The 121,896-nt window shown below is 41.1% G+C and overlaps 1 protein-coding gene across 1 annotated transcript; it reads left to right on the forward strand.

The window, feature by feature from the left end:
• Window positions 1–49,995: 49,995 nt before the first annotated feature.
• On the forward strand, window positions 49,996–97,700 carry tmc1 (transmembrane channel-like 1). The gene is made up of 17 exons (XM_059969080.1): window positions 49,996–50,129; window positions 55,883–55,973; window positions 57,585–57,666; window positions 70,542–70,648; window positions 72,196–72,294; window positions 72,809–72,951; window positions 81,339–81,483; window positions 85,971–86,165; window positions 86,458–86,637; window positions 86,730–86,885; window positions 88,202–88,330; window positions 88,464–88,531; window positions 89,350–89,589; window positions 90,422–90,547; window positions 91,378–91,456; window positions 95,085–95,172; window positions 97,392–97,700. Exons 1-17 carry the CDS (start codon window positions 50,032–50,034, stop codon window positions 97,646–97,648), a joined length of 2,283 nt encoding a protein of 760 aa, XP_059825063.1. The 5' UTR covers window positions 49,996–50,031; the 3' UTR covers window positions 97,649–97,700.
• The last annotated feature ends 24,196 nt before the right edge of the window (window positions 97,701–121,896 follow it).

Here is a 121,896-nt window from a genome sequence, read left to right on the forward strand (position 1 = left end):
ACATTCTGCAATCATCGCAAAGCAAACATCGTTTGGGAAACGCTTCTGTGAGTTCAGAGAGGAAAAAAACACATTATCCTTCCCGGTCACTCCCCTAAGCATCGATCCATCCCTACTAAATACGAATGCATTGTCAGGTGTGAGTCAACCTGAACAAGTATGATAAATATTTTAATTGCCTATTATTTTACGTATATTCATATGTTTTCATTGTTCAGTGAAATAGTCCTTTTATTTTTCAGGTTGACAGCTGGCTGACGTTATTTTTGGTTTGCTGCTGGCGGCAAATTTAAGTTTGGCGTTTTTCATAAATACAAGAAGGACTCAAATAGACGTTGAGTATTTTACTTAAAAGTAACCTTCAACCCAACGTCTTTTTTTCGGAGTTCAAAATGTTTTTGTTGCATGCAGAAATGTAATTTCGTTTTCTCTGCAGGAGTTCATCAATTTCATAAATGCAACACATTATAGTTTGTTTATACATAGCATAAAGGCAAAACAAAACGTTGTATGCAGTGTTATTTCATTTTAAATGTCAAGCGGGTTTTGCGGCTCCCAGTGTTTTCTTTTCTGTGGGAAACGGGTCCAAGTGGCTCTTTCAGTGGTAAAGGTTGCTGACCCCTGAGCTAGAGCAAAGAGTTCAGAAAAAGAAGATGGGGATGGATAGGACACATACTGTGTAAACCATGTACCAACATCATTAGGAAAAGGCTAAAGTAGAATCCCCAGGGAAAGCAGAAGAGACACCAGCCAAAGAACATCTGGCAATGCAGTCTTGAAGCTGACACCAAGAAGATATGCTACACCTGGAGACAACTTGAAATATTGGCCCAGGATAGAGGACTCTGGTGAGCTGTTGTCAGTGGCCTCAGCCCCTGCAGGGTGATGAGCTTAGCTTGACTACTAACTAACACTATATTGGAAGATAATTATTTGATTATTTATTAATTGGGTAAATTATCAACAGCAGTTGTATATGTTTTACTATAGTAAAAAAAATTGTTTGTAAAGTGCATAATAATAACCTCAAGAGGTGAAAAACCTGCCAATAATGCTAATTTCTTTTGAAAGGCAGTAATATTTTGGAACAAACTAGGTAATAAAGAAGAAAAATACCACTGTGCCAAAAATGGCAAAATCTCAGATAACACAGCAATTGACACTTCCATAATTTGGATTTAAGATCAAGCCATGCAGAAAGTCAATCTACAAGTTCACATCTTTAGATAATCAGAATACACATTGCCGATGAAGACAGCCCACATTTCTAAAAAGAAAATAACTAAATATAGACGTGCCTAGTAGTGTTTAATTTATATCTATTTTCTCCTGGCTTATTTGATCTATATTTGTTTAATCTTTAATTGCTCATCCCATGTCCATTTCTTTGTTAATTGCAGGCTGATTGCTTTTTTGAATCATGCTGATACGGAGCTAATTAAAAATCTCCAAACTCATGTCTGGAGAATTCCTTAGGGGATAGTTTATTGACTGACTTTCTCAGTTTTTATCCTTGTTGATTTGCAGATTGTCTGACAACCATAAATTTCTCTGTGATGCAGCTAAGCCATTTGAACCAGTTTTAATGAAATAATGCTAAATTGAAATGCCTAAGTGAATCATGATTTTATCTGTAATTACACAACTGTTAATAATATAAGAAAAATAACACAGATGATAGCATGGTAGAATGATTACATTTTGTGCGTGTTTTTCAGCAACATATGGCCTTCAGTTAATTTTAGAATCTGTGTGGTATGATAATTCCTCTCTTTTCATTGACCCATTCTCGGGAGTCTGCTAATCATCTTGTGTATTTACCTTGTTAAGCATTTTTTGGTCAAAGGAAATGACAACCAAGTTGCATAATTTCCTTTTCGTTACTTTGGAGCTTATGTCTGGGGTTCTCCTGTCACGATACCTTTCTAAGTGTGGGAGTAAATTCATATATTCTGGGACCACAGGAGAGAATCGTGTTTTATGCTTCACAAAATGAGTCAGTGACAGGAAGCACTTATGATTTAATAATTTGATCTTCAGTATGCTGGGAGCTCTGCTTAAAAACCCATCACTATGTCCAAATAGTCTGCCACAAAGCAGAGGCAGAGTAGGCAGCCATCGATCCCAGGAGATCACGGGTGTGCGCCTCTGGTGGACTGTGTCATCTCCAGGGTGCAATCCTGGGTGGGAAGATTTGAAGAATTGGCTGTTGCCCATGCAGTGTGTTCCCCCTCTCCATGTCACTGATGTAGTCCAAGGGAAGGGCAAGCGCCAATACAGCTTGGCACCAGTGTCGTTGCAGAGGTTGCCAGAGTGAAGCTGTAAACAACATCAAACTGCCTTCGGGACCCCGGTTCCGGATTTCTTCCTTGGGGTCTACTCCCAAAGCCTTTCCCGTGGGTGGGTGTGGCTGCAAGGCAGCAGAGGTTTAAAATCAGAATTTTCCTTCTCCTAGATGGGCTGCCATCCAAGGCTGGCATGCCCCAACTGCCCGAAGCAACTGGTTTTGAGGCACCAGTGGTCTGCCTTTGCCCCTTCTCTTGTCAGTAACAGTTCTGCTGGGCCTAGTAGCTACGCCATACATGAAGGCCAAGAGTTGGACTTGGTTGTCAGAGGTGCACGCCATTTGGAGCGCTTTATAGGTCATGGGAGCTTATCCCCACTACCATTCCAGCTATGACAACCTTAGGAACCAAAGTGTTACACCCAAAGCCCGTAACTGTGTCCAAATAACCTGCCACAATGCATTAACATAATTCCATCAAATTCTTGGTGTATAGTACATGAGCTGCTGGTGTTTAATCCTGGCAAGTGTGAGATGTTGCATTTTGGAAGGTCAAATGAATGAAGTTAATGGTAGACCGCCCAATATCATTGAATTACAGAGGGAGCTTGGGGTTCACATCCACAGTTCAATGAAAATGGATGTGCAAGCAGTTAAGGTGGTAAAGAAGGCAAATGGCATGCTTGTCTTCATTTGTAGGGATGTAAGGTAAGAGTAAGGAAGTCATGCTACGTATATAAAACTTCAGTCAGACTGCACTTGGAGTATTGTATGCATTTATAGTCACCCCATGATAAGAAGGATATGCAAACTGTGTAAAGGGGGCAAAAGAGGTTTACCAAGATACTGCTTGGATTAGAGGACATGAGCTGTAAGTTTGGACAAACTTAGAATATAGAACATAGAAAACCTACAGCACAATACAGGCTCTTTGGTCCACAATACTGTGCCGAACATGTACTTACTTTAGAAATTACATAGGGTTACCCATAGCCCTCTATTTTTCAAGCTCCATGTACCTATCCAGGGGTCTCTTCAAAGATCCAATCGTATCAGCCTCCACCACAGTTGCCGGCAGCCCATTCCATGCAAATATCACGCTCTGTGTAAAAAACTTACCCCTGCCATCTCCTCTGTACCTACTTCCAAGCATCTTAAAACTGTGCCCTCTTGTGTTAGCTATTTCAGCCCTGGGAAAAAGCCTCTGACTATCCACACGATCAATGCCTCTCATCATCTTATACTCCTCTATCAGGTCACCTCTCATCCTCTGTCACTCCAAGGAGAAAAGACCAAGTTCACTCAACCTATTCTCAGAAGGCATGCTCCTCAATCTGGGCAAAATCCTTTTAAATCTCCTCTTCACACTTTGTATAGTTTCCGCATCCTTTCTGTAGTGAGGTGACCAGAACTGTGCACAGTACTCCAAGTGGGGTCTGACCATGGTCCTATACAGCTGTAATATTACTTCTTGGCTCTTGAACTCACATCTGTTCCCTATTTATGCTTCCAAGTTCCAGTCTGATAGCTTCATATTTCCCCCTACTCCAACTAAACACTTCTCTAACTTGTCTGTTCCTATCCCTCTCCAATGCTATGGTAAAGAAGATAGAATTGTGATCACTATCTCCACCTGAGAGACCTGACACCTGACCAGGTTCATTTCCCAACACCAGAACAAGTACAGCCTCTCGTCTCGTAGGCTTATCTACATATTGTGTCAGGAAACCTTCCTGAATACACCTAACAAACTCCACCCCATTTGAACCCCTTGCACTAGGGAGGATGCCCATTGATATTTGGGAAATTAAGATCCCCCACCACGACAACCCTGTTATTATTACACCTTTCCAGAATCTGTTTCCCTATCAGCTCCTCAATGTCCCTGTTACTATTGGGTGGTCTACAAAAAAACACCCAGTAGAGTTATTGACCCCTTCCTATTCCTAAATTCCACCCACAGAGACAGTAGACAATCCCTCCATGACTTCCTCCTTTTCTGCAGCCGTGACACTATCTCTGATCAGCTCTGCCATGCCCCCCCTCTTTTGCCTCCCTCCCTGTCCTTTCTGAAGCATCTAAAGCCCAGCACCTGAAGTAGCCATTCTTGCCCCTGAGCAATCCCTGTAATGGCCACAACATCATAGCTCCAAGTACTGATCCACGTTCTAAGTTCATCTGCTTTGTTCATGATACTTCTTGCATTAAAATAGACACATCTCAAACCACCGGTTTGAGCACATCACCAGCCTATCCACCCTCTCACACTGTCTACAAGCTTGTGAGCCAACTGTCCCTTTCTCTATCTCTTCAGTTCCCATCCCCCAGCAATTCTAGTTTAAACTCTCTCCAGTAGCCTTAGCAAACCTCCCTGCCAGGATATTGGTCCCCTCCCGGATTCAAGTGCAACTTGTCCTTTTTGTACCGGTCATGCACGCCCCAGAAGAGGTCCCAATGATCCAGAAATCTGAATCCCTGCCCCCTGCTCCAATTTCTCAGCCACGCATTTATCTTCCACCTCATCCTATTCCTATACTCACTGTCATGTGGCACAGGCAGTAACACCGAGATTACGGCCTTTGAGGTCCTGCTTCTTAACTTCCTTCCTAACTCCCTGTAGTCTGTTTTCAGGACCTTCTCCCTTTTCCTACCACTGCCATTGGTACCAACATGAACCATGACCTCTGGCTGTTCACCTTCCCACTTCAGGATATCATGGACGTGATCAGAAACGTCCCGGACCCTTGCACCTGGGAGGCAAACTACCATTCGTGCCTCTTTTCTGCGTCCACAGAATCGCCTGACTGACCCCCAAACTACAGAGTCCCCTATTACTGCTGCCATCTTCCTTTCCCTACCCTTCTGAGCCACAGGGCCAAACTCTGTGCCAGAGGCACGACCACTGTTGCTTCCCCCAGCAGCACTCAAACTGGAGTACTTATTGTTAAGAGGGACAGGCACAGCAGTACTCTCTAGGATCTGACTCTTTCCCTTCCCTCTCCTGACTGTTACCCACTTATCTGTCTCCTGGGGCCCTGGTGGGACTACTTGCCTATAGCTCCTATCTATTACCTCCTCACTTTCCCTGACCAGACGGAAGTCATTGAGCTGCATCTCCAGTTCCCGAAGTCATTGCAGCTCAACGCACCTGGCGCAGGTGTGGCCGTCCGGGAGCTTGGGACGGACATCCCACATCTGACACCCTGTGCAGAACACTGGCCTCACAGGCGTGGGTTGTTCTCCCTACAGCATTTGAAAGAGGATTTTAAAATTATGACAGGCCCAGACTGGATAGAGTGCCAGAATCTTTTCCTCAGGGTCAAAGTGTCAAACACCAGAGGACGTGCTTTTTAAAGTTTGTGGGGGGAGCTGACAGATGAGTTTTTATGCGAGAATAGTGGATTCATGGACAAGGTTGCTGGAGGCAGTAGTGGAAGGAGACAGTTTGGTGGTATTTAAAAGGATTTTAGGTGGACACATGAATATGAAAACAATGGAAAGATAGGCATTAAACACAGGAGGAGGACAGTTAGCATAAATTAACATCAAGATTGGCACAACATTGTGGTCCAGCATGCCTGTTAAATGCTGTGTTCTATGTTCTATAATGGTAGAGGGATTGGTGCTGGAATGGCAAGGTTCAGCTGCGCTGTAAGCATTATTGACCACTAACTTCCAAAATAACTGGGAGCAGAAACCCAGCTGATGGGATTACCTGAGTCAGCAAGCCGGGTGGGGGGGGGGGGTTACTTGGTAGAGTAAGTCAGTTCTTGGTTCTGTGAAAGAAGTTTCAGACAATTCCACTTTCCCGCACTCTTCCCATATCCTGCAAATTCAAGAAAGGTTCTGTAGAAAAAAGATGGCATTATTTATTTGGCTTCTGGTATCTGTTTTCTGACATTGATTTTCAGACATACTAATTATGTGATAACTTGCAGAGCTTACTCATGTTATACCTTTATGAAGCTGCATATTAGAATATTAACTATTAGAAACAAAGCAGCAACTGAGAAATTTGAAAATCATAATGACCCAGAAGTTTTGGTCAGCTGTGGGTGCAAAATGCTTTGATGAAAAATATCGTCCCCACTTCAGGCAATCAATCGGTATATTCACTGTGGCATGCCCCAAAGCATTATAAGGGTTAGAAAACATGATCTGCACATGACATGGCCAAAAGAAGTCTCAGCTACATTACACCGCAGCAATTAATTGGAACTGTGAAAGGCTTCAACAACTTAATGTGAAACAAAATCAAAAAAGTATTACAACACTTTTAAAAACATCTATAGACGTCATTCAAAATCTAAATTAAGAAGTCATTGGAGATTTTAAAAACTCAAAACAATTTTCAGGAATATTTCCAACCTAATGGTCTATCTGAAAGACTGTTAGAGTCTTGTAGGTATTATGTCCCTTTAAAATCAATATCAGAATATCCCTCGTCCCATGGCCCTGCCCTGTTCATTCCTGGCACAGGATTCTCTAGTGACCTCATATTGTGGCTGCTGGAAAATTAGCTTAAGTTCTTGTTCACTTATTGCACCCATGATCAATCCAACATTGAAGTTGAAGCATAAGACTTACACTTGATTGCTGACACAGACATTCTGATTTCTATGTTAGAACAGGAATGGGCAGAATCCAAAATTTTTGTCAGCTTACTGTGTTAAAGCTGGTGAATTCATCAGCATTCATGGTCATTACCTCATGCATTAAATAGGTTTCAATACAATCAAGTGACTTAATGTGAGATATATTACATAATCACTCATATCTAAGTTTATTGTTTGAGGAGTTTATTGTTTGAGGTGAAAGAGAGATAAGATGTGAATAGCAAGGCCTATTTCAGTGCTGATAATTGACCCTGATAGTAGCTCGCACAATATATTCCGTCACCAGGTCATCACAGGATCTATAGAATCATAGAGCCATAGCATTCTGCAGCATAGAAACAGGCCCTCCAGCTCAACTCATCCATGGCAACTGTTGCCTGGCAAGCTAGTCCAATTTGTCCGGGTTTTGGCCCATGATCCTCTATGCCTATTCATGAACTTATCTAGATATCTTCTAAATATTGCTATTGTATCTGCCTCAACTACTATTACTGGCCCCTCATTCCAAATATGCACTAATCTTTCCACGAGGAACCTGGCTCTGATGTCTCTTTTAAATCTCTCATCTCTGATCATAAACCTATGTCCACTTGTTTTTAACGTATCTATCCTGGGAAAAAGACAATGTGTTTTCATTCTTTCTTTGCCCCTTATGATCTTATATGCCTCTATCAGGTCACCCCTCAAACTCCTACTTTCCAGGGAATGAAGTCACAGTCTATGCAACTGTTTCTTGTAGCTCAGATACCAAGGATCACATCACATCCTGGCAAATCTTTTAGCTTAGCTTAGTTTAGCTTTTTTTTTATTAGTCACATGTACGTTGAAACAGCAAAACATAAAGGGAGATGCATCATTTGCATCAATGAACAACAACAGTACGGGGTTGTGCTACAGCAGCCTGCAAGTATAACCGTGTTTCCAGCTCCTGCATAGCCCAACCCTTACCCCTGTGTCTTTGGAATGTGGGAGGAAACTGGAGCTCCCAGTGAAAACCCACATGGCTATGGGGAGAACATAAAAGATCCTAATAGACAGTAGCAGAATTGAGACCGGGTCGCTGGCGTTGTAGTAGGAACATGTAAATGGTTACACTACTGTGCCAATGCCGGCTGGCGATCTGGTTTGGAGAGGTCGAAGTGTGCAGCAAGGATTGACTGGAGTGCACTGGGAAGTTATATCAAAAATTAGGACTGTGGGGAGGGCACATCCTATCGATAAGTTGGAAGAACCTGGACATCAGATGTGAGATACTGTCGGGGCTGCTTTACACAGTGCAGGTGTGGCTCATACCCTGCTCCTCCAGTTTGGGGATCACCCGAGCTGCCTTCAGGTTCATCTGGGGATCCAAGAGGGGGTGGGTCAGATGAGTAACTTTCAAGAAGGTAACTTTCAAGTAGCTTTCAAGAAGGAGCTGGATAGATATCTGATGGATAGGGGAATCAAGGGATATGGGGACAAGGCAGGGACTGGGTATTGATAGTGAATGATCAGCCATGATCTCAGAATGGCGGTGCAGACTCGAGGGGCCGAATGGTCTACTTCTGCACCTATTGTCTATTGTCTATTGTAACGATGCACAAGTTCCTGGACAATGGGGGGGGGGGTGCAAAATGTACCTAATGTTGCCATCATGCTGATGACCACCTTTGTGTGTGGCTGCATCAGGCTGTTTGTGGAACAGAAATATGTGGGCAACAATTACCATTACGTGCCGAGGTGCTATCCATTATCATTGCTGTGAGGTATGGGCCTTGCCCCATTACTGCGCAGCAAGCCAGTCAGCTGGTCGATGCTGTGTTGCCTGTCTGTCACAACCATGGATTCAGCAGCGCAGCAGATTCGGCAATTGCACTCCTGACTATGCACGTGTCAGCCAATTACTATTTAATTGTGATAGTACTTAACTCCATTTGTCCTGTTGTAGTGTTTGTTGAGACTTGAAGCCAGGATGCAGCAGCACTTCGCTGCCTGTGTGCCACCTTGCCTGAGAAGTTAGATTGTTGAGTCAACTGAATGTGAAGACGAGCAGTATTTGTTTAATTCTTTGTGGTTCTTTTCAGCCGCAGTGCAGGCTTTTTTTCCCATTTGAGAGTTTTAGTTAATGGCCCTGTTTTGGCTGAGTGTTTATTGTTTTCTTTTTCCCTTTAACACTGTTCACATTAAAGTCTGTGATATATCAACCTGCTTCAGTGTCTCTCACTCCGCACGTGGGCTCTGTCCACATCTGGTGACACAGTCCTTCTCGGAAAAGTTCTTCCGGACCAACACCTTTGACCAGAAGTCCTTTGGGCAGTGGTCGGCATGGAACGTCATGCAGACACAGCAGGAAAAGGACTCGATGGACACAGTGGGATGGTTTCCTGAGCAGACTGGCCTAACAATCTGTCAGAATGCCTCATCAGCAACCCTCACTAAGACCTTGTCACTCTGGCAGCGAGCGGGGCCCCCTCAGTCAGATCTTTCTTGTATCCCCGGACTATCATTCCCACAGCACGCTGCCCAGAGGATAACTAGAGTGGGAAAGAGATGGTGGCTCTTCTTTTTTGCATTCCTGTGGGTTTGTGAAGATGGTGGTGGAGAAAGATGCAAGGACCTGTGTTGTGGTTCATCCTGGGCAGCTGTGTGACAGAGGATTCTCTGATAAATGGGCTGTTCCCAGGACACACACAAAGCCGAACATCAAGTGCTGCTGGCAGATCATCTAATTGATGAAGGACGCCCTTTGGTCTGCCTGAAACTTGCTAGTCTGACAGCACATTGAGATGTCTGTGGATGAATGCTGCCAACTAGCACATTTCAGGCTTTAGGGATGCTGAGGGATGCACTGAAGCTTGGTGCAGCTACCACAAGGGTTCTTTGGGAAAGGACCACAGTGTAGGGTTCTTCTGTCACTAGAGAGGGAAGGGCTGGATTGGGGGAGGAAGCCCCTCAATTATTTGAGTAGTACACCATCTGCCATGGACAGTCATAAAGCTAGCTGTGAAGAAGAAAGGCTGGGCTGGGTTTAAGGCTAGGAACCCCATCCCATAACAACTCTGTACTACGGAAACAACAGAAGCTCAAAGACCTCAACCCTGGGAGAGGAATAATACATCAAAAAGATGGGCCATACCTGGTGTTATGAACCCCGTAATTGGGTTACTTACCACAAAGATAGAGGCGTCCGTTGGAGTCTGGTGATACTATTTTTAACAGTATTTTGTAGTAAAAATACACAAGAATAATATCAATGCAAATATACAGATAATATACATCGTCAATACTAAACCTAAAAGTGCGGGTATAATAATATTCAATAAGAATTAAGCTCTGTCGTTGTCTAGGAGATAATGAATTGTCCGATGGAAATCTAAAGTTCATTTCAGTTCATACAGGCTGCAGCCGTTGTTTGTTTGTCGCTGTGTTGCAATTGTTGGAGAGAGAGAGAGAAATAGAAGAATAACTTGCCAACTTTCCTTGGTACGATCTTGATCCATATCCGTCCTTTAGCTAGACCGTTCTGTGGAGGACTCGCCACCCAGGCAAGGGTGCACACACACACAAGCCCTCCACCGGTCTCATACGTTTCTCCTGGTGTGTCTGAGGGGTGTTTCCCAGACCTGTCTTTTACCCTTACTCACAAGGTCTCAGATGTCAATCAGGTTGGGATGATGCAATCCCTCAACCAGACCACTCTGGTTGTCCCCTGAGGGTTTTCAATGAATAGTACAGTACTCAATACACAATTCCTTCTCCAAGAGACAATAGCAGTAATCAGTGGTTCCGTTCCGCTTGTGTTAGGAGACATTCCACCTTGTTGTGTATTCTGCATTGTCTATAACAACTGCCTTTGCTGTGATCCTGCGTCTCTCTCTCTCTCTCTCTCTCTCTCTCTCATTATTGACATGATGTGTATCTCCCTCATTTCCTGGGTATCAGACCCGAAATAATAGCGATTTTGCGATTCTCAAAAGGGGGGGGGGGCGACTTTGCACCCTTCGGCCCATCAGAGTTGCCCCACATTCATAACACTGGGAAAACCTGGGAGATTGGCCCAGGATAGAGGGCTCTAGCAAGCTTCGGTTGGTGGCTTATGCCTTAGTAGGGGTCTTGGGCCTAAAAATACCAACCCAGGGGTCCACTTGAGTAGCAGTGGGTGGATGTGTAGGAATGTAATGGAACAAAGCAAAACTGAAAGCATTGACTGTGAATGTAAAGAATGAAAAAGCTTTGCACTGTTTATTCTTCTAAATTTTTAAAATTATAAATAAAATTTATTTTTTTAAATAAATTTCAATTAGTAGCACCAGAAGTCAGGATAGAAACCAGATCCTGAGAGATGGAACACAGTGGTTCTGCCCATTGAACCATTATCTCCCTTAGTTGTACAATGTTTCGCTACCTGTCCTTCATGGAAAAGTTCTTCTGGACCAACACCTTTGACCACAAGTTCATAAGGCAGTGGTCAGTGTGGAGTGCCCTGCAGATACTGCAGGGGAAGGACACGATGGACACATGGGGTTGCTCTTTGAGGTGACTGTCTAGAACATCTTGCAGAATGCCTCATGGACAGACCTCACCAACTGGCACCAAGACCTTGCCTGGCTGGTGGTGAGAGGGGCCCTCCCAGTCAGATCCTTCCTGCATCACCAGAGCATCGCTTCCACCACAAGCTGTCCACGGGATGGCCGTAGTGAGAACGAGATGGCTGCTCACCTCTTTGGAGAAAGGGCCAGTGTCATGGTTCATCTCAAGTAGCTGCATGACTGACGCTCTGATCTAGGGGTTGCTCCCAGGGGCACATACACATACAGACATCAAGTGCTACGGTGGGTAAGGACCACAATGTAGGGTTCTTTCACTATTAGACAATGAGGGTTGGTTGGGTGAGGAAGCCTCTCAATTATTTTAGTAGTGCACCACCCCAGTGGGCCATGTAAGTGGCAACAGTCCTATTGGTTTTCAGGAATGTAATAGAGCACTGCATAATGTATTGAATATGAATATAAGAATGAAAGGCATTGCATGGTTTATCCTTGCAAATAATTTTTGATAGAAGAAATTCTCAACCATCATAGACAAAATAGGTCAAATGGCTTCTTCTTTGTTTTAAATTTTCTATCATTTTATGATGCATCCCCTGTATTATTGCACGTAACAGTAACCCAAAACTTCATGAATCTTTTAGTTGATGGTTTAATAGCCTTTTATCACATTTCACTCAGTGAAAACAGTGAACAGCAGGTGAAAGTGTTTGTATTCGGATAAGTTGCCTCTCTTCCTAAATTGCAAGATTTCTTTTGCTTCTAAAAATTTAATTTATTGCTTAACATTCTTAACTGGACACCTCGGAACTGTGGAATGCCGCGACATGAAAAACTGATCGCCAAAATAAGTGATGGTAATGGATTCTCATTTTAAATATTGCTTGTGGTAACTTAGACGATTCTAATATGAAATGCACTAACTCTTTATCATTTGTAATAGCTTTGGAAGCATACACTTTTAAGATGATACTATGCATTGCAACAATTAATTTGATTGAAGGCTAAATTGCATTAGTTCTCTGCTTTGGTGGCTTGTAATACCTTTAAGTATAGTTAGAAACAGAAAACCTACAGCACAATACAGGCCCTTTGGCCCACAAAGCTGTGCCAAACATGTCCCTACTTAAAAATTACCTAGTGTTACCCATAGCCCCCTATTTTTCTAAGCTTCATGTACGTATCCAGGAGTCTCTTAAAAGACCCTATCGTATCTGCCTTCACCACCGTCACTGGCAGCCCATTTCATGCACTCACCATTCTCTGTGTAAAAATCTTACCCCTGACATCTCCTCTGTACCTACTTCTAAGCACCTTAAAACTGTGCCCTCTCGTGCTAACCATTTCAGCCCTGGGAAAAAGCCTCTGACTATCCACACGTTTAACGCCTCTCATCATCTTATACACCTCTATCAGGTCTCCTCTCATCCTCTGTCGCTCCAAGGATAAAAGGCCGAGTTCACTCAACCTATTCTCATAAGGCATGCTCCCCAATCCAGGCAACATCCTTGGAAGTCTCCTCTGCACCCTTTCTATGATTTCCACATCCTTCCTGTAGTGAGGCGACCAGAACTGGATAGTTGGTTTATGCTCAAGGTGTTGTAACCAGGAGAAGGGATTTAGAAAGAATTAGATGCAATTTTAAAATTATTCTTCTGTCAATAGCTTAGAGATGCCCTTCTACCAAGAAGTCTCATTATTTGAATTTATTGGGAATATGACTGCACTTGCTTTACATGCATGTAATTTGATGGCCATATTTATTTATAGACACTGATAACAAAATGAGGGAGCAAGGAAGATGATTGATAAAGGTAGAACAATGGATGGAGTTTACATAGACTTTAGTAAAACATTTGACAAGTCCCTCATGATAGGCTGGTCCAGAAGGTTGAGTCACACTTGATTCATGATATGCCATCAAATTGAAAACAAAATTGACTTGGGTGCAGAAGAAAATGAGTGGTGGTGGAGAGGTGTTGCTCTGACCAAGGGCTTGGACAAGTGATTTTCCACAGGGATCAGCTCTGTTGTTTGTAATATATCATAATCTGTCTGAAAACATAGGAAAAATTTATAAACCTCGGTGCATCAGTTTGCTAGACACGCACCAGATAACTACTCAGTGTCAGTATCTCTTAAAATTTCTAAGAAGGAACTTTCATTTTTATGCCTGTATTGTGAATGATATAACTTTCAAAATCCAAAACTGATCAAAAACTCCAGAAAATTTTTAAAAGTTGCAAGCAACAGTGGTGCTAAGTGAGCCCCTAAACATTGGATTAGGTCAAAGTTCTACTTGAACGATCTAATTTTGGTGAACATGTAAGCAGATAACAGGAGTGTGAGTCTTCAGGAATGTCCAAAGTAAATAATAGCTAGGCCTGTGATTTCTAAAGCCGAGACTGAAACATTGGCTATCAGAACGTTGATCCACTTAGACTTCATCCTGCAATCACCACCATCACTGAGGGCAGTTCAGGTAATTCACTTGATTTCACAAGAACATAAGAAAAGGCACAGAGCATAGGATACAGGCAAGTCTATAGGATAAGAATAACAACTTAGCTCTGAATGTTGCTGTGCTGCAGAGCTCGCTGCACTTCTAGACAATCCGTTCCACTACAGTTATGACTTTAGTATCTGCCTGACAATGTGAAAAATTGCACCAGAATGTCCTATTCACAAAAATACACAAATCCAGTCCCACTAGTTGCCACCTGATCAGTTTGCTCTCTTGCATTAAAACAGTGATATTAGGTATCATTTGTGAACCTCCTAAGTAGCAATGACTCACGACCAACTTGTTTCTGATTTCCAGTTTGGGTTTTGCCAGGTCATTCTGCTTCTGACCTCTTGACAGCCTTGGTTCAGACATAGACCAAAGAGCTGAATTCCTGAGGTGAAACGAAAGGGTTTGCTTATGACATCAGGCAGCGCTTTACTCACCGTGGCATCAAAGAGCACTAGTAAAACTGGAGTCAAAGGGCAGAAGCGGAGGATCACACTTGTGATGATGTTTGTGACCTCCCAAGACATTGTCCGAACTGCTCCATGGTTCCTCCTAAATCACAAGGTGCATGGGAACACCAGCACTTGCGAGTTCCTATCTCACTGTCCTGACTAAGAAATATTTTGTCTTACTTGAGCACAGCTGGGTCGAAATCCTGGAATCCATCTCCAACAATATTGTAAGGATGCAGAAAGATTGCAGCAGTTCCAGAAAGCAGATTAACATCCCCTCCTAATAGGAATTTATTTATTTAGCAATTCAATGTAAAAGAGACCCTTCAGGCCCAGCGAGCCACACCGCCTAGCAACCCACCTATTCAATCACAGAAAAATTTATAATGACCAATTAACCAATGAATCAGTATGTCCTTGAATTGTGGGAGGAAACTGGAGCACTTCGAGGAAACTCACGCGTACGGGGGAAGAACGTACAAACTTCCTTATAGAGGATGCCAGAGTTGAACTTCGAACTCCGACGCCCTAACTTGTAACAGTGTCGCACTAACTGTTACACTACCATGGCACCCTTGGTAATTAAGAATGAGCAACATACCTTTTCGGTAGCAATGTGCACACCTCAAAGACTAAATGAAAAAAGAAACAGAACACCCATTTTTAGGATGCAGTCATTCTCAAAGCAAAAAACCATGTCTAGTACTAAATGTATTGAGGTCATAGCACTCAGTTCTTAAAAGTACATTTTCACTCATACACACTGCTTCTTCTTTTAAAATGTTATAAACCAGTGCATATCACCAACTGATTTTACACATTAAATTCACTCAGAAACAAGAGAAAATCTGCAGATGCTGGAAATCCGAGCAACGCACACAAAATGCTGGAGGAACTCAGCAGGCCAGGCAGCATCTCTGTAAAAGAGTACAGTAGACGTCTTGGGCCAAGACCCTTCAGCAAGACTGGAGAAAAAAGATGAGGAGTAGATATAAAAGGTGGGGGAGGGGAGGGAGAATCACTAGGAAATAGGTGAAACTGGGAAGGGGAGGGAAAGTAGATTGGGGGGAGAGGTACAGGGTTGGAGAAAGGGGGGACAGGAGAGGACGGGAGGCCATGGAAGAAAGAAAAGAGGAGAGCAGCACCGAGGGGCGGGGGTGATGGACAGGCAAGGAGATAAGGTGAAAGAGGAAAAAGAGAATGATGAAGGGGGTGGGACATTACTAGAAGTGTGAGAAATTGATGTTCATGCCTCATAGCGAATTCACCAATCTTTACTACACCCCTCCCCCCCTGGTTTCACATATCACCTTGTGATTCTCTCTCCACTCCCCCTACCTTCTAACTCCGACTGCTCATCTTTTTTCTCCAGTCCTGCTGAAGGGTCTCGGCCCGAAACGTCGACTGTACACTTTTCCATAGATGCTGCCTGGCCTGCTGAGTTCCTTTGGCATTTTATGTGTGTTACATTAAATTCACTCATCAGTTAACCATTTCAATACATATAAATTGTTGCAGACTACCAGCTGAACACGTCACTTCAGACTGCGAGGGTACTGTTGAGTTGGATCGTTACACAGTCTCAATCCACCCCAGCTTGAGGAAATGGGTGTCTCTCCTCACAGTTTAATAAACATCATGCAATTTTACATATCTTTAATTCCCTTACAATGATATAAATATACAATATATTATCATAGCTTCATAAATATACCTATTCCCAATCTCTGGCTCCACTATATGTAGGAACTGTTCCATAAGTTTGCCTCTGTGCATCTGAGACACTTGGGGGCTACCACTTTTCCTTTTTGAAAGACTTGAAGATTTGTGCATTGTGTCTTATTCTATGCCACCTCTATGGAAATACTGAGGCCAGGCCTGTCCTTGAATAGCTGTGGCAAGCCTTTTCTACCTATGTGACCCGTGGCTTTCCACTGTCAGCACTTGCGTGACCTGCTGCTTTCCTGCTCGGCACTTTTACAGAGTCTAAGTGATGTAGCCTTGATGAAGGCAATGTTATCATTACTGGCTCAGTAGGTGTGTTTCTTGCTTGCATCTCAGAATTGGATATTGAAGGAAGATGCCTCGCATCCCCAAGTGTCATCTTCTTGGTGTTGGCAGTCTTGAATATCAGGTCCACTGTATGGCCTGCTGCTTGAATTTCCTCAATAATTTCTGTTGGCATCGAGTTAAAAGTCCTCTCAGTGCTCTCTGGAACCTTTGCTCACAGTTCCTGATTCTCCTCACGTATTTGAGGCCATACTGCCAGTAGTAATATTGTCTTTCTTCTCTCACATATTGTCACATTCTTCCCCCTCATGTCCTTTCAGGGAACTTGAGGATGTCGTTTCCCTTCAGGAAAAACTCTGCACTTGTATAGGGCAAGTACGTTAGTCAGCTTTTGCTCCTCCAGCATCCCAATGCACCTTTAACTTCCACTTCCTGCTCAGGAGTCCCAGTTTTCTTTACTTTACCAGATTTCAGCCTCCCATAATTTCACAAGCAACAATATCACAATCTCATTAGCAATGTTATGTCTGTGAGCTTCTCCGATAAAAGTACAATCTGGGATAATATATGAAGGTCATATCATGCAGGACACTCAGTTCTTAAAGGCAGACAAGTACTCATTTATCAATTGTACATAAACTCATACCTGCCACGCACACCAGTGATAGCAATGTGGAGCAGCTGAATTTAATGAGCACCTAGCATAGTGATAAAACTTTAAAAGGCTGATTCTCACATACTGACACACACCTGGAAATTTAGATTTAGATTCAATTTCAGGTTTATTTATTTACCATGTGTGCATCGGAACCTACAGTGAAATGCATCATTTACATTAACAACCAAGGATGTGCTGGCGGCAGCCTGTAATCGTAGCCATGCAGTCTGGTGCAAACAGAACATGACTACCATGCTTGGAAAAACAACACAGAGCACAGTAGAACAGGGCACACCAAGTGATAAAACATCCACAGAAGAGACTACAGGGCTACGCTGAAAGCAGGAGAGGGAGAATGGAAGTAATGGGATTGACCTGGCCCAATGGGCTGAATGGCATTCTTATGTTGCATAATAAGTAAATAGATTGATGATTTGTAGACCTTCATCCATGAAAATGTGTCACCCAGTACTTTTTCCAATATTCTGGATAGCAAGGCAGTTTTGATCAATATAGGCGGTACTCAGGAACAGCATTTTAAATCAGGATGGATGTTTTAAAGTCAGGAAGGGGAGTGGAGAACAGGAATGGCATGCAGTTGGGAATAGAAGGCTAGGAAAGGCATCTCAGGTCAGGAGTGGGGAAGACAACACAAATTTGGAAATGAGATCTGAAATTTACACCACAAAATTTATAGCTCTGCCTCCTCAAGTAATCCAAGTGGAAGAATGATTTAATGTATCATTGTTTAGAATAACTCATAAAAGTCATAAAGAGTGTGCTTGTATTATAAATACAATCACTCTCCATTTTCCTCCAAATAACACTTATAATATGGTTTTCTTTCAATTTGAAAGCACTCAGAAGCCAAATATTGGAAGTTAGAAACAGTTCTGCAAAATATCAGGATATACAGATGTGGAACAAGCACTTTACTAAAAGCAAAAGTAGCATCCAGCCTGGTAAACATTCAGAAGAAGTTACAGTCAAGAATGTTTTAAGTGGACCAAGATAAATACTTCTATAAAAATTCATGTAGGTTTCGTAGAGGGAATCAAGAGTTCACATAAATTCGGGTCACTGCCATTACATTAGTTTAAAACTGCGAAGTTCCTCAGGTTTCTGGGAGCCATTTTAGAATTCTTAATTTCAGCAGTGGCTTTTTTGGTAGTTCTATTTATCATGGAGTATTGTGTTTTATAATAAATTGGGAAATAGAATTGAATTGAATTGACTTTATTACTTACATCCTTCACTTACACAAGGAGTAACAATCTATAAGTTACATCTCCATCGAAATGAGCAATGTGCAATTTATAGTAATTTGCAATAAATAACATGTACAACAGGATAGTCAATATAACATAGCAATACAATTGTATCAGCGTGAATTAATCAGTCTGATGGCCTGATGGAAGAAGCTGTCCTGGAGCCTGTTGGCTTTTATGCTATGGTCCTGTTTCCCAGATGGTAGCAGCTGGAACAGTTTGTGGTTGGGGTGACTTGGGTCCCTAATGATCCTTCGGGCCTTTTTTACACATCTGATTTTGCAAATGCCCTGAATAGTGGGAAGTTCACATCTACAGGTGCGCTGGACTGTCCACACCTCTCTCTGCAGAGTCCTGCGATTGAGGGAAGTACAGTTTCCATAGCTGGCAGTGATGCAGCCAGTCAAGCTGCTCTCAGTTGTGTCCCTGCAGAAAGTTCTTAGCGTTTGGGGGCCTATGCCGAGCTTCTTCGTCCATCTGAGGTGAAAGAGGCACTGTTGTGCTTTTCTCACCACACATGTACAGACCAGGTGAGACCTTCGGTGATGTGTATGCCAAGGAACTTAAAGCTGTTCATCTTCTCAACTCCAGATCTATTGATGTCAATAGGGGTTAGCCTGTCTCCATTCCTCCTGTAGTCCACAACCAGCTCCTTTGTTTTTGCGACACTGTGGGAGAGGTTGTTTTCTTGACACCACTGTGTCAGAGAGATGCCTTCTCTGTAGGCTGCCTCTTTATAATTTGAGATTAGGCAGAGGTCCCGATTGAGTACTTGGTAAGGCTCTGAGTACCTGTGCCAACCAACTAGCAGGAGTATTCAAGGTCTTTTTCAACCTCTCACTGCTATGGGCAGAAGTTCCCACTTGCTTCAAAAAGGCAACAATTATACCAGTGCCAAAGAAGAATAATGTGGGCTGCCTTAATGACCATCGTTTGGTAGCACTCACATTGACAGTGATGAAATGCTTTGAGAGGTTGGTTATGACTAGACTGAACTCTTGCCTCAGCAAGGACCTGGACCCATTGCAATTTGCCTATCGCCACAAATAGGTCAACGGCAGACGCAATCTCAATGGCTTTTCACATGGCCTTAGACCACCTGAACAATACAAACACCTACGTCAGGATGCTGTTCATTGATGATAGCTCAGCGTTTAATACCATCATTCCCACAATCCTGATTGACAAGTTACAGAACCTGGGCCTCTGTACCTCCCTCTGCAATTGGATCCTTGACTTCATAACCGGAAGACCACAGTCTGAGCTGATTGTTGATCACATATCCTCCTCGCTGACGATCAACACTGACGCACCTCAGGGGTGTGTGCTTAGCCCACTGCTCTACTCTCTGTATACACATGACTGTGTGGCTAGGCATAGCTCAAATACCATATACAAATTTGCTGATGATACAACTACTGTTGGTAGAATCTCAGGTGGTGACAAGAGGGCGTATAGGAGTGAGATATGCTGACTAGTGTAAGCATACATACTTACGCTCAACGTCAGTAAGATAAAAGAGCTGATTGTGGACTTCAGGAAGGGTAAGATGAAGGAACACATACCAATCCTCATCGAGGGATCAGAAGTGGAGAGGGTGAGCAGTTTCAAGTTCCTGGGTGTCTAGATCTCTGAGGACCTAACCTGGTCCCAATATATTGATGTAGTTATAAAGAAGGCAAGACTGCGGCTATACTTTATAAGGAGTTTGAAGAGATTTGGCATGTCAACAAATACACTCAAAAACTTCTATAGTTGTACTGTGGAGAGCTTTCTGACAGGCTGCATCACTGTCTGGCATAGAGGGGCTACTGCACAGGGATGAAAGAAGCTTCAAAAAATTGTAAATCTAGTCAGCTCTATCTTGGGTACTGGCCTACAAAGTGCCCAGGACATCTTCAGGGAGCGGTGTCTCAGAAAGGCAGTGTCCATTATTAAGGACCTCCAGCACCCAGGGCATGCCCTTTTCTCACTGTTACCATCAGGTAGGAGGTACAGAAGCCTGAAGGCACACACTCAGCGATTCAGGAACAGCTTCTTCCCCTCTGCCATCCGATTCCTAAATGGACATTGAAGCTTTGGTCATTACCTCACTTTTTTTTAAACATACAGTATTTCTGTTTTTGCACATTTTAAAAAAATCTATTCAATATATGTAATTGATTTACTTGTTTATTTATTATTATGTTTTATTTTTTCTCTTTCTGATAGATTATATATTGCATTGAACTGCTGCTGCTAAGTTAACAAATTTCACGTCACATACCAGTGATAATAAACCTGATTCTGATTCTGATTCAATGCAGCCATAGTGTAAAGCAGGCTCCATAACTTTCATACTTGTGATCATTCAGAATCCAATTTCCTTGTTAACTGCTGAAATTTTAATATATATAGGGAATGATATAATAATAATAACAATAATTTGAATGTAAAATACTGCAGTTGCTGGAAAACTGACATAAGAAAACAGAATATACTGGAGATATTCAGCAAACCTATCAACATTCTAGAGAAAGAAACAGAGTGTAAGTTTTGAGTGTAAGGTTAATGACTTCTGATTGGAATGATGGTAATTCACATTAACTCATAGTTTTGGCTAACTTGTTTAATTTACTTTAACATTGAACTTTAAAGTAAAGTGGTGAGGATTTCCCAGTTTAGATATTAACAGAAACAAACGTTAAGCAGTTAAGAAGCATGTATTAGTGCTAAATTATACATTTAATTTGTTATATTTAGTCTACAGGAGTTCCTGTTATCTATCAGTTTAAATCTCAGCCCATTTCCACACCAACTTTCGTCTCTGGCTTAGACAAAGAAGAACCAACATAAGCTAGAGGGATAGATTCAAACCTTACCTTTTGACCAGATGCTATTACTGCCTTCTGGACTCAATGCTGACTCATTGGTTACTGTACCCTTGCACCTCACATTTCCAGAATTCAGCTTTAATTTTTTATGTCTCCTTCCAATATTTTAGACTTCATTTATCCTCTTGGTCATACCATCTTCAAATTTTTGTTCCTCAATAGCCTATACTACTCTTTCAATTAATGGCATTGCCACTTGTATTACACACTCTCTCAGGTCTTCACCTTTTCATGATTATTCCCTATTGATTTCCCTAACCCTTCTATCTTTCTCTGCAACTTAAGCATTCTTTCATTTCTTGCTTTCCCCAATCCTGCTGAACAATAATTCACCTGAAATGTTACTCTATAGCTGCTACCTGATGTGTTGAGTATTTCCAGCAATTTTGATTCCATACTCAATTTTACATAATAAATCAAAAAGCAAAATGTTTATTGTTTGCTGACCAATACACACAAAATGCTGGAGAAACTCAGCAGGTCAGGCAGCATCAATGGAAAAGAATAAATGTTTCAGGCCAAGACCCTTCTTCAAGACTGAGAAGGAAGCAGGAAGTTGCCAGAATGAAAAGGTGTGGGGAGGAGAAGGAGGCTAGCTGGAAGGTGATAGATGAAGCTATTTGGTGGTCAAAGGCTGGAGAAAAAAAGAATCTGATAGGAGAGGAGAGTGCATCATAGGAAAAAGGGAAGAAGGAGGGGACCCAGGGGAAATTAAGATGCAGATGAGAAGAAGGAAAAGGTCAGAGTGGGGAACAGAAAAAGGAGGTGGGGATTTGTTTACTGGAGGGAGCAACTGATATTCAAGCTTGGAGGCTACTAAAGAGAGTATAAGGCTCCTCCACCCTAAGGTTGACCTCATCTTGGCACAAGAGAAGGTCATGGAGTGGCATGTTGGAATGGGAATGGGAGTCAGAATTAAAATATGTTGCCATCGGGAAGTCCTGCTTGTGGTGAATGCCGCAGAGGAGCTCGACGAAGCAGTCCACCAATTGACCAATGTAGAGACGACTGCACCAGGAGCTCTGGCACAATAAATGATTGACAGAATAGATGAGGCCACCCTCAAGGTGAAGAACAACTCCTCATATTCCATCTGGGTACCCTCCAATCTGATGGCACGAATATTGATTTCTCCTTCTGGTAAACAAATTTCCTGCCCTCCACTTTGTTTATTCCCCACTTTGACAGTTTGCTCCTTCCCATCTGCCTGTTACTTCCACCTGGGTTCCTTCCTCCTTCCCTTTCTCCTATGGTCCCCCCCACTCCTCTCCTATCAGATTCTTTCTTCTTCGGCCCTTGACCTTTCCCATCCACATGGCTTCCCCTATCACCTTCCAGCTAGCCTCCTTCCCCACCAACCCACCTTTTTATTCCGGCATCTTACCCCTTCCTTATTAGCACTGAAGAAGTGTCTCGGCTGAAAAATGTAAACTATTTATTCTTCTCCATAAACACTGCCTGACCCGCTAAGTTCCTCCAGCATTTGTATGCGTTGCTTTGGATTTCCAGCATCTGTAGACTTTGTTGTGTTAATGTTTGCTGAACAGTGTGTGTGGCTCTTTCAGTGCATGTCATAATTCTTAATAACATCAGTAAAATTCAAAGCAAATGAGAGCCAAGAGCAAATAATAAATCCATTGATTAAAATGAAGTGTGTGAATAGTAGGTGTGTGGGATGGTGTCTGATGTTGGAGCTGTTGGCAGGGAATGTACATAGTGTTAAGACTAATCTACTCATGGAACAAATGATGAGTTTGGGTGCAATTATACCTTTTCATCTCTTGATTTTACCCTTCAGTTAAGTAAATAGAGAACAAAATTAAAATAGCTGTAAAAATGCTCAATCTTTCTATGTTTCCTATATGATAGAGTAATTTAGTTATATAACCCCTGTATTCTACGATCGCTTTATGTTTTCTATAGAATTTTTAATTCAAAAACTGGAAAGACTCCAAAATTAGCTAAAGTGTATTATTCTATTAGGAGGACAATTTTATTTTTAAAACAATGTTATGGGTCAGAACTGTACATCAGGACTGAAAGGGGATGGGAAAGATGGGGTTTTAAAAGGGTGGGGGGAGGGAGATGGGACAGACGATGATAGTTGGTACATGGGACCACATGGGAGGCACTGATGGAAAGATGGAAACAGGTGGAGCAGAAGATTTGGGATGGGATCAGTGAAAAAATAAAGATAACTAGGTGGACAGTTGAGAGTGTGGGAGGAGCGAACCATGGATGTGAGTTACTGGAAATTGGAAAATTCATTGTTGTTAACATTGGCTACTCATCTAGAGTAGTCAACATTCTTCAAATTTACATTTGGCCTCACTGTAGCAATGGAGAAGGCTGAGGACAGGCAGGTTTAAGCTGGAGTGGGAAAGAATGTTAAAATGATAGTTGGAATTGGAATGACATGAAGATTGTTAAACAGAATCTTCAAGCTCAAGATGGTCAATGTGCTTAGGGTGCAGGTGCTCTGTGAAACAGTCGCCTAGTCTACACTTCATTTAAGTGTCCTTAACCTTTGCTGGTACTGTTTGACCTGTTGAGTTCAATTGGTGTTCTGCTTTTGTTCCATATTCTGGCATGCAGTTTTTCTTTTGCCTTCAGTGGTACAGTTGGCCCTCCTTATCCGTGGGTTCTGCATACGCGGATTCAACCAACTGCAGATCGGGAAAACCTGGAAGTTCTCTCTCCAGCACCTGTTTTAGCATGTATAGACTTTTTTTCTTGTTGTTATTCCCTAAACAATACAGTATAACAACTATTGATATAGCATTTACATTGTATTAGGTATTATAAGTAACCTAGAGATGATTTAAAGTATACGGGAGGATGTGCATAGGTTACTGCTGATTGGGAATCAAAAGAAAACTGGAAGTTCTCTAACTTGGAACAGATACATCTGCTATTATTTAGCGTCAGTTAGTAAATGTTTGTCTTAGTATATACTGTATTTTACCTTTCTATGCATTTAAAGCACTTAATGTTATGATCTGGTCTGGAGCCCACATTTCGGTTCTTGGTCCAGTCCGCGGACTCCGGACTCCGGGTCCTTTGACCATCCCTCGGTTCACCTTGAGCTCAAATAGTCACAACTGAGGATCATCTTGGCTACTTTGGGCTTAAGGAGGCGGACCTGATGCCCGTCGGTTGGTGGTGTATATAAGGGTCTCTGGGACTGAGTATAGTTGTATGGTTGTCCTGTCCATCCTGGCTTGGAGTACCCACTATTTATAGATGAGTTCTGCGAGTGAGTCTGGAAGTCACCCTGGACCGAGCTCCCTTCCTATCCCTTGCCTCTGTTGGGTAAGCCAGGCCGGACTGCAATTGCCTGGCAGGGGACTCTGCCCCTTCTGATCCCTCGCCTCCTATGGGTTGTGCCCCGCGACCTGCCCAGGTCCCTGTGTCCTGCTTGGGAGGTCTAGGCCCTGCCCAGGAGTTCTGCAGCCCACCCAGGGGGACTATCCTCCCAGCATTCCTAATCCCAAAAACCCATCCTCTAGCCTAGACCATCCTAGAACTCTAAGACTATCTCTGAACCCCAGGATCACCTTGAACGCCACATCCTTCATGCATGCCATGGTCTCCACATCTTGTTCTGTTGTTTAGCTTGTCCCATCCTGCCACCAGTACTTCAATGCCTGCGTCCTGCATTTGGGCCCAGTCTCACGCTTAATTATGACACTTAAGAAATATATGTATTTCAATAATTAAACCACTGCGTTGCTTAGTAATAATTGTAGCTTTCATCGGGACGGGGCTTCACATGCTCCATTATTCTCACTTTATCCTTCAAAATTGATCCGATCATTGACGGACTTTTATAATGCTTTTATAATGACCGATGGCATTTCAACTCTTTCTGATTGCTTTATTATTTCCACTTTATTTTCAATTGTGATCGTTCTGCGGAACAGAAACACCGTGGGTGGTGGGTAATGAGCTCCAAAGGGTCTTAAATTCCACCACACTGAAAGAGGTTAAATAAAGTCTAGAACTTCGCCGGATCCTAAAGTCCACCAACTTGAGCATCTGTGTTTTTTGGTATCCGCGGGGGTTCCTGGAACCAATCCGCCACGGATAAGGAGGGCCAATTGTAGTTTATTGGTGAGGACATTTGACTGAAAGTCCAAGAGATCAAGTTGCATTTATATAAGTCTTTGTTGAGCTGAGAGCCTAGAAATTAGGTTGTATAGGACAATATTTTTTAATGCATTAAGTTGTAGACTTACAGTAACATTTACAAAGTCTTAGCATAAGACACAGGAGCAGAATTGGGCCATTTGGTCCATTGAGTCTGCTCCATCATTTCATAATGCCTGATTTATTATCTCTTTCAACACTGTTCTCATGCCTTTTCCCCATAACCTTTGAGACCCTTACTAATCAAGAACCTATTGATCTCTGCTTTAAATATATTCACAATTACTTGGCCTCCACAGTCATCTGTGGCTTTTCTAAGTCCTCCATGTCTTTGACTCAATAATGAATGGACTTTGGATACCTTCTGTAAATTTTAGTTGATCTTTGCATAGTGATTAACCAGTGCAGATTAATTATGCAGAAGTTGAGTTTTATTTTACCAATGATCTCCTTTGTCATTAGTTTAAAAAGATCTGCCTGAACCCCACTGATCTTTCATCACTTGCCTTAACCGTGTGCTGGACAGTCCTGTTAAATGAAGGTGTGGCAGGAAAGTGGAGCTTATGTGGAGATTAAGGCACAACACAGGTTCTTTTATTATAATCATACTCCAATCAATATTGCTCCAGCTAATGCTAGGAAGTTCCTACTTTTGCAAAATGACTCTGCAAGTTTCATAGCTAGTATTGGATGGATGGGATAACATGGGCAATTCTACTGAAAGGGACGATAGAAGAGAACGTCAAAGAAATCAGAGCAATTAAGGAAAGCAAAATGGAACAGTGCATCACTTGTACAGGCTGACATTCTGATTTGGACGATTTCAAGGATGTGTCTGAGATGGAAAGTCAGTCAGAAAAATCTAAGTGGTGTGAGTTTTGGAAGTGACAACACATTCAATGGAAAGAAAAGTGAGATGGAAGATCAGGAAGTAGTTATCAGAACAAGGAGAGGGGAAAAGGGTACAAAGGTGGTTTTTTTAATGGAGGATATGATAGATAGGTGGATATATACAAGTAAATGGGAATAAAGTGGTAGTAATCTTGTCAAAAAATGGACAAAATGGGGTTGCTTCAGAAGAGTAGGGTATTGGACTGAATTTACACAGTAAGTTTGCCCTGAAAGGAATGCTATTTTGAATTAATGCACAATGATATTCCATGCATATACTGTTGTTAATTTGGAGTACATTTGATAATCCAAAGATTATCAGTGGCCTATAGTATACAATATACAATATTTTATCTTTGACATTCATTCCATTCAAGTTCCAAGTTCAAGTTTATTGTTATCTGACTGTTCATATATACAACCAAATGAAACAATGCTCCTCTGGACCATTAACATTGAAGTTAATGGCATGAACTTTGGAGGGAAAATACAATGCACCACTGTGTCCACCAATGAGTATGAATCTGGCCAAATGAATTTTATTGTTGCAATTTCTATCTTAATGGTCCATACAGAGTTTTTGTTTAAATTGAGCTTTTACATCAAACCTCCTAATGGGAATTTTCAATGGTGGAGTGAATTCTGGTTTCCTTTCAAATTTAGTGTGCACAGGTGGCTCTAGGTATCAGAAGATGACCATGAATAATAATGCTGATCATTATTGTCTGCTATGCATGACTTGGAGTGCCTTAGGTCTAAATAACCTTTTTTTTTGCCTTAATTTACTGGGAATATTACTCTCCATAATAGGGCTTCCAAGGTTATTGCATTAAAACAAGGATGGAGGACAAAACACAATTGCACTTTCAAAGAGACAGCGAAGTATACCAGGGCCAATAGCCAAATGTTTTCCTGCTTGCTTCATGCCTACACATTAAAGCAAGGTTCTTTTGTTTCAGCTAGAAAAAGAACAGAAAAAAGGAGACGGATTGGTAAGAAAACAAACCAAGATCACAATGTAAAACAAATTCCATGGTTCTGAATTTTGTCTCCAAATTATTTAAAAATCAGATATTTTGATGAGTTGTGTGAAACTCCTACATAGCCAGGCACATGCACTGATTACAATGACAAGCAAACTATTTCTCAGGTGAAGTATCACTTTCCTCACGTCATTCTAAAAACAAACACTTCAGAAGCAATATTTTCCACTGAGATATAACAGAAGCAGCTGAGCAATAGTTGGCAATTGAAAATCAATGTTTACATTGGAGGATAATTGCAATTTATACACTGTTGTCTGGGTGCTTCAAAAAGGAAGACAGGATCACTAGGTGGTGAGGTGCAGTTGGTGATCACTTCAGTCCTGTGCTTCCCACTGTAACTTTTAGTTCTGCTGAAAACTATATGAGTCATGTCCTTTTCCACTGCTGTTGCTCAGGAGCAAAGTTTCAGTGAAGAGAGATGGTTGCTAGCAATCAAAATGCAGAGAAAAAAAAAACAGTGCGCAGCCTGTTCTGGGGACTTATTTTTCATCATTTTCTGATTTTCTTACAACTACCCAACAGGAAAGGATTTACAAATCACCAATAAGCATAGAACTATTTCAACGATTTGATTTGTGGTCAGATGTGCAGGAACATTTACCTGTAGAATTGATAGGGATTTCATTGGTTTAACATTGAGTTGAGAGTCTAAAATCAACAGTAGACACTAAAAAGTTTCATGAGATTACTGAAAGTAACAGAGCCAGTAGATAAGTAAATATAATTTGTATTAGTTGGGTATATCACTTGGTATATTTAAAGCAGAGGTTGATAGGTAGGTGAAATGGGTTGAGAGGAATAATAACTTGATGGGCTGATTAGCCTAATTCTGCTCCTATGTCTCATGGTCTAATTTACATTGTGATGTTATGGATCATCTGTTTGCTGTCTAATGCATTTGTAGCCAAATCATTATTTATATAATGATGTTTTCTTAGCACAAATTACTTTGAATGTTCCACATTGTGCTTTAAATGAAAATAAAGCCCCCCACGTCTTTGTTCTGTGCAGCTTAGGACATACAACCATCTTTTCTCATGTACTGACATTTTCAGTGTGAAGGTTAGGGTACACGTTAGAGAATTTCAACTCAGTCAGCCTTTCTATTCTAGGGAGTCAGCGTTGGCATTAAGATCACACTAGAACGCACACAATTTTCATCCCTGCTTAAGAATTAAAATAGCTGCTGCGCCACAGCTATTTGATTCTCAGAAACACAGCATTACATCACATTTTCACTTTTAATTTCATGCTGTTTGATCTGTATCATCTTCAAACATTTAACACATTTGTGGAAGATGTTGATTGTTCCCCCCACTGATAGAGGATTGACAATCAAATCGTGGAAGGTATTTGAAAAGCTCCATCTGTGTGTTGCATTGATTCAGTCATAATCACTAGAAATCAAGTACATAATGCAGAAAATTTTATCCCTAGACACCAGGAAGAGGTGAAATAATAAGGAAGGAATTATTGAAAAGACACAAAATAAAAAAAATGATCTAATATTCAAACTAGTTAAATTACCTTTAAATATATTGAGCTCGCCATTCCATGTTTAGCTAGTCTTAGCAAGAATTTTCAAAAGAGCTTTTATAAGTTTTCAGAAGTGCTTTTGAATAAGTCCTGACAAATTAGGGCAGTGCACATGAGTGAATTGTTCACCAGAGTGGAGCAGAAAATTCTGGCTGATTTGATTTGGATGATCTTGAGCTTCTTGAGTGTAGCTGGACTTGCATTCATCCATATATGTAAGACCATACCTTCTTATTCCTAAATTTTGCCTTCTACATGATGGGAAAGTTTTGGAGCATTAGAAGATGAGTTGCTCATCATAGAATACACCAAGAAGACCTACTGTTCCATCTATATTATTTAAGTAGCTGGTCTATTTAAGTTTCTGTTTAATAAAGAGCCCTCAATACATTGACAATGACCCTGACGATCCGGTACTGTTTGTGTGGAGATTACACATTTTCCTTGTAACATTATAGGATTCCCCAGTAGTTTGCTTTCCATCCACATCCCAACAATGAGCTAGTAGATGCTGTAAATGATCTCTTGATTAGGTGGGTGTAGAAGCATCAGGGATAGCTGATGGGCAAGCGAGAAAATAGATTACTACGAAGTAAGTGTGGGAATAGGATTGAGAGGATTGCTTTGAGACCCTGCACAGATCTGAAGGGCCGAAAGTTCTCTTTCAAAATTGTAAGAAAATCTAATAACTATTAGTGGCAGAAGTATTTTGAGATACTTCTTCAGTTTCCTGAATTAGCTAGCAATATAACCATACAACAATTATAGCACGGAAACAGGCCATCTTGGCCCTTCTAGTCCATGCCGAATGCTTACTCTCACCTAGTCCCACCTACTTGCACTCAGACCATAACCCTCCATTCCTTTCCTGTCCATATGCCTATCCAATTTTTTTTAATATGAGTTATGAAAACTGAAGAAAGACACTGATTATCTGTAGAGGGAGAAACAGTTAAATGTTTCAGGTCCAGGATCCTTCATAAGAACTGGGAAAGAGAAAAGTTTTAGATGACAGAGAAGATGGGGGAGTGGAGGGAAAAGCAAAGGAAATATATCAGCTAGAGTGAGATAACTGACTTCAAATCAGATTAAACTTCTTTGCTAGTTAATGTGTTGCAATGCTGTGGGAAATATCCCAGAGCTAGACTGTACAAAAATTGGACAAATTGACTCAAAATGATGATAGGTAGAAATGAACATTTCTAATACAGATTAAAAGAAAGATTGAGTTAGTAATATTGAGCAACAAGGTCTCATCTTCCATTTGCATCAGGACTCAATATGGAATTCCCTAATTTTAGGTAACAGAAACAGCTTCCTAGCACACCACTGGGCAGCCCAGGCAGAGGTCTCTCTTAAAGGGGTGGTACCAATTTGTGACTAGACTGGAGAACCAAGAATCCTGTTAAAATCAGCAGTCTGTGGGGTAGCACCAAACAGGAGTACCAGAGTATATTTATCACTCTATTTAATATATTAGCAAAATGGCATTGAGTTTTTATTATGCTGCAGCAATTAACCTGAAATCATGCCAACTAGAACAAATGACAGAGGAAATGGATGTGCAAGTTATTTCATCTTTTATTAATTTTCTATGTCTCTGAAACACCTTTGCATTAGAAATTGGCCCAGCTCTCAATCTCTTTTCATTACCTTGCCTTTTGAATGAACAATATGTCTTAATTGAATCTAATATTGGTTTAAACTCGTGGCAGTTCTGCCTATACGTAGCTGTGCTTGTACGGAGTTGGAGATTGTTGTTTTTCCTCTCCGCACCTTGTTGTGCATTGGGCAGCAACTTGCTCCTTCTTTAGCATTTGCTGGTTTTTTACATAAGGCTGACTTGCTAGCTCGACACTCAACCCAACACAGATAGAAAGCGTGTAGGGAGCCGGCTGGATTCGAACCTGAGACCACTCGCCTCCAGTCATGTGCAGATGCCACTACACCACTGGCGGAATGTGTAGCCTTTGTGCCAATGACTTAATCTATGATTTCCACCCCACCAATCTGCCAAATGTATGTTTCTGTTGGGATCAGGGCTCCTGAGAACTCAATAATCAATTAGTGTTCACCACAAGGTTTATTCTAAAAGAAATTTTTCGTAGGAAAGTGATTTATCATTTCTGGTTTGGATTAGGAATGGTTTGTGAATTTAAATGGAGTGAATTCAATATGCTATTCCCCAAACTGCACCAAGGTTGATCTGACCAGCATTGTTGAATTCTCAATGACAGTTTCAACTAACAAACAAAACATTTCAAAATATGGATTAAAGAATGCTGTTGTCCAGGAACATAAGCATGTGCTGTAGGATGATATGATCCTCAAAGGTCATTGTAGTAAAGTACGTCTTGACACAAAGTGTACATTACAGCGTATTTTGGAAATGACTCGTGTAAAAGAAAGCTTAGTATGGTTTCCGTGACAATTATTTCTTTCCTGGTCAAGTTGAACAACAAATACTCAGAAATATGACCTTCTTCTCTAAGGTTTCTGACAATGAAAAGTAATGACTGCAAGCAAGATAACAATGATTTGAATGACTTCCACCACCAGCTACATGAATGCTAATAAAGTTATAGATTTAAATGATTTGTTGTGGCACAGCAGGACACATTTAACCCATCAAGTTCCTGCCATCTTTGTCTAAGAACAATCCAGTTAGTCCTTTATTTTGACTCTGTATCTCAGTCTTGCACTGTCTTCTTTCCTTTAAAAACTCATGCATCTTCTTCTAAGATTGAATTGGCTTTCTCTGCTCTTTTAGGAAGAGAATTCCAAACTTGCAATCTGAATTGTTCTCCTTTAAATTACCTTGAACTCTTTTGCCATTTCTTTAAATTTATAAATACAAGAAGTTCTGCAGTTGCTGGAAATCCAAAGCAACATACGCAGAACACTTAAGGAACTCAGCTGATCAGATAGCATTCATGGAAATCAACAAACAGCTAACGTTTTGGGTCAAGAACCTTCTTCAGAACTGGAAAAGAAGGTAGAAGATGCCAATATAAAAATGGGGGAGGGGAAGAAGGCTGGCTGGAAGCCAGGTAGATAGGAAAGGTAAATGGCTGGAGAAGATGAAATCTGATAGAAGAGGAGAGTGGACCACAGGAGAAGAGGAAGGAGGAAGAGGGAAGACAGGGGGAGGTGACAGAGATAAGAGGCCAGAGTGGTAAATAAAAAAAATGGGGAGAGTAAAACTCGATATTAAGAGTCAGTCCTATTAAAATGATCTCTTTTTTTATTAATTTTATACATTTTCTACAGTACTACAGATAAAAAAACCCCAGATCAAAATGAAGAATGTTGATACAGTGCAAAAATAAACATACAATAACAATATGATGCAAAGAAAGATAATTGAAAAAGCACCAAAATTGAAGACAAGTAAAATAAGTATCCTCCCCAAGCCCCGCAACACAAAAAAAACTCCAGACCAACCACAACACAATATAGAAAATATAAATCAGGACAATCAAACCCCCAAAGCTGTAAATACACTTAGCAACAGAAGATATTAATTCCTGCTACCAAAAGAAAAAGGAGCTGAAAGCAAGGGACCAAAAAAAAAACCTTAGTTAAGAGGAAGGTTATGAAAGTACTCAATAAAAGGTCCCCAGACCTTATGAAACTTTAAATCCGAATTAAGAACTGAATAATGAATTTTTTCGAGGTCCAAGCAGGCCATAATATCGTTAAGCCATTGAGCATGCGTGGGCGGGGCAACATCTCTCCATCTAAGGAGGATTAAACGTCTAGCCAGGAGAGAAGCAAAAGATAAAATTCGACACTTAGTCGAACTCAGACGTAAATCTGTCTCACCCCAGAAACCAAACAAAGCAATTAAAGGGTTTGGTTCTAGGCGGTGATTCAGAATATATGATAACGTTATGAAGACATCTTTCCAAAATTTCTCCAAACTAGGACAAAACCAGTACATATGAATGAGAGAGGCCTCGCCCCTCTTGCATTTATCACAAAGCGGACTAATGTTAGGGTAAAATCGAGATAATTTAGATTTAGACGTATGGGCTCTATGAACAATCTTAAACTGTAAAAGGCAATAGCCAGCACAAAGAGAGATTGAATTAACCGATTTGAGAATCGAGTCCCAACTCTCATCAGATAAGGAGGTATTTAAATCCTGCTCCCATGCCATTTTAATTTTATCCACAGGGGCACGTAGTAAGGCAGCTAATTTATCTCGAATAAATGATATTAAACCTTTACCTAGTGGATTAATGGAAAGAAATAAGTCCATAACATTTTTCTCAGGCATTTCAGGGAAGTTAGGAATTAAAGGAACAATAAAGTGACTAATTTGGAGATATCTAAAAAAGTGAGCATTGGGCAGATTGAACTAAGCAGAGAGCTGTTGAAAAGATGCGAAGCGATTATCATTAAAAAGATCTTCAAAAAGTCTAATGCCCTTCCTATACCAATCATGGAATGCTGAGTCATACGTAGTAGGTAAAAAAAGGTGATTATGTAAGATAGGGCTAGAAACAGAAAAACCATGGAAACCATAAAATTTCCTAAACTGAGCCCATATACGCAAAGCGTGTCTAACAAGAGGATTAACTATTAATCTAGACAAACTATTAGGGAGTACAGAGCCAAGAAGTGCAGAGATAGATAATTCTTTAGTGGAGCTCAACTCCATTGCCACCTAATTAGGGCACTTGGGTTGGCCATGGAAAAAAGACCAAAAGGTAGCACAACATATATTGGCTGCCCAATAATATAAACGAAAGTTAGGTAAAGCCATGCCACCCTCTTTTTTAGGTTTTTGTAGATAGACTTCATTAATCCTAGAGCGCTTATTCTTCCACAGATATGACAAAATAATAGAGTCTAAGGAATCAAAAAAAGATTTAGGAATAAAATTTGGGATTGATTGAAATAAATATAAAATTTTAGGGAGAATATACATTTTAACAACATTAATGCGACCTACCAAAGACATAGATAGAGGTGACCATTGTAACAGACTCTGTTTTATAGTATATGAAAGATTGGCAAAATTTTCACGAAAGAGATCTTTAAACTTCCTTGTGACTGTAATCCCAAGATAGGTAAATTGATTATGAACTACTTTAAAAGGGTGATCACAAAATGTTAATTCTTGTGCTTCTTCATTAATTGGGAAAAGTTCGCTCTTATGAAAATTAAGTTTATAGCCAGAGAACTGGCTAAACTGGTCAAGAAGTGAAAACATTGGAGGTAAGGATGTAGATGGATTTAAAAGAAAAAGTCATCAGCATAAAGAGAAACTTTATGCTCAACACCCCCTCTCCAAATCCCGGTCAATTCAGGACAATTTCTAAAATGATCTCTTTGGTAGCCTATATTTAATGTAGTACAGAGGTTAGGAAAAAGGGCTGGGGCAAAGGAACTTACAAATAGTGAGGACAGGAGAGGACAGAGGAGTTGGGCCTTCATTAGGAGACATTCTGAACATGGAGCAGGCTGGGTACTTCCTGTAACTATGGTGGCCTGAATTCCTGAGGTCAATAGCAGCACTAGGTTACAGATTGAATCATCAAAAAAGCATGGCTACCATGGCTACCAAATGTAACTAGTAGAGTGGATAGGTGACAGCCAGTGGATGTGGTATATTTAGATTTTCAAAAGGCTTTTGACAAGGTCCCACACAGGAGATTAGTGTTCAAACTTAAAGCACGCGGTATTGGGGAGTATGGTATTGATGTGGATAGAGAATTGGTTGGCAGACAGGAAGCAAAGAGTGGGAGTAAATGGGACTTTTTCAGAATGGCAGGCAGTGACTAGTGGGGTACCGCAAGGCTCAGTGCTGGGACCCCAGTTGTTTACAATATATATTAATGATTTAGACGAGGGAATTAAATGCAGCATCTCCAAGTTTGCGGATGACACGAAGCTGGGTGGCGGTGTTCGCTGTGAGGAGGATGCTAAGAGGATGCAGGGTGACTTGGATAGGTTAGGTGAGTGGGCAAATTCACGGCAGATGCAATTTAATGTGGATAAATGTGAGGTTATCCACTTTGGTTGCAAGAACAGGAAAACAGATTATTATCTGAATGGTGGCCGATTAGGAAAAGGGGAGATGCAATGAGACCTGGGTGTCATTGTACACCAGTCTTTGAAGGTGGGCATGCAGGTACAGCAGGCGGTGAAAAAGGCAAATGGTATGTTGGCATTCATAGCAAAAGGATTTGAGTACAGGAGCAGGGAGGTTCTACTGCAGTTGTACGAGGCCTTGGTAAGACCGCACCTAGAATATTGTGTGCAGTTTTGGTCCTCTAATCTGAGGAAAGACATTCTTGCCATAGAAGGAGTACAGAGAAGGTTCACCAGATTGATCCCTGGGATGGCAGGACTTTCATATGAAGAAAGACTGGATTGACTAGGCTTATACTCACTGGAATTTAGAAGATTGAAGGAGGATCTTATTGATATGTATAAAATTCTAAAGGGATTGGACAGGCTAGATGCAGGAAGATTGTTTCTGATGTTGGGGAAGTCCAGAACGAGGTGTCACAGTTTAAGGATAAAGGGAAAGCCTTTTAGGACCGAGATGAGGAAAAACTTCTTCACACAGGGAGTGGTGAATCTGTGGAATTCTCTGCCACAGAAAACAGTTGAGGCCGGTTCATTGGCTATATTTAAGAGGAAGTTAGATATGGCCCTTGTGGCTAAAGGGATCAGGGGGTATGGAGAGAAAGCAGGTACTGGGTTCTGAGTTGGATGATCAGCCACGATCAGACTGAATGGCGGTGCAGGCTTGAAGGGCCGAATGGCCTACTCCTGCACCTATCTTTTATGTTTCTATGTTTCTATGGAATGTCTCAATCTATGCTAAAGTAAGCCAGAAACAAGCAAGCTTAAAATAACACAAAGAAATCTGCAGATGCTGGAAATTCAAACAACAACACACAGAAAATGTTGGTGGAACACTGCAGGCCAGGCTGCATCTATAGGGAGAAGCGCTGTCGACGTTTCGGGCCGAGACCCTTCGTCAGGACTCAAGCTTAAAATAAGGACGCTTAAGAAGATATGTCCTTTAATATGGAGAAGGAAGCATTTCAAAGGAATTTCTAGAGCTGTTTATCATGATGGAAGGTTCATTCTGTGGATCGCAGATAGTTTGTTTCATTTGAGATTGGTGCTGTTGGAAGAAACATGGTTTTACGTTGGGTAAGGGGAGAAATAAGTTAGATTTCAGGTAGTAGTACTCTAATGGTATTATGCTGATAGAACCAGCTTGTGTAGGGAATGTTGATAAACTGCATACCTTTGAAAGGACTTGGATCGGATCCTGGTTTAAGTCAGCTATATGGCTTTCAAGAATCAGGTGCTTTGATATATTAAAAAAAACGTTATGCTCAATCTAGCTTTAGGTTTAGCTTTGATTACTAATGAAGCAGTTAGAAAGGAGCATTACAGTTTTCATTACTCCCTACATGAACTGCAGAGAGAATTAGATATTCTTTGCATCTCCCAATTGAGTACTTAGCTACCAGTAACTATCATAAATCATTATGTTGTGACTGCATGGGCAGACTTGATAGACCAGTAAGTTTTCACTTGTATTTATTTTTTTAGTTCAGAGTTTGAGCCTAAATCTATAGTAGTTATAGATTTCAAGAACAACACAGGAAGACATTACAGTCTTGCTATTTATTTTTCACCAGTGAGCATTGAAGTGGATAATGAAGAAAGCAATGATGAAGAACAGGATGAAGAAATAGGTGAGATCTTATCATATACACATTTATGCATGTGTTTTGTCTATCCAATACATGCACTTAAATATCCAATATATACACTTTATTAAATACCACCTATACCTCCTGACATGGACTTACACGCTGACTTCGGTTCTTTGCGGTAATGTGCCTTGATCTTGGGGTTTCACGACTAGCCGTTATTTAACACGCCAGAGATGCAGCCTAAGAGCTTAGCCTGTCTTCAGAGGTCCACGATCTCGTGGCGCTGGAGACGGGTGGATCAAAGGTCGGTGCCCTGACAGGAGAACGGTGTGTCGTGGGAGTCGGAAGATCTGTGGCTGTGTACCCAGAGACCTGAGATCTTTGGGCACAGAACTCAGAAAAAGCGACACACCAGACTTTTAACATCATAAACCAGCGAGTTGTTTATTACGTCTCCCCTCTCGCTGTGAAACGGAGGCACCTCTTTCTCATTATTAGGGAGAGGGAGAGCCTGTGTATGTCGAATACCAGGTGAACGAGTAGTCTTTGGGGTGCTGCAAATCTGTGTCTTTGCTGTTGCTTTGCTGCATGCCTGAGTGCTTGGAGGTGGGTGCCGATGCTTTTTTTGCTGGTGGGGGGAGGGGGGAATCGCTTACACATGGGAGGGAGTGGAGCTGGGGGGGACTTAGGGGTTCTAATATTTAACTGTCATTCATTCTTTGGGGCACTCCACTGTTTTTGTGGATGGTTGCAAAGAAAAAGCATTTCAGGGTGTATATTGTATACATTTCTCTGACATTAAATGTACCTTTGGAAACCTTTGAAACCTTCGAATGTATGTTTGTGGTCTTCTGCTGTTGTAACCAGTCCACTTCAAGGTCCGACATGCTGTACATTCAGAAATGCTCTTCTGCACTCCACTGTTGAAACACCTGGTTACCTGAGTTACTGTCAGCTTAAACCAGGCTGGTCATTCTCCTCACATCTCTTTCATTAACAAGGCATTTTCACCTACAGAACTGCTGCTCACCGCAAGTTATTTTTGTTTTACACACCATTTTCTGTAAACTCAAGGGATTGCTGTGTGTGAAAATCCCAGGAGATCAGCAGTTTCGGAGATACTCAAATCACCCTGTCTGGCATCAACAGTCATTCCACCATTAAAGTCACTTAGATCACATTTGTTCCCTATTCTGCTGTTTGGTCTGAACAACATCTTGCCTCTTGATCACATCTGCATATCTTTATGCATTGAATTGCCGCCACATGATTGACTAATTAGATATTTGCATTAATGAGCAGGCGTACTGGTGTACCTAATAAGGTGGCCACTGAACTTATGCCAGCAAGCATACTACAAATGTAGTCTTCATGGAGAACTGACCTTTAATATAATGTGTGATGTTTTTTAAACCATGTTTCTACAGAGGAAAATTTCCCCTGGAGTTATGCTTACTACCAGTAGTGACCAAACCCACTCCATTCCACTCTCCTGATTCCCACATTCAGCAACCTACCTGTTTTTAAGCAGCACACCATTAAGAAGTCTAAATGATAAGGCATATACTGCTGGATTTTTGCTCACTACAGCTTTTGACAGAAAGAAGAAATTCTTTCTGAGAGGGTACACCCCTAATGAAATGGTAACGATGTGATAACATTGCCAGTTTCATTTCCTATCTGATGCAGTTAAAGGGATTTTCTTTGTCATTTTTTTTATGACATTATTTCTTCTGTATCATGAAGGGCAGCCATTTCTCCTTCCTTCTTGTTACAGATATCTGCTTTTCCTTTGGGAATTCTTCCCAATATTGCCTCTGGGAAGAATTGGAGCTAATCTAATGCTTCTTCAAACAGCACTGCAATCTGAAGCACTGGAACATACAAATTGACTGAGTTTATCATTAACACTGAGGGACTGCACGTCCAACAGTTTGAATGTTTGTTAGCTGGTTAAAAGCTGTGATTTATCTTTTAAGTTGATTATTTTGTAATCTTCCACCATTTGCATTTTCAAACGTTAAATTATAAATTTGTTTTGTATTATCATCAAGTTCTAAGCAACTTTATTTACAATTGTGGAACAGTGGGAAATTAGTCACCTTACATCAGGGAAATGGTAACTCCCTCAGTGTTTATTTCACAGCACGAAGTATCATAATATACGAAACAGGGAGTTTTGTTCTGTCCACTTTTCTTCATTGATCAGTTTCACGTCTGAGATTTGAGCTGCTGATTCTCTTCATAATGCTGCTTATTCTTTGTTAAGATACCGATGACTCAAATGTGGAATTACCAAGCACCAAGAAAACAGGACAATGGAAAAGGAAGGAAAATGGAAAGAAGACTAAGCAAGAATCTGAGGAGGGATCTGATGATTCAGAAGATGAGGAAAAGGGGAGAAGTGGAAAGAAATATGTGAAAAGAAAGAACAAAGCAGAAGAAAGTAATGAAGAAGAATCAGAAAAAGAATCGACTAAATATAGGAAGAATGGTAGAAATACGAAGTATTGGAAGAAATGTTCAGATAGTGAAAACAATGCTGTAGAAGCAGCGGACAAAAAAAGGAAAGGAAAAAGGACCAAAAAACAAGTGGACAGTGGCAGTGAAGAGGACGATAACAGGGTAAAGGATAAGAAAAAGATTAAGATTACTAAAGTAAATGAAGGCAAAAAAGACAGAGGCAAGCAAAAGAAAGTTGAAGAGAAAGATAGTTCAAGGTAGGTCACTCGGTTCTGTAGAAGTTGGAACAAGATGGATGTAAAAAGTAGAATAACTGCAACCTCAAGAAAATTAGAGTATGTAGCCCCTGTTTCTATTACATATAAATAAATGGTGCATAGAAGTTATTTTTCATGTTTTAACATGACTTTCAGCAAACTCCTCAGTGAGTTGGTAAGGAGGTGTGAATGAATAGGTTCCAGCTCGGCCATTTTTAAGTCTCACAGTGCTCCTCAACATCATCCATAGCACTGATATGTTCCAAATCCCTCTAAAATATGAGGACTTGTTTCATAGTGGAGTGTGGTCACTCAACATGAGAGGGTCATCCTGAGGGGAGGGCGAGGTCACGTGGCAAAGTACATTGAAGATGTGTGCCCCCTGTCCTATGTTTCCCTTCACCTCTGGCAGCCTTTTATGCTACTGTACTATGTCTAACATGTATGGAATTCTTCAAGGTGTAACAAGTTTTCCAACAGCTTGTATGGCAATGGCATGGCACCCTGCAGCAATCTGAAAATAATCCTAACTACTTTTTTAAAAGTAGTATGTACCATACTTGAAATTCCACTTGCAACACCCCATCATTGAATACTTTCTTCTGATGGCCTCATAAGTGGGACCAGTAGCAGAGGCCAGATCAGTGGCATCACAACTGGCTCTGTTACACAGCAGGGAATGTCAAAGGCCAAGTAAGCAGTAGTGATAGGTGACTGCATAACCAGGAGCATGACAGAAGATGCTATGGCTATGAGAAAGACTCCAGGCTGGTGTTATTACCTTCATGTTGCCTGGATCAACCATTTCTCAGAGCAGATATGGACATTCTGAAAAGGGAGAGTGAAGAGAGACCATGGTTCTGAGGAATAGGTAGAACATTAAAAAAGCAGGATATTTTTAGCTGTAATCCCAAGTGCTACATGCTTGTGAAAATGGAGAACAGGACAACTGGTGTTGGAGGTAGGATTCACATAACTGGATCATTGAGATCTCTTTCAGGGCAAATGGTACTTATAAAAGAGAAGCAGTTTGCACACCTTAACTCTGGGGGCTAGTATTCCTGCAGGGAGATTTAAACACGTGTGGTAGTGAGAGTGGGAACTGAAATTGTAGGTCAGCAAGTGGAGTGATTAAGGGTACATCAGAAGTTAAGTCAAGTAACTTTAACAGCAAAAACAGGTTGTGCTAGGATAATAAACACAGCAGGAATGATGACCTGAAGTGTAAAATGAGCTTAGAGCCTGGATTAATACGTGAAACTACAACTATGATATTGTATCCAATGAGGCAGCCTGCACACGCAGGACTCAAACCGCCATCGGGAGCCGCAGGCAGACAAGCGGTAGCGCATTTGGAACTACCCGCTCGGGGTGGACCTTCCAGGGACATTCTGACGTCATGTCTGCCCTGCAGGTCACAGGGGACCATGGGAGGGGAGATTTAAGCGTGCAATTTTGAATCAGCAAAGGCATTCTGAGTTCAGCTCTCTCTGCCTCCATGTGTTTCTTCAGTAGCGCGTTTTGCGTGACTACGTTGGTGACCTGACATTCCAGACGGCATCTGGAGCTGGCGACTCAGCGACCAGCCATGAGTTCGAGCAACTCGCACAGCGCTGTCTCTCTGAAGCTCCCGACTTTCTGGGTCACTCAGCCCCATGTTTGGTTCGAGCAGGCTGAGGCCCAGTTCAATATCAGAGACATTACAGCCAATGCCACGCGGTACTACTACGTGGTCAGTACGCTCGACCAGGAGACGGATCATCAACTTCCTATGCCAGCCATCAACAGCGGACAGGTACACTAAGCTTAAGGCACTCCTGATCCGTACCTTCGGACTCTCCCACCGCGAATGGGCCACGCAGCTCCTACACATGGACGACCTGGGCGATCGCACACCATCCGAGCTCATGAACGATATGCTGGCACTCATGGACGGCCATAAGCCATGTCTTTATTTGAACAGTTGTTCCTCGAGCAAATGCCAGAGGACATTCGCCTCCTCCTCGCGAGTGAGGATTTCAGCAACCCACGCAGGGTCACGGCTAAAGCAGACGTCCTTTGGCAGAGCAAGCAATGTGGAGCAGCCTCCATTGGCCTAGCCACAATTGTGCACCCCAAAGCCCAGGCCCCACGACCGAAGCCGTCGAGGATCACGGGGAAAAAGACGAAAGTTTGGAACAATAGTGTTTCTATCACCAAAGATGGGGTTCAGGCATGCACTGGTGCCGTCCACCACGTGCTTTTCCGGGCAGCGCCGGGGCTAGCCGTCGCTAATGGCTACGACGGCTGGTCACCGAGTCAGCCTCCTGTACCTCTGGGACCGACACTCCAGGCAGCGCTTCCTGGTAGACACCGGGGCCGAAGTCAGCGTACTCTCCCTTCGAACATGGACACTCGTAACCCAGTCCCAGGCCCCGAACTCACCACTGCAAATGGCACCAGTATTCGGATGTATGGCCCTCGAGCTATCTCACTGCATTTTGGGTCCAGCCGGTTCACTTGGACTTTCACGTTGGCAGCGGTGTCACAGCCACTACTAGGGGCAGATTTCCTACGAGCCAACTGCCTCCTGGTCGACCTAAAAGGCCAGTGTTTGGTCCACGCCAAAATGTTCCAGACTTTCCAGCTCGGAGAAGCCAAGCTACCGGCCCTCCACCTGGATTCCGTGACCCTCTCGGGTAACGAATTCGCCAGGGTGTTGGCGGAATTCCCCTCCATAGTCACCCCGCAGTTCTCCACGGCAGACTCCCAAGCACGGCGTGCAGCACCACATCCCCACACAAGGACCGCCACTGCACGCCCGAGCTCGCAGGCTCCCACCCGACAAGCTCCACCTCGCCAAGGAGGAGTTCCGTAAGATGGAAGAGCTGGGAATCGTATGCCGCTCAGACAGCCCGTGGACATCCCCACTGCACACGGTGCCCAAGTCCGCAGGAGGGTGGAGGCCCTGCGGAGACTACAGAAGGCTCAATGACTCCAGAACCGCCGACAGATACCCGGTACCCCACATCCAGGACTTAACAGTGAACCTGCACGGAATGGCCATCTTCTCGAAAATCAACCTGGTCAGGGGATACCATCAGATCCCAGCGCACCACGATGATGTGCCCAAGACAGCCCCCGTCACCCCGTTCAGCTTGTTCGAATTCCTGAGGATGCCTTTCGGTCTCAGCTATGCAGCTCAAACTTTCCAAAGGCTCATGGACTCATGGACGTGGCCGGATTTTGTTTTCATTTACTTGGATGATATCGTGGTGGCCAGCAGTTCGCACCAAGAGCACGTGGCACATTTGCTCCAGCTCTGCCAACGTCTGAGCGACCATGGACTGGCAATCATTCCAGTGAAGTGCCAATTCGGGCTGATGGAGATTGACTTCTTGGGCCACAGAGTCAACCAACATGGCGCAGTTCCCCTACCGAACAAGGTCCAGGCCATCCAACAGTTCCCCAAGCCCAGCATGGTCAAGGGCCTGCAGGAGTTCCTGGGGATGGTCAACTTTTATCATTGGTTCGTGCCAGTGGCAGCACACATCATGAGACCCTTGTTCAGCCTGACGGCCGGAAAGGCCAAAGAAGTGGCATGGGGCACGGAGTCTACGGAGGCGTTTGAGCAGGCCAAGGAGGTGCTGGCAAAGGCAGCCCTCCTAGTGCACCCGAGAGTCGTTGTACCCACGGCACTCACAGTCGACACTTCCGACATGGCAGCTCGTCGAGGACCAGTGGCGACCACTCGCTTTCTCCAGCCAGCACCTACAGCCACCGAAGATGAAGTACAGCACTTTCAACAGAGAGGTGCTAGCGCTCTACCTGGCTATCCGGCATTTCCGATACTTCCTCGAGGGAATGGAGATCACCGTGTATACGGACCACAAGCTCCTCACCTTTGCATTGGCCAACGTATCGGACCCATGGTCGGCTCAGCAGCAGAGGCACCTGTCCTTTATTTCAGAATTCACCACAGACGTCCGCCACATCGCAGGGGAGAACAACGTCGTCGCCGACACACCGTCTCGCCCCTCCCTCCACTCAGTAGGCATATTGTCCTCAGGAATAGACTACGCAGCACTGGCGGAAACACACCGGTCGGACACTGAGTTCCCAGCTTACCACACCGCCGTTTTGGGGCTCCAGTTGGAGGATGTCTCCACCGGCCCGCCAGCGGATCGACTCCTGTGCGATGTGTCTACCGGCAAACCCCGACCCGTGGTACCAGCAGCATGGAGGCGCCGGGTGTTCGACACGCGGCACGACCTGGCCCACCCGTCCATCCGGGCATCCATCAAGCTGGTAGTGGACAGATTCGTCTGGCACGGTTTGCACAAACAGGTTGGACACTGGGCCAGGACATGCGTACACTGCCAGACTGCCAAAGTCCAGCGGCACGTGAAGACTCCCCTCCAGCAGTTCCAGTCGACACACAGGAGGTTCCAACACATCCGCGTGGACATTGTTGTCCCCCTGCCAGTCTCTCGGGGCGCCAGGTTTATCTTTACTATGGTAGACAGGTTCACTAGATGGCCAGAAGCCATACCACTCGCAGACACGTCCACCGAGTCCTGCGCCAGGACGCTCATTGCAAACTGGATCACCAGGGTCGGCCTCCCAACAGACGTCTCCTCCGACAGATGGGCACAGTTCACGTCTGGTTTGTGGACAGCACTGGCATAGCTCCTGGGCACCCAGCTGCATCACACCACAGCGTATCATCCCCAGTCCAACGGTTTGGTAGAGCGATTCCACCGGCATCTCAAGTTGGCCCTGATGGTACACCTCAGGGGCCCCGACTGGCCAGATGAGCTTCCCTGGGTCCTACTGGGCATCCACACAGCCCCCAAGGAGGACCTGGACACCTCGGTGGAATTGGTCTACGGTGCCCCCCTGACAGTCCCAGGCGAGTTCGTACCAGAGGCCTGAGGTTCAGAAGAAACTCCAGCAGTGGTGCTAACGAGACTGCGGGACAAGGTAGGGACCCTGGAACCGGTCCCGACCTCCAGGTATGGTCCCATGCCATCCTTCACCCCAAAAGACCTCCGAGACTGTGAGTATGTTTTCATTCACATGAGCATGCACAGATCACCTCTACAGCGGCCGTATGAGGGATCCTTCAAGGTGATCCAGCACTACGGAACCACGTGTGTCGTGGAGGTTGGTGGCCGGGAAGAGACTTTTACAGTGGGCCCCCTCAAACTGGCGCACGTGGACATTGAGCAACCGGTGAGGGTACCCGCACCACGCCAGTGAAGCCGGCCACCCAGGCAGGCCACACAGACTGGGGGCTCCACTCCCCCAATGGACGTTTCTGGGGGGGGGGGTGGAGGCCCGCACACGCAGGACTCGAACCACCGTCGGAAGCCGCGGGCAAACACTCGGTAGCGTGTTTGGAACTACCTGCTCGGGTGGACCTTCCGTGGACAATCTGACGTTACATCCGCCCTGCGGGTCACAGGGGCCCATGGGAGGGGAGATTAAAGCACGCGATTTTGAATCAGTAAAGGCATTTTGAGTTACAGAGATTTTGTTACCCAGCTAGGCAATATCATCAGTGCAACAATGAATGAAATATTGGTGACCTACATTGTTCAACTTTTATGTGTCCTGCCATTAGTCCGTTTGAGTGAGTGAGTGTGTGTGTGTGCGTGCGCATGCGCACGTGCCATTTCTATCAGTTACCGATTATGTAATCCACGATTAGTTCATTAAAATATGATTAGTTGCTAATTGTTGTCCAGGCTGTATTAGTCAACCATTATGTAGGAATAACGTTGTCCTGATTGATTAACACATGTAATCAGGTGTGAATTCGCTCTTGGCTCTGGACTGATGACTGGATGCTAAAGTTAATAGAATTCTGGGTGGAGAACAAAACCTCTAAGAATTCTTGGGCTTGTCGTTGATGAACTTGGCCTAGCATAGTGACATTGGTTCAGTTGAATTAATGTGCTTCGCTGTCACAATGTATAGATATAAGGATTATATGCATTGTATTGGACAGACTGGTAGGAAGCTATCAACAAGGGTACATGAACACCAACTGGCTGTAAACCGTCATGATCGACTTTCCCGTATATCTATACATTGTGACAGCAAAGCACAACAGTTCGACTGGACCAATGTCACTAGGCCAAGAGATCCCATGATCCAGCTATCTGAAGCCCTGCCTCCAAAGACTGGACAATTCGAAGAGGCCAAGCTCATCAATGACAAGTGCAAGTATTCTTAGAGGCTTTGTTTTCCACAGAGAATTCTATTAACCAGCCTGTAGAAACGAAATTGGGTTTACATCCCACGTCATTGTCAAGTCCTCAGTCCAGAGCCAGGAGCCAATTCACACCTGATTACATGCCTCAATCTATCAGGATAACGTTATTCATATAATGATCTCAACTAACACAGCCCCAACAACAACAATTATCACCTAATCAATAACAAATAGAAATGGCAGATACACCCACCCCCTGGTCACACAAACACACACACACACAACACATAAAAGATGAACATTGTAGATCACCAACATTTCATTCCTAGTTGCACTGATGATGGTTGCCTAGCTGTGTAACGAAACGTCTATAAGCTAACAAGCCAGCTCAGCGAGCCACTCAACAGCTGGAATTAGTACTCTAATTGAAGAGGATGACACAACCATGGCTAACAAGGGAATCCAAAAACAACATAAAAGTAGAGGAGCAAAATTTAGTGGAAATTAGAGGATTTGGAAGCTACTTAGAAACCTACAACAGGCAACTAAAAAGCCATAAGAAGGGAAAAGATGAAATATGAAGGTAGGCTAGCCAATAATATCAAAGAGGGATACCAAAAACTTTTACAAATATATTAAGTGTAAAAGAGAGGTGAGAGTGGACATCGGACCATTGGAAAATGATGCTAGAGTTGTAGCAATGGGGGAAAGGAAATGTTGGATGAATTAAATAAGTATTTTGCATTTGCCTTAATAGGGGAAGACACTAGCAGTATGCTGAAGGTTTGAGAGTGTCAGGGGGCAAGAGAGTGCAATTGTTATTACTAGGCAGGAAGTGCTTGGGAAACTGAATTATCTGAAGGTAGAAAGGTCATCAGGACCAAATGAACTACACTCCAGGGTTCTGGAAGAGGTAGTTACAGAGATTGTGTAGGCATTAGTAATGATCTTTCAAGATCATCAGATTCTGGCATGGTTCTCGAGGACTGGCAATTTGCAAATGTTACTCCACTCTTCAAGAAGGGAGTGAGGCAGAGGAAAGGGAATAATAGGCCAGTTACCCTGACCTCAGTGCTCGGGGAAAATGTTGTTGATTGTTAAGGATGAGGTCTCAGGGTACTTGGAGGCACATGATAAAATAAGCCAAAGTAAGCATGGTTGCCCTAAGGGACAATCTTGCCTGACAAACCTGTTGGAATTCTTTGAGGTAATAACAAGCAGGATATAAGAAGAGAATTGTTGGATATTGTGTACTTGGATTTCAAAAGGCCATTGACAAGGTTTTGCACATGAGGCTGCTATTATAAAAAGTTACTAGCATGAATTGGCAGGTGAAAAGTGGGAATAAAGGGAGCTCTTTCTGCTTGACTGCCAGTGGCTAGTAATGTCCCACAGAGGATTATTCTTTTTATGTTATATGTCAATGATTTGGATGATGGATTTGATGGGTTTGTGGCCAAATTTGTGGGCAATTTGAAGATAGGCGGAGGAGCAGGTAGTCGGCAGAAGGACTTAGACAGATTGGGAGAATGAACAAAGAAGTGGTAGATGGAATACAGTGCCAGGAAGTGTATGGTCATGCACTATTGTAGAAGGAGCAAAAGCATAGACTGTTCTGTAAATGTGCAATAAATTCAAATTCTGAAGTGCAAAGCGACTTGGGAATCTTCATGTAGGATTCCCCAATGGTTGACTTGCTGGATGAGTCAGTGGTGAGAAAGGTAAATATGATGTCAGCATTTGTTTGGAGAAGACTAGAATATACGTGCAAGGATGTAATGCTGAAACTTTAAAGGCACTAGTGAGACTGAAGTATTGTAAGCTGTTTTGGGCACCTTAGTTAAGAAGAGGTGTGTTGACATTGGAGAGGGTTCAGAGGAACTTCACAAGAATGACTCCAAGTTTGAAAAGGGTATAGTATGAGGAACATTTGATGGCTCTGGGCTTGTATTCACTGGAATTTTGTAGAATGAGTGGGGATCACATTGAAATCTATTGAATATTTAAAGGTGTATATAGGAATGGATGTGGAGAGAATACTTCCTATAGTGGAGGGAGTCTAGGACCAGAGGGCAGAGCCTCAGAATAGAGGTACGTCCATTTAGACGGAACTTCTTTAGTCAGAGTGTGGTGAATTTGCGGAATTTGTTGCAACAGGTGGCTGAGGAGGCCAGGTCATTGAGTATGTTTAAAGCAGTAGTTGATAGGTTCTTGATTAATCCGTGCCTGGAAGGTTACAGGATGAAAGTAGGAGAATGGGGTTCAGAGGGAAATAGATCAGCCATGATGAAATTGTGGAGAAGACTTGATGGGCCAAATGGCCTAATTCTGCTGCTATCTCTTATGGCCTTATGGAGTTTCTTGAAATAATATGTAGGTGGAGCTGTACTAGACTTTTTGTTGTGTAATTAGCTTGTTCAGGTGATCAAAGTTTCAATGGGGCAGCATTTTATGAACAATGACCATAATTTTGTTAGTTTTAAAATAGTAATGGATCAGGAATAAGACTAGTCCTTAGGTGAAATTGCTAAATCGTGGGAATGTTAATTAAAATAGTATTAGACAGGAAATGAAGAAAAGAGATTGAGGGCGGCTATTTGAGAGTGACGTCCGACAAATGGGAGTCTTTTAAAAGCCAATTGATTAGTGTTCAGGATCAGCATGTTCCTGTGAGGAGGAAAGACAAGGATGGAAAGATCTGGGGATCTTGGATGACAAAACATATTGTAAGTTTAGTCAAAAAGAGAAAAGAAAGGATAAATCAGGGTTAGGAAGCTGAAATCATACAACATCCTTGAGAAACATAAAGGAAGCAAGAAGAAACTTAAGCAAAAAAAGGGCTGTATGGGGCCATGAAAAGTCCTTGGCAAATAGGATTAAAGAGAATCACAATGCATTTTATAGATGTATTAGGAGCCTATGTTGGAGTAATTGAAAATTTAAACATCTATTTTGGGGATAATTAAAGTTGAGTTTATTTGATATAAATAGTATAGTTTAATTTTTTTGAATTACAATGGCTTACTGTTTTAAATTGACTGAAGGTGAACGATCTATGATGTGAGGCAACAGCAATAATGAAAAGACTGATACTAAGAAATAAAAAGAAGTTGTAACGTATCAGGCCAGTGGTTGGTAAGTTGATGGAGAGGATCCTGAGAGGCAGGATTTATGAACATTTGGACAGGCATATTATGATTATGAATAGTCAGCATGGCTTTGTGAAAGGCACGTCATGCCTTATGAGCCTTACTGAATTTTTTGAGCATGTGACCAAACACAGTGATGAAAGTAGAGCAGTAGATGTAGTGTGCATGGATTTCAGCAAAACATTTGACAAGGTACCCCATGCAAAGATTGAGAAAGTACGGGTGCATAGGAATCCAAGGGGATGTTGCTTTGTGGATCCAGAAGTGGCTTGCAGTTGGCAAAGAGTGGTTGTTGACAGGTCATATTCTGCATGGAAGTTGGTGACAGTAGTGTGCCTTAAGGATCTGTTCTTGGACCCCTACTCTTTGTGATTTTTATAAATGACCTGGATGTGGAAGTGGAGGGATGGGTTAGTAAATTTGCTGATGACACAAAGGTTGGAGGTGTTGTGGATAGTGTGGAGGGCTGTCAGAGGTTACAGCAGGACATTGATGAGATGCAAAACTTGGCTGAGAAGTGGCAGATGGAGTTCAACCCAGCTAAGTGTGAGGTGGTTCTTTTTAGTAGGTCAAATATGATGATGGAATACAGTATTAATGGTAAGACTCTTGGCAGTGTGGAGGATCAGAGGGATCTTGGGGTCCAAATTCATAGGATACTCAAAGCTGCTGCACAGGTTGACTGTGTGGTTAAGAAAGCATTCAGTGCATTTGCCTTCATCAACCATAGGATTGAGTTCAAGTGCCAAAAGGTAAAGTTACAGCTATGTAGGACCCTGGTCAGACCCCACTTGGAGTACTGTGCTCAATTCTGGTTGCCTCACTATAGGAAGGACATGGAAACCATAGAAAGGGTGCATAGGAGTCTTACAAGGGTGTTGCCTGGATTGGGGAGCATGCTTTATGAGAACAGGTTGAGTGAACTTGGCCTTTTTTCCTTCGAGCGAAGAAGGATGAGAGGTGACCTGATAGAGGTGTATAAGATGATGAGAGGCATTGATCGTGTGGACAGTCAGAGGCTTTTTCCCAGGGCTAAAATGGCTAGCACAAGAGGGCACAGTTTTAAGGTGCTTGGAAGAAGGTACAGAGGAGATATCAGGGGTAAGTTTTTTACGCAGAGAGTGGTGAGTGCGTGGAATGGGTTGCTGGTGACGATGGTGGAGGCAGATATGATAGGGTCTTTTAAGAGACTCCTGGACAGATACATGGTGCTCAGAAAAATAGAGGGCTATGGGTAACCCTAGGTAATTTCTAAGGTATGGACCTGTTAGGCACAGCTTTGTGGGCCGAAGGGCCTGTATTGTGCTGTAGGTTTTCTATGTTTCTATCACTTGTTCTTTTCTATTTGAGGGTTGTCACCATCATAACAATACGTTGTTAAGTGTTTTGCTTTTGATTTTAGCTCTGAAGAAAAATCTGATGAAGGTGAAGTCATTACAGAAGAAAATATGGCTAAATTGAAGGATGAAGTGGAAGAAAAGAAGAAACTCATTGCAACTTTACGAAATAAGCCCTCACCTATGAAGCAGAAGTTGCAATTACTGAAGTAAATCCTTCTGGTTCATAATTGATTACAGCTGTGTTATAAAGTCTTAATAAGAAATAAATAGCAAATTCACTGTGAACTGTGGGCAGGCAGGAAAGCATGGAGGGTGACTGGTGATAGTTTCAGTCTTGTGTATCTGGAATCCCAGGCCTCATTTAAATTTCAGGTCAAGATTGGCTGACATTTGGCCACCCGGTAGATATAGATGAATGACAAGGAGGTGTTGTCAGGATGGTGATATGAAGGTGATGAGGAAGGGAGATGGAGCTTACCTACCAGAAAGTGCCCTTCTCCCTTTAGGCCAGTGTCAGATATGTAGTGGTTAGCAAATCACCTTACAGTACCAGCAACCTGGGTTCAGTTCTCACTGCTGCCTGTAAGCAGTTTGTACATTTTCCTTGTGACTGCGTGGGTTTCCTCCCACAGTCTAAAGATGTACCAGTTGTTAGGTTAATCGGTCAGTGTAAATTGTTTCGTCATTAGGCTGGGGTTGGTGGTCAGCGTGGCTCGAAGGGCCAGACGGGCCCATTTCGCACTGTATCTCAGGAATGAAATAAATAAGGCGAAGGGTGAGTCAGCAACACCTTCTTGCCGAGATGTACTTAAACCACCTCAGTTCAGGTTATGATTGGGTCTTGTAGGGCTGATGGAATTCTGATTTGTGAGGATTTGTGATAAACATGCCTGCTTTAGAAGGATCTTCAGCTGCCCGCAGAGCCAAAATGAATAATATTTGAAATGAATGGAGCTGAATAAGATCTGAAAAGGTAAACAGCCCTTTAGCTAGACACCTGATCGGTTTGCATGGACAAATAAGTTTTAACTCAACCTTGACATTTAACTTTTAATTGACCGTACATTCATATTGCAATATATTTAAGTTGAAAAACTGGAAAAATCTTTAAAATGTGTCAATGGCAAATCCCTATGTTTCATTAGGTTTAATACCCATTGATACTTTTATGTTTCTTTTCTATCAAATTTGCTGGAGAGGTCATTGATTATGATTTGATTACATGTTATTTTTAACTGCTATAACACTTATTGGTACAAAATGTGCATATTAAGATAAAAAAACCTCTTCCTGTTAAATTCACTAAGTAGGGATTTTAATAACATGCTTGAGGCTCCATTTATTGAGATGCAATTACTTGCTGTATTAAAGGTAATGAGTGTAATGATCAATTTAAATAGGAGCTGAACGTCGAATGATTCTTCTAAGAATTAGGGTTCCAAATGAAATCAGCTTTGAAGATTAATAGGTGTAGCTTCTGCGGTTAGCTTTACTGCCTTCCTCTCCAGAAGCTGCTAACTCACATATTGATCAATTGTCATTCATTGTCATTCTTCATGTGCAAGCTTAGACATTGACCACTGCAAGCTAATGATTGAATAAGATAATCATTGATTATTTTAGTTTAGATGAAAAGATAATTCTTCACTTAAAACATTGTGACTCTTTTGAGTTATGTGTTTTCAATAGGTTGCTTATTCAGTCAACAACTGGATTCCACAGTCGCTGAGACATTGGAGAGGAAAGTAGACTTAGATGGAAAATCAGCCATGGTTGTGTGTATAGCAGTAAAGGTTCTGGAGGTCATTGGCATCTGTTCCTATTCCTTACATTCTCAGGGTCTAATTACTGGTCAGATTTTACTACTGTTTCCAGACCTGAGGATTTCTAACATTTCGTTTTCCTGCAACAGAAACCATGAACTCACCATGACATGTTATTCACCCTATATACTTGTTTAGAGTAGCATATTAAGATCTACATTTGAAGGACCTTTAAAATCTGATTAAAAGTCAAAAGCAAATATACATCTCAATATTTCTACATTGCAGAGCTGAAATAAATAATTATTGCTAAATAAAATAATGATTTTTTCAAAGTTTTAAGATGTTCAAATACTATGACATTGGCCAATTGCTGGTTTGACAAGTTATGAAGGCCCAATGTGGTTATAATAAGACCATAAGAGAAAGGGGCAGAATTGGGCCATTTGGCCCATCGATTCTGCTCTGCCATTTCATTATGGCTGATCCAAATTTCCTCTAAGCCCCAATCTCCTGCCTTCTCCCCATATCCCTTCATACCTTGACCAATCAAGAATGTATCAACCTCTGCCTTAAAAATATATAAAGACTTGGCCTCCACAGCTGTCTACGGCAAAGAATTCCACAGTTTCACCACTCTCTGGCAATATAAGTTCCTCCTCATTTCTATTTGAAAAGGATGGCCCTTTATTCTGAGGCTGTGTCCTGCTGGTCTTAGGCTATGTCTACACTTGACCGGATAAATTTGTAACCGAAGCTTTCTCTCTTCGTTTTGACCCTCTGTCCACACTGAAATGGTGTTTTTCTCTCCTAAAAACGGAGCTTTTCTAAAACACTCTCCAGAGTGTTTAAATTTGAAGATGCTGCTTGAGCAGGAGTAATATGAATGGGGTAACTGGAGATTTCTAAAAACGCTGTCATGATGTGCTGGAACACATGGCAGCATTTCATTGTTTTCCTGAATGCAACCCCCTACACAACCGAACAATTTCAGAACAGACAGAAACGAGACTGAAACCAGAAGAGTTAGAAATGTACTCACCAAATACTTTGACCCATAACTTACTGAATAAATAAGTATACTCACTTTGCCCTAATTTTTGTCCTTGCTTGTATGAAGGTGGTTTACCTATTTATGCAAGTACTTTGACAGTAGATGTGTAACAGCCTAATGTAACATTGTATGGAAATACAAGATAACACTGATGCAGACATGTTTTATACATTTAACAAGGTGCTTTATTAATGGAACAGAGTCAGTCAGTTTTTCAATGTTCGTCATCAGCTGGGTCATACTGTCCATGAACTCCTTGTCAGTTGCCTCCATATGCTCCAGTATTTGTCTTTTTTTTAGTTTTAAGTCCTCCTGCGTGAGAACAAGCAGCTGTCCGTTGTTTGGCAATTTCATTTTAAGTTTTTCTAGCCTGTAACTGCACAAATGTGCATTTTCATGGCGAGATTTGACACCAAACATGTTGCTTGTTTTCTGTAGATGCGTCCTGCGCATGCCCAGTGGGAGGAGATAAGCCCACATACCTATTTTAATGTGGACAGAGGTATTTTCAAAAATGCTTGGTGTGGATGCCTATTGTTTTTATGTGAAACCGGCGTTTTCAAAATTATCTGGTCTAGTGCGGACGTAGCCTTAGACTCTCCCACTGTTGGAAAATCCTCTCTATATCTGCTCTATCGAGGCCTTACACAATTTGATAGGTTTCAATGAGGTCATCCCTCATTCTTCTGAATTCTAGTGAATACAGGCCCAGAGCCATCAAATGTCTTCATATGCCAAGCCATTCAATCCTGGAATAATTTTCTTGAACCTCCTTTGAACCCTCTCCAGTTTCAACACACCCTTTCCAAAATAAGGGGCCAAAATCTTTTCCCAATACTCCAGATGAGGCCTCAGCAATGCTTTATAAAGTCTCACATTACACCCTTGCTTTTACATTCTGGCCCTTTTGAAATGCTAACATCACATTTGTCTTCTGCACCTCAAACTTAACTTGCAAATTAACCTTTAAGGAATCCCACACAAGAGCTCCCAGGATCATTTGCGCCTCCGTTTTTTGTATTTTCTCTCCATTTAGAAAATAGTCTACACTTTCATTTCTTCTACCAAAGTATATGACATACACTTCCTGACACTGTATTCCATCTGCCATTTCCTTACCCATTCTCCTAATCTGTCTAAGTTTTTCTGTAGCCTCTCTACTTCCTCCTAGTGGGCTCAACCATTGGCTGCTCTGAAAAGCCATCTCGTAGGTATTCTAGAAACACCCCCTCTTGGAATCCAGCACTAACCTGATTTTCCAATCTACCTGCGTATTGAAATCCCCCATGACTATTGTAATGTAGCCCTTTTGGCATGCATTTCCAATCTCCCCTTGTAAATTGTAGATCACATCCTTACTATTGTTTGGGTGTCTGTATATAACTTCCATCTGGGTGTTTTTACCCTTTCAGTTTCTTAGCTTTATACTTAATGAATCAACAACTTCTGACCAGATGTCACCTCTTCCTCATGATTTGATCTCATTTCTTTACCAAACGAGCAACACCAAACCCTTTGCCTTCCTACCAGTACTTTCGATACAATGTGCATTTACGGGCATCAAGTTCCCAGCTATAATCTTCTTTCAGCAATGTATCAGCGATGTCAACAGCATCATACCTGCCAATCTGCAACTGTGCTGCTTGTTCATTTACCTTATTCCATATACTGCGCACATTCAATTATAACATCTTCAGTCCTGTATTCACTCTACGATTTTGTTTGCCTTTAATGTTGCAACTCATCCTGTTGACTTCAGTTTTGCCTTGTCAACAACCTCTCTTCACAACACCTTGCCTCTGTGTGTAAACTAGCTGCCTCATCCTCAGCACTATCATCCACGTTTCCTGCAATACTTCTTGCATTGAAATACACACAGCTCAGGACACTAGTCATACCATGCTCAACATTTTGATTCCTAACTTTGAGGTTTTACCAATTTTTGCCTCTATAACCTCTTCACTAATTGTTCTGGCACTCTGGTTCCCATCCCCCTGCAACTTTAGTTTAAACCCTACTGTGCAGCATTAACAAACCTTCCCGCTAGGATATTAGTCCCCCTCCAGGCCAGGTGCAAACCATCCCTTCTGTGCAGGTCCCACCTTCCCTGGAGGATAGCGGAATGATCCAAAAATCTCATGTCCTACCTTCTACATTAACTCCTTAGCCACATATTAAACTGTATATTCTTCCCAGTTCTAGCCTCACTAGCACGTTGCACAGGTAGCAATCCTGAGATCACAACCCTGGAGGTCCTGCCCTTTAACTTAGCACCTAACTCTGTGAACTCCCTTGACAGTCATCCTACCTATGTAATTGGTACCTACATGGACCATGACTTTTGGATGTTCACCCTCGCTCTGAAGAATGCTGAGGACTGATCTGAGATACCCTGGACCCTGGCACCCAGGAGGCAACATATCATCTGGGAATCTTGTTCTTGCCCACTGAACTTCCTGTCCGTTCTTCTAACTAACAAATCCCCTGATACCACAGCATGCCTCTTCAACCCCGTTTCCTTCTGAGTCACAGAGACAGACTCAGTGCCAGAGACCCAGTCATTGCGTTTTTCCTGTGTTAAGTCAACCCCCCTCATATACCTGCTGTTGAGGGGGAAGGCCACAGGGGTACTCTGCACTAGGTCCTTAACCTCTTTCCCTTTCCTGACTATCACCCAGTTTCTTTTTTCCTTCACCTTTACTGTACTACCTTTCTTTTTGTCTGATCTATCACTCCACTCAGCCTCTCAAATGATCCGGAGTTCATTGAGTTCCAGCTCCAACTCCTGAACATGGATTATTGGATGATGCAGCTGGATGGACTTCTCACAGTTGTAGTCATCAGGTCTCCCTACCTTCCCACATCCTGCAAGGGGAGCTTTCTACTATCCTGCCTGCCATCTCTTCTGTCCTGGCTGAGCAGTTACGATAGAAATGAAAAGACATCTGGCCATCTGATAGACATCATTAAAATAATAATCTTTCTGATCTGTTGAAAGATGTAATTTTTATACTGATGTGTTCTTTAATGCTAATGGTCCTGTTGAAATTAATCATACAACAGGAAGAATCTAAATTTACAGATCTGTTTTTCCATTTGTTTCAACTATTACTTTATCAAAATATGTTTGTCCAATTTTCAGAGAAGCACAGGAATTTGTGGAGAAATTTGAAGGTGCTCTTGGGAAAGGAAAAGGCAAAAAGTTTTATGCCTATAAAGTAATGATGACCAAAGTAAGTGACCCAAGATTGGGAGAGAGATACAACTATATTCTTTGATCAATTGATCTCTTGTTTCTTTAAAGCCACTTCGTCTTTGTTGGTTGAAATTTGCTGAATTTCCTTGTCATAATGAGCCTATGCAGAATGCCCTTCAATATATCATTGAACATGCAAGATTTGCTGTTGCCAACAGTTTTCTCTTACCTTACCTTAAACAAACATACATAAAAAAATCAAAATCCACAAGTAAGTTAAAGGCAAGGCCAGCATTCATATTCTCTAGGTCCTTGAGAAGGAGATAAATCACCTTCTTGTGAAATGCTGTCCTTCGTGTAGTTCAGGTACACTTGCAGTGCTACTTTGTGGGAAGCAGAGCAACAGAGCCCAGAAAATTCATGGCATATAATGAGGCCATTTGGTGCATTATGTGTATGCTGGTTGACTACTCCCATTTTCCAACACCAGGTTCATAGAGTTGCAGGTCAGGGTCTTCACATACACACCAAGGGCTTGACAGATGTGACGAGGTTGTTTGCCTCAACCAACTCCCTAGGTAATGACTTCCAGACTCCAAACAATCTCTGGTTGAACAGGTTTTCTTCCCTTATCTCCACATGAACCAGCCTACCATTTTTACCCACAACTGAATTTTATTCATAACTTTTCAAATATAAAAACAGTACATTCAAATGTCTCCATTCTCAGTGCAGAGATTGCAAAGATTCACATTAGCATAATGTTATTTGTTCTTTCGCATGAGTTCTAGTTCCTCAGTTGGCTATGAGCCACGGTCCTAAGTTGTGCTCCTTTGAAGCAGCTCTAGCAGGCTTCATTATGCTCCCTCAGCTCAATATCATGTGCCTCTGAAATGTACCAGTTTACAGTATTCATTTGTATACAGCCCCGTGCACTGGAAGGCTGACAAATTTCATTCAGATCAGGGCATTTTTCACCAAACTGATAACCTTGTGGGTGCAGCAGGATTTTATCTCAGTGTGAACTCCTGGGAATATGTAGAGCACAGAGTCATACAGCTATGTAGGGTGAACCTTGCCAAAAACCACTGCATCTCTTTCCAGATCTTCTTGGCAAACATGTCTTCTGGACGGAACTGGACAATGCTCTGATCTGTAAAACAGCCACCAATGGGGCAACAGGAAGTGTTGAAATTTCAACTGCGCTTTAAGGATCTGATAGGGAGGGCCCCTTCCATGACCAGAATCACACTGCTTGCAATAAGCAAGGTCTCAATGCTCTTTTGGAAGTTCTGGTGACAAAGTGGTCTGCTTGAGGAGCTACCCAATAGGATTCACTGTCTTGTTTATCCATTGGGCTTTTAGGCCATTCCTTGCCTTCCATTAGTGATTGATTTGCAGTCACATGGTCTTCTGCGCAAAGAAGTCCTGCTCAAAACAGATGTACTCAGCCTCAATCTCAGTCTCAGACAGAGTACAGGGAAAAGTTTTTTTTTGGTGACAGCTAATTCGGGAATAAAACACCTCTAGAAACAGGGTATCATTCTTCTATCTGACTTAGTGAGCAGTAGGTTGATGAGATGATGAAAATGTTTTTCTCAGGTATCTGTGAAGAGAAACTGACTATGATTCAAATATCAACTTTCAGAAATGGATGAAGTTTCAGCGTGACTTTGAGAACTTCAAAACTGCTTGCATTCCATGGGAAATGAAAATAAAAGAGATTGAAAGTAAGTGGAGAAAACAGTGATCGTTACGTCTCTTACAAAATGCTCTAGGTTACTTTCCAAGTATGAAATATTTTGGCATGTTGCCTGGTATTTATAAGACAGTTAACATTTCAATATAAATGTCTAGAATTTAATTCTGGTTCATTGACACTAAGAAGGGTTTATGAAAGCAGCAGGTTAGAGATGAATTTTGGAAGCAGTGTAGAATGGGAAATTGCTCCAATATTCAGTGCATTAAAAGCATTTGAGATGTGCGACTTTTGATCAAGGATAATTTTGGAAGTTAAACACCTTGAAAATAAACTTATATTCACAAAGTTGATTTCTTTCTGTTGGAATGAGCTGTGAATTCACTTCTTTATATAAAAAATAATAAAAAAATATTCTGTTGGAGAGTGGTCTTGTTGACAAATGTAGAATTAAGTGCTCAGCATTTCTTGCCTAAAATTTTTTGTCAAAGTCTGATGCAAATGAATAAGATCTGAGCTCACTTACTCTGGATTTTTACCCTGTCCCTTGAATTCATTGTCTGTCAACAATTGGTGTCAGGCTTGATACCTGTTGGGTTTTGACAACTGCTTTTGTAACGTTCTCCTTCGCGTGTACTAATAATGCCGAATTCAACGTCGAGATAAACCACAGTCAATGAAACCAGATCGCAGTAAGATTAACCATTTACTGTTCACTCTTCACATTAACATATGGTGAAAACTGTTGATAAAACAATACAAAATTGATACAGTATTTGTTCCTTCCTTAATATCACATTTCAATTGTAAATACTTGCAAAGGTGACTATAACTACATTACACTAAGGTGCAGTATACAGGCAGAGTTTACCTGCTCCATTGACTACTTTAAATACACTTCAATGCAAACTATCCGCAACTCTTTAACTAATGAAAGCATAAACATTATCGACCGTCGTTACTTTTAACAGGATCGGCATTAACATCTTAGTTCAATATATCGATTATCTATTAACTTACAGCGTTGCTCTCACTGTGATTTCTCATGCCTGCAAAACAACTTCTGCTCAGGTGTGCCTCGTGGTGAGCCCCCACCCTCGCGTTAATTTCAAACCGGTATTTTCCCACAAGACGCGGCGAAACCGGATGTGACGTCATCACATGCCGATATATTTTACATGCAATGAATATACTTTAAACACTTCTAATTCTAACTAGAATGAATTACTAAGCGAAAATATTATAAACCAAACAACTGTCGCAAAGACAGCACACTCCCCGCTTGACCTTCGTAAGGTCATAATGAACAGAGTACAAAACTTAGTCTCTTAATCAGTCATTAGGTAGAAGTAGAATAACTTCTGTAACTGGCCTTTGGTAAATTTTCACATCGCCTTGGTTGGTAGTCTTCAATTCGATCTTCCTGACATGTCCATCCCCGCTAGGGAATGTAGCAGTGATTCTGGCCATTGGCCAGCTGTTGCGGGCGATTTGCTTGTCCCTGAGCAGGACTAAGTCTCCAACTTGAAGATTCCTGCGGGGTTCTGTCCACTTTTGTCTCTGTTGCAACAAGGGTAGATACTTTTGTCTCCAGCGAGACCAGAGCTGATTTGCCAGAACCTGGACTTGTCTCCATTGCTTTGTGTATAAATCCTCATCTGAGAAGCCTCCTGGTGGAGGGGGAGCTCCTGCCTTCTGCGTAAGGAGCATTGATGGCGAAAGTATGAAGGGGTTTTCTGGGTCAGAAGACACAGGTAGGAGTGGTTGTGCGTTTATAATGGCTGTGACCTCTGCCATTAGGGTGCACAGTACCTCGTGGGTCAATCGGGTGCGTTGCAGCATCTCAGGTTTCCTTTCCCGAGTTTTCCGTAAGGACGTGAATCGTTTGACTGCCTGCTCTTTGTTATCTGGTGAGCGCTGGCGTGGTTCTCTGAAAGGCAATGGGGCAACCCCATTATTTGCTTAATCTCTGAAGACCTTGGTGTCCTTTGTTTTTAAAGAAATGGCATCTTGAGCTGATTGTGCAAGTTTATTTCCGTGCTTGGTTTGAACGAAAACTGACTGACCTAGCGTCTCGTCAGTTACTTTACGCTTGTTAACGTCTTGTTGTGCTTCCTTAATGCACGGGACACTCGGGCAGGGTTGAAAGATTGAATGGCGGCCACTCTCTAGCACATTGGTCTTGAGTGTGTTAACCGTCGGTTTGTGTACGTCTTCAGGGCACACCCCTCCTATCACCACCCAGCCTAGATCCAAGCGTTGCGCAAAGGGGGCGTCGTGTGGTCCATTGACCTGCTGCCTAACCTTGTGTACCCGGATTACATCTCTTCCTAATAGCAGGAGTATTTCCGCTTTTGGATCCAGTTCTGGGATGTGTTTGGCGATGTGGTGGAGACGTGGCTGGTGTAGCACCGCACTTGGTGTCGGGATCTCAGTGCGGTTATTCATGATTCCATCGCACTCTAAGAGCGGAGGGAGACAGATGACGACTTTACCATCCAGGGACTCGATCTGGATGCCTTCTGCCTTCCTTCCTTGGGTTTCCATGTTGCCTGAGCAAGTTTTGAGGTAGTATGGGAACCGCTCACTCTCAATGTTGAACAATTTAAAGAACTCTGGACTGACTAGTGAGCGATTGCTCTGATCATCCAGAATCACATAGGCTTTGATGGCCTTGTCTTTGGCTCCTTTAGGGTACACCTTAGTGAGGCAGATCTTGGAACAAGAACGGCTTGACTGAGCTTGACCGCAAACTTCTGTACAGTTCGAGCTGACAACTGTTGTCCTGGGGTGAGCCTCTCCCTCCCCGCCGTCCTGTTGTGGGGGTGAAGGAGCATCGTCGGTTTGCGGTGACAGGTCGGGATGCATGGCCCCGACGTGATCTGGGCTATCACATTCCGGACACTTCACGGCGATCGTACACTCTCTGGCGAGGTGAGAGGTTGAGGAACAGCATCTAAAACATATTCTTTTCTCCTTGAGAAGAGCCGTCCTCTCTGCAAGGGGTTTTTCCCTAAGCATTCTGCATCCTTTGAGGGGATGAGGTTTGTTATGCAATGGACAATACTTGCTAGGGTCGTTGTTAGTTGTAAGGGCTTCAGTCTTAAGCACTGAGACGGGTTTATCAATGTTGAAAACATTCAAAGAGGATCTACCTGGCTTGGTGTAAATCGTACTGCTTCCTGGACCCGCGAGGCTAGGGTCGTTTCGCTTCTTCGCCTCCCTGCACACAAACCTAGTGAGGAGCTCAAAGGGAGGTGGTTGATCATCGTGCTCTTCCTTGTAATCTAAAGCAACGGACAGCCACCTGTCCTGCAGCCCAAAAGGAAGTTTGGCAACGACTTGTCTAATCCCGGATGGAGTATCTAGGTATACTAGACCAGCTGAGTAGCCATCTTCTTTGGCGCCTTGGATCTCCATGAGTAAATCTCCGAATTCTCTTAACTTAATGTGATCTTTGGCTGACACCTTAGGAAAGTTTTCCAGACGTCGATATAGCGCCGCTTCAATAACTTCGGGGGCCCCATAGTCCTCCCGAAGTCTCTCTCACGCTTTTCTTAAGGCTAGTTCGGGTTTGTTGATGTACACTGAACGTATGCATCTCACCTGGTCGCGTGATTCTTTTCCCAGCCATTTCGCCAGAAGGTCCAACTTTTGGGTTGCACTTAGCTGGACTCCATCGATCGCGTTGGTGAATGTCGAGTACCATGCACAGTAATTTTCAGGTTTATCGTCAAACTGGTACAGTCCCGAAGTGACGAGATCCCATCATGCTAAATACTGCATTGTGGGATCGGCTGTAAGCGGCATGCGGGCTGGAGAAGTACGTTGGCGCCTATATGACTGAGAGCGCACGTTTCTCATGGAATTTGCCGTCCTGGATTCGACCTCTGCATCTCTTCGCATCAAACTTTGTAAGTTTGGTGTCGAGAAGTATCGGTTGTCAGCTCTTTCATTCTTGACTTCATCACGGAGTCGCGAGGGTAAATTTTCTTCCTCGTATGGATGTGATGCAATCGTGACTCTCTGAGGTTCCTCGTAGCTGGGGAAGTTATCGAATACGTATGGAGAGGAGAGACGAGCCTGCCTGTCTATTTGAGATTGTACATAGTCGCTTGTGCGTTCCAGTCTGGTCCTTTCTAAAGTAGATCTTACTTCGGTCAGATCACGCGACCCTTCAGCTTCTTCTATGTACTCTGCTTCCGCCTTGGCAGCTTCTTCTTCTCTTTCTAACTGCAGCACTTGCAACTCTGTCGATATTTTTGCCATTTCCAACTGGGTTTCGGCTTCTCTGGCAGCCGCTTCACTTTGCCTGGCGGCCTCTTCTCTTTGTCTGGCGGCCCTTTCCTTCTGGATTTTGGCTTCTCTGGTGGCCTGTTTCATTTTCAAAACTGCTTCTTGTCTGGCGTAACGCAGTCGCACCTTGGCGGCTTCTGCCTTGGCTCTTGCCTGGGTGGACTTACTTGATGTCGGTTTACTGCCCTTGTCGCTGGGCGCCATCGACTTGATCCCGGATCGAGCTGACACTGCAGCACTTGGAACACCTGATGACGCCTGGGTGGGCTTACTTGATGTCGGTTTACCGCCCTTGTCGCTGGGCGGCGTCGACTTGATGCTGGATCGAGCTGACATTGCAGCACTTGAAACACCTGATAATGCCGCTTTTTCACTGTCACATTCTCCTTCGGGTGTACTAATAACGCCGAATTCAACGTCGAGATAAACCACAGTCAATGAAATCAGATCGCAGTAAGATTAACCATTTACTGTTCACTCTTCACATTAACATATGGTGAAAAAGCGTTGCTCTCACTGTGATTTCTCATGCCTGCAAAACAACTTCTGCTCAGGTGTGCCTCGTGGTGAGCCCCCACCCTCGCGTTAATTCCAAACCGGTATTTTCCCACAAGACGCGGCGAAACCGGATGTGACGTCATCGCATGCCGATATATTTTACATGCAATGAATATACTTTAAACACTTCTAATTCTAACTAGAAAATACTATCGAATGAATTACTAAGCAAAAATATTATAAACCAAACAACTGTCGCAAAGACAGCACAGCTTTACTTATGAATTTTGCACTATTGAGGCAACAGAAGCCTATGTGTGTAACAGATTATACAAGATAATTTCAACAAAAATTATGAATAGAGAGAGTTATGAACTTGTCAGCATTTAGGAGGGTAGACAATACAGCTTCTGGCAAAAAAAAGCATCTAAAATACAGCCCCAAAGATCATCACTTGACATAGGAGGAAACCAAACTGACTTTCCCACCAGGCAGAAGTAGATCAGTAACTAATGGGAAGATGAAGAGGTGCTCAAGGTAAGTTGAAAGCTTTCCTTTAGGTAGAAAGAAGAGACACCCTCTCTACACTATCACACCTACACTTGTCTCACTTTGCTCATGTTTCAAACAAGCAGTTGAAAAGAATCTGGCTGATGATTCTCAGAAGTGCAAACATTTGGCTTAGAAATTTGGGCAGTTGTTACTTTTTCCATTCATTCTATACTCATGCATCTGTTGGAAGGTAAAACAACCCTATAGAGGGTCACCAGGAGGCGCTCATGGAGTGAGTACTGTTTCAGATTCGCTCCATAACCTTTACTTTTCTTAACCTATGATCACCCTTATTTAACTTACTTTTACCTACACCAAAAGATTCTTGCTACTTTTTTGGACTTATCTTTAAGAGTGTATTGTGAATTTTGAAGAAATGAGTACAGAAATGGCTTTGAGATCTAAAGGGTGAGACCCTGGGAAAGATTCTAACGGCAACGGAAAGAAAAAAAAGTCCTATCCTAAGCGCACTGAATTAACTTATGAAATGTTATTGGAGCTTTTAAATGAACAATTTGAAGAACAACGCCAAATTTTCAAACAAGATATAAAGGCTTTTCAGGATTATATGGATAAGACTGATTCAGTAGTTAACCAGCAGCAAGCTCTAATCGCAACTTTGCAAGAGGACGCTCGGAAGCGAGACTTGTTAATTGAAAAACTGGAGCAGAAATTATCTTCGACGATTAAACAGGTGGAAACACTTAAAGCCAAGAGTGTCGACTTTGAAAATCGGTCCAGAAGACAGAACTTATGCATACTTGGTTTCCCGGAAGGTATTGAACAAGGGGACCCCTCGAAGTATTTTGCTAAACTTTTAAAGGATGCGTTCCCTTCTGTATTCCCAGACAGTCCACCGTTACTTGATCGTGCCCACAGAATTATGCGTTGATTATTAAGTTCTTCATCTAAACCACCTGTTGTAATTGTTCGATTTCATTATGTGCATGTCAGAGAGCAATTTATTTGTGTGGCTCGGCATTTAGGGATGATTAAATTCAAAGATTTCGAGTTTAGATTAGTGGAGGATTTTAGCCCAGAAGTAATGAAGGCAAGGCTTTTTAAACCTCTGATGTCCGAATGTTATGAGAAAAATCTAAAACCAGCGCTTCTATACCCTGCGAAGCTTAGAATCTTGCCTCCGAATGCACCATGGCGTGTTTTTCTCTCCACATTTGAAGCTCGAAGCTTTCTGGATAAGAACTACCCTACTGTTTGGGATTCTCGTCTCTAATAAATGAGTGATTTTGATTGTTATAAGAGAGTTTTTGTTTCCAAAACCAGATTTTGTTTCTGGCTATTGGTGTAGGTTTATTCTATATTTTATATTTTAATTAAAGTTTTTTTTTCGACATACTAATCTTCTTATTTTACTTACTTTAACCACTGTACTTTATTTTTGGTCATTATTATTAACCCTTTGAAGGTGAATTTTTTTTTCACGGTTTGATATATATCCTTTTCATTTTTTGTGTGACTAAGATGGTGGTTTCTTCTCTAAAATATTTCTTGTTTTTTTTTGATATCGCCATTTTTTTCCCTCTCGTCTTCTTCCAATAATGCATTTCTTATCACATTTTAACTTTTCGTTTGGGTTATAAGTTACTAGTGTTTATATTCTTTTTGTTTTTTTTACTAGCAATTATATTAAGAAGTTTGTTTTAGTATAGTGATAATTACTTTTTTGGAGTTTGGGTGGATCTTTTTTTCTCTCCTTTATATATTTGGAGTTGCCTTCTGCTGACATGGGGGTAGATTTAGTATAATTCCTTTTTTTTCCCAGCCTTCTCCAGGCTTGGCATGGGCTTTTTCTTCATGGGTGGGGGGTGGAGGTCTCTTTTCTAAATCTATTGTTCTTTTTACCAGTTTTTTTTTAGTTTTTTCATTTGGGCTGTTTTTAAACTACTAAAATATCTGCGATGTTGTTACTTCCAGGACCGCCCCTTATTTTTGTTCCTCTTCCGGGTGCATGAGTTCATAATTTGGTTAACTCTTTATATACCAGAGGGTTGATTTTAGAAATATGGCTCAGACCATTAGTTTTGTCTCTTGGAATACTAATGGCTTAAACCATCCGATTAAATGGAAAAAAAATTTCAAAGTATTCCAAAGACAGAATGCACATATTATTTTTGTACAAGAAACTCATGTGAAGAAAGAGGACAATCAGTGTTTTTTTGGGTTTTGGAGGGATCAACAGTACCATTCGAATTTGAATGCCGAAGTAAAGGGAGTTTCAATTTTTATTGATTATTACATTTGTCCAACACTATATTATTTCGGATCTGAATGGTAGATTTTTGTTAATTACTGGGTTACTTTTTAACAAAAAGGTTGCTATGGTTAATGTTTATTCTCCAACTGTGGATTATCCTGATTTTTTAAAGTTCTTATTTACTTCTCTACCTAATCTAAATGAATATATGTTGTTAATGAATGGTGACTTTAAATGTTTAAATCCTTTGCTGGACAGATCTATATCCACTCAGACCTTACCTAATAAGTCGGCCACTTACATTAATTCTTTTTTGACTGATAATGGAATTTTCGATATTTGGAGATTTCGGCATTCTAAGGAGAAAGAGTTTTCATTTATCTCACATGTTTATCATTCCTACTCGAGAATTGATTATTTTTTTACTGACTGTCATTTTATTCCATCTGTAATTGGTCGTAATTATGATATTATAGTCATCTCTGATCATGCTCCATTGAAACTTTCTATTAAATTTATGGATACAGTTTCTAGTGTTAGGCAATGGCGATTTGATTCTACCTTACTGCAAGATCCGGATTTCATTAAATTTATGAAGGAACAGATCGATTTCTTCTTTTCAACTAATTCCACGGATGATATTTCTTGCGGAACACTTTGGGACACTTTTAAACCATATATACATGGACAGATTATCTCCTATTCTGTTGGTTTGAGAAAACATATTAAGAAGGAAACTCTTTTATTGGTTGATAAAATTAAAGAAATTGACAAGAAATAGTCGACTGCTCCTAGGAAGGAGCTTTACAAACAAAGGGTTGAACTTCAAATGGAACATAGTTTATTACTTACATCTTTGATTGAAAATCAATTAATGAAAACCAGATCTGATTTTTATATACATAGTGATAAATTAGATAAACTGTTAGCTAATCAATTGAAGAATGCTTTGGTTAAATGTCAAATTATTAAGATTTGTCAACAGACTGGTGAATTGTCAGTTAACCATGATGAGATAAACAAATCTTTTCAAGATTTTTATACCTCCCTGTATCATTCTGAATTCCCTCATGATCATAATACCATGTATGATTTTCGTGGGAAATTGAATTTTCCAAAATTATCATCAGATGATCCTTCAATATTAGAAACTCCTATTACAGATGCAGAAATTAAAGGGTTTATTTCCTCTATGAATTCTGGGAAAGCACCAGATCCAGATGGGTATACTGTGGAATTTTTAAAGTGTTTTTCCTCTACTCTTTCTGCTTGGTTATGCAGGGTTTTTGAAGAAGCAATTAGATTGGGTAAACTGCCACGATCTTTTTATAGAGCTTCCATTTCTTTAATATTGAAAAAAGATAAAGACCCTACTGACTGTGCATCCTATAGACCAATATCCTTATTGAATGTAGATTCCAAGATCTTTTCCAAGTTACTGGCGTCCAGGCTGGAGAAGGTATTACCTCAAATTATCTCGGAAGATCAAACTGGTTTTATTAAAAATTGCTATTCTTTTTTCAATATTAGGAGATTATTGAATATTGTTTATGTGCTGTCTTTACGACAGTTATTTAGTTTATAATATTTTTGCTTAGTAATTCATTCGATAGTATTTTCTAGTTAGAATTAGAAGTGTTTAAAGTATATTCATTGCATGTAAAATATATCGGCATGCGATGACGTCACATCCGGTTTCGCCGCGTCTTGTGGGAAAATACCGGTTTGGAATTAACACGAGGGTGGGGGCTCACCACGAGGCAGACCCGAGCAGAAGTTGTTTTGCAGGCATGAGAAATCACAATGAGAGCAACGCTGTAAGTTAATAGATAATCGATATATTGAACTAAGATGTTAATGCCGATCCTGTTAGAAGTAACGACGGTCGATAATGTTTATGCTTTCGTTAGTTAAAGAGTCGCGGATAGTTTGCATGGAAGTGTATTTAAAGTAGTCAATGGAGCAGGTAAACTCTCCCTGTATACTGCACCTTAGTGTAATGTAGTTATAGTCACCTTTGCAAGTATTTACAATTGAAATGTGATATTAAGGAAGGAACAAATACTGTATCAATCTTGTATTGTTTTATCAACAGTTTTCACTATATGTTAATGTGAAGAGTGAACAGTAAATGGTTAATCTTACTGCGATCTGGTTCTTATTAACTGTGGTTTATCTCGACGTTTAATTCGGCGTTTCATTACACGCGAAGGAGAACGTTACAGTTTATACTCCTTCAAGTAGCACCTCAGAATGTGTCATTTCATTAGATGCGGAGAAAGCATTTGATAGAGTTGAATGGCCATACTTATTTACTGTGTTTGAGAAGTTTAAATTTAGTCCGACATTCATTTCCTGGATTAAACTGATATATCATACTCCAGTAGCCTCAGTTTTTACCAACAATCAAAGATCTCCCTTTTTTCGTTTATTTCGGGGTACGAAGGCTGTCCTCTTAGTCCATTATTATTTGATATTGCTTTAGAATCTTTGGCAATTGCTATTAGAGAATCACAGAACATTTTTGGCATTACTCGTGGGATGGATATACATAAGTTATCATTATACGCAGATGATTTGTTATTATTTATTTCTAATCCTGAGAAATCCATTCCTGCAGTTATAGCATTGTTGGCTCAATTTAGTAATTTTTCCGGGTATAAATTAAATCTTAATAAGTGAATTGTTTCCTTTAAATAGACAGGTTCCAATTTATGTAAATTTACCTTTTAAATTAGTTCATTACTCTTTTATATACTCAGGGATTAAAATTACTAAAAATTATAAGGAGTTATTTAAGGTTAATTTTTTTACCCTTAATTGATCAGATTAAATGTTTGTTCACTAAATGGTCACCATTATCTTTATCTCTGATAGGTCAGATTAATGCTATTAAGATGACCATTTTACCCAAGTTTTTATATATATTTCAAGCAATACCAATTTTTATTCCAAAATCTTTTTTTGCTAATGTTGATTCAAAAATTTCTTCATATATATGTGGCAGAATAAAAATCCTAGATTAGAAATATTTACAGAAGGCAAGGAAGGAAGGTGGATTGGCATTGCCTAATTTTAGATTTTATTGGCAGTTAATATCCGATATTTGATATGTTGATTAAAGGATTGGGATTTATCTTTTAGCCCTCATTGGGTGAACTTGGAAACTAAATCTGTACAAGGATTTTCATTGGGTTCTATTTTAGGGATGTCTCTTCCCTTTGCTCTTTCTAAATTGCAGAAATGAATTGACAATCCAATAGTTGAACATACTTTACGTATATGGTTTCAATTTCGGAAATTTTTTGGGTTGAATCAGTTTGTTTTAACTATTCCTATTGTATCCAATTTCTTTTTTTATCCTTCTATTATAGACCAAGCTTATTCAGCTTGGAAGACTAAAGGATTACTACGATTTTCTGATTTATTTTTGGATAATTGTTTTATGACTTTTGAACAATTATCTAATAAATATAATTTGCCTAGATTTCATTTTTTAGATATTAACAGATTAGGAATTTCTTAAATACTGTACTTCCTACCTTTCCAAATCTTGAGTCTTCGGGTATTTTGGAGAATTTGTTAGAACTAAATCCTTCTCAGAAAGGTGTAATATCAAAACTCTACAATATAATTATGAAAATACGTTCAGAGCCCTTCTGTAAGATTAAAAATGATTGGGAAAGAGAACTTAACCTTACTATCCCTACTGAGAATTGGGATACAATTCTTCAATTAGTCAATTTATCATCTATATGTGCTAAACATTCATTAATATAGTTTAAAGTTGTGCATAGGGCTCATATGTCTAGGGATAAATTGACTTGTTTTTATTCCTATATAAATCCTATTTGTGACAGATGTCATTCTGAGATAGCGTCTTTAACTCATATGTTCTGGTCGTGTCCGCTTCTGAAAAAATATTGGAAAGACATTTTTGATATTATTTCCACGGTATTGAACATTGATTTACAACATCATCCTATTACTGCAATTTTTGGTTTACCAATGATGGACTCACTCCGTTTATCCTCTTCTGCTTGTCGAATGATTGCATTTCTTGCATTAATGGCTAGAAGATCTATTTTGTTGAATTGGAAAGAAATTAATCCCCCTACCATATTTTATTGGCTTTCTCAAACTATGTTATGTCTAAATTTGGAGAAAATTAGAAGTGTTGTATTTGACCCTTCTATTAAATTTGAAAAGACATGGAGACCATTTATTCAATATTTTCATATGATGTAATGAGACCCTGTTCCAAACCTATTCATTTTTCCAGTTTTGATTATACATATGTTGAGAGGATTGGAGTTGGTGATACTGATGATTTTGTATTTTTTATAGATATTATAAACAGCCCATTTTTAAAAAAATATTTTTTTCTCTTTATTAGTAGTTAGATTAGTTTTTCTAGCATAATTTTTTTTCTTTTTCTCTTTTTTATTTTTTTTAAATATATATTATGATATAACCTAGTTTTGCTTTGTTTATATGTTGTTTGTATCATTCATGATTTAGGAAGACTTAATTATATTGTAACTATTGCTTGTGTATCCTTTCATGCTTAGTATGAATTTGTAAGTTTGTAATCCCAATATATATTGATAATAATAATAAAAAGATTGAAAAAGAGAAAAAAACAACCCTATAACTATTGTGCTATCTGTAAGTAAATTAAAATGAACTAAAATATTCCATTCTACCACTGCATAGATTCAGGCTGATTTGGAGTCTGAAGATGTACGGTACATCTCAGGATCGAATTCTAATATCAACCTGCCCAAGAGGGGATTGTTTTTACAATCTAATCATATGAACAGAGCTCAAAATGCTTGCTCTCACTTTCATAATCTGATCTATTTTTTTTCTTGGAAGTGTAGTGTACGGAAACAATAGGTCTAAGATCTTATCCAGCACTGTCTGCAATTCAAAGACCTAGCTGGATTGTGAACAAGTGTGAGTGATGCTGTGTGAACACTTAGCAACAAAATTAATGTGAATACATATTGTTCTCACATTTGCAAGTCAGGGAAGTCATTGAGAAAATGCTCGTGCAGTAAGTGCAGATTGGAGGGCTGTGCTTTACCTATGCTGTTCTGAGACTATATCCTTTGAGATAGTGGCTGATGTTCAGGGCAAGTTCTGGCATTTTTCTTAACAGCCTTCATAGTGCCCCAAAACATCACTCCTGGTTTCCTAGTTTCAAATGAATGTTTCCTACCTCACTGACTATAATACTGATCCCGTTTTTTTTTCATTTCTATAATTGCTTGATAGGTATATTGGCACAAGAATATCACTGTGTGTAGCTTGTAGTAACCACCTTTTTTTGGCTTTACCAGGTCACTTTGGTTCTTCTGTTGCTTCATATTTCATATTCTTAAGATGGATGTATGGGATCAATATGGTTCTTTTTGGATTAACGTTTGGTTTGGTCATGATCCCCGAGGTAAATGCAATTACTGGTTAAAGCTGTATTTTAAAAAAGCCTCTAATTAATTGCTAACTGAATTTCTTCAACAAAACAAATAGGATTTCACAGACAATGAGACAATAACAATTTCTTGTTATCTGACTAGTTTATACCAGACAAGCTCTCAAACAAGTAATTTGAAAGACAGGAGAATCCCAGCAGTGGCTATATTGTCTCCTTCATTGTTGAAGGAGAATTCATTCAAAAGGACTGTAGATCATTGCATTACATATCTACTGTAGCAATTGGTGCTCAGATTCATGTATCTTATTGCTGAGATACCCAAGTACCAAGTCACCAGTGGTGTTTAACAGTGACAATTTTGACGTTTAAATTGAAATTGTCTCAATCAACTGTACCATTCCTTATCTAACCAGATCAGTGTAATGCCTGGAACAAATAATTCTTTGACAATGAGTAGGAACAAGACTGTGACTTCCTCCCCTGTTTTACATATCTGCATTCTGGAATGTAATTTTTTTATCAAGTCAAGTTTTTTAAAAAAAAATGCACCTTCTTGAAGAGTATATGAAGCTGACAAAACAACTAGTTGTTTTAGTTTATATGAATTGTTGAACTCTTTAAAATTGGCGTTGAGGGTGGAACTGCAGGAAATTTGCCCAAGATAGTAATCAAATGGCAATAGACTGTTACATTCTGGAACATTACTGAACCGTTTTGGTAACAGGCAAGGACCAGCCTTGTAGTTCCATTTTGGCTGCCTGTCCAGCTGCTGGTAGCCATCACACTTTTGCTGTTGAGTTCAGCTGGGAGTCTGCCTTGACTATTTTTCTACGATCCTGAAGTTAAACTTACTTCATCAAATTAGGTACCAAATTAGGTCTACACTGTACTGTTCATATCGCTCGGTTAAAATCGAGGGGGGCAGGGTGGGTGGTTAATTTGTTTATAGCTTGCTGATATGACATTTAGACTAAATTACAGGGTATCACTGTCTACTGCTGCTTATGTATTCATGTTAACCGCTTTATTAGAAAGCTGGACATTCACATTCCTGCTCAGTCTGGGCAGGATTGTTAGTCTGGTGACAAGAATATCATGCACAAGGAATGGGGTTAAACCCTTCCTGCTGCTGCCCTTTGAAGAAAAGGTAAAGTAAGTCATTTAAGGCCAGTGGCCAGAATCTTACCCATCATATCTGAACGACTGTAATAAGATCAGAGAAACCCTATTAATATACAGTAGCTTGGATTTTCACCAGACTTCAGCATAAATTACAGTTAGAAATTGGGAATAGTCAAACAAAATTGTAAGCGTTGGAAATTATTACCGAGGTCTCAAACCAGAAAAGCTTCAAACTCAAATATTGTCCGTGAGTAACAAGCAGGTAGGCAGAAATATTTAATTTCTGTTGTTAGTTATTTTGATTTAGCATTGCAATGGACCAACGAGGTTTGAAACTTATTTTTTTGACTTAGATATTTTTAACTTGATTAAAGTTTGAGATTGGACTGGTTAAATGATTCTCAGTAATAATTTCAATATTTCATATTTGATTTTAGGCTCTGATGGGAAAGCCATATGGTAGTATGCCTAGAAAAACAGTTCCAAAGAGTGAACAGGACTCAGCCATGAATTTTGCCACTTTGTGGGATTTTGGGGTAAGATTTTTTTTGGAGAATAAACCTTGTAGAAAAGACATATCGCATCAGAATATTTTCAGTTCCTAGTTATATATATGCAGATGGCATAGACAACACTTCTGCCTCACTGTTCCAATGATATGGATTTGATCCTGACCACTGGCACTCTCTGTGTTGACATTGCACATTTTCCCTGCAACCATGTGGATATCTCTGGGTGCTCTGGTTTCATCTCGCATCCACACTCGTGCAGTTCGATAGGGGAATCTGCCATTGTAGGCTACCCTTTGTGAGAAGGTGAGTGGTAGAAATTGGTGTTGTGAGAGGAGTTAATTAAGGTGTGAGAGAGCATGGGTAGCAAAGGATAAGCATATGAATGGGTTGGTGAAGTTGTTCTGAGCATTGGCATAGACTCAATGGGGTCAATAGCTTCTTCATTGAAGGGAAATATAAATGCACTAAATTGCAGAGTTTTTAATTTGTTGTGAAGAACACAGTTTTAAAATACAGTTTTTTTTTCTCTTTTTGCCAGGGCTATGCACAATATTCTGTCCTCTTCTATGGTTATTATAATCATCAGCGGTCAATTGGATGGTTGAAGTTCAGGCTTCCTTTGAGTTACTTCCTGGTGGGAATTGGCACAATAGGATACAGCTTCATGGTGGTGATTAGAACGTAAGTTCCATCATCAGGAATAGAATATTTTCTTGGAAAATGAGTCCAAACAAGTCATCCATTGAGTAAGGTCAAACTTTATGTTTTTTGAATATTTTTGTCTTTGAACTGAAATTTATTTAACTAGAATAATTGGATCAAAGTGGTTTTCAAATGAACCATTACAACAATAAAACAGTTTACTTATAATTACTGAGGTGATGGCAGTTCAACTGTAACATGGACGAAAATGGTATTTGCTCTATATTGGGGTAAGTGCAATACTGTTTATAAAATGTACAGTGTCATCTATATACCTGAATGAGACACATCGTGGCGACTCATTTCCTGGCACATCCGAACCGGCTCACAATTGGCCAGCGTTCCGGCTAAGGGAGATAGCCTACGGGGGTTTGCGAGCACAGAGCTTTGGAGCCTCTGCGCCACGGGGGGCAGGTTGAGGGAGGCTTAAAAGCAAGGCTGGGTATTTCAAATAAAGTTTTTCTTCGACTGCAGTTACCGACTCCGTGTCGTAATTTCAGCGCTGCGTGTAGCACACCGCTACATTAAGCATTATGGTTGTATCTAGTATTAGAACCAAGTCACAAATCAGCCAAAAAGTATAGTATCATTGAATACTACAGTGCAGAAACAGGCTCTTTGGCCTATCTAGTCCGTGCTAAACTGTTGCTCTGTCTAACCCCATCGATAAACACCAGCTCCCCATACATTTCCTATTCATGTACTTATCCAAACTTCTCTTAAATATTGCAATTAAAATGCAGAACACCATGAATTAATGGGAAACAGGTTAAAAAAAGACATAGGAAAAGAATAAATAAAATGGGCTGTTTTATTTCTTCAATGGTGGCTTCATCTGCGATGATAATACTGGAGTTTTTGATTGGTATTTAATGGGCTATGGTCAGACCAAGCTATATAAATCTGACAATTGAAACTGAAATTGATATGAACATGCCTTCCATTTTTGAAATTATATTAATAAAATCAGCAGAAGTATTAGCTGTGACAAAACTAATCCCATTGCCAGCAATTCACCTTCTGGTTACAAAGGCACCAGAACACTGGATTTACTCAAAATCCAGCCACACACCAATATGGAGTACAATACAATAAAATCATGGTGCTAAATTAATCACTCTAAGTCAGTGATTCCTAAGTGTTCTACGGGGAGCATTAAGGGAAATAGATTGTTGGGGATGGGGCTGGTAAATGGCACCCTAGCTTGAGACATGAGATCTGCCCAACCATGTCAACTCGCTGTCTCGTTAACACACAAAAAGTATTCCCAGTTTGTGCTAATTTTTAATTTTCATTTAGCCCCGCTAATGATGGATAAATAGGTATAGTGTGATCTGAGTCTGAAGGCAGTGAAGCCTTGAATTCTAATCCTGCTAAGAACCAGAAACTACAGAAAGTGCATCAATACACGGTTACGTACCTATAGTATGGTTTTATACTATTTCTGTCAGACCTGTGTCACTCCATGTAATTATTTGTAATACTGTACTGTCTAATGAAGCCATGATCATCAAGATCGCAGGAACACTTCAATAAAAGACACTCTAAAAAGGCTACATATGGTATTACTCAGTTCCAGAAGATGAAAGAAGCATTTGAAAAACATTGCAAACTTGAGTCATTTGCTGAGAGAGCTAAAAATGACCTTAATAGTGGTCTCATTGCTTCTTATAACATTTCCAAAATGAGAGCAAAATATGGAAAATCTCTTACAGTTGGTGAAAGATTAATGATGCCTGCTCTATCATAAGTGCTCACCACTTTTCTCAAAATGGATATCAGTGTTTTAAAATCAATTCCTCTGAGTAATACCTCTGTATCTCATCGTATTAACGAAATGAGTGAAGGCATTGAGTATCAACTATGCACAGAGCTACAAAAAACAGAATTTGGGATACAACTGGATGTGTCAACTATATGAGACAATGAGACATTGTGAATGGCATATGTATGGTTTATCAAAAATAGAAAAGTTTATGAAGAGATTCTTTTTTGTAAAAAGTTAAAAACAAATATCAATGGAGAATCAATCTACGATGAGTTCAAAATGTATGTTAAGAATAAGGTATTTTGAATAGGAACATGATTTCTTGTGCAACAGATGGGACACTATATATAACAGGTCGCCGTGCTAGTCTAACGGCAAGTAGGAGAAAAGAAATTCCAAGTCTGTTTGCGATCTATTGTGTAATCTATCTCACAACCAAAAACCTCAGCCTGTGACTGTTTTCAAGCATGACCCTTGTAACATCTGCTATCAACAAAATTAAAGCTTATTCATTAAATAGCAGAATGTCACCATTTATGCCAAGATAACGATGAAGAGTTTGAACGATTGTTTCTTCACACTGAAGTGTGATGGCTGTCAAATTACTGCTACATAAAGCGTTTCTTTGATCTCTTTGACACTGTGGTTGAATTTTTGTTCAAAGTCGACAGGATCTTGGGAAACAAGATTGAAGTTCTACGTGGAGAACTACATGTGACGTTTACCAGGATCCTTGTATTTGAAGGCCCTTAAGCATTACGAGGATTCTTACCACCTATCACACAATCTCTTTGACACACTACTGCCAGGAAGGAGGTACAGGAGCACCAGGACAAGGACAGCCAAACTGGGTTACAGTTTCTTCCCCCAGGTGATGAGACAAATGAATGCCCTGCCACCATTGAGGTCTTGTCACTGAACAGCGAGTTGTTTACTGTTTACCTTTGCTGCACATTTCACAAGCTTACAATTATTAACTTATTTGTAGTAATATTTTGTTTTATGTGCGACTTTTGTTATGTATAAGCATTATGGGTGCACTGTAGCAACACAGTTTCACTTGGTTGTACTGTGTACATGTACTGTCACATAATAAGGAACTTGAAATAATCTTGTCATTGCTCTTGGCTATCGTGTTGGCATATTTTAAACTTTAGTTATCTTTTTCAAATCACTGAGTGCACAAAATGCAAATTGCAAATGTCACTCCACTCTGTAAGAAGGAAGGGAGGCCGAAGAAAGGAAATTCTAGGTCAGATAGCCTGACTTCAGTGATTGGGAAGATGTTGGAGTCCATTACTAAGGATAAGGGTTTGGGGTACTTGGAGGCACATGATAAAATAACCATGGTTTCCTTAAAGGGATATCTTGCCTGACAATATCTTCATGTTTGCTGATGACACCATGCCATAGGCTGAATCAAAGATGTTGAATAACCAACGTACTGGTGGGAGATTGAAAATAGAGCTAGCTGAGAGATGCCACAACAACAACCTCTTGCTCAATGTCATCAAGACCAAGGAGCTGATTATTGACCTCAGGAGGAGGAAGCCAGAGGTCCATGAGCCTGTCCTCTTCAGAGGATCAGATTTGGAGATTTAAATTTATTTGTGTTTTTACTTCAGAGGACGTGTCTTGGGCCCAGCACATAAGTGTAATTATGAAGAAAGCATGGCAGTGCCTCTACTTCATTAGGAGTTTGTGAAGGTTCGACATGACATCTAAAACATTGACAAGGTTCTATTGGTGTGTGGTGGAGAGTATATTGACTGGCTACATCACAGCCTGGTATGGAAACACAAATGCCTTTGAATGGAAATCCTACAAAGAGTAGTGGATACAGCCATCATGGGTAAAGCTCATCTACACAAAGCATTGTCGCAGGAAAGCAGTACCCCTCTCACCCAAGTCGTGCTCTCTACTTGCTGCTGACATCAGGAAGCAGGTGCAGGAGCCTTAAGGCACACACCACCTGGTTCAGGGACCGTTATTACCCTCAACCATCTGCCTCTTGCCCTACCATTGAAATATTCCCACAACCTATGATTCATTTTCAAGGACTCTTTCATCTCATGTTCTCAATATTTATTGTCTGTCTGTCTATCTATCTATCTATTTATTTATTTATTCATTATAATTATTTATTTTGTTTTGTATTTGTACGCTGGTTGATTGTCCAGTTGGTGCAATCTTTCATTGATTCTGTTATGGTTACTGATCTATTCTGGATCTATTGAGTATGCCTGCTAGAAAACGAATCTCAGTTTTGTATTTGGTGACATATATACTATGATAATAAATTTACTTCAATTATGATAACAAATTTACTTCAATCTTTGAACAAATCTGTTTGAATTATTTGAGGAAATAAAGGTAAGCCAGACAAGTAGAGACAGTAGAAGTTGCTTACTTGGACTTTCAGAAAGCTTTTGACAAGGTGCCACACATGAGGCTGCTTAACAAGCTAACAGCCCATGCTCTTGCAGGAAAGATACTAGCATGGATAGAAGATTGGCTAACTGGCTGGAGGCAAAGAGCGGGAATAAAGAGGGCCTTTTCTGATTGGATGACGGTGACTAGTGGTGGTCTGGACTGATTCTTTTCATGTTATATGTGAATATTTGGATGCTGGAATTGATGGTTTTGTGGCCAAGTTTGTGGATGATGTGAAGGTAGAAGATGGGCAAGTTGAGGAAGCAGGAGTCTGTAGAAGGATCTAAACAGATGAGTGAATGGACAAAGAAGCGGCAGGTGGAATATAGTGTCAAGAAATGTATGGTCATGCAGTTTAGTAGAAGGAATAAAGGCACAGACTATTTTCTAAACAGGGAGAACATTCAAAAATCAAAGGTGCAAAGGGACTTGGGAATCCTTGGCCAGAATTCCCTAAAAGTTAACTGGCAGGTTAAATTGGTGGTAAGGAAGGCAAATACAATGCTAAAATTTATTTTGAGAGGACTAGAATATAGGAACAACAATGCAATGCTGAGGCCTTATAGGCATTAGTTGGACCACACTTGGAGCAATGAAAGCAGTTTTGGACCCCTTATCGGAGAAAAAAATGTGCTGACATTGGAGAGGTCAAGAGGAGATTCATGAAATTGATTCCAGGAGTGAAAGGGTTAACACATGAAGAGTGTTTTTTATTACTCTGGGTCTGTACTCACTGGAGTTTAGAAGAATGAAGGAGGGTTCGCATTGAAATCTATTGAATATTGAAAGGTCTAGATAGAGTGGATGTAATGAGGATGTTTACTATAGTAGGTGAGTCTAGGACCAGAGGGCACAGCCTCCGACTAGAGCAGTGGCTCCCAACTTGGGGTCCCCTCGGATCACTCTGTCAACGTTAGGGGACCATGGCATTAAAAAGATTTGAAACCTCTAGACAAGAGGGACGTCCATTCAGAACAGACATGAAGAGGAATCTGTGGAGTTCATTACCATAGGAGGCTGTGGAGGCATTGAATATATTTAAACAGTGATTGATAGGTTCTTGATTAGTCAGAACATCAAAGGTTACAGGGACAAGGCAGGAGAATGGACCTGAGAAGGATAAAAAAAAAGCCATGATTGAATGGTAGAGCAGACTCAATGGACCGAATGGCCTAATTCTGCTCCTATATTTTATGGTCTAATAGACTTGTATTAACACTTGTTTCTTACACACCCTTCATTTAGATTACTTTAAGCAACTGATTGCCACTGAGGGAAAAATAAATGCAGAAAATCTGAATGTGGGTCAGCATGAACTTAGAATGATATATTTTGGGCTGTACGTTGAGAACTGTTCAGATCATAGAGTTGTCCTGTTGAATTATTCCAGACTTCATTTGTGCATCAATGTCTTTTTATTAACATAACAAAATAACAGACCAGGGTTAAGCCTCATTCTGTATTTCTCCTGGTAATTAGGGATCAGTTTACTAAATTGGACCAGTGGAGTTGATGGGTCATTTTTGGCAGAAATGAATGGTGGCCAGCCTGTTCAGCAACATGGATTCTATTTTCTGAGGATAAATGTTCATAACAAAATGTAAATCTAGTTAGGGAATCTGAAAACCTATTCAGCTAAAGTAAATGAAACTGTGATAAAGGGAAGAACTCGGTTGTGTAGGTGGATGATGGGGAGATTGCAGTGTCTGGTGTCATCTCATGGAACTCCTTTCTGCATCACCACACTCAGTCAAGACAAGCAGACCTACTCAAGTTTTGATTTAATCATAGCTTGTTCTTTCCAGCATGACCTGGACAAGTTAATTATAGCTTTTTATTAATCCCTTACTCTTGTTTGTTAATTTGTTCTTATATTCCAGTCCTCTCAAAATGAATTTCAACATTGCATTTGCTTTCCTTACCACTGACTCAACCTGCAAGTTAACTTTTAGGGAATTCTGCCCAAGGACTCCCAAGTCCCTTTGCACCTCTGATTTTTGTTAACAAGTGTTGTTTGTCTCCTTTACTCTGGGCTTCTGGTCTCATCTGTAGTTAACACTTCCTAATGCCAGTCCATCACCTTTTTTAAATCACCTCCACAGTAACAGAAAGTTCAAGATAAAGGCAAGTGTAAAGGAGAATGAAATAATTGTTACTTTGGATCCAATGCAACACAAATAAAATCACAATAAGATAAAGAACGTAATAATAAAAAAGCGCAATAAATATATGTGCATGCGATAAGCTTATATGCATAGAAACACACACATAAAATATTAAGGAACTCATCAGGCCAGGACTGATGAAGGGTCTTGGCCCGAAACATTGACTGTTTACCCTTTTCCGTAGATGCTGATGGCCTGCTGAGTTCATCCAGCATTTTGTGTGAGTTACTTGGATTTCCAGTATCTGCAGGTTTTCTCTTCTTTGGGCTTATATAAATAGATTAATAGTATGTCCATAAAGTAATGGTTGGCACAGGATTGTCTGTACATAAGGTGACAACATAATGGTGGGGTGGGTTAGTAAGTAGAGGTGTTGATCAGTCTTACTGCTTCCGGAAAGTAGCTGTTTTTGAGGCTGGATGCTACGTAGCTTCCTCACTGATGGCACTGGGGGAAACAATCAATTAGCAGGGTGGGTGAGATCCTTCATGATGTGCTTGTCTTTTTCTGGCACCTCTCTGAGTATATATCATGGCTGGTAGGCTGGTGCCAATGATGCATTGAGCAGGTTTGACTACCCGTTGTAAAGCCACAGTGCAATTGCAGTACCGTGCAGTGATGTAGCATGTTAGGATGCTCTCTTCTGTGCATTTGTAGACAGACATGAGAATTGATATGCATCGTCCAGCTGTCTTTAGCCTCTCAAAGTGTTGGTGAGCATTCTTAATTGTGTAGAATAGAAGTGCTTACTCATTATTCAAAATATCCATGCAAGTCGGGCACTGTTTGGCTTCATTTATTTATTTCTGTCTGTCCCTGTATCTATTTCATTGACAGATATAGTTCATGCTTTTCTTTTCCTACAGGAAGGAATAAGAGGACTTGTGCTTCAGGGTTATGGCAAATTTTGTCTGGGTGGATGGATGGCATTTGTTGTGCTTAACAGTAAGGCAATGCTTAAGCAGATGGGTGGATGTCATAATGGCTGGACAGATGGGGACTGAGAAACAGATAAAGCAGGATAGGTGCACCTGCAAGTAACCTCAGTGTGAGGAATGACAAAGCATGGGATATACCATGGGATGTTACTCTTATGGACTTTAGTAAGGCTTTTAAGAAGGTCCCTCATTGCAGGTTAATATAGTAGATAAACATGCATGAGATCCAGGGTGATTTGTAAGTGTGGCTTCAAAACTGCCTTGACCATAGAAGATCAAGAATAGGGGTGGAAAACTATTATTCTGGCCAGAGGTCACTGACTAGTGGTGTCCCACAAAGATCAGTGCTGAGAGCTCTGTTGCCTGTGCTTATCTATCAACGACTCAGTTGAAAATGTAGATTAACAAGTTTGCAGAAAACATGGGTATTGGTGGAGTTGTGGACAGTGTAAAAGGTTATCAAGGAATACAGGAGAATACTCTATAGGTATGAACAGAGAAGTGCAGGAGATGTTTCATCTGGGTAAGTGCAAAGTGTTGCACTTTGGAGGTCAAACAGAAGGAGAAAGTACACAATTAATGGCAGGTATCTTAGTAGCATTGAGGTAGAGAGAGATTTTGGAGTCCAGGTCCACAATTCACTGAAAGTGCCTGCACAAGTAGATACAATGTTAAAGAAAACATATGGCATGTTTGCCACAGTAAGGAAGTTATGCTGCAGCCATATAATGTTTTAGTAAGTCCAAACTTACTGACTGCCCTGTTATGTGAAGGATTTGGAGATTGTGGAAAGGGTACAGCAATTTATGAGGATGCTGCCTAGATTAGAAGATATGAGCTATAAGGAAAGGTTGGATAAAGTTAGATAAACACTAGTATACCTGATTATTAATATCTAGGCCAATTTCCATATTGAATAATTTTGAATGGAAGCCATGATCAGTATCAAATAGTCAAAAATACAATAAATAATCCAGTAGAAATTGTTTTATCATTAGGTGTAATGCGGAAGTCCTTTATTATGTGCTTGCTCTACCCGCTTCTTTAAATATATCTTCACAGAATGGCAAGCAATGCGAATGAGGAGGGGAGTGGAGACGACACAAGTTTTAACTTTAGTTGGAAGATGTTCACAAGCTGGGATTACTTGATTGGTAATTCTGAAACTGCAGATAACAAATTTGCATCAATTACTACCAGCTTTAAGGTATTGAATTACTTTGCTGTTGTCATCTGTGCGTTCAAAGTGTTTAATTCCCGGTAATTAGCATTTTATTTCAAACTTCAAGTGAATTACCTGGTTTTTAAATTTTGTAACAGGCCCACACCATAATTGTGTCTATAGTTTGTATAGATTTCTTTGTCATATGAACAAATAATATAAAAATTTGACTGGAAGCAGAAAGGGGTATTTTTGATCAGCAAGACCATGTAGTTTGCTCTACTTATTCTATTAAACTGCCTGAAGAAGGGAATTGGCTAGAGGAAAAGCAACTGCAAAATTTTAGTCGATTTGCCAAACTGCTTCCTAACATTAAGGACTAACAAATAAAACGGTCACTCTCTGAAATTATATCTCCTAATGATCACATAATTAATAGAGGCAAACCACACTCCATTTTAAAGACTGAATCATATTACCTTTCTTATTGCTTTCTTTCAATTGCAACATGCTCAGTTCTAAATGACAACTGAAGTTTTTGTTCAGTGTCTATTCTAAGCAATTATCATTCTTTGCTGAGTGCTCTTCTGGGAATCCTGGTTCCTTTCACTTTGGGGTCAGAAGGAGGAGTCTTTCCATGTCAGTTTTTAAGTGTAAGATTGAGCTCATTACATGCAATGAATCAAACAATGTTTGAAGTTAAAATGAATGCAATCAAAAATCCCTTAAGATGTGTCCTGTTATTAATTGAGAAATATCGCATGTTTGATTGAATATGTGGAAAATTCTTACAGATCATAAGCTTGCACTCTTGTTCTCTGCTATCAGCTAGAAGTATTTCTAAACATATTTTCACTTCATGATCCTGTAGGTTGTACCTTGAGTAAATAATGTATGTTGCTCGTACTGTATTATCTACAACAAAATGGCGAATTTCACTTCATGCACGGCTACTCGTTCTTTGTAATGCTTTCTGTGACAGTATGAAGCCAGTGAATTATGAGACAGGTGGCCTATCCTGTATCTTATTAATGTAGAAGCGTTTGTGGAAGAAGGTAAAACTATCTGACCAGTAAACTGATATCAATCAGGTAATTTTCTAAAACAATAAAGGGTTATTAAAGGATATGATAGCATGGTCATACATCAATTAGTGCTGCTGCCTCATAGATTCTAGGGATCTGAGCTTGATCCTAATCTTTGATGGTCTCTGTGTGGCATTTGCATGTGACTACATTAGGAGTTTGAAGAGGTTTGGTATGTCAACAAAAACACTCAAAGCTTTTACAAATGTACCTTGGAGAGCATTCTGACAGGCTGCATCACTGTCTGGTATGGAGGGGCTACTGCACAGGACTGAAAGACACTGCAGAAGGTTGTAAATCTAGTCAGCTCCATCTTGGGTACTAGCCTACAAAGTACCCAGGACATCTTCAAGGAGCGGTGTCTCAGAAAGGCAGCGTCCATTATTAAGGACCTCCAGCACCTAGGGCATGCCCTTTTCTCACTGTTATAAATCAGGTAGGAGGTAGAGAAGACTGAAGGCACACACTCAGTGATTCAGGAACAACTTCTTCCCCTCTGCCATCTGATTCCTAAATGGACATTGAACCCAAGAACACCACCTCGCTTTTCAAATATATATTATCTCTATTTTTGCATGATTTTAATCTATTCAATATACATATACTTTATTTTTCTTCTATATTATGTATTTCATTGAACTGCTGCTGCTAAGTTATCTAATTTCATGACACATGCCGGTGATAATAAACCTGATTCTGATTCTCACTCTGACTAGGTATGTTTCCACAAATGCTCCCATTCTTCCCACATCTCTAAAATACACCAGTAGTTTAATTGGCTCTGATGAATTGTCCTTTAGTGCAGGTAGGTGGCAAAAAGGAATCAAAAGAGAGCTGATAGGTATATGAGGGAGATAAAGTTAGACAGCCACAGGGAAATAAGAAAAGAGGCAATGGGATTTATGTGATTGCTGAAATGGACTCCATAGGCTAAATAGCTTGCTGCTCTGCTAAAGTGAGTAAATAAGATAGAGAGAAGCTATTTCCTCGGCCAAAGAAAGAAAGGAACCAAAGAAAGGAACATAGTCTTAAAATTGGACCATTCAGAGATATCAGAAATCTATTCATACAAAGGTTTATGAAAATGTGGGCTCTCCACAGAAAGCTGTTGAGGCTGCATCAAAAGATAAATGCAAATTAGAACATTTACCTTAATATCTGTGACGATTACAGACATAGGTGGGTGGATAATGTTAGGATATAAATCAAGCTGGTTCTAATTGACTATTGGCCATATTCAACAACCTTTTGTGGTACACCTACCACATTTTTCATCTTTTCTCAGGTTGGTATCTGTTTATATCACTCAATTTTGTCTTGAAATTACCTTTCAAGAGCAGCCTTTAGTTGATAGTTTGTTTAGTAATATTTTTCCAAACATATAGAACAAAATTATTGTAATGTTAGAAACATACAAAACCTACAGCACAATACAGGCCCTTCAGCTCACAAAGTTGTGCTGAACATGTCCCTACCTTAGAAATTACTAGACTTCCCCATGGCCCTCTATTTTTCTAAGCTCCATGTACATATTCAAAAGTCTCTTAAAAGACCCTATTGTATCTGCCTCCACCACAGTTGCCGGCAGCCCATTCCACACACTCACCACTTACTGTGTAAAAAAACTTACCCCTGACATCTCCTCTGTACCTACTCCCCAGCACCTTAAAACTGTGTCCTCTTGTGGCAAACACGAGGAAATTTTCAGATGCTGGAAATACAAACAACACACACAAAATGCTGGTGGAACACAGCTGACCAGGCAGCATCTATAAGGAGAAGCACTGTCGACGTTTCGGGCCGAGACCCTCCGTCAGGACTAACCGAAAAGAAAGATAGTAAGAGATTTGAAAGTAGTGGGGGGAGGGGGAAATACAAAATGATAGGAGAAGACCGGAAGGGGTGGGATGAAGCTAAGAGCTGGAAAGGTGATTGGCGAAAGTGATACCGAGCTGGAGAAGGGAAAGGGTCATGGGACGGGAGACCTCGGGAGAAAGAAAGGATGGGGAGAAGCACCAGAGGGAGATGGAGAACAGGCAAACAACTAAATATGTCAGGTTGGAGGCTACCCAGCCGGTATATAAGGTCTGGGAGCACCGGACGCAGTATACCACACCGGCCGACTCACAGGTGAAGTGTCGCCTCACCTGGAAGTACTGTCTGGAGCCCTGAATGGTGATGAGGGAGGAAGTGTAAGGGCAGGTGTAGCACTTGTTCCACTTACAAGGATAACTGCCAGGAGGGAGATTGGTGGGAAGGGATGGGGTGTGGTATACCGCATCCGGTGCTCCCGGTGTAGCCTTTTATATATTGGTGAGACCCGACGCAGACTGGGAGACCGTTTCGCTGAACACCTACGCTCAGTCCACCAGAGAAAGCAGGATCTCCCAGTGGCCACACATTTTAATTCCATGTCCCATTCCCATTCTGATATGTCTATCCATGGCCTCCTCTACTGTCAAGATGAATCCAAACTCAGCTTGGAGGAACAACACCTTATATACCGGCTGGGTAGCCTCCAACCTGATGGCATGAACATTGACTTCTCTAACTTCCGTTAATGCCCCTCCTCCCTTTCTTACCCCATCCCTGACATATTTAGTTGTTTGCCTGTTCTCCATCTCCCTCTGGTGCTTCCCCCCTCCCCCTTTCTTTCTCCCGAGGCCTCCCGTCCCATGACCCTTTCCTTTCTCCAGCTCAGTATCACTTTCGTCAATCACCTTTCCAGTTCTTAGCTTCACCCCAACCCCTCCAGTCTTCTCCTATCATTTCGCATTTCCCCCTCCCCCCACTACTTTCACATCTCTTACTATCTCTCCTTTCAGTTAGTCCTGACGAAGGGTCTTGGCAGGAAACGTCGACAGTGCTTCTCCTTACAGATGCTGCCTGTCCTGCTGTGTTCCACCAGCATTTTGTGTGCCCTCTTGTGGCAAACATTTCAACCCTGGGAAAAAACCTCTGACTATTCACACTATCAATGCCTCTCATCATCTTATACACCTCTATCAGGTCACCTCTCATCTTCTGTTGCTCCAAGGAGAAAAGGCCGAGTTCACTCAACCTGTTTTCATAAGGCAAGCTCCCCAATCCAGGCAACATCCTTGATGGTCGATAGTTGTGCATTTTACTAATGATATATTAAAATCTGTTACGAAAAAAAATTAAGTAATATTTCAGTCTATCTTCTTTGATGTGCTCTTTGATTTATGCAGGATTGCTGAATACATCCCCATTCAGAGTTACCTATTGATAAGACACAGATATTCCAGAAACGACAGAGGAATGCTCACTAATGTTCACATTCTGTGGCATACTAATGAATTATTGAACGTAAATATATATCTAGAGTAACAGGTTAATGCAAACTTTGCATACCTTGTTTTTCATCTTGTAGATAGCTATTTTTAAACACTTACGTATGATTTTAAAAAGTTGCCTTGAATGCAGGAATCTATTCTTGAAGAACAAGAGAATCGGAAAGAAGGAAACATCCATTTAACCAGGTTCTTACGGGTTCTTGCCAATTTCTTGGTGCTCCTCACTCTGGCTGGAAGTGGTTACCTGATTTTCTTTGTCGTCAGGAGGTCTCAGAAGTTTGCGCAGGAAGGACTGGAGGACTATGGATGGTGGGAAAGAAATGAAGTTAGTGCACAGCATAATTTTCATTAAACTAAAAAATCTTTGACATATGCAATAAGTTACATAATTAGATATTATGATTTCTCTGCACTTAGTCTATAACTCTTGCTTTTGGAGGCATTGCCTTATTAAATTTATTTGAAAATTAAAAAGAGACAGTTGGATGAGATTATTCTGAGGATTGTATTTGTGGCTTCAGATAATTTTATTTAAAATTATTGAAAAATTATAAGCAGTAATCGTTTGTTTCCATTTTATGTGTTATTATATTTTGGCTAATATGTGTTTTCATTAGGTAAATATGGTCATGTCACTGCTGGGTATGTTCTGTCCGATGCTATTTGACATCATCAGTCCTTTAGAGAACTATCACCCACGAATTGCACTCCAATGGCAACTGGGCCGCATTTTTGCTTTGTTTCTTGGTAATCTCTACACATTTATTATTGCTTTATTGGATGAAATTAATCTCAAGGTAAGAATAATGTGACAGTTATTTAATGCAATAGATATTTTATTTTAAGCTGTTGGAGTTTATAGTTCTCCACACTGCATCTTTAATTCCAGCTCGAAGAAGAGAAGGTAATTAAATACAATATTACTATCTGGGAGCAGAATCTTTACAATGGAACATGGTTGGAGAATTCAACAGCACGTCCATCAATAGACGTAGATCCTGCCATTGTACCCAGAGGACCTTGTTGGGAGACGATGGTGGGACAGGTATCTATTGCTAAAATAGTTGTTACTGACATTAATCATTTCAATGCCAAGGGGTCTGTAATTTGTGGCCAAGTTCGCAAGATCTGCAGAACCATGTTAATACATTGGATTTGGTTTTAATTTTCCAGGTGTTTGATTAATGGAATGTACTAACAGACAGATTGTGCAATAAACAGAGGGCCAAGCCATTTTTAAATAAGAAGTTGAGTTGTTCATTTGAAGCAAGTGCGTCAGGGCAGCTCCTAGAAAACAGTTTTTGGAAAGAAATTTTCATTGGGATTAGAAAAACCAACAGCACAATACAGGCCCTTCGGCCCACAAAGTTTTGCCGAAAATGTCCCTACCTTAGAAATTACTAGGCTTACACATAGGCCTCTATTTTACTAAGCTCCATGTACCTATCCAAAAGTCTCTTAAAAGACCCTATCATATCCACCTCCACCACCGTTGCTGGCAGTCCATTCCATGCACTCACCACTCTCTGAGTAAAAAACTTACCCCTGACATCTCCTTTGTACCTACTCCCCAGAACCTTAAACCTGTGTCCTCTTGTGGAAACTATTTCAGCCCTGGGGAAAAGCCTCTGACTATTCACAGGATCAATGCCTCTCATCATCTTATACACCTCTGTCAGGTCTCCTCTCATCCTCCGTTGCTCCAAGGAGAAAAGGCCGAATTCACTCAACCTATTCCCATAAGGCATGCTCCCTAGTCCAGGCAACATCCTTGTAAATCTCCTCTGCACCCTTTCTATCGCTTCCACATCCTTCCTGTAGTGAGGTGACCAGATCTGAGCACAGTACTCCAAGTGGGGTCTGACCAGGGTCCTATATAGCTGCAACATTACCTCTTGGCTCCTAAATTCAATTCCCCGATTGATGAAGGCCAATACACCATACGCCTTCTTAACCACAGAGTCAACCTGCAAAGCTACTTTGAGCTCAGACCCCAAGATCCCTCTGACTATTGTAGGCAAGGATACTTAGGATTATAAGCTTGATGTAGGGATAGACCCATTTTAATCTTACTTGTAATAACCCTCATCAAAAATGCTGGCATCAAGTCTGTGAATTGGATCAGGAACAGAAAATAGTTTTGAGGTTTGTAATTGTATTTGTTTTAGAACTGCCTCCAGTTGAATAAGTATAATTTCTGCCAATAAATATTTTAATTTTTCACTTTGCTTGAAAAAATGATTGTGTTTGATCTTATTCAGGTAAAAACAAATTATGAAATAAGATTTTGTAACTCAGACTGATATGTTATTGAGACTGAGAAATGTAAAAATGTCAATGTTCAATTCTACTCTCTCACAGGAGTTTGTGCGGCTCACAGTTTCAGATACTTTGACCACAGTGATAACTATACTGGTCGGGGATTTTCTTCGTGCTGTATTTGTCAGATTTTTTAACTATTGCTGGTGCTGGGATCTCGAGTATGGATTTGTAAGAGCTAACTCATTTTATATAAACACGCACACGCGCTCACACACGCAAAGTTCAATACAATATGAAGAATTATAAATAGTAATCATTGTTTTTCAGTAATGATTGAAAAATTGCTATTATTTTCATTTAGCCTTCCTATGGAGAATTTGATATTAGTGGGAATGTTTTGGGTTTGATCTTCAATCAAGGCATGATATGGTAGGTGGAGCATAAAGTACATTCTAAAATATTTATTTTAAACTTGTGCCTCACATAACCTCACAGAAACTGAAGACATATAAGTTTATTATCATATTCTGTGTGCCTCAGCTTCAAGTTCCTTGCACGAATAGAGATGAAAGGTTCATTGAGATAGGAGAGGAATGTAGCAAGATAATCTAATATTGCTCCTCTTATTTAAGATTTTCATCAGTGATGGCCCTCTTGGAGTTCTAAACAGCAACATTCAAACCTCATGTTGCTATCAGAGATCCCAGTCATTCTGGAGTTTGTTTATGGAAATATGAATGCAGATGGTATCACAATTAATAATTGAATTAAATACTATCTGGGGCTCCAGAAATTTTTGAAGAAAATACTGACATCATTTTCAGTTGTACTTCATGTTTTAACATAAACCCTGTTTTAATTGACCAAACGGTGTAAGCATGAAGATGTTTAAGATTTGCTTAATTAATAAACCAATCCTTAACATGTAATTTAAATAGAAGTACCAAAAAGAAATTCATGAAATGGGCACATTTCCCACAGGGAATGACAGGAAAAGAAGAACAATGTATAACTATCACACAGATTTGTTCCAATGAATTTATTACTAAGTTTTACTAATATAATAATTTCTATGGTATTAGCACTCTTCTAGATAAAATTCTTCTTGATTTAATCTAATACACCATGAACGTTTATTAGAATAAACTTCTGGATTAACTTTGTTTGGTAGAACTTTTAATTGTAAAACATGCAGTTGTACAACAGGAACATAAAGCAACAATTCCTTTTCCTTTTTTTCTCCTCAGGATGGGTGCCTTTTATGCTCCATGTCTTCCAGCTATCAATGTTTTACGACTCCTGGCTTCAATGTACCTACAATGTTGGGCTGTCATGTGTACCAATGTTCCACATGAGCGAGTGTTTAAGGCATCAAGATCCAATAACTTCTATATGGCTATGTTGCTGATTATTCTGTTTCTGTCAACACTGCCTGCAGTTTACACAATTGTTTCAATACCACCATCTTTTGATTGCGGGCCATTTAGGTAATAACTTTGCTTCATAACTAACAAGTATTTTTCTGATTCCATTCGCAATTTGGCCGCACATAATCATTATCCAAAAAGAGTCACTAGATAGCAGCCTGGGGAAGAGCACAGGTAATTTTTCAGTCAGAATTCAGAGGCACGCCTTATCACTATTTTATGTGATGTGAAATCTGTTTTGCTGCAGCAGTACAGTGCAAAGCCATAAAATTTTTATAAATAATAAAATAAATAAAATAAAAGGCAATGTTTATTAATTCACGGAATCCGATGGTGGAGGGGAAGAAGCTGAGTGTGGATATTCGGGCTTCTGTTCTTCCAGCCTGATGGCAAAATGAGAAGAGAGCATTCCTAGAATGGTGAGAGCTCTTGTGGGTGGATTACACAGAATCGGGTTTATTTTCACTGGCATATGTCATGAAATTTGTTGCTTTGCAGCAGCTGTACAGTGAAATACATAAATAAGAAATATAAAAACTAAATAAGTAGAGCAAAAAGCAAGGTAGTGTTCATAGGTTCACATTGCTTTCTTGAGGCTCTGCCTCTTGAAGATACCCCTAATGCTGGGAAGGGTTGTACCCATGACTGAGTCTACAACACTCTGCAGCCTGTTTGCAAACTTGAGCATTGGCTTCAAACTCCTAGTAAAACAGAACTGCAGGCCTGATTTTTTCATGATTCTATCAATGAGTCAGGAAAAGCAAAAGAACCGTTTTGCAAACATAGCCATTAAAGAAACTGCTGACTCTTCACATTCTTGGGCTTTCAAGCAAGTATCATAGTAAAATTTTAAAAAAGAGGAAAGTCATCACTTTTAATTTTTCCTTTGCAGTGGGAAAAATAGAATGTTTGATGTTATTCAAGAAACACTGGAAAATGATTTTCCAGCCTGGTTCGCAAAAGTTTTCAGTGCTGCGAGCAACCCTGGTTTGGTTCTTTCTTTTATTTTGATTATGGTGTAAGTATTTTGATCTTAACTTTTCATTTACAGTTTCTGTGTTTTCAAAGAATTGGTGCCTTATATTATTTTATCAAACAACTCTTCAACTGTACCTGATACTGAAATCCTCCTAGTCATTTAGCTGTTAGAAAAGTGAGTTGTTGAGACATAAAGAGTTGAAAATCTCAGATTGGTATCACTTTTTCAAAATAATCTGTGTCGCTAATCAAAAACCTCTGTTACATTTACATTTTAGAGCAAGGGTAATATTATTCTTTCCTCTAATGCATTCTGCAATTTAATAGTCCTATAAGATTGCAAAGAATCATAATACACTGATTTGTAGAAGGCGACAGATCAAAGCCCAGCAAGCCATTGATAAAGGAAAGGATGACAGTGACTGGCTTGATTTGGGACGGGAGAAGAGAAAAGAATCATTGAGCCCTCTCCAAATGCATTTGGGAATAATTGTATAAAAATGAAAATAACATTGCTTTTGAAGCAAATTACAATTTTTTATGTCTGTGAAAAAAATGTTCAATTGGATTTTAACAATTGTAATGTAAAATAAAGTCCCGTGGGGTTAATTGAATAAACACAAGAGGTTCTCCAGATGCTGTAAATCCACAGTAATACACACAAAAATGCTGGAGGAACTCAGCAGGTCAAGCAGCATCTATGCAAAGGAATGAGCTGATGTTTTGGGCCAAGGCCCTTCAGCAGGGGAAATTGAATGCCAAAACTTCTGCTATACGTATTTAATATATGTAGTTTAATGCTCGTTTGAATTGAACTCTTGCTGTCAAATTACAGAACTTAACCACAACATAATTTTTGTTGTTTTCTAGTTTGGCAATATATTATCTTCAGACAACTTCTAAATCATACAAGGCCGCAAACCTGGAATTAAAGAAGAAACTACAAAATGTAAGAATCACTTCAACAATGAAGCATAGTGCTTGTTTTCTAGCAGACTGTTGGAAAATTTGATCACAAACCGTAAACAGCACTTTTGTGCACAGTTAATGCAGTTAAAAAGTAGCTAATTTACTGAGGTTGCTGGCATATAGAAAATGTCAATTGATGCATAATGCATGCGTGGCAATGCCACTGCCACAGTTAAGCGCATATATTCATTTTTAAAACCGTATGGGTCAAGACCAGATCTTAAAGGTAGGAAGAAAGCCTATTTAATTACGAGTCAATGGTCCTGTTCTTATTCAAGCCACAGCTGGGGAATCCACTGGTGAAAACAATGCTCTTAAATGTTGGACATGATATTCATTGTTGGGTGGTGGGGCAAACAAGCCAAGCTTTGCTCCAAGTGAGCCTCCATGATACTGGGATGTACTGAATGCATTTTCTGTCCAGTCCCTGATGAACTACTTTACTCAAAAGCTGAGCCATGCTCACTTCACAGTTTGAAACAGCAGTTATCATGAAAGCCACCACTGTTAGAGTTTTGCCATGCCAGTGGGCTGCACTTCTAAATTCGGGAATCTCACATTGCAGGGAATGACAAAGCAAGTCCTTTGTTCACCATACATAGGACACGGTACCCTGCATGAGGAAATTGTTCTTAACTGGCGCAGACCCCAGTTTCATTTCAAATACTATCTGAAGCATTGTATCATTTCTTTCTTCGACAGGAACTCTGTACAGCTATCTCATTTAATTAGCTAGGACTGGACATCATGGCTAGAAATCGTGCACTTTGAATTACGTAAAACAACGTACATGGCTAAGAAACAAGCAGATAAGCAGCATTAGGAAATTTTCGGAAGAGGATTTGTTATGACAGAGCAGAGTGAGCTGATCTGGCAATGTCACTTCCTGAATTTTAGAACAATAGAACTTTAGAACATCAAGAAGTTTTTGACAACAACAGGCGATGTCCCAACAAAGTTTGCCAAAATCCTTTACATATAGTGTGTTGAAATAACACAATTTATGGTGGGAATAGAAAAGGATCAAGTTATTTAACTGGTTATGTTCAAGACTTTGATTAAAAACAAAACTATTACCTGACCTGCTGAGGGCTTCGAGCATTTTTTAACCTTATCTTCATTCCCTGCTCTGCTCTCAAATAGCAGATACATTGGTGGAAACATAGAAACAAAGAAAACCTATAGCACAATACAGGCCATTTGGCTCACAAATGTGTGCTGAACATGTCCTTACCTTAGAACTACTAGGCTTACCCATATTTTCCTAAGCACCATGTACCTATCCAGGAACCTCTTAAAAGACCCTATCGTATCTGCCTCCACCACCACTGCCGGCAGCCCATTCCACACACTCAACGCTCTCTGCGTAAAAAAACTTACCCCTGACATTTCCTTTGTATCTACCTCCAAGCTCCTAAAAACCATGCCCTCTTGTGCTAGCCCTTTCAGCCCTGGGAAAAACCTCTCACTGTCCACACAATCAATGCTTCTCATTATCTTGTACACCTGTATCAGGTCACCTCTCATCCTCTGTCGCTCCAAGGAGAAAAGACCGAGTTCACTCAACCTATTCTCATAAGGCGTGCTCCCTAATCCAGGCAACATCCTTGTAAATCTCCTCTGCACCCTTTCTATGGTTTCCATGTCCTTCCTGTAGTGAAGCGATCAGAACTGAGCACAGTATTCCAAGTGGGGTTTGACCAGGGTCCTATGTAGCTGCAACATTACCTCTCGGCTCTTAAACTCAATCTCACGATTGATGAAGTGCAATGCACCGTATGCCTTCTTAACCAGTCAACCCGCACAGCATCTTTGAGTGTCCTATCGACTCGGAACCCAAGATCCCTCTGATCCTCTACACTGCCAAGAGTCTTACCATTAATACTATATTCTGCCATCATATTTGACCTACCAAAATGAACCACCTCACACTTATCTGTGTTGAACTCCATCTGTCACTTCTCAACCCAGTTTTGCATCCTATCAATATTCTGCTGTAACACATGACAACTCTCCACACTACCCACAGCACCCCCAACCTTTCTGTCATCAACAAATTTACTAATACATACCTCCACTTCCTCATTCAGGTCATTTATAAAAATCACGAAGATTAGGGGTCCCAGAACAGATCACTGAGGCACACCACTGGTAACTGACCTCCATGCAGAATATGACCCATTTACAACCACTTTTTGCCTTCTGTGGGCAAGCCAGTCCTGGATCCCCAAAGCAATGTACCTTTGGATCCCATGCCTCCTTTCTTTCTCAATAAGCCTTGCATGGTTACTTTGTCAAATGCCTTGCTGAAATTCATATGCACTACTTCAACAGCTCTACATTCATCAATGTGTTTAGTCACATCTTCAAAAAATTCAATCAGGCTTGTAAGGCACGACCTGCCCTTGACAAAGCCATGCTGACTATTCCTAATCATATTATACCTCTTCAAATGTTCATAAATCTCAGGATCTTCTCCATCAACGTACCATTCACTGAAGTAGGACTCATTGGTCTATAATTTCCTGGGCAATCTCTACTCCCTTCCTTAAATAAGGGAACAACATCTGCAACCCTCCAATCCTCCGGAACCTCTCCTGTCCCCATTGTTGATGATTGATGATTGATGATCCCCATTGATCATCGCCAGAGGCTCAGCAATCTCCTCCCTCACTTCCCACAATCGCCTGGAAATTTAAACTGTATTGTTTTATAGACAGCAAGTGAAACCTGCAGAATAAAATCTAAAATCAAAGTACACTTATTTCACTCAATGCTTCAGCAACAGTTTCTTCCCCCTGCCATCAGACTTCTGAATGGACAATGAAACCATTGTCCACAGTACCTCACTATTTTCCCCCTTTTTGTTCTCTTTTTGCACTATGCATTTAATTTATTTTTTATACGTATTTATTATTGTAATTTAAAGGTGTTTTATTATTATGTATTGTAACAACAAATTTCATGATATATGCCAGTGATATTAAACCTGATTCTGAATTCAAACGGTGATCATTTTTTTTGGCTAATGTGTCCAGAGCTAAGGGTCATAGTGTTACAAAAAGGGTCAGCCATTTAGGATAGGGTGCTTAATTAATGATCCAAGAGAGTCTGTGGAGACTCTTGCTGCTATTTCTTATGTTCCAGTTTTTAATAATAACTTTGCAATTTTTTTGTTTTCTTTTGTATTAATTGAATAATTATGCTTGTTAATGAATCATTGGCAAAATTGGATTATTAGCGATATATTGTATCTGCCAATATAAATCCAGTGCAAAGCTGATTGCCTGATTTTGCCACTTACAGATGCATCTGCATATCATCCCCATTGTCTGTCATCCAGTAAATTCCTGACCAGTCAGTTTCATAGAAGCTGTCATTTTCTCTTTCCTTGCTTTTCTATTCTCATCATTCTTGAAAAGCAGAGTGAAATGCTGTTTTCCAGCCAAGTCAATGGTTCTAGAACTTCTGTTACCATCAGAAACAAACTTTGGAAGCATGTTGCCAGTTCCAAATAGTGGATTTAGTAGGAACAACTAAAGGTGAATATCTACCCCACTGAGCTTTAAAATGAGAACTGATTTGTTTTTGTTTGGAATTGTTAATAGCAAAGTGAAGAAAATAAAAAGAGAAGCAAAATGAACGCTGAAGCTGCAGCAAATCAAATGGAAGAACTGCAAAATTCTTTGAATAAAGGTATGGAAAATTCATCAAGGTTAACAGCAGAAGATAGGTCTTTGTTCTGTGATTTGGAAAGGCATTTTCATTACTTCCTTAGTTATGGATGGAAGAAAGTTGATTTTCTAATCACATAAATCAAAACAAAAATTGGCTGCAATATCTGGCTCTGTTACACAAGTCTTTCGCAGAGCATGAGTGGAAAACCATTTCCATTTGTGTCTGCACATTTTTTAACTGGAGTTGTCCTGGATAGCTTTTGATAGGGAAATTAGCCTCTGTGCAACTTGAAGTGTGCAGAGGAGGAAGATTGTGACATCAATCTGCTTTTCAGTTTTCTTAAAAGCAAAGTGCAAGGAAGTTGCAGTATTCCTCAGTTCACAGATGATGCCACGTTTGATTGTGTAGTTGATAATAACTAGGATATTATAAGGCTCCAGGGTGCAATAGATGGGATAAGGAGGATATGAATCTTGGCAAATGTCGTTCTGTGTTGGAGGTGGCTCAATAGTACAGCTAGTTAAGCTGTTACCTCCTAAGTGCAGTAATGTGGTTTCCATCCTGACCTCTGGTCATGCTGTCAGTGTGGAGTTTGCATGCTCTTCCTCTGACTACATGATTTCCTCCTGATGCTCCTGTTACCTCCCACATCCCAAATCCTTATGAGTCGGTAAGCTGACTGGTGACTATAAATTGCTGCAATCAAGGGAAATAGTTGGAATATGGGAAGTCTAAACTGGGCTAGGTTAGGATTGGTGTAAAAGCTGGTGCTTCATTGTTGGCATGTATTTAGTGGGTTGAGGGATTTGGGTCTGTGCTGAATCTCCCTATGACTAGATGACTTCATGAGAAGTGTTAAGTGAAGTATTTTGGCTGGACTGGCACAGATAGACACACATGGCACCATTTTGATAAATGAAAATGAACAGTAGACATTGGTGGAAGATGAAAGGCTGACCAGATACTGTAATGGCCGAGTGCACCAATCATCAAAGTGTGGATTAGGATAGCAGCAGTTAAGTTAGGGGATTGAAGCCAAGTGAGAAAACAAGGATGTAAGTAAATGGTCTGATTGGGAATGGTGTTTGGATCAGAAATTCCATATGGGATCAACGATTGGGGTAATCCACCTCTACTTCGTATAATGGCTACAGAGAGCAATGGAAATGATGGCTAGAAGATGGGGAATGAAAGCAGGAATTGATTTTTCAGGTACTTAGTTGGAAATTTCTGGTCATCTTTCAGCAGAGTTTGCAAAGAGGGTACGACAAATCAGAGACATTACAGGGGTGAAATGAGGTGATGATAACACTGAGCTCCAGGTTATCAGTAAGAATTGAAATCTGTGATTATACTCTCAAATGTTGTTGTCAAGGGGCTGCATATGAATATGAAATGGGGTGGGGACAGATAGCCACAGGCAATATTTATTTTGGTAAGTTGGGGGTAGAAAGGAACTGAGAAAAGGAGCTATTTACAATCAGCTCTATGCTCTGTCCGCCAGAGAAAGCATGATCTTCCAGTGGCCACACATTTTAATTCCACATCCCATTCCCATTCTAATATGTCTATCCATGGCCTCCTCTACTGTCAAGATGAATCCACACTCAGGTTGGAGGAACAACACCTTATATACCGTCTGGGTAGCCTCCAACCTGATGGCATGAACATTGACTTCTCTAACTTCTGCTAATGTCCCTCCTCCCCTTCTTACCCCATCCCTGATATATTTAGTTTTCTCCCCTTCCCCCTTGTTTTCTCTCTCTGCCCATCACTCTACCTATTCTCCATCTCCCTCTGGTGCTCCCCTCCCCCTTTCTTTCTCCCGAGGTCTCCCGTCCCATGATCCTTTCCCTTCTCCAGCTCTGTATCCCTCTTGCCAATCACCTTTCCAGCTCTTAGCTTCACCCCACCCCCTCTGGTCTTCTATCATTTCGCATTTCCCCCTCCCCCTCCTACTTTCAAATCTCTTACTATCTTTCCTTTCAGTTAGTCCTGACGAAGGGTCTCGGCCCGAAATGTTGACAACGCTTCTCCCTATGGATGCTGCCTGAGCTGCTGTGTTCCACCAGCATTTTGTGTGTGTTGCTTGAATTTCCAGCATCTGCAGCTTTCCTTGTGCTTGCTATTTACAATCAGTGTGGTTTAACAACATGTTTCTTTTCAATTTTGAGGCAAATGAATATAAGTTAAGTATTTCTGAGTAAAGAAAATCTGCCTTCCTGTTTTCCGTGCAGACAGCAACAGCGAAACAGTTGTTGAGGTGGACAAGAAACCAAGTGGTGTTAATTCTGCTAACCAGCCTCTAACTCACAATGCTAGTCTGCCCAATGAAAGAGGAATGAGGCTTGCGGCTCCCCCACGAGTAGCTATCACAGGACCACCAAGGCCAAGGAATCCTGGCCAATTCCAAGGCCAACCGCGGTATCCTGGTCCACATCAATATTATGGAGCTCGCCCACGGATTCCCAGAGGGGCTGCTGCTTATAGATGATCAGGATGAAGTAACTGATGAATGGTTCACTGTGATTTAAACTAATAAACATCCAAACAACTTGCAACAGATTTTAATTGTTTTTTGTGATTGAAGAAGATAATTCAAGTACAAAATGCAAAATTGCATGTATCAGATCGCTGCAAAAATAAAATTTTATTTAGAATATAAATTGTTTGTTTTGCATTTTGGAGGCATTACTGATAGATTTTAGAACAAGACATAATCCTGTATGTTTGTTTGTCTGTCATACCCAAGGAAGATAACTTTTACTTGGCAAGACTTGATGTTGGATATAGAAGATGTGAACTGCATGAAAAAACATGTGTAGAGGAATTTTTAAAATGGAAAAACTGTTGCACTGGGGTGTTTCCACTCTCTTGACCAGAGGTATGAGCAATTGTCACAACTGGGGTTTTCCTTGAGTGCAATGGATGACCATGACCTCTGTGCCCATCACTCTCCACAAAGTGTTGCAGAATTGTCTTCCTGGCCATTGAATCTCCCCATTAATTTCATCTGCCTTGTCCACCAGAGATGCCTTTGCATGCTATGACAGATATCCAGTATATTTTCTTCTTATTTGATGCTGATCAAACACAGAACTTCCTGGTACAAGGGAGCCACCTGTGCTTGTTATTGATTTCTGTGTTAGATAGGCAATCAACTTCAATGGGAATCTGGTGTCAACCTGCTGCAAAGTTCTGGCCTGTTTCTTAGTAGTGAGATCTTGTCTGGGGGCTAGGACCTTCATATCGATGACAACACATGGGCAGGGAAAATTAAGCTCCACCAAATAGCCTTAATGTCTCTGACATGAAGAAACTAACTTCAAAAATACTTAAAATGTTAAAATAGTCAAAAACAAAACTAAGACGCATTGCAACACAGGTAAAATGCTGGAGGAACTCAACAGGTCAGGCAGCATCAGAATAAACAGTCAATGTTTTGGGTCAGGACACTTCATTAGGACAGTTCTGTTGGCTCCAGTGCATGTGGCAGCACATTCTGACTACCACAGCTGCACTCTGTGGCGTGGAATGCAGTGATTGCCAGATGTGCACTGTACCAAGTACAGGCCGTTACCCAAGGCTGCCAATTAGAGGATGGGATAGTTCAAAGAATCTAGCCTGTCTGTCTTATGCCCACAATAACTGAAGCAAAACAACGGCACATTCATTTGAATGCAATTGTTAATCTAGTTGACAAAGGTAAATGAAGATCACTGCGTTCTTACTCTCATTTTAACTATCATTATTATTAATGTATTTCCATAGATTGGATGTTTTTAATTGTATATTTTTAATATTTAGATTTACAATATATGACTGATAATTTTTACTTCTCAAAAACACATGAGATTCTGCAGATAAGTGTGAGGTGATGCATTATGGAAGGACAAACCAGAAGACTGAGTACAGGGTTAATGGTTGGTTTCTTAAGAGTGTGGATGAACAGAGGGACCTTGGGGGTTTAAATCCATACATCCCTCAAGATCATTGCACAAGTTGATAGGATAGTTAAGAAGGCCTATGGGATGCTATGCTTCATTAATAGGGGGACTGAATTCAAGAGTAGGGAGGTCATGTTGTAACTCTACAAATCTCTGGTGAGACCACACTTAGAGTATTGTGTTCATTTCTGGTCACCTCATTATAGGAAGAATGTGGAAGCTATTGGGAGGGTGCAGAGGAGATTTACCAGGATGTTGCCTGGATTGGAAAACAAGTCTTATGAGGCAAGGTTAGCAGAGCTGGGACTTTTCTTTTTGGAGCGTAGAAGGCTGAGAGGGGACTTGATAGAGCTCTAGAAGATTATGAGAGGCATAGATAGGGTGGATAGCCAGCACCTGTATCCCAGGGCATGAATAGCAAACACCAGAGGGCATATGTACAAAGTTAAGGGAGGGAAGTTTAAGGGAGACATCAGGGGTAAGTTTTTTACACAGAGGGTTGTGGGTGCCTGGAATGACTTGCCAGGGATGGTGGTGGAGGCTAAAACATTAGGGGTATTTAAGAGCCTCTTGGACAGGCACATGGATGAAAGAAAAATAGAGGGATACGGGGTAGTGAGTGTTTAGTACTTTTTTAAAAGAAATATATAGGGTGGAATAACATCAAGGGCTGAAGGGCCTGTACTGTGCTGTAGTATTCTAGTGTCTAGTTCTAGTGTCTAGATGCCGGAAATCTAGAGTAACATAAAAAAAATGCTGGTGGAAAGGTTTACAGGTGAAGTGTTACCTCATTGGGAAGGACTTTTTTGGGCATTGAACGGAGATGAGGGAGGAGGTGAATAGGCAGGTGTAACACTTCTTCTGCTCACAAGGGATACATGCCATGAAGGAGATTAGTTGGGAGGGATGAATAGACGGAATCATGGAGAGAGTGATCCCTGCGGAAAGTGGAGGGAGTGGGTGAGGAGTGTAGGCAAAGATGTGTTTAGTGGTAGGATCCTATTGAAGATGGTGAAAGTTTTGCAAAGAAGAGTGTACTGAGAACAATTAGCAAAACTCAGTTAATTCAAAAATATGTAAATAAACTTTATGTTGGTCACTCTTAGCCATTGTTCCCCTATTCAAAAGAATGAACGCACCATCCTGAACTAGGCCAAACCTAATATCCTTCCAAGGTATACATTCTCTGGCTTAATTATTGTGGTACAGCCACACATTGAGAAATTTGGATATACAATGGAATTTGAGCATTTTGGACAACACAGGTGAACAGATGCCCACTACTGTGTGACATCTGCTTTCAAGTGTATTCACTGAAGTTTATAAAATTAATTAAGTCATTCAGCCCATCAATCCATGCTAAGAAGCAGGCACCCATTTAAACTAATCTTGCACTGATCCTATATTCCCAATAGCTCATATGTGCACATGGCAATCCCAGATTGGTGGTATTTTCCTGCGAAATCCAGGATTAAAAGCTTTTGTGTTATGAAATACGAGGGAAGATTATCCCACATTGAGCTGATGACTAGGCAGCAGTTTCATAGCTAATTCCATTGGGCACATCAGGGTGGAAATATGGAAGGTGCTGGAGTAATTAACATCTCAGTTCAAAGGCTTGTTGTTTGAAATGCTGGGAATTTGTCCCTATTTTCTTCAGCACAGGTAGACACAAGCTAGAACAGAAATTTACCACACAAAGCCACTTTCTCCATCTATTCTTAGCTGTGCTAAATCCAAAGTCTAATTCTAATTAAGAGTGTGAATTGCTGCTTGGATGCTTTGAATGAGAACTGAGGCATCCAGACTCGGCATCAGAATTTGCTTTTCACAAAGTGATACTTATATGGTAAAAAACTTGTTTCAATGGACTAATGCATTCTTGAAGAGATCCAACAAAAGAAGTTATTGGTCACTGGGAAATTAGCTCATATAAACTCTCCTAGTTGTTAATCACTGTTATGTGTGTATGTTAGTGTGTCATTCATATACCATATAGTTTCTTTAAGGGCAATAAGGTTGCTCTGATCTTAAACAAAAGCATATCGTACGGTAGCAACTGCTGTAAGAATGTATGAATCATGTTATGTGCAATGGATTGGTAGAACCTGGTGGTCAGTTGATGGGAAAGCAGGGAGAATTAAATGACATTAGTGTAAGTGGATGCTTGAAAGCCTGGGCCAAAGGAGACATCTTCATGCAGTATGATTCTATGACTCTCTGACTTGCACTAATCTTTAGCACCAATACCAACAATAAACTTAGACCATTGCATAAAGTTTATTTTTAGTGTTGATTTCCACTCTGTAGGTGCCTATAGCGTGAAACTTATACTGGCATATTTTGGAAAAACATGCAAATTCTTTCAGCATGGCTTATTTCAAAGTCCAAAGGTAAATTTATTATCAAAATACATATATGTCACCATATACAACCCTGAGATTTGAACAATGTGCAAATATGAAAAGAAAAAGAAGAAATTATTTTATTATGCTAATACTACTACTACTAATAGTAGTAATTGGCACTCCAAGCAAGAATATGCAATTCTGATAAGAAGTACACACCACAACCCAGAAAATGAAGACATCATCACTATTGAATAAAAAGTTAACCAATGGAAGAGCATGACCCTCCATGGAAGACATCCCCACAATCTGAGCAGACTAGATGTTGAGAAGGAAGTATCAAACGCCTTGCTCAGACTTGGAGACCTCATCCCAGAAACAAAGGGTTCCTTGTGGCAATACAGGACCAGGTGGTCAACACAAAAAAAAATCAAAAATACTTAATAAAAGACTGCCAAATTCAAGATGATAAATGTAGAAAATGCCAAGAAGGATCAAAAACAATCCAACAGATTATGGGACTCTGTTGCAATTTAACTCAATCTTACACAGGCACAATCAAGTTTCAAACATCATTCACCAAAATCTTGCTTTAAAGTACAAATTCATAAAATAAATCATACCTTACTATAAATACAAGCCTGATCCAGTTTTAGAGTCAGAATACCACAAATTATATTATGACCGATCCATTATTACAAACAGGACAATCCATAATAACCGTCCGGATATAATAATACAGGATAAACAGGAAAGAGTGAGTGGGTAAGGCCTCCGTTGGACAGGGTCAACCATGGATGTTGCTTCCTAGCTGTCTAGATATGCAAGCCTGGGCACTACAATATGGAGAGCAAGCTGTTGCCCATGTAGTAAACTCCCCCTCTCCACTTATCTGATGAACCCAAAGGAATGGTAGAGGCTGACACAGTTTGGTACCAGCAGCATCACAGGAGTTGCAAATCAGCGTTGAACTCAACGTAGGATTGTCTTAGGGATTCCAGCTCTGTATTTTTCCATTGGGTTTTACTCCTGAAACCTTCCTCAAGAGAGGGTATAGCCTCAAGGCAGCAGAAGTTTGAGGTCAAAGTCTTCCTTCTAGATGAGCTGCCATCCACGGCTGACAAGCCCCACCTGCCCGACGGAAGCAGTGAGAAGAGAGCATGTTCCAAGTGGTGGCATCCCTGATGATGGATGCTGATTTTCTACAGCAGTGTTTTGTGTTGATGTGCTCATTGGTGGACTGGACCATATCCACAAATTTTTGTAGGATTCTCCATTCAAAGGCATTGGTGTTTCCACACCAGGTTGTGATGCAATCAGTGAATATGCTCTCCACTGCACACCTATAGAAGTTTGACAATGTTTTGGATGTCATGCTGTGTCTTTGCAAACTTCTAAGGAAAGGAGAGGTACTGCCGTGCCTTCTTCATAATGGGTCTTACGTGCTGGGCCCAGGACAGATCCTCTGAAAAGATAACACTGAGGAATTTAAATCTGAACAGATTGTCACTCCTGGAGGAGACTACTTCCTGCCCTGGTATTCTAGCACTCCCACATCTTTTCTCACCATATCTCACAGTATATAGGACAGTTGTCCTAACATTTCAAAGATAAAGTAGAAGTCAAAATAAATTTGTTATCAAAGTGCATATATATGTCACCATATGGTACCCTGAGATTTGTTTTCTTGCAGGTGTTTGCAGGAAAGTAAAGAAATACAATATAAATCTACGATGGATAGGGCTGCATCCATCACTTTTTGTAGACTTTTTTCATTCCTGAGCATTGGTCTTTTTGTACCAGGCTGTAATGCAACTCTCCACTGTGCTTCTATAGAAGTTTATCAGTTTTAGGTGACATGCCAAATCTGTGAAAACTCCTAAGCAATTATCTGATTTAGAACATTTATTTGGATCTTAAGACCATAAGACAAAGGAGTAGAATTAGGCCATTCAGCTCATTGAGTCTGCTCTGCCATTCCCTATGTCTGATCCCGGATCCTATTCAACTCCATACACCTGCCTTCTCACCATATCGTTTGATGCTCTGAGCGACCAGGAAATGATCAACTTCTGCCATAAATATATCCATGGACTCGGCCTCCACTGCAGTCTGTGGCACTGTGTCACTACACTCTGGCTAAAAAAAATTGTCCTAATGAAGTGTGCTTTGCTACTCAGTGCCTTAAAGGACTGACATCATTCTTTGATTGTTATACATCAAAGTATTGGGAGCTGTTTTCTACTTGGTAATGTTCCTTTAGAGTCCACACAGCTGCCATTTTAGTGCTTGTTTTTGAATGTAAGCTGCATTAAAAAATGCTGTTTTGGTCAATTTCGTGATAGCTTGCAAGGGCTCCAGTTGGCATCAATGCTAAGTGTAACAAAGCCTAGGCCACCAAAACTTGACATAATCATAGTTCTAGGCAGCTGAGATTTTGCGAAAATCTTATTGCATGTACATTTTTATTTTGCATAGTATTGATGTTATTTCAGGGGAATCATAGGCTGCAGAGAAATACCAGGGCATCAAAGAAGGCAGAAGCTACATTTCTCAACAGGCCCCCATAAATTTGTGGGAAATGACCCTTTTCCAGGTTTTGCTGATTTTTTACTGCCCAAGAGTGTTTCTTTGGAGTCGTGTGAGGAAATTTCTAGGTCAGTGTTGTTGGACTCAGGAGACTGCCATCTGCTGAAACAACAGGATTACAGACAAAATGTCAGGAACCAGTGACGACAAGCAGCCTGCCCTGAATGTGTACAGTAGTCATTAATAGGTCATTAACCTATCCAGGCATGGATGGGATTTAATTTACAGAACCTCAGTAATTGATTAGATTCTGTTAGATACGACTTCATTTCATTACAGGCAAGAATAAAAAACAACTAACAACTGGACAGTAATGGAACCGTCTTGGGAAAATTATCTGTAGCTGCAGGCACTTCAGTTTACATAATCCACTCATTATCGGGGATACCTGAATTAATCTGCCAGTTAGTTAATTAGTGGGTCAGACAAGTGGTATAAATTAGTTCTCCATCTACTTCTATGGAACTACTTGAGTCTATCACATTGGTACTAGGCAGCTTAGAAGGCATCATATTTACCCACACAGAAAAGTGACATACAGTATTTTTCTTTGGGTAAAGAAATTAAAATATTATTGACTAAGTATTGAAAGTATAATTGGGAGAAATGTTAAACAGATTTCAGATTCCTTTTCACTTATTTTATATTGTTGCAGTCAAAAGGAACCTTGCTTGGTGTGGAAACACCAATGTTCAGGAACAGAAAGAGCTCCAGAAAATAGTGGGTACAGCCCAGTCGGTCACAAGCTCTCCCGACTATTGAGTAAATTTGTATGGGCATTGCCACAAGAAAGCAGCATCCAGCATCAAACACCCTCATCATCCAGGCCATGCCCTCTTCTCACTATGACCAGCAGGTAGGAAGTAGAGATGCCTTCAATCCCACACCACCGCGTTCAGCAGCAATTATTATCCAACAACCCTCGTGCTACTGAACTGGTGAGGGTAACTTCATCTCCACTACTCAGAACTGATTTCACAACTTACAGACTCACTTTCAAGGATTCTTTACCATTCATCTTCTCAATAATATTTTTATTTGCACTGTTTGTCTTTTTCTGCACATTGGTTTTTGTCAGCCTTTGCTTGTTTATGCATAGTTTTTCACTAAATTCCATTGTATTTCTCTTTTTTCTTGTTAAAGCCTCCAAGAAAATGAATCACAAGGTTGTATATTGTGACATAGACATGTTTTGATAATAAATTTACTTTGAATTTGCACTTTGCAATGCTTAATTCTTTTGTCCTTTTCATTTATATTGTTAAATTTAAAACTAAACCTTATGTTTCTATGCTTCGCTGTTTTTGTTTTGAAAATGAGAAAAGTTCTGGAGCCATTAAATGGATTCAGTAGGTATGTAGAAATTTAAAGTACATTTTTGCTTCCTTTATCAAGTATATTAGGAATGCTTAAATAGCTATGTCATTTCTTTATATTTGTGCCTATTTGCTGAAGGGTTCTGTTTTCTTAAGTAGTCCTGCATTCTTTGTAGTTCTGCTAAATTGTTACCATTGTGTTTGCCACCCACACTTCATGATATTACAGAACACATCATAGAGCTTAGCTGGTTTACATTTTTAAAATTCAATCATTTCAAAGGAAGTATGGCATCAAAAATTTTAATTCTGTACAGGAAATAAAGGTAAGAAAAATGCAAATTCACATCAGAGGCTGAAAATAAAACAAAATCTGTGCATAAGATGTGAAATAAAAACAGAAAATGGTGGAATTAAAGTTTAGCAGGTCATGCAGCATCTGCAGAAAGGTAATTATTTGTTGACTACTGTTCAGCCTTCAATACCATATTTCTAGGCAAGCTTATGTCCAAACTACTTGTGCTGGTCTCAATATTTCCACTTGCAACTGGATCCTTGACTTACTACTAACAAGCCACACTCAGTAAGGACTGGCAGGAACATATCTGCTACGATTACCCTCAACAGTGATGTCCCACATTGCTTCATCCTCAGATACTTATACACTCATGTTCTGCTCCAACTCCATTGAGGAATTTGCAGATGATACCACTGCAGAGCGCTGTATTCCAAATAATGGTGTATCGGATTACAGAAAGGATTTAGTATCATGGGGTCAGGAAATCAACCTTCGCTCAATGTCCACAAAACAGAAGTGGTGGTCATTAATTGCAGGAAAGAGGGTGGTGCACACGCTACTGTTTACGTCAATGGTGCTGAAGTCAAGGTGGTTGAAAACTTTAAATTCTTAAGAGTAATTAGCCAGTCCTGGCCCAACCGCGTAGACACTATGGCCAAGATAATCAGCAGTGTCTCTTCTTCCTCAGGAAGCTAAAAAATTTCCCAACGAACACTTACCAAATTTTATTGGAAACACCATAAAAAGCAACATTTCGGGATACATGGTTCTTAAGGTTATTAGAGCGGGGGTGGTAATGGGGATAAGCTCCCACTACCTATTTAAAGCTCCTAATAGCGTGTGTCTCAAATAGCCTCTGACAACAAAGTCCAGCTCCTGGTCTTCATGTGTGGCAGAGCCATTTCTACTGACAGGTAAAGGGGCAAAGGCAGGTTACTGGTGCCTTAAAGTCAATCACCGGGCAGATGGGGCTTGTCAGCCATGGTTGGCAGCTCATCTAGGAGAAAAAAAGACTCTGATCTCAAATCTTAGTTGCCTTGTGGCTATACCTTCTCATGGGGAAGGCTTCAGGAGTAAACCCTGAGAGAAAAATCTGGAGTTGGAGTCCCTAAGGCAGTTCAACATTGAGTTTAATCCTGACTGGCAACTCCTGTGACGCTGCTGGTACTAAACTGTATTGGTCTTTGACGTTCACTTTGGGTTCATCAGAAGCGTGGAGAGGGGGAGCTTGCTCCATGGGCAACAGCTTGCTCTCCATATTGTACAACACAGGCTTGCATAGCTAGACAGCTAGGATGCAATATCCATGGTCAACTTTGACTGACAGAGGCTCTTGATCCTCGATCTGGATACATTATGGCTTGATATGGCAACAACTCTGCACACGATCACAATAAAACTGTAGAGTCATGTACACAACTCAGCACATCATGAAAACCAGCTTTGCCTCCATAAACTCTGTCTTGCTGCCTCAGTAAAACAACCAACACAATTAAAGATCCCATTCATCTTAGAAATTCTCTCATCATCCTTATCTTCCTTTGGGTAGAAAATTCAACTGCCTGAAAGCATGTACCACCAGGCTCAAGGACAGCTTCTATCCCTCTGTTTAAAGAGTATTAAATAGTGATCCGGTACAATAAGATTACCCTAGATGTCAATCAGTCTTGCTATAGCCTTCCACTGCACTTTCTCTGTAACTGTATAATTTTACTGATGAGGATAAACAATATGTGTGGATGGCATACAAAACAAAGTTTGTAACGGTACCTCTGCATGTAACAATAATAATCCAATTTACAATGTACAAATGTACAATTATCTTTGAGGACAAAGATCAATCATCAGAACTAAGAAAAAGAGAAAACTACTTAGACTAGGTGGATATTACAGGACACTGTGATGGAAGTGTGTAAGATTGTGAAAGGAGAAGACAGGGATACGTAGAAGTGGATGGTCTAGAATAACTGATATAGATTCAAGATAACTATAAAAGGTCTAAAACTAACTGTAAGGATACTCTTTGACATTAGTGAGCATTGAATATTTTTGCCAGAATGAGTGACTGGGGGAGAGAAATGGTAACAGTCAAGATTAGATTAAAAGGAGAGGTTGTAAGAATATCAGAACAGAATGTTCAATTTCTGTTTTCTTGCTCAGAGGAAGTGTAAACATTACAAATGAATGACAAGAAAGTTGTCAATGATCATTGTAAGAAATAGAAATGATACTCTTAATCTTGCATCATACACAGGGATGCTCTCTACAGTCACTTGTTGAGGTAACCGTGGCCTTTAGCCAGGAACAGGTGGTGTCCAACCTTCACAGAATGTTTCAGCCCTTAACCACTACACAGTCCAGTTGGTGAGTCAGCAGTGGTAGCCGAGTCACTGCCCATCTGCTTCTGACTTCCAGCTCGACTTCACTTGTCTGCTCCATATCCAGCAAGAGGCTCTTTCTGCTTCCTCCCTCATCCTCCAAGTGCTTGGTTTTGCTCTTTTCATCAAGGCCCAACATAGACAGCAACCTCCGTGCCGTCCTAACCAGGGACCCTCTACAGCTGCTCTCCATAGGGAATAGGCACATCTGCTGTTCCTTGTCCCAGGACTCCTGGACTAAGGACTGGGACTTCAGCGCCTTCCTCTCATGAGCCTCCTCGCGTTCTTTCTCCCATAGTACTGTGAGCTCCACCAGGATGATTTTCTTGTCTTCCGTGGACCACAGGATGATGTCTGATCCATGTGGTTTCCACCACTTCCGGGAACAGCAGCTTCCTCCCCACATCAACTCTTATCTTCCATAATTTGGCAGTTTGCAGCAGATTGGATTTAATCCTTTTTGATATGACTGGTGTGTCCCTCTTCTTAATGAAAATGACTGTCCTGTTTGCCTCTCTGCCAGCTGGTCCCACTTACCCCTCTCCCACTCCAGAGTGTCAGCAAGGGACAGCAGGACCTTGTCATGCCACCACCTACATCGTCCTTGTGTTAAAGCTGTTTTGCATCCTGACATAATGTGTGCATGTGAACCTTGCTGACCACAAAACTTACATTTGAGGTCTTCTCTCGGCCCCCATGTGTGCAGCTGTGTTGGCGTAGGGAGGGCTCCAGTCTCCAAAGCTCTGCCCAAGTGATCTTGCACTTGGGAAGATCCCATTTTGTCCAGCCACCCTGTGATCCCAAATCCACTGCCTTCAATAACCACCTTTCGTCCTTGCAGTTCCGTACCTCTGCCTGGACCATGTCACGCCTATCCCTTGCACTTGCACTCTCCCATCATTGGAGGTCTGAGGAGCCAAGGCCTCGACTTTCCAGGCAAGGGTTGCCAGTGATGTCTCTCAATTGCAGGGAGCTCACTGCTGGGTCTGTGGCCGAGTTGGCAGCCCACTCTCAGCCTGATATTGTTGTGACTCCTACTTGATTTATCAGCCCCTCAGTGCTAACACAGCTCTACACTTTGCCACCTTGAACTCTTCCACTACGGATGACAACGAGAACCGTAGCTGCCCTGATCGTAGCTCTTCAGAAGAAAAACTTGGGTGGATCTCCAGCCACTTCGCGGGTGCTTGTTGACTTTCCTCTTGAAGCCTGCCATAGTGATCTTGGGGAGTTAGTACACCATGATAAGCAAGAGCTGCCTTGGTGGAAGACATGTTGGTGTCACCACGCCTTTAATTTACCAGGGAGTCTGGTTCTGTTGATCTTCTTCAGCCACCCTTCAGACTACTTTACAGTGTTGGTGATGTTAACGCTGTCGGTCATTGCTGCATTAAACCACTTTCCACGTCACTTGACTAGGTTGTACTCTATGGATGGAATGACTTCTCCCTGTACTTGAAGACTGAACTTGCTAGTAACCTTGTCCTTTTTTGATCACCATGTGTCTGGAATTCCTGGCCTTGAAGATCATCCTAGCCCAGGTAGCTATGTTGGCCAGGGTTTCCATCTTGCTTGGACATGGGTTACAGTGGTTACTGTGGTGTCATCCATGAACCCTGTATTGCAGGTTGTCGGATGCCGGGCTCCAACACTGGGCCTTGGGTAATGTCCACTGCTGCTGATATGAGGAGATTCATACCCATGACAAACAAGATGGGGGAGCTGGTACAGCCAGTTGGAATCCCTTTTTGGAGGTCTTGCCACCTGGTTGCATAGCCTGAATCCTCCTAGGTAGCTGATGATCACGTCTTGCGATACCTGTGGGATATGGTAGTGATACAGGCCAGCCTAGGTGAGAGTGTGTGGAATTGATCTGTAGGCATTGGCTAGGTCTAACCAGCCGACTGTTGGATTATCTTTCTTCTCCCTGGCCCCACAGATCAACTGGCTGATTATTGAGGTGTGGTCAAGGTCCCCAGCAAAACCCAGGATGCCACCTTTCTGGATGGATGTGTTGATATAGTGGTTCTCCATTAAGTAAGAGGTCAGCCTTCTCACAAGCGCCAAGAAGACTATCTTGCACTCCACACTAAGTAGTGAGATTGTCCTAAACTGGGTGATTGTAGAGGAATCTTCTTTCTTGGGAACAAAGCATCCCTTTTCCAGTTTGGTGGGATAGAGCCTTTAGTTCAAATCTTCCTCATTATCTTGAGAAACAGAGGAAGTGGGCATGTAAACTAAAATTATGCTTACCATTAAGTGTACCTTGTGGCTGTCCTCACAGCACAGATAAACTGCATTATATTACCTTTCTGCACTCTCAACTAATTGTCCAAAGTATTAAAGATCAAATGGACTTTTAAAAATATTTTTAACATCAACCACATTTATTCCATTTAGTGTACAACTTAGTTAAGTAATTTAAAATATTTTCTAATCAATATGACCTGAAATTTATTTCATTTATCACTTTCGTTTCTTTTGTTAGCCCACTCTTCCAAAATTGAAGAATTAGTTATTCACTGCATGTAACTTTTTATTAGATAATATATGTACTTCAATAAATTTGAAGGAGAATTTATCAGATTCTCCTGCCTCCTCCCCATAACCTTTGACATCCTTTTTAATCAAGAACCTATCAACCTTTGCTTTAAATATATCCAATGACTGCCTCCACAGCTGTCACTGGCAATGAATTTCACAAATTTACCACCTTCCGGCCAAAAGAAATTCCTCCTCATAACTTTTCAAAAGGGACATCCTTCTATTCTGAGTTGTGCCCTCTGGTCCTAGACTTCTTCCACTATTTGAAACATACATTCCACATCCACTCTATCTAGACGTTTCAATATTCAATAGGTTTCAATGAGAACCCCCCCCCCCCCATGATTCTTCTAAACTCCTGCAAGTGTAGGCCCTCAAACACTCCTCATACATTAACTTTGTCATTCCTGGGATAAAAGCTCCTTGCAGGCAGCAGTGGGAATCAAACCCCAATCTTACATCTGGTGTTGTAAAGCGATTTCTCTAACCGCTACACTACACTAATACTGTCTGGATTTCACTGACACCTCGTGTTTCCTCGCAATTAGCATTACTGCTTAGGTTATAGTTAGTAATCTAGATTTTCCTCTTACTTTTATCTATTTTTAAGTGCCTCTCCTGGAAAGAAAAACCTTTTGCAGCTTATAGGAAGAGTGCACAGAAATACTGAGTGAGATATTTAATTGAAGTGCTATATAATTTCAGATTAGGTGGGAATTTAGGGTTAGGACACAGTCTAAAAATTAGAGCCTGGACTTCCAGGACAAAGGAGGAAGTCTTCAGCCATTAAAATCTGTGAAGGTATCCAGGTGAACAAACCCACGAGTCCACTGACACCTTTCTTTATTTTCCTGTATTGCAGCAACTTATTCTCTCTCACACACATGCCCAGAAACATTTCAAAGCAAAAGACTCTGCAGATGTTGGAAATCATGTGCAACACACTCAAAATGTTTGATGAACTCAGCAAGTCAGGCAACATCTATGGAAGAGAATAAACTGTTGGTGTTTCAGGCCGAGGCCTTTTAACAGGACTGGAAAAGAAGTGGGGGGTGTTTGGGGTGGTGGTGGAGGGGCAGGGTTGATGGGTGGGAGCCAGAATAATGTGGATTAGGGGGAAGGAGGACAAGCTGGTAGGTGATCTGAGAAACTTGGTGAACAGCGAAGTGGGTGGGTGAGGCAGGACAGATGAAGTAAGAAACTAGGAGTGGTCAATGGACGAAGAAATTTAATAGGTGCGGACAATGGATTATGGAAGAAAGAGTAGGAGGAGGGGCGCCAGAGAGACGGGTTGCACAGGTGATGAGAAGGGATGAGGGGGCAGTCATAATTGGGAATGGAAAAAGAGAGAAGGGGACGGAGGGGGAGAAAATTATCAGTAGTTAGAGGAATCAATATTCATGCCATCAGGCTGGAAGTTACCCAGGCAGAATATGAGGAGTTGCTCCTTCAACCTGAGCATGATCTCATCATGGCAATAGAGGAGACCATGGACTCACACGTCAGTGAGGGAATTGGAAATTGAATTGAAATGGGTGGACATGAGGATTTCCTGTCTTCAGTGGCAGACAGGATGAAGATGCTTGATGAAGCAGCCCCTCAATCTACACTGAGCTCTACCAATGTAGAGGAAGCATCTTAAATTTGCTTTATCCTTTTCATCAGTCACAAACATTAGGGATGTATTTAGAGTAAAACAACTATCGACTGCTACTTGGAACGCAGCAGACCGGGCAGCATCTATAGGAAGAATTACAGTCGATGTTTCGAGCTGAGACCCTTCATCAGGAGTCAGACTGTACTTCTTCCTATAGATGCTACCTGGCCTGCTGTGTTCCACCAGCATTTTGTATGTGTTGCTTGAATTTCCAGCATCTGCAGAATTCCTCGTGTTTACTGCTACCTGCTTGTTGTCGGAGAAAACTGAAACTTCACGGGGAAGCCAACACGGTCACGGAGAAAACGTTCAAACTCCTCCCAGAGAGCAATTGAGGTCAGGATTGAGCTGAGGATCGCTGAAGCCGTGTATTTTCTGCTGCACCACTTGATTACTGCATGAATCTCGTTACTCGTATGCTAAACTGATATCTTGAGAAGGTCCACTGTTCTGTAATATGTCATTGTGCACTTAGATCAGGCAGTGGTCATCCCAAATAAAGAAAGTTTATTTTTATTGTGCTACTAATTGACGTTACTACTAGTCAGTCCCCCTTAGCTACAAAGGTCATTTACTCTTGGGAGAGAAACAACAAGCAATTTCCCAAAAATTTTCCATCAACTATTTTCTATATGTCAGTGATAAGATACTCTCCACTTGCTTCGGTGATCAATTCCAACACACTCAAGCAGCTTAGCAACATGGAGGATGAAGCGGTACAATTAATCATTGGCTTATCCCCCATTTCCCATTTTATCTGCAATGTGGACTACCTTCAAGATGCAGTAACTCTATATGGTTTCTATAGTACCTCCAACATACCATAGCTTCCTTCATTGTAGCTCCAACAAGCCATGGTTTCTTCCACAGTAGCTGCAGCTCACCCTGTTTTTCCCCAAAGCACCAAGTACAAAGTGCAAGTTAAATCTATTACCAAAGTTCATGCTGGATATATCACCATATCCTACCCTGAGATTCATTTTCTCACAGGCATTCACAGAAGTACAACAGAATCAATGAAAAACTACACGCGAAGAATGATAAACAACCAACGTGCGAAAGAAGGCAATCTGTGCAAATACCCAAATAAATACTGACAACATGAGTTGCAGAATTCTTGAAAATGAGTCCATGGGTTGTGGAAGCAGTTCAGGGTTGAGGTGAATGAAGTTATCCGCACTGTTTCAGGAACCTGGAGGCTGAAGGGTAATAACTGTTCCTGATTCTAGCGGTGTGCGATTTAAGGCTCCTGTACTTCCTTCCGAATGCCAGCTGCAAGAAGAAGGCATGGCTTAGAGGGCGACAGTTCTTAATGATGGGTGCTGCTTTCTAGTGCTAATGCTCCTTTTAGATGCCCGTATCCACCACCTTTTGTCAGCTTTCCATTCTCGGACAGTGGTGTTTCCGTACTGCGCTATGATGCGTCCAGTCGGGGTACTCTCCTCGGTGCTTATGTAGAAGTTTTATGTGACATGCCGAATCTGTGCAAACTTGTAAGAAAATAGAAGCACTGATGTGCTTTCTTTGCAATGGCACTCACATGCTGGCCCCAGAACAGATCCTTTGATATGATAACACCAAGGAATTTAAATTCCTGACCCTCCCTACCTCTGATTCCCATGATGAGGAGTGCCTCATGAACTTCTGATTTCTTCTTCTGGTGGTCAATAATTAGCTCCTTGTTTTTTTTTACTGATTTTGAGTGAGAGTTTTTTGTCATGGTACCATTCAACCAGACTTCCAACCTCCCTGCTTTATGCCTATTCATCATCACCTTTGAAGTGAGCTAGTGCTCTTCTGTCCCCAAGAAAATTCCAGAAGAGGAATGCAAGCATGAGCTACCATGTGGAGAAGCTCAGAGACGAGGGGCGATGATCGACTGCATTTCTCGCTGATTAAAACGTCAAGGAAGATTGAAACATTGAAGCAAATCTGGACTAGAGCTAAGAGTTCTCAGAGAGACTGCTGATTCATGTTGCTTTCCTTGGAGGGGCCACTGGTTTGAGTTGCTGCTGTTAGAGAGGCCAGAGTACATCATGACAGCTCACAAAGTCTTTAAGAGCCCAGTGTGCTTTCCTACATGGATCAGCCATGCTGTAGAACTATATCTACCTAGGTTTACAAGGATTCAGGGTTGAATATTTGTTGATAGTGCAACATGACAGATCAGCAATTTTTCTTTTGTGAAGATCTACCTAAACATGAGTTGAAGGGCCACAATAATTTCATGTCGTACCTGATACTACAATCTGACACTTTCTCTCCCTTAAGTTATGAGCTTAAGCACAGATATTCACAGCTTTCTGGGATAAATTCAGAATTGAAATTAAAATTGTTAGTGTTGTGTGACTCTGTGAACCACACGGACAACCAATCCACTGGTGGTCAAAGCAGGAAAAGGTGGTTAAAATTCAACAACTATATGTCTGGTCCTCTCATACGTCCTTCTCATGTTTGGTAATTTATACGTTTATGGGGTATAAATACATTACGGCTTAACCTTACAGATCTCTGAGAACATTTAATGTAGGTGCAGTTTAATACACACTTGCTGCAGGAATGGCTAAAGTGTTTTTCTTGAAGTTCACACATTTCATATTTCTTGATCCACTCTCTTCATTATGTATGGGTCAGAAAACCAAGAATTTTTGAAAAGGGAAGTCAGATCTATGGTTTGGCATTTAGTATAGTAATCATCTCCTTTTCCTAGCTGATGAAAAACTTTTGGAGATGGTAAGTCAGGATTCAATGCATGATGTCCTTGTCAGAGAACTATTCTGTCAGACTTCCACTGAAGTTGTGGCAGAAGTTCAATTTATGATATATTTTCGGTTCATTACAACTTCATAAACAATGTTGCAACTATACAAAAATAATTCATGAAGTTTATTTGAAATTCTGGAATAGATCAGAGGGAGGCAGGTAAATTATTCAGAAGCCACTTTCATTTTCAATTGACATAAAATCCAGCACTTGTTTGTCCTCTCGCTCAACTCATTAAAACTAAATCAGGGTTGTGGGATTCAGATTATATTACACTCAACTGAAAATCAATCTGAATACAATGGCTTACTCTAATGCTGCAGCATTGTGAATGAGCCATCGCGCTATCAGTGCATCAAATTCTTCAGCAGCAGAAGCAAAATATAAGGATTCTGAAACGGTTTTGAATGAAGCGATCAAATTCTGAGGTAAGTTGGAGCCTTTTGGCTTTCACTGATGTGAATGACACCATAGCAGATAATATCATACTGTGATAATTAATGATAGCTTTACTTCATAAATTAGGTAGAATATTTATGTTTTGTTTATTTAATGGTCTTGTCCAATTTTTGCATCTCCTAATTCTGAGAGAATTTACAGAAACAATCTATTTTCTGCTATAAGTATACAAATATCAGTAAATTAAGTCTATCTCTATCTCTTTCATGTGTCTGCAGATAAAACCTTAACCAACATTTGAAAACAGTTACAGTAAATAGTTCTTTTTTTGGTTCTGTTTACACTTTGTGCAAATTTTTTTATATAAGAAGATATTGAAAATATATGAAGAATAGGTGATGTGATGTTTGTGCAAAGAAAAAAATGGGGTCATGAAACAAAATGAGTTCAATTCAGAAGTTAAGCTAAAGAGGAAATGAATATGAAATTACGCAAAGTATTGGAAGAAGGTGACAAATAAGGATGAGGAAATTGCAGAAATCCTAGAAAAAATGCTTCACATTTCTATTGAGAGTCAATATACTGTATATTTCTGAATGGTCAGCACTACACTTGCTTTCACAAAGAGAGAACGAGGCTATGGAAATTATTCATGGTCTGGAATTCAATGTCAGTAAGAATTAGATGGTATACTTAACTAATGGATTAATAGCAATTATTACACATTGAATAGTCAATGCTTAGAGAGAAATTGCAAGCTTTTAGGAGTCAGGATTTCAGATTTTATAAACCATACTTCAATAGAATAATGATATTACCTGAAAGAAAGCTAAAGGGTCATGGATTGTATCATAAAAGGGATACAGTATTAAAAACAGAGATAGAATCCCTATAAAATCATAGTAAAGTTGAATTTGGAGAACCAAATAAAATATTCATTTATGTATTGTTGGAGGGATATTAGGCAACAGGGATGGTACAGTACAAATTCTTTATGATACAGCCTGCTATGACAAAGTGCAAATATGTCAAAGAACCTGAAAAATCAGTATTTTTTTGTCAGATAATGTGACATAATGAATCTGAAGGGCAGTAGCAATATCAATACAAGCTAGACTTTGGAAGTTAAAACAAAATAAAAAGAACTGTAATGAAAGCCAATTTTTGAACTGGATGGAACTATATTGCATATTCTCAATGGTATATGAAGCTCCTTGCTCGTGCAATTATATATATATATATATATAAAATTGAAAAAGCATATAAATTCACAGATAGCATGAGAGTCAAGAACGTTTTACACAGGATGGACAATGTGAGAGACACCAGGAGGACACAGAAAGTGGAAGAGTCAGCAAGTTAAATTTAGACCATTTTGGTTGGAAGATTGAGAAGACGTAAGATAACCTGAATAGATTAGCTTTCCAATGAGTGTGTAATCAGGGAGACACAACGAGGTCTGAATATAAATCTCTGTGTAACCCTTTTGGGTCGCCTCAGGCTCGCTCAGCTCGTTCTCGTCTAGGGGGAGCAGCCTTCAGCCCCGCCAAACTGGGTAATCAGCTGGTGTGGATGCTGTGTGATGTCCCCGCCTCCCCAAAAACAGACAGTACACCATATGCGATTAAATGAGTACAATTTATAATGGTTACTATAACTAAGTGATTAATAATGATACAGTATATATGAAGCAAAAAAAAATAAAGAAAAGGCGCCAAACTTATCAAAGTCCAAACCACTTCGTGCACAGCCGTTGGAGCTCAATTACTGAAGTCTTCTGGCCACCATTCGATCCCCTCCGAACTCCTTGACTCGCAGCTTAGGACCATCTGAAGTGGTCAACCAAGCACATCTTACTTCATCTCCTCTCCTCGGAGTATCTCCCCGAAAGCCCGCCAACAATAGCTTACAGACTCAAAAGAAAGAACAACATTAATCCCAATTGGTTTACAAAGGAATACAATTCTCGTTATCAGTAAATTTTAACCCATACAAGCTTCCAGCACTCTCTCGCAACAAAGAAGCATTCCTGCTTTTAACAAAACAAAGAAGCCATTTTGTTTACATACACAGTAACAAAGAAAAAAGAAGAAACCCCCTTTACACTCTCCCCCCACCAAATAAAAGTCATGTCCTCATGACTATTAAATAACTCGCCACTTTTCCTGCCAACACACCCTAACCCAAGCACAAACAGTGACATCTCCTCCCCACACAGTAAACCTCATGCCCTGTTCCTCAGGCGCTACATAGGCCAACTATCTGGGAGTTCCCTAACCTGAGACCTCTGTACCCCCTCACCTAAACCCTTCAGGCTCGGACACAGCTGGGGATACCTCGGGCCCGCTACCAACTCTTCTCTCAACCTCTCACTCATGTCCCCCACTGCACACAGCTAACCCTCCCCACTACACCTGACTCAGTGGGAGAAAGGGCCAAAGGTCTCTTCTTCAATCAAGGGAAAGTCAGCAAAAGGCAGCACGTACCAAACATCCAGCACATTATCCATCGAATCTGTATTCTTCCTCATTTCTGTGATCGGTAGCTGCAGTTTGATCTTCTCCAACCGGAAACACGTGGCCTGCACTGTTCCTGCAATCTCTTCAGCCTCCTGCAATCGAGATATCAGCTTCTTCTCTGGCCCCTGCAACTCTCGCCACAGGCTCAGCAGTTCTGACTCACGCATCCTGGCCATCTCAATCTGGGACGCAGTTACTCCAACAGCTTCTTCCACCCCGACCTGAAAAGCAGCAGTTAAAGATTGGTCAGCCTCCAGTTCAGTATTCACTGCACTTCTCTCCAGTTTTTTCTTCCTCATGACTTCTTCCAGATCAACTTTCAGGTTTTGCACTTCATTTGAACTGTCGATGGTCATCTTCAAGTTCCCTTCAAGCTTCCACTTCCCTCTTCCGAGATTTGTCTGTAATTTCTTCACCTCCGCAAACTCCCCTCTCCAGGTTCTCAGTTTGCTGTTGCCCTCAGTCAAACAACTTTCTTCGCTCTCTCCAACTTGTAAGTCTTCCAGATGGTTCCAGATCACTCTCTCCAGTCTCTCTGTCTTCATTTCAAACTTGATTCCGTAGAGACAGTCACTCATGAGCTGCGACCTTCGCCAGCCCTGGCACGTGTCCAGAAAACACTTTAACTCTGTAGTTCTCAGCCGCTCCTGCAACAACTTCACTTCATATTCTCCCGAGGCAAATCCAAGTACCAAGAGATCATCCACATACGCCAAAACTCCAAATGCCTCCATATCCCCCATGGTCTTCCACATGTCCCGCGGGAAGGTTGCCAGGGCTCCAGATATGCCCTGTGGCATCTTTTCAGACCGGAAGACTCCTAGGGAATTTATAATGGCCGTCTTCTCCTTGTCGGCCCCACTCATCAGGATCTGGCAACATCCACTCCTCAGATCCAGCACCTTAAACCACATCGCACCACACAAACAGGCCATCGCCTCTTCGGCCCTCAGGGCCATATTCTGGTCACTGACAGTGCGCCTCTTCAGCGCAATATAATCCACACATATGCTGCCTACGTCTTCCACGGCTGTAGGGGCCAGTCGCTGCAACCTCTCTCTCACCGAGGTGTCTTCAGCAGTCAACTCCCCTCCCTTGTGGTATTTCGCAGCGTCCACGAAGAGGGTCTCACCCTCAGATACTTCCCCCAGGCCGTACCGCCACTGGCTCTTGTTTGAATTTGGTATCAGCCCAATACTACTACACACATCCGCACAAGCAGCTCGAAACTCTGGGTGCATCGACAATGCCTCCAAACAGCTCTCACCCGCCTCCTCCGGGCAGGCCCCCAAGTGCACCAACAGGATATTGGTTCTCTCTAGAACAGAAACACTGCCCGTCTCAACAGGGTCTGGACACATCAGCATTAACGGTTCATGAACCTCAGTCTCCTCCACATTGCCTTTAAGAACTCCATTTTCACTGACCAACAACCGTCGTCTGGATAATCACTGGCACTAGTACCCCAAATCTCCAGTGTCCTCAATGTCGTCAAGGGTAAATGCTTCCAATAACGGTTATAAAACAAACTGTACAGCAACTTAACTGGCGCCCCGGTGCCGAGGATGGCTTTAACTTGACTTCCATCCATCCGTAACAACACCTGTGCGCGTGGCCCCTCTAAGCCTTCAGGAATAGAGTCTGTTCCTTTTGGGAGTTCCTTATTACATTGCTGGGAACGTGCTCCCCCAGAGACCCCAAGCCGTTCCCCCACTGGGCCTCCTCTAAGTTTCCCGACACCTCTCGCATCAACGGAACAACTGATCCCCTTGACAGATCCCCTTGGCTCCGCAAGCAATTTATCTGCCCCCCTAGCCAAAAGGGATACCCTAAAAACTTTCCACCAATCTCCTGCCACAGATATGATAAGCCCCCCAGCTGCGGCATTTGACTTCCAGTCAAACCAAACGCATTTTCCCACACTTTCCCAGAACTGGCAGCTGTGACTTCGAGGTAATTGTGCCCGACAGTTCTAACAAACGTCACCAGCCCACCTAGTCAAACTTTCAACCAGTCCCTGTCACTTTCCCTCAGCCAAGCACTGCCACTCACCCAACAACTGAGAGGTCTGCTCCTCCCACGCCTCCAGCCCTTTAGGGCTGGATATTATTCCAACAACCGGGCGGAGCCTACCACTGCTGAAACATCCCAACCTGTCACTGTTCACTCTCCAAACAGTACGGACAACCTGTGGTCCCACCACCATTTCGTCAGCACTAGTCGGAACTCAAGAAACAACCTCTGGGCTACCAACAGCAGCCACCCCACCCAACACACATGCAGTGATAACCAGCAATCACAGACCCACAAAGGCACACCAGCTCTTCACTGCAGACATAACTTAAAGAGGGCGATCACACAGCTTTCGCAGAAATCAATCCCGGACGAGCCCCCACAATGTAACCCTTCTGGGTCGCCTCAGGCTCGCTCAGCTTGTTCTCGTCTAGGGGGAGCAGCCTTTGGCCCCGCCAAACTGGGTAATCAGCTGGTGTGGATGCTGTGTGATGTCCCTGCCTCGCCCAAAGACAGACAGTACACCATATGCGATTAAATGAGTACAATTTATAATGGTTACTATAACTAAGTGATTAATAATGATACAGTATATATGAAGAGAAAAAAAATAAAGAAAAGGCGCCAAACTTATCAAAGTCCAAACCACTTTGTGCACAGCCGTTGGAGCTCAATTACTGAAGTCTTCTGGCCACCATTTGATCCCCTCTGAACTCCTCGACTCGCAGCTTAGGACCATCCGAAGTGGTCAACCAAGCACATCTAGCTTCATCTCCTCTCCTCGGAGTACCTCCTGGCCTCGGACCCCCGCTTGGGGTCCATTCCTTGCCCAGCTTACAGCACCGCGTACTCTCTCTCTCTCAACCCCTCACACCGATCTCTCCAAAAGCCCGCCAACAATAGCTTACAGACTCAAAAGAAAGAACAAATGGTTTAATCCCAATCGGTTTACAAAGGAATACAATTCTCGTTATCAGTAAATCTTAACCCAAACAAGCTTCTAGCACTCTCTTGCAACAAAGAAGCATTCCTGCTTTTAACAAAACAAAGAAGCCATTTTGATTAATATACACAGTAACAAAGAAAAAAGAAGAAACCCCCTTTACATGTGAATTGGGCAGGAGAAGTTGAGAATATCAGAAAATATTCATAATGATTTTGAAGATGATAATTATACCAAGCTTTTATAAGCCACCTGTTGGTCCTCAGTTGGGGAATTGTCTTTACTTACAAAACACCTTAATATGGGTGCCAAGGCCTTGGAGAAAGTGAAGAAGTGATTTACAAAAACAATGTAGCAGAGATCAGAGATTTCAGAAGTATGGACAGAATGGAGTAGTTGAGATTGTTCTGCTCTGAACTGGAAAGGTTATAAAGGGGACTTTAAGAGTTAAGAATTGTGTTGGCAGAGTGATGAAACTACACCCAGGAGTAGACTGTTCTAGAAGCAAAAGGTAAAGTACAGGTTTTTGGCAAAATAACCACCAGGAACTTGAAGAAATTTATATAAAAGCAAACAGCTTTTATGAAATGAAGTGCAGTGCCTTGAGTAATTTGAGTTTGAGTTTGGAAAAAGACCTACCTGTCATTTTAGAAGAAAAACAAATACATGTGAGAATTTAGCAGGGAAGTTGGACTAATTGATAGGCCCATTTACAATATCATGAATGAGCTCTTTATGTGTTGGATTATAACATGATATTTTGATATCCATAGGTCTAAAAATGTTGGATGTGTTAATAAGTTATTCTTATAAACAAATTCACAGTTAAGACAGATCAATACACAGAAAATGCTGGAGAAACTCAACAGGTCAGATAACATCTATGGAGAGGAATAAAGAGTTGACGTTTTGGAACAAGACCCCCGATGAAGGCTCCACCTAAAACAACAGGTTTTATTCCTCTCCATGGATTTTTACTGCCAGTGACCCCTCTCATGAACCAAGGGGTCTGTGGACCCCAGGTTGGG

Source organism: Hypanus sabinus, chromosome 5 (genome assembly GCF_030144855.1).
Source record: "Hypanus sabinus isolate sHypSab1 chromosome 5, sHypSab1.hap1, whole genome shotgun sequence".
In the NCBI taxonomy this organism is placed as follows: domain Eukaryota; kingdom Metazoa; phylum Chordata; class Chondrichthyes; order Myliobatiformes; family Dasyatidae; genus Hypanus; species Hypanus sabinus.

Bases quoted from the DNA above. Each gene is read 5' to 3' on its own strand.
- tmc1 (XM_059969080.1), top strand. From the start codon at position 50,032: ATGGCTAAATTGAAGGATGAAGTGGAAGAAAAGAAGAAACTCATTGCA. The intron at 50,130-55,882 runs GTAAATCCTTCT...TCCAATTTTCAG, and splicing joins CAGAAGTTGCAATTACTGAA to AGAAGCACAGGAATTTGTGG. The intron at 55,974-57,584 runs GTAAGTGACCCA...ATCAACTTTCAG, and splicing joins ATAAAGTAATGATGACCAAA to AAATGGATGAAGTTTCAGCG.